Consider the following 140,521-nt stretch of genomic DNA (forward strand, 5'->3'; position numbering starts at 1 on the left):
AAGAAGATGTCTGAAACTCAACATACGAAAGATGCAGGTGAACGTTCGGTGATGGAGGTAGGGAAGATGAAATCGACGGCAGGACGCCACCGGTGAATGCTGGCCAGGACGCGGAGGAACCAGATCGAAGCAGCTGCGTGGCTGTGCTCAAACGAAATATGACGTGCAGATGCAGTGTTCTTCTTATTGCGTATTGTTGTTATGTAAACATCACATGTACTATTTTTCAACAGAAACAGACCATTCTAAAGTACATACTCTAGTCCTTACTATTAAAAATATTTTTTTCATAGAAATTTAATAGTATTGGCAGCGTCCTTAGTACCGCCTCCAGCCACCACCATCGTTGTTTTCCTATTACATCACATGAAAGTCCATTTTATGGAATTGCCGGTGGAACTTTGATCTTGAGCTCTTTTTATGCTTGCCCCGTTTCAAGCTAGTGATGCAGATTTAACGTCCAAAATGGTACAATTCCGCAATTCAAATGAAAACTGTTTTAAATAGATCAATTTTGGATAATCAGAATTTAGCTTTGTAATGGTCATGGCCTCATGGGATGTCACCTTTCGAATTTGCAGAGTACACGCATGCTCATATTCGACCATGACGCTCAACAACACAAAATTGCTCTCACAATTCCTCCCTTTAGTAATCAAAGTACCACCCTTTTTCTTTGTTGCTCTTTTTATTTTTGGTTCTAACCTGGGTGTACATCCTCTCAACTAGGGGGTTCTGCCAACTGAGCTAACTAGAATGGTGTGTTATGGGATAACATAAATCCATACATTAACTGGCCTCCCAATTAACGACAGAGATATACGACATAACCATCGCAAAATGAATACCTGAACTCCAATAACTTTAAGCTCAGACAGTTGTAAAGCAGTACGCAATCTCAACGCCTGAGACATTGTAGAACATGTAGGGCAAGAATATGACATTACAAAGCTACCATTGCCAAACGATACCGTGAATGGCTGAATGCTGACCAATATGTATTCTGGTGTTACCACATCATCCGAGTTATCCAAAACATCAACCAGCATATACAAAGCCAACAAGTTCACACATGATACTTGATACACAGAGTTTAGTAACAGCATGTCTTAGTCTCATCATAATTGAGACTCAGATCAGTAGCACTTGAAATGTAGAGAACATAAGTTTTATACCTACGGGCTACATAAGAGTCAGACCGAGCAGGGTTCGATAGACAGTACGGATAGCGTACAGGATAACCAGAAACTTTTGAAGCACAACACAAAAGCCTCTGCGTCATCATCACCTAGCTCCACACCAGCAGCAAGGCACCGAGGGGCGACCTGGACATGAATCTAGTCCTGCAACTGAACAGATGGAGTTAGAACTTTGAAGCTACCACTGCAAATGCAGCAAAAACATTCACCTTTCACAGTTTCAGCATCAAGCCATATTAGAACTTTATAGGTGTGGACAGTATACTTGAGCTGATTCAATTGAAAGTAGTACTAAAAAACAAAGGTGCATCACACCATGATTCGCTCAAAAGTAGTAATGAAAAACAAAGGTGCATCACACCATTTTTTATCAGAGGCGAACTCACAAAACCTAGGTTGCAGTAAGCATCATCATCAATTCACAGTTCCAAAAGGTAACACAAGTTAAAATGTTGTAGCTCCAATAAATATAATTTTGCAGCCAAGCATAGCTAGACGGAACAAATATCAAGATTGGAGTCTAGGCACATGGATGAGAAGAACAGACAGAACTAAAGAAGCCCATTTAGCCTCCATCTGAGCTTGGACTCATCTAATAAACCAGTTTATTTTACAGCAAGTAACCTCAAAACGCCATCTTTCCTACAAAAACTGCTACCTCTACGCTCATTTGTTCTATGGATCACAATATACATGATTACAATTTACATAGTAACAGTACAATGCAAGCAGGCTATGTCATCAGTCACAAATACAAAACTAGAAAGTGTGAAATTCTATGAATCCTTGTCAGGCAGGCCCAAAGTTCTAAGAAAATTGATGTTTTAGTCAATGTTTAGAAGTGATAAACATGACAGACAGCTGACAGATGGAAGCCAACAGTACCCAGACCAATAACTTTTCAACATGCTATCTACCAGTCCATGCTTGATGCTACAGAATAAAGACCTGCCTTGCAAATAATAATAATAAAACAAGACTCTCGAAAGGTAACTACATAACAGTAATAGAATATATATAAAAAAGATTTTTTAAATGAACGGAACAGAACCAATATGCCTATATAATTGGGGAAATTAGAAGATATGGTGAGCAACCAATCAGAAAATGTGTGATGTACTTAGCAAATATATCAGGGACGTGACCTAAAGATAAAAGTCTAAACTACTCTCCTTGAAGACATATGGTCAACATATAAGCAGGAAAGACATGCCATCTGTCATCTTGGTGGCAAACTAGTGATTTAAATGTAAACATTGTTACAATTCAATGACCGTGAAATCGCAAACCATAATTCAATGAATGGTGAAGAAGAAAAGAATCAAGCAGAACATGCTGTAAGTAACTGTGAATTCACATCCTATATAATCTTTTTCTCTGCATGGATTTTTTTTAAGTAGCCAACATATTTGCAGTAACAGCGTTTCACTAAAGTTACAGCTTGAGGATAAATGAATCCTGTACATTGACTCTTTGATTTCTTGATTATTTTTAAAATATAGTGGGATGTTCCAGGACAGATGGTTTCCATAGTGCAATGCTCCTATTACATGGCACTAGTTGTTGAACAACACAGCAACCATGAATACTTTCATGAGTGTGCTTTGCCTTTGCGACAGACAATATTTAGGCAGAAGAAAATAATTTTAATATGAACGGACTGCAAATCTCTAAAATTACAAAGTTGTCAAATAGCACATGCGCTATGTGGTGACCACAAGGATCTAGAGAAGAAGCCTTGGATGAACCCACAATCAATGATGTACATCAGAAGGTGTAAAGGCTTAGAATGTGCAGTTGTGCACCGCAAATTTAATGTTATTCCTGCATTACAGTCATGTGACTGTAACTTTAAGGTCTGTAAAATGCAAAAGGCTGGCAAGATTTATTATAAAACTCTTACCACTTCATATCACTGAATTCTTCTTGATGACATCGAGGGTGGGACCAAAATATGGAATGGCAAGGTGAAAGCAAGAGGTTAGACTAGTGACCCTCTCAATTTTGAAAGACTTGATCTCAAGTGAGAAAAATGCTGAATCCTGTTCATTTGGAGTGCCTGCTAGGAAAATGTATCCTTCAGCTGGACCATTAATAAAACATATACTAGCATACTGGTCTGGCAATGGGATGGTACTCTTCATACGCCACTCATGGGACTTCTCAGTGCCATTTTGCAAAAGGTTGTAATAATCCACAGACGTGCCTGCATCAACTTGATGAAACATAACAACATTGCCTTCCCCTGACTCCACAATGAAGATATCCCCACCATCATGATCAAGAGGGAAATCATATATGGATAACTCCATAGTGCTCAATTGCTCATGTCGAGCTTGAGCAGCTTATACTCTGCACAATTTACTTTCCAATAGCAGCAGCCATACATCCATTGCCATGAAGGGCGTTGCTAGCACCCACTATCGGACGCTTCGTTGGTCCATCACAACATCAAAAAATAATATCTGCAACGTAGAAAATAAACGTTTGCAATATAGAAAATCACCGTTTGCAACATCAAAAAATATATTGAAAAATTTTATTAGCTATCTGTTGATGATGAGAAAAAAAAACCCATCGCAACATCTGTTTCGTGTTGCATGGAACATTCAAATCTCTCATTAAAAATGAAACATCCAGATAAAACACTTGCAACATGGGCGTTAAATATATGCAACATCGCAACATCTTGATCTACTTTGCAACATCCACATGAAACACTTGCAACATTCTTTCGAAACATCTGAAACACTTGAAACATACGCTTACAACATGCAGCAAACTCTGGCAGGAGGAGCACTGCACAGCGGGATCATATTTATACCTAATCACCTTGATTTGAATGAATTAAATAACTTAAAAGACAAATCATTATACAAGCTGTCGGTTTCACTATCTATATGTGACTTACAGACGGCAGCCGTCTAAACTGTTGAACATGCCCTTAGCAGGCTGTGACCTAGCCAGTCTATTTGTTGACTCTCAGAGCTACAGAGTGTTCATTGCTTGATTCTGACTGGTAGGCTGTAGGCACCACCAGGCGATTAAAAGGTATCTGTCTACATCTACCTACCCTAAGCTACTAAAATATGCCGCATAACTTATTACTATGAAACCTGTTGAAACTTGCACTGGGCTATAGAGTTTCGTTTCCTCTGATCATATCCAATCATATGCCTCGCAATTAAATGGTATGGACAGCCTATGAAATCGTGAAATTAAACTCTGCTTGGGGGCATTATTTCATTCATCAACTCAAACCTCTTTTGATGACATGTCACTTTAGGAAACCGCAAAATGAAACTTCCCGCTAGGAATAGCCTTAGGCCTAGCTGGAAGGGGAACGTGGGGGAGAAAACTACGATTTCTCCTCTCGCTTTGGCCCATACTCAACTTCAGCACTACAATCAATTATTCAATTTTCCTCTTGCTTGGGCCCATAGTCAACTTCAACATTGCAATCGAGTTCTTTTAGTACACCCTTTTTCTTGGTTGCTAGTACATTTTTGGATTATATAGCAAGAAAAAGAAAGCAATAATATGTTGGAATGACTATATTCGCTATAGGGATAAAATGACTTAGGGGGTGTTTGGATGCGGGTACTAAACTTTAGGAGGGGTCACATCGGATGTTCGGATGCTAATTAGGAGGAATAAACATGAGCTAATTATAAAACTAACTGCAGAACCCCTATACTAATTCGCGAGACGAATCTATTAAGCCTAATTAATCCATCATTAGCAAATGGTTACTGTAGCACCACATTGTCAAATCATGGACTAATTAGGCTTAATAGATTCGTCTCGCGAATTAGACTCCATCTGTGTAATTAGTTTTGTAATTAGACTATATTTAATATTCCTAATTAGTATCCAAACATCCGATGTGACCGGTACTAAAATTTATGGGGTGTATCCAAACACCCCCTTAATAAGCCGGCTTCCCAAAGACTGAGATAGGATGACAGTTTAAAACTGTACAAAACATTAAAGGAAATTCCAACAACTTAAACTAAACACGTGTTAAGCATTACGCAACGTGCCTACGTGTCTACATGTGCCCGACGAGGACTATCATCCCCGAGCGCAACCCACGCCCGATCTGGACCTCACGAGATCGATCGGATGGCTGTCAAGGACCCCCGGTCAATGTTCTCAACTACCGTCCGCCCGGGTCGTCGCAAGGATGCCGCCTCCGCTGCACATCGTGCCTCGCCGGAGAGCACCCGCGCCGCAGGCATTGGTTGCCTCCGTCCCCCTCCTCCTCAGCCAAAACATGGTCGCCGCCGCTGCCTCTTTCTCCCCTGGAGCCGTCAGCCCACGGCCGGCTACGGCTGCATCCTCGATCTGGTGCGCGTCGCGGAGCCGTTCGCTGGCGCTGGCCACGTCCAAGTGATCTGCGCCGACTACTACGTACAGGCCGGGCCTGTTCCCGCGCAAGAGCCATCTCGCCGAGTACTCCCGTCGCTGCGGCGACATCCGACATGCAGCACGCCGCGCCGGGACGCCGGCTGTCCCCGGGAACATGCGCCTCGCGGCGCGGGAGGTGTTGTTAGGTCTTTGGCTAAACGAACAGCTGTTCCGACATTGTTCTCTGACGCAGTGCTTGTGCTTGTGCACTTGTGCCGGCCACACACAAGAATCCCATCTCCGCCTCAAGCAGTGGCTCGACGGAGTGCCGCGTTCAGGCCATTCTGGGTCGCCATGCGTGCCGCGGCTACCGCGCACGTGCCGTCATGCAACAGGGCATCGGTGTTTCGAACGACGACAGCTACGGCCGGCGACCCATGAGCGCCGCCTCGCTCTGTGTGCCTCGGCTCGCTGAAGCACTCGCCTTCCACCAAGGACACGCACAACACTGGGGGAATCGCTCAAAAGGGACTAGCAGGGATGCTACACAGCAGCATTCAGATTGTCCACGGATTCAGATTATCAAGCATTATCCTATTCTGAAGATTAATCTATAAAATGACTCAGGTCGTTGTGCGCTAATCCATCCGTCGGTCGGAATGGATTAACAAACTTGAACAACCTGAATAGCTCTGAATTCATCATCGGAGCAATGCGCTGATAGATTCAGACATCAAAGGCTGTAGAGTCCGCCGAAAAAGTCGAAAAACTCACTCTGAAATCTGAATAGATAATCTCAAAGAGATACTACTACTACCACAATGTTCACTGAGTGTTATTGATCTGATGATGAAATTGCAAGAGAAGAAGTTGAACTTACACACAACCAGCTATATAAAATTCAAGCACAGCATGTTTGATTCATACAACTCCCTTGTTTACACCTGATATAAAACAAAAAATGATGCGCAGCTTAATCAGCATTCAGCACAAAGAACCTAGCTAGTTCTAGGCTTCTAGCCTTGTCAATACATGAGACACGGAAGCTGGAAAGGATATGCTTGAAGAAAGCTCTGCATCATCCAGTGACTCTCTTGATGTTGGCATGCCAATGCCATCGCCGCTGCATACGGTGTCTGGAGACTACCGGCGAACTCGGCCATGGGATCCGGCTCGGCCGCGTGTGCCGGCTGCATCTGCAAAGTCTGCTGCTCCTGTAGGACTCTGAACTCGCTGTCCCGCTCCAAGACATCCAAGAGGTCGGCGTCCGGTGGTGTAAACGTCGCTGGCATCCCGCTGGCCTCGCCGGACGTCGTCTCTGGGGCGAGCAAATAATCCTCGACTGTAATATCCTCGGTCATCAGGGGAGGTACCTTGACGAACCCGTCGTCTTGCTCTGGCTTGCTGATTTGCTGCTCCTCCTCGCCCCCGAACATCTCCATCCCTCTGATCCACTCCTCGACGTTGACTTGGGCCACATCCGACGGCAGCAGACCATACGAGGTCTCGACGAATTCGCCGTCCTGCGTGCTTAGATGCTGCTCCTCCCCGCCTCCGACGTTGACTTGGGCCACCGTGGATGGCATAGCATAGTCGTTGGTGAAGAAGGTGTCCTGCTCGTGCAACAACTTGGCCGGCCGTGCCTCGGTGTGCTCACCGCCGGCCTTGCGCTTGGATCCGGACGAGGTCTTCGACGTGGCGGACGACGGCTTCCCTTGCGCGCGTGGCGACCGGTAAATCTTGCACAGGACGTGGTCGCCGCCGCCGGTGGCGTCGTCGTATTCCATCATGCACCATCCGAGCCGGGTGAAGGATCGGCCATCCTTGCGGCCGTAGGACAGGTTGCAGACCGTGCCGCCGCCTTGGGATCCTTTGACGTCCTTGGCGCCGGCCTCCGAGTGCCAGCACGTGTCGCTGGCGGCGATGGCGCGCTGCCTGTGCCCGCCGGGCCTGCCGTGGGTGCTCTTGTACTTCTTGACGCAGTAGAAGTACCAGACACCGGTGCCCGGCGCCGGCTCCATGTCGGCGACGAGGTCCTCCGGGGCGGCGGAGCACACGTCGACGTGGTGGACGAAGTGGACGGTGGCGCCGGAGCGCAGGCGATGCAGGAGGGCGATGGACGCGTCGTCGCCGGTGTCCTCGGCAGCCATCGAAGTCGAGCTGCTTCTCGGCTAGACGAGGAGGGGGCGATCGGATCGTGGATGAAGGTCAGAAGGTTCTTGGTTCTCGGCGAGATCGAGGAGGGGATGATTGGATCGTACGCGAAGGTGTGGTTCTTGGCGAGAGGATGGAGGGAGGGCGATTGGATCGTAGGTGAAGGTCAGAAGGTGCGCACGGCGCTTATAAAGACATGAAGACTTGGGTATGGTCGCGTCAATCTGAATCCACTCGTCAACTGCAATGTACGGACACACAGGACGTGATTCTGTTACGGAATGGAAAGTTTACAAGTTTTCGCAATTGACCGCCGGATCTTTTGCGATGTCTGCGGAGCAGCAAACTTCAGATAATCGTGGCAGCGTTTCAGTCCGACACTCAGCACCGGTTCGTTTGATTCCGACTCTGCAGGGGTGAGTTGCCGCCATTACGCTGCAGATCCTTCCCTCAACAAAAAGGCGCCCACGGCAGTGCATCCTCTTCCAGTCGAGATCGAGTCGCCATCGCCAAGAACGAGATCGATCGTCCTCCTCCCGTCGAGTAGCCGGCCGGAGCGCAGCCGATCGAGGGCAATCCCACCACCAATCCATCGTTCATCGTCGGGACCGATGGAGCTGCAAGAGTACTACGCCCCCCGTGACAAAAGCCTCATCGACGACTACCTCCGCCCCAAGATCGCCGGCAAGAAGAGGAAGGCGGACGCCGCCATGTCGTTCTCGCAGATCCTGGAGGACGAGCTGCTATTGCAAAGCTACTTCGAGAGCTTGTTTGCAGGCGTCGAGCCCGCAGCGCCGGAGTACCAAGACCAGCCGAACGACGACGACGACGACGTAATTGAGATCAGCCTCGACGAGTTCTTGGGTTCTTCGGCGTCCCGCGCCGTGCCGCCACGCGCTGCTCATCCGGAATGCGCCACCTCGTGCGTCCAGACGCCGTCACGAAAGGATCGATCTACGGACGGCGAGGAGATCGAGTTCAGCCCTGAGAAGTTGACGGTTGCTTCGTCGCCCGAGCGCGGCAGCACACCGAGTGCACTCCCCGACGACGACGACGATGACATGTGCGGCCTGGCGTGTCCGCTGATGGACGACGTGTACGTGGAACTGATCTTATCGGAGCCCCTCGTGCAGTTTGATCCGGCCTTCATCGAGGAGTTCATCAGCGATCTGTAGATGTTTTGATGCAACAAGTGTCGCTTAGCTTCAGCTCAGAGCCAACAAGTTGTAAACGTGTATTACTCTTTGTTTCTGACAGTGTTAACGCAATTTTACCCACTCTTTACTCACACATGCAATTCCTGACCTCATGAGCATGATCTAATAAAACATGCATTGTTGTTGTTGTTGTTGTTGTTTTCAGCAGCTATGCCTCGATTTTGATCCTATTTTCATGATTTACAATCCGTCCATGCCGACTGATCGGTTTGCTCTATCAGTATTCTCTTCACAAGACGACCTGGCAGCCTGTGCACTTGTGTTCTGCCGCAACAGCTCCCGTCTCCGCAGCACGGCGTGGCTCACCGGAGCGCTGCCCCGTTCGGACCCTGCTCAAGGTGTCCCTTCATCCAACATTGGCGCCCATGTCCTGACCGGTGTTCCGAACGGTGGCCACCGGCCACGGCAGGCGCCACATGAACGCCGTCTCGCTCTGTGCCCTCGGCTCTCCCTTGCTCGTCCCCGCCGCCGCCGCCTCTCTTCCCCTTAGAGCCGTCAGCCTACGGTTGCATCCTCCGGTGCGCATCGCGGAGCAGGTAGCTCGCGCACTGCCGCATTATTCGCGCCGCCGACTACTACCGGCCGGACCTATTCCGGCACGGCGAGAAGAACCTGCTCTCGCCGCGTACTCCCGTGCGGTGACAAGCAGATGCCGGCGCCCTGTTCCACAGAACGACGTCTCCTGTCCCAGTTAATTCGAACCATGGAGGCCGCGCTCCGGGACGGCTTGGACGGGGAGACCAATGCAAGGCGCGCTGGAACATCGACGGGCTCATCGGCGTCCATCACTGGACGGGGCTGGCGTGCGAGCTCCGCTCCTTTCTGGCCCAACGGCACCGCACTCCACTTCATCTGTAGGCCGCAGCTCCAAGTCTAGGTGTTCTGGTTCTTCTGACCGCCATGGCGTGCATCAACGGCGACGTCGTGCTCGGGCGAGCGCGGGCTCGTGGTGCAGGGCCAGGCCAGCGTGCCGCGACGCCGCCGGAGCCCGGCGAGGGGGCGCCCCGGGCAAAGTGCGCGCGGTCGTTCCGCATGCGGGCACTGTGCCTACCCCGCCGCGGCGGTCACGGTCGAGAACCAGCACTCGTCGGCGCGGGCATCCCCTCCCCGGCGTTCAACGTTTTTGCGGAAAGCCTCTATCACGTATCGTGGCCCAACACTTTACAATAATCGCAATCCAATTATTTACACTAAATTCCCTACACATTTTTAGAATAGTCTCTCCACAAAATTGAGGTCATAAAAAAATTGCCAAGAAAAGATAAGGGAGAGTGAGCCCCGTGCGGCACCACAACTCCCGCCGCCGCCACCCCCCTCCAGCCTTCTCTCCACCTCGCCACCGCCGAAGCAGGGCACCGTAAGCTCGAGCGCCTGCTAGGAAGGCGGCGGCAGGGCCTCTCTCACCGGCCGGGGACCTGTGCTGGTCCTTGGTGCGGTGGCGTCCCGGGTCGGCAGATCCGGCGTCCCAGGGACTAGATCCGGCACCCTCGGGGCCGGATCGGCGCGGGGCAATAGCCGCGACTAAGATGGCGAGTGACATGTATGGGTCAACGAGGGCACGCAGTCAGCTGCGCGAGGCACAGGGCGTGGAGTGGTAGGGCGAGGCGACGGCCGCGGACGTGGCTGCCTCGTTCACGTGGTGGAGCAAGACCCTCCTCGAGAGCATGGAGAGCAGTGGCGGCGAGGTTGCGGAGGGAGGCGTGGTTGGCTGCATGCCGGAGGATGTGGTGGCGGCGGCAGCCAGCTTGCCGGTAGCGGAGTGGCGGTGACTGTGCGATGATAGCGTCGGGTGGTGGTCGCGCGCAGGTGAAGGCCGGCGGCAGTTGGCACGGGGCCGCGGTAGCGTGCGGAGGTGAGCGGGTGAAGGCTGGAGGCAGCCGGCACGAGCCACGGAGGCGTGCGTGCGGCGGCCGGGAGGAACTCGTGATGATAGGCCACCTGGGAGCGGTGTGGTGGTGCACAGGTGCGCAGGCGGCGCACCTGGGAGCGGCGCGGTGGTGCGCGCGCGTGGGTGTTAGCAGCAGCACATCGAGGATGCGGCTCTGCGCGGCTTGGAGGTGTTGTGGTAGTGCAGCCAAGGGTGGTTCACGCGAGTCTCGCCAGCGACACCATGGTGGTATGGCTTGCGTCGGCCTGCGCAGTGGCATGCCAACGGCACTATGGAGGTGTGGTTGGTAGCGCGGGGCCATCTTTGCGGCGTAGGCGTGGCGGAGATAGCGGCAGAGTGTGCTGGAGTGGCCGCACATGTGGTGGTGGTGACCGAGGTGTTGTGGTTGCGAGTGAGGAGGTGCGGGAAGGGTCCGTGTCAGCGAGGAGGAGCGGATGACCCATGCTCGCTGGAAGATTTGAGTCCGCATGTATGGTGCAGCTGTGACCCCTTTGACGGTAAGACAAAGGTGAAGTTTCTGGAGCGGCTCGGTGGTACCAAGTCACTCCTGACGGCGAAGCAAACCCGGATCCTCAGAGAGTCCAGTGGCGGGAGAGGCGAGACCCCCGTGTGCTTTAAGGTGGTGTGTCCGAGGAGTGGTGTGTCCGAGAAGAGTCCGAGGAGTGGTGCACGGCGGTGGATATGGCGAGGCACCCATGCGTTCTGCGTTGCCTTGGAGGTTCAGAATCCGATGCAGTGCTTCGGTTGTTTTGGCGTGTAAGGTGCAACAGCGGTACTTTGGCGTGGGGTCCTGCATGGCCGTGGCCTCCTCGGTGAGATGTGGTGGGCTCCTCTTCTGACTTTTGCCAACGCAAGACCATGTTGAGATCGACGATTGTGTGTGTGGCCTAAAGAGATGACGGTGATATGGTGGAACAGTCGTGATAGCTACATGGCTTGCAGCAGACTGCGGCGGTCAGTTCTGTATGGTAGCGGCTAGTTGGCGTGGGATATCGTCAGGAATGACGGCGCTTGCGATTAGTGTCACTTGTCAGCTTTTCTCCCAGGTTGTGGTGGTGTGGCGTGGTGGGGTGGAGTTGAGTTGAGTTGAATTGTGCAGCCGTGTTGATGTCTCAATTCAACCGGTTGTTGTTTTGAGTTGGTGTTTCAAGTGGAGTTGTGCGGCTGTGCTCATGTCCCAATCCAACCGGTCGGTGTTATTGTTCTGCTGTCTGTTGTTGTTGTGCCCTGAATGTTTTTTTAATATAATCGGCAGCTTTTCCCATAATAGTCCCTCCGCCATAACCGTTGACGGTCTCCCCTCCCTGCGCGGCCCTGGTGACCCGCCGCGCCGCCTCGCCGTCGCCTCCGCTCCTCCTCCTCCTGACTTATCCTCCCCTTTTCCCGCTGAATCTCTCTTGTCTCGTCCGCCTCCCCCCGCCTTTGCCATCATCGGGGCCAGGCGGTGGCATCACCATGGTTTGGCGCCGCCATCAAGCGTGCAGGAGCGAGGCCATCGCAAGAGGCAACAAGTGGTTCTGGGACTAAGAAGCAGCACGGAACGAGTGCTGGGCCGCTGGCTCGACCTCCGCGTCGGCGACCCTTTCTGGGGGGCCGGAGTCAAGCTAGCTCCCCGGGTTCGCTTGCGTCAAGCCTGCGTTCTTCCCGGAGCGGACCAGCTCTAGTGTCAAGATGTACCAGAGTGGCGGGCGGGCATAACGGGATAATGACCGCCGCGGCTGTGGGAGGACCTGTACGCCGCCATCCGCGACGCGCGGCGCCGGATCTTGTACGTGGCCGGGTGGTCGATGAACTCGGAGACCACGCCGGTGCGCGACGCCGGCCGGCCGGTCCCAGGCGCCGAGGGCGTCACGCTGGGCGACCTGCTGGAGCGGAACGCTGCCGACGGGTCGGCCGTGCTGTGGTGCTGGTGATGCCATGGCAGTACAACATGTCCGTCTCGTTCCTCGGCAGCTCCGTCCACGCACGACGAGGTTTGCCCTGCTTGGTGAGCTGCAGAGCTGATTGGAGTGGTAAACGTCTTTTCCGTAGCAACTTAACAGCGATCATAACAACTGAGGGATGAATTAGATATTGATGCGATGGTATACAAGGGAATCCAAGAATTTCAGTGGCACACAGTGAAGCTATGCAATGTAAACTTTAGTAGCACTACACTCTTGGACTTGGGTTTTCAACGTTGCATTCCACCGTGTTAATTATCACAGCTCCTACCATTTGCACATCATTGTGACTGGTAAGTATATGGTGGAAGAGAGTGCTTAGTAGGCACACAGTACACTGGAAAAGTATCATATGCAAGTTCTCATATATAACAAAAATATTCACGCTAAACTTCATGACTAGCTACCTGCAGAATCCTGGCAACAAATTAAGATTCCAACTTATTAGCAAAATGGGCAGCGACACAATTCTTTTTCACGAGTCTCTTAGAACGACATACACTTGAATGACCATCTCACGATCGATCTTTTTGTTGATAGATAGACACATTTATCACAGAAGCAGTTTGATATGCCGTCGTCGCGAAGGGATTCAACAAGGGGCTGGTTGCAGGCTAGCGACGACGAGCTGGACTGCGTCGACTACGGCTTCACCCCCTCGCCGTCGCACTCGCCAACCAGCTACCGCGACGCTCTCTGTCGCTCCCCCGTGCAGGCCACTGCCCTGGAGGAATCGCCCCAGCTTGGGTCGCTGTTGGACCCGGAGGTGGAGGAGCCTCTGGCTGGGGGTGCGGTAGCTAGGGGGAAGCAGAAGCACCACCACCCCTCCCGTCACATCCGGAGAAGGAACCCGCCTCTGCCGTTGGTTGCCGCCTCGCCTCGTGCGGGGGACGGTCAAACACTATCACGAGATCTCGCCGCCCGCCTCGGTCCCGTGCCGCCTCTGACCGGCGTTCCTCCACCACTGCTAATGGTTACCGCCCCGCTTCGTGCGGGGGACGGTCGACCACTGTCGCGGGATCTCGCCGCCCACCTCGGCCCTGTTGAGCCCCGGGCTGACGCCCCTACTCGTCGACGACCTCGGGTGGACGACGATGGCTTCTAGGAGTACTGCTCGACAGACGGTGGCTCCAGCGCACGGAGGCACGGTTGCCCACCTCCCCGCCGGCCAGACGCATTCCCCTCGAGCTGGACGGACGGTGCATGAACTGCCTTTCATACACGTACCGGGTAGCGACATGCAAGCTTCCCCGAAGATGTCTACGGTGCCACAGCTTCCGCCCTCGCCAGGGACTGCAGCTGGCCACGGTCCCTGCTAATGGCCCAGGCAGCGGGAGGAGCGGGGGCACGGCGCGCCCCACCGCCACGACGATTCGTCCACGACCAGGGGCCACCACCGATGGCTTTGCAGGTGCCGAGTTGTACTCCGTCGCCGGCACCGGTTCGGCGCAACGCTGGCTTCCTCCGCAGGAGCAACGCAGCCGGTGGTGGGAGCGCCGGCGCAGGCGGAAGCCGTACCGATGGCCGGGGGCCCACTTCAAGAGGGGTAGTGCATTACCAGCCGAGTACATGCACCGTCTTGCCCGCTGTAGCAGCTCTGGAAAAACGGTTTCAAACAAACACATCGCGACGACGATCGACGAGCTGGAGGTGGCCCTGCAGCTGAACACATTTGCAAGTGGCAAAACAATGGCTGGATCAACTCCAAAAGCATCGGGCAAGCCACGAGCAACTATCTTGCCTGGCGCGTCAGGCTGCTGCTTTCGAGATCAGTTGCCACCGGGTCATCTGGTCTTCCCGGACCAAGATCCAATGCGATTGGAGGCTACCCTTAAGGCGAGGCCCACCCCGCGAGGTTGTGGCACCGCATACGGGGGACGGGCGTTGGCTGCTGCGATGGTCCCACCCTTGCAGCGATCGTCTGCACATGAGGAGGAACAGTAGATGGACATGGATCCTGCGACGGGCCCCTCAGAGCAGGTGACACCGAAGTGCCAAGCCCATGCCAGTCTTGCCAGGCAGGGGAGATAGGAAGCAGGCCTCCTCTTGGGCTGGTTATTCCCTTGGTGGCAACGCAGGCAGAGATTGAGACCACAACAAGTGGGCCGTTGGTTCCGCCAGTTGAATCTGCCTACACGCTGGGAACTGTTGCTGACGCGGCAATTGCGAGTATGGAGAAGGATAGTGCAAAACTATCAGCTTTCACCAAGGCAGTTCAGGGTGGTTCAGCGCAAGATCCAATCTCCCCTAGCGCCCAAACCGGTCAAGACGAAGTGGGTTGCACCTGCTCCAAGCGGTGACGGTTGTACGCAGGCAGAGAATCCTCAGGGAGACCACGTTGACGGATCCCTCCAGCAGGTTGTACTCGGATGGAGAAAGAGTGAGGAGTGGCAGCCCGCGCCTAGCCCTGGATTCCTCGTCGAAGTCGAAGTAGGCTAGAAGCGGGTCTGGACTGAGAAGCACTCAATAGGATCGTATTCCGCGATCTGGTGCAGGCGTACGATATGGAGGACTTTCACCACGTGCTCCTCCCATGAGACCGTAGCTCCTGTCAACTGTCAGGCCCAGGGCTCGGGTTCCACCGGTCCAGCTGTTTATACTGTCTCAGTCCGTTCCGTGGTATAAGCATCGAACTTAAATTGTCCCTCGGCGTTGGGAGTTAACTCGCTTATGATATCCTTGTCAGAGAAGCCCTCCATTTGGTACTCTTAAGGGTCCTTTTGAAAAAAGTGCTTTGGATTTTAAGAAAAGCTGAAAGCTAACCGAAGGGATAATCTCATACCTTGACTTTAAAGAAAAGCTGCTTTTTTCTCTATACGAATCTCACAGCCACTCTCCCTTGCTTTTACTGGCTGTGAGGGCAACATTTCCACCAAATTACCCACCTTGCCATCCGTTATGAGCATACCGGTTCGTTTTTGTTTTCTCCTGTCACCCCCTCCCTCTGGGTCGCTCGTCTCTCCGCGGCACTCTCTAGGTCGCAACTAGGTTTGGCCAGCGGCGACCCTTGCCGCCGCCACCGGCTGCCCCCTCCGGTCTCCCTCCGCTCTCCTCCTCCCAGGCGCCTGCGCCCCTATCCGACTCCCTTGGTCCTCCTCCCAGGCGCATCGCTGCCCCACCGCCGCCCGCCCTCCCTACCGACGGCACCCCTCTCCGGTCGCTTCCTCTCCTCCCCGGCGTCGTGCTCCAGGTACCTCGCGTGGAGGCCCAGGGCCTCCGACAGCAGCTCCAGGAGGTGAGCGCTCTGCCCCCGCGCCCGCCTCATGTACTCCGGCACGGCGCCCCTGCACGCTGGTGGGATCTCCTCCTCCGGCCTGGTGATTGGCTTCGCCGCCGCTCACGAGGTCCGATGCGATTGGTAGTCGGCGTCCAGGAGCGCAGGCTTCGTCACTGGCACCCCTCCTGGCTCGCAAGCTCAAGCAGTAGGGAAGGGGCGGCGGTAGGCGGATCTGAGGCGCGGCGAGCTATGGCCTTGGCTCGAGAGCGCCGCCGCGGCCCGGTGAGGTGCACAGCATCTGTGTATCGTCGGGAGGAAGAAGAAGAAGATGGCAAGTGGGGTCCACTCGTCAGGGAGAGAGGGAGAGAGTTGAGAGGGGTGGACTGTAAATGACATGTGGGTCCATTCGTAAGTGTTTCCAAAAAACCACAGTTGTTTCACCAAAACGGCTTTTAGCTTTCTCACAGCCCACATCTCACAACAGTTTTTCTACAGCCCACAACTACTTTTCCAAAAGTCGCAGCTCAACTAAACATACCCTAAATTGGACCAAGAATCATAAAGCTGGAATTTGGGATAGATAATGCTAGCTATTTGGACACACGAGCAAATCAGACGAATGTGATGATATGGCAAGGTAATTATGAAGTGAGAGAGGAAAGGAGTTTCATGAGGATGAAATTGTGTATGCACTATTTCCAAGTTTTCGCCTACGAGGGTGTTTGGATACGAGGTACTAAACTTTAGGAGGGTCACATCAGATGTTCGGATGCTAATTAGGAGGACTAAACATGAGCTAATTATAAAACTAATTGCAAAATCCCTATACTAATTCGCTAGACGAATCTATTAAACCTAATTAATCCATCATTAGCACATATTTACTATAGTAGCACATTGTCAAATCATGGACTAATTAGGCTTAATAGATTCGTCTCACGAATTAGCACTAGTAGAGAATTTGCTTTCCATACGCCCCCTTTTGTCCCGGTTTAAAGTTGGCCCGGGACAAAAGGTTCACCAACCGGGACTAAAACTCGGTCACTGGTGGAGGGCTCACCAACTGGAACCTTTTATCCCGGTTGCAAAGGCTAATGGGAAAAAAAGACTCTGAGAGGCCTTTTATCCCGGTTTGAAACACCAACCGGGATAAAAGACCCCCCCTTTTATCCCGGTTGGTAACACCAACCGAGATAAAAGAGTCAAGAGCCTTTTATCCCGGTTTGTAATACCAACCGGGATAAAAGGGGCCCCCATGAGTTAATACAAAAGGATAGTATCCCCTACATAGTCAGATGTGGTGTGTAGGTGGGATGGCAAGGAAGCTACGCGCAAGGCTGGAGGTTGTGGGTTCGAATCCCACGTACCAACCGGGATAAAAGGGGGTCTTTTGTCCCGGTTGAGTGACCCGGGATAAAAGACCCCCCCTTTTGTCCCGATTGGTTTATCCCGGATGCATTTTCGGGATATTTGCACCCTACCAACCGGGATTAAAGTCAAATTCTCTACTAGTGTAGACTCCATCTGTGCAATTAATTTTATAATTAGACTATATTTAATACTTCTAATTAGTATCAAACATCCGATGCGACAGGTTACGTATGAAAGTAAGATGAGAGCCTTGTGCTAGTAATTAATTATAAAGGTGTACCTATCGACCCAGGTAATTAATGCCCTATCCTTCTACTTGAAAAACGTAAGGTTAGACTTGACCAACTGTTAATACCAATCCGGCAGCAATAACTACTACTAATGCATATTCATATCCCACTAGTAGACTGTGCCCTAGTTAGTCTATTTGTTGACTCTCTGAGCTAATTTGTTCATTGCTTGATTTTGACTGGTAGGCTGTAAGCACCACCAGGCGATTCAAATGTACCTATCTACATCTACCTACCCTAAGCTACTAAAACATGCCGCATAACTAGTCAAGTGCATTACTATGAAATCCGTTAGAAGCTTGCACCGGAGGCTATAGAGTTTCGTTTCCTCTGATCATATGCCTCGTAATTAAATGGTATGGACAGCCTATGAAATCATGAAATGAAATTATGCTTGAGGGCATTATTTCATTCATCAACAAACTTCTTTTTGATGACATGTCACTTTTGAAAACCACGTAATGAAACTTCCCACTAGGAATAGCCTTAGACCTATCTGGAAGGTGACGTGAGGAGAAAACCAGGATTTCTCCTCTCGCTTTGGCCCATACTCAACTTCAGCACTGAAATCAATTATTCAATTTTCCTCTCGCTTGGGTCCATAGTCAACTTCAGCACTGCAATCGAGTTCTTTTAGTACACCCTTTTTCTTGGTTGCTAGTACATTTTTGGATTATATAGCAAGAAAAAGAAAGCAATAATATGTTGGAATGACTATATTCGCTATAGGGATAAAATGACTTAATAAGCCGGCTTCCCAAAGACTGAGATAGGATGACAGTTTAACCACTGTACAAAACATAAGGAAATTCCAACAACTTAAACTAAACACATGTTAAGCATTACACAACGTGCCTACATTTCTACATGTGACTGGACAGAGACACAGGATTCGCCAGACAATACATAAGATGTCTAGAAACAGAAAAGTCCTCTGCGTCATCACTCCACAGTCCACACCATGACACCACAGTCCACAGCAACGAACCTAGGGAGACCTGGACCCAAATCTAATCTTGCAACTGAACGGCCGAGTAGGGTTAAAACTTTGAAACCACCATTGAAAATGCAGCAAAGACCCAAAGACTACTCTTTCACAGTTTCATCACCAAGGCATAATTTGAACCTAGACGGGGTGGAGGATACATTAGAGCTGATTCGCTCAAAAGTAGTACTTACTCCCTCCATTCCTGTTTATGAGGCGTGGTATGATATGGCACGGTCTCCCAAATTAAATTTTGACAATTCATTTATCTTATATTATATTGTTTATGGTTATAGACTTATAATCATTGGAGAGTATATTTGATTACAAATCCAACCATGTCAAATTTACATTAAAAAATAAAAAATATTGGTTAAAAATTGAAAACTTTAAATCTTGATATGCGTGTGTGCAGCGTGTGTGCCTTATAAACAGGAAGGGGAGGGACGTGCCACGTGGTGACCAGAATGATCTAGAAAAGCCACAATCAATGTTGAGCATCAAAAGGTGTAAATGCCTAGAATGTGCACTACAAAATTAAAGTTATTCCTGCATCACAGTCATGTGAGTATGTGATAGAAACTTAAAGGTCTGTGAAATGTAAAAGGCCAGCAAGCACTTATGATAAAACTCTTACCACTTCATATCCTTGAATTCTTCTTAGAGTCATAGATGGCGGGAATCCAAAATACGGAAGGGCATAGCGAAAGGCAAAGGTTTTCCTACTGACCCTCTCAATTTTGAAAGACTTAATCTCAAGTGAGAAGAACACTGAATGTACCGCATCCTGTTCTTTTTGAGTGCCTGCTAGAAAAATGCATCCTTCAGCTGGACCACTAATGTAGAATTCACTAGTATACTGGGCTGGCAATGGGATGGTACCCTTGATATGCCACTCATGGGACTTCTCAGTGCCATCTTGCAAAAGGTTGTAATAATCCACTGATCTGCCTGCACCAAGTTGACTAAACATCGCAACCTTGCCTTCCCCTGACTCCACAATGACGATATCCCCATCCTCATGATCAGGAGGGAGGTCACATGTGGATAACTCCATAGTGCTCATGTCAAGCTTGAGCAGCTTGTTTGTGTAGTTCAGTTTCCAATAGAAGCAGCCATACACGCATTGGCATGAACCCAGCGAGTCGACTTGTTCGTGCAAGCCTAGATCATCCCAACTGGTAGATGCACCAACACTCCAGTGGCGATGGCCAGAGCATGAAGAGAAGAAAAATACCACAAACTTGGTCTTGGAATGCATCCAGCACATCACACTGAATGATGTCTCGTCCTCCATATCTTCAGAAGGGATAAAGGAGGCACCGGAATTGAACATGTCTTGGTTTCGGAGGCCGACGGAGGCGAGCAGGTCATCGGTCATGGGAGGCAGCAGCAGGTATCGCCTGGACAAGGGGTCGCACACCGCGAGGTCCAAGGATAAGCGCTCCTCCTCGTCGTCGTCTTCCGTGAAGCGCCTGCAGTCGACGAGGACACGGCCGTCGCGGACATCGCACGGATGCCAGCGGTGGTTCAAGCTGGTGGGGCGAGGGACGAAGTCGAAGGAGAAGTCGGCGGCGCCTGCGACCGCGCGGGCGGCGGCGGCCGAGGGATGGGGCGCCTCGGCAGGTTGGAAGCCTGCGGCGCTGATGAAGCCGAGAAGTAGGGGCGGTTGGATGGAGCGGTGGTACCGGCGGGCGAGGTCGGCGCGGAGGCCGCTGGTGAGGGCCGGGGGCGTGCGATCCGGCGGCTCCGTGGCTTCGAGGCAGGGGAGGATCCGGCCAGCCCGCGACGCCAGAGGCGGCGAAGGGAGGAAGGGGATGGAGGGTTTTGGGGTGCGGAGCTGAAGGGAGTGGAAGATTTGGGGACGCCAAAGCCATTTGAAATAATTTCCCATAGAAGAGCACGTAGGGGGTAGGGAGTTGGGAACATCTGAACGAAAAACCTATGTATTCAAGTTTCGGGTGAACTGATAGTGGACCAAGGATTTGATTGGATGCACTGAATTAACTGAAAGGAGGACGAGACAACCTTCGACTTGGCTGGTCCTCCAATGAACCAAGTAAAGACGTTGAGGTCATTTGAGGACAATCAACAAGAGTTATTTTCCTTCGTCCTGGGTTGATCCTGCCATGAACAAAGATCCAAATTGCCGGCGTGAGAATATTCAAATGAAAATGATCTCCAGGAACGCACCGTCCTTTCTGAATGTAAAGTTCAAAATTACTTCTTTGGAGAAGATGGTAGTACAGAACAAAAGGCTTAAAACATTGCTTAAGGAGATGGCGAGCAGAACTACGGGATTCCAGTAACATAGATATAAGATTATAAGATACTCCATCTGTCCCAATTTGTAGGTCGTTTTGATTTTTTAGATACATACCTCTTTTGTTATGCATCTTTATGTCTAAAAACATAGTAAAACATATATATCTGGAAAAACCAAAACGAAATGCAATTTGAAAAGGAGGAAGTATAATAGTTAACCACTGTAAAAGTAGTATCTGCAGCTCCAATAAGTCAAAGCTTAGATTGTTGCATCATCCTAGACAAGAAGCACAGGTTCACACAGAAATCTGTAACATACATACAAGCCAACAACCGTTGCCCCACGATAGTTGATGCACAGAATTAAGTACATCATGCATGCAACATGGATCAGTGACAAATATATACAACAACTAAGTTTGACACCTACATCAGACTGAGCAGGGTTCGACAGACAATATCAGTAGAGTACAGGATTATATAGAGCACCTAGCAAAAGTGAACACAAAAGCCTGAATCATCATCACCTAGCTCCACTGCTCCAAACCACCAGCATATCAAAAAAGGAGCCCCTGACCTGGATGCGATTTAGCCCTGCAACTGAATATATACATTTAGCACATAAACCCACCATTGCAAATGCAGAAAAACATTTACTTTTCACAGTTTCAATGCCAATGCATAATTCCAACTTCAGTTTTTCAAGTCACTAAAAAATTGTACTAAGAAACAAAGGTGCGTAAAACTGTTTTTTAAGTCAGAAATACTAAAAAAGCCTGGAATTAAGCAAGGACCATCATCAATTGGCACTTGCAAACGATTACAAAGGTTAAATGATGTTGCTCCAACAGATAGACTGGAGCCTAGCACATGCATGGGAAGAACAGACAGAAGCCCACCAAGCCTAGATGGCTGAGCTTGGGCTTATCTCTAAACCCATTTTTTTATGGCAAGTGTGCTCAGAAGGCCATCTTTTTAAATGCTAACAATGTTATTTGGTACTACTACTAGTCAGCTCATTTGTTCTAACATATCATGATATAATTGGCGACTTTATACTGCAAGCAGGTTAGCTCGTCAGTCACAAATACAAACATTAGAAAATTAGAATCCTATGCGAAGCAGGAGCTAAGGTCTTCGAAGATTGATGCTTTACTCAATGTTTAGAAAACTTGGGTGAGCATGGCAGGCAAGTGGTGAGCAGATAGAAGCCCAATATAACCAAGAATGATCAATTCCCAACAACATCACAAGGAGGAGGATAAATTAGAAACATTTCATTCCAGTCCATCGCTACAGACTTTCATAAAGAAAAAGGAACTAAGGAAAATGCGAGACTCTCCCAACATGATCCACTGGCTATCCGCTCATCAAGAATAAACTTATCAGATTTACTAGTTCTCAAATCCTTGATTTTTAGCTATCTCTCAATCACCTAAACCTTGTACCAGAAATTGAATTGGGGATTGGGATTTGGGGTTAGGGTTCGGGGGGTTTTGGGGTTGGAGGTTACATGTGACCTCTGGGCCTAGAGGGAGCTCCGGGAGGCTCGCCGGCCGGCGGTGGAGGCGGGAGAGACGGCGGCGGAGCGGAGGCGGTGAGGGTGCCGCCGGAGCCGGGCGGTGGGGGATTCCCGGTGGGCAGTGGAGGCGGCGGGGGTGTCTAGGTCAAACGGGTTAGTGTTGGGCGGAGTAGGAGGGCGGCGGCGGAGGCGGCTGTGGCCGCTGAAGCCGAGTGGGAGGTGGCGGCGGCGGGGGAGTCGCAGGAGTCGCGTCGGGAGGTAGACGAATGGGAGGAAGAAGAAATATGGGACTATGGGAGAGAGAGGGTGGAGGATCTGGGTAGTTGGATTTAGATCCAGCGGTTGGAAAAAGTGATCGATTGAAAATCAAATCTCAACCGATTGGGGAGGAGACACTTCCTAAAATTATTATGAAGTTCGTACAGTTACTACAAAACACTAACAGAGTATATACCTATATACTCTAACTTGAGAAAAATAGAAGAACGCTGGCAACCTAAACATTTAACCATTTATATGACAAGCATGACCCAAAACAGAAGTCTGAAGTACTCCTCTTCAAGATATATTCAAAATACAACATAGCAAGATATACAATCATCAAACAGTCTGCAAAACCACAAAAGCCAGCAAATATACAACTTACCATGCGAGAACAATCCTTCTCAGTGACATGGATGGTGGGTACCCAAAATACGGATGAATATTACATGAATGGAACTTCATCGCACAGACCATCTCAATCTTCAATGTCTTAACCTGAAGTGAGAAGCTTGCTGCATTTGCCATGCGATCTTTTGGAAAGCCTACAAAGAATACGTACCCTTCGCCTGCACCAACCAAGCCAAAATCATAATGGACAGGTAAGTGGGTTATAATCTCCAACATACATCCATCGGCAATCTCTCCCTCCTTTTGCTGAATGGCATGATACACAGCAGCCGTGCGAAACTTAATATGGCTAAACACCCCAAGCGTGCCATTTCCTGCCTCCACAATGATAACATCCGCTCATCATAGTGAGACGGGAGGTCGATGGTGGAGAAATCCATCCTGTTGATGTCGAGCTTGACCAACTTGTTGGCCTGCATCACTTTCCAGTAGATGTAGCCATACGCATAAGAGCGACAAAGAAGTACCGAGCCTCTTAAGTTAAGATCGTCCCACGTGGTACCGACACTCCATAGGCCAGAGCCTGAAGAGAAGACGAATACCGCAGACTTGATCCCGCAATATGCCCTGCCGATCACTCTAAATGATGTCCCATCCTCCTCTTCTCCAGAAGGAACAAGGAAGGCCTGGAACGATGGAAAAATTTGCTGCTTGATGTGGACGGAGGCGAGTAGGTCGTCGGGTATGGGAGGCAGCAGCCGGTACCGCCGGAAAACGGGGTCGCACACCGCGAGGTCGGGGAAGTTGAAGCCCGTATACCCAACGGGACCGCTCTTGAGAAGGACGCGGCCATCGCGCACGTCGCAGGCGTCCCACGGTTTCCTATTGCATCTGGTGGGAGGGAGGTAGTCGAAGGAGAAGCCGGCGGCGGGGTGGGCGATGGAGCGCGCGGCGGTGGCGTTGGGGTGGGGCGCCTCGGCGGGGTGGAAGCCAGACGACACTTTCTCGATGAAGCCGAGGAGGAGCGGCGGGTGGAGGGAGCGGTACTGGCGGAGGAAGGCGGCGTCGGTGACGATGCGGCGGAAGGAGGCGCACGCGGCGGAGGCGCGGGCGAGGTCGGCGGGGCAGGAGACACGGAGGAGGATCTCCTCCAGGAGGTCGTCGGCGAGGGCAGCCAGCTGCCTCGGGGACGCCGGGGCCTCAAGGCAGCGGCAGAGCGGCGACGGCATCTGCCGGCGGGGCGGCGACTAGAGGATGGGGAATTGGGGATCGAGCGTTTGGATGTTTGCGGGTGAAAGTTGGAGGTTGGAGGCAGTGTGGAGTCAAGTGCGTCTGTGCTTGTGGGCTTGTGGCTCACCGCGCACCGCTATCACGGGACTCTTCTGTAAAACCCCACGCACGGTTCTTACAGGGTCATTCTGCAAACTGTAAAATCTATGAAAGCTCGTTACAGCACGCCACAGTATATCTTAGCAAATCGTGCATCGTTCAACATAGCAACCATGCATACGACTACCGAAGTCCAACATTATTTTCAAAAAATTGGACCAACATTTCTTCGAAAAAGTTGAACCAACATTTATTCAAAAAATGTTGAGCCTAACATTTCTTTAGAAAAAGTTGAATCCGAAAAAAGTTGCACCAACATTGTTGGAAAAAAGTTGCACCAACATTTTTTCAAAAAAAGTTGAATCCAACCTTCTTCTCCATCTCCGGCGGTCGGCGAGGCCGCACGCGGGTCGGGGCAGTGGTGCCTCGCGCCCGGGGGCAGCAAGGGCGGCGGGCCGCGATGGCGCCAGCGCCGGGCGGTGGCACAAGGGCGCGCTAGCTTTCGTAGAGATAGGTATAAGGATTTTATAGATATTATACAAAAGTAAGACATTCCTTTGTAGTACTTAAATGCATGTTGACATTCTATGCACCTAAATTGTATTACTAACTCTTGTCTTTATATCCTCAAGTGCGTATAAGATTTACATACTAAAAGGTGGGGAGCACAATCCAAAAAGGATGAAAGCTTTAAAAATAATATATCATAGATTCATAAGAATATAAAAACTTGATTTTTTTCCATATAACGTAGACTTGTCATTAATAATAGCTATCATTTTTCTATTTGATTGTAGTGCCACAAACAACCTCCCGGCTTTGTGCTATATAGATATTACGTGTGCGAGTTCCTCATAAACAATGGGAGGTACCGGACGAACTCTAAAGACATAAGTCTCTTATACACTGCCATGTGCTAACTTCCTAATGGTAATACATCCTAATCTTCATTTACTGTATACCTACATATGCCTACCATTGACAACAACTATAGCAAGATCGAAGATAAACAAATTGACAATATTTGTACGGACATGGCGAGGTTCATCCTACACGAGATTTGTCACGAGGATGGAGCATTCTTTGATAAAGATGGCGTGTTGATGGCGGATGAGTGCACAAATCTTCGTAGATGGGCATAGTAGTTTTAATATTAGCATGGCAAAGAATAGCTCTATTCCAAATGTTGAATTTTTAATAATGTGAATTATATATTATGTATGATGCAGTTTTGAATAGTGTGAATTATTTATTATTTAAGTTTGTTGTTATGTGGTCGGAGATACATATTTCAAGTTGATGGCTAAAAATTGGCGGGAAATAGAAATTATAAATAACTTATGGAAAATAATATATTGAATGAGAAAATAAATATTCTTGGAACCATCTGTGCTGGCAGGCAAGCACCAGCCAACACAGACGGTATTTATGGTGGCTCAAGGTTGCTGACGGGTGCGATACCCACCGGCACCTATTCTAGCTGCTAGCACAAATGCTGCTTTATGGTAGTGTGAGGTAGTAAATTACGACGGTGGAGAGTTATTAGTTTGTCAAGAACATTCTTCATGAAAGAAAATGTATTGCAAGAGCTGATATCCGCAATCCGAAGTGTTTTTTTATTCTTGGAAGATTAATCTCAGGTAATGCTTTTATAGCTCTTGAGTGCCTCCACGCAACTCAGCAGAGCAATACAACTTTTGTTGACTGGAGGTTTTTTAGAAAGAGTGTTGATGAATTGAAGCTGGCCTTTTCACTACCCGGATGCGGATCATGTGTTGTGTGACCACCGTATGATATTCTCGATTCAATGGAGGTTCTGTCCGAATCCCCACTTCGCCAAGGCAATGCACTTTCGCCATGTTTATTTCTCTCTGTTACTGATTTATTGTTAATGCATCAATTGAAAAGCTATAAAAAATACTGCTTTAGGTTCATAGATATTATTATGCGTCTAAACATACACTAAATATGTATAATAATATCTATGCATCTAGAAAAATCAAAACGACGTACAATTTGAAACGGATAAGTTCGATATCTCATCTACTCTTTAGAGATGATGCGCTCCTGTTTCTAACACTAACGTGGGACTAGCTAGGCAGAACGGAATTAGGTTTGCTAAATGAATGGGACCAAGTTAAACAACGTACCATCTATATCAAATATCAAATGACCTTAAAAAAAGTAGTATAGCTCAGAAATTAAACAACCTTATTGATAAGTCATTATACTCTTATCATTCGGATCCTCGCTGCAATAAATACATTAGAGATATGGCTGCTACGCATCTGTTAACCAGTGATCTCAAACATTTAATTTTAGCTGTCTGTCAACGACCTGATCAAATTGCCGCTAAATTTGCTATAGCTTCTGCCGCTGTGTTTGTGGAAATATATTGGCGCCATTTTCTTTAGTAGATGTAGGCATGTAGGACAGTAGGAGTCAGGTATGCTGGGGAAAGGAAGAAATAAAAGAAAGAAAGAAAACAGACCTCGAATGCATCCAGTTAGCCACGACGATTGAGTAGGCGTTACGCCAACCCAACCAGTCCTTGCTGCGATGCCGCGACTCGCACGGCAACGCGAACCATATAGATGGCAGATCGCGCGACCCACGTCGCCAACGCAACCTGGAGACGATGGCCACGTGGGGCAGCCATGGCGGCGTGGACCGCATCAGCAGCCTCCCCGACCACCTCCTCCACACCATCCTGCTCCACCTCTCCGACGCCGAGGCCGCCGCGCGCACCACCATCCTCTCCCGCCGCTGGCGCCGCGTCTGGGCCCACCTCCCCGAGCTCTCCTTCCGCTACCACCGCGACGCCGGCGCACGGACGTGGGCGCACCGCCGCGTAGACGCCGCTCTGGCCGCGTACCCGGGGCCGACCGTCACGCTCCTCGACATCGACTTGCCGCTGTGGGCTCCGGCTCCACGGGAGCACCCCGTGGACCCTGACCGCGACGACCCGCTGCTGCGGTTCCTCGCCTCGCAGCGCGTCGCCGGCGAGCTCCGGCTCTTGCTGCGCGACCGCGGCTGGGGCGACGTCGTGCTGCCCCCGTGCGAGAGGGTCACGGCCATCTCCCTCAGCGTCATTGCGCTCACGCTGCGGTTCCAACCGCTCCCCGACGGCGGCACGTTCGCGGCGCTGGCAATCCTGAGGATCACGAGTGCCCGCGTGGACAGCCGCGAGCTGGGAGACGTCTTGAGCTCTCGCTGCCCGCGGTTGAAGGAGCTCTACCTGAAGCGGGTAGGTCTGATGAAGGACCGGGACCGTGTCCTCTCCATAAGGTCCAACTCGCTGGAGCGGCTCGAGATGGACATGAAGGTGTATCACGGCGCCCGTCTCCAGGTTATCGCCCCGAAGCTGAGAGTTTTCGTGTCCCCGAGGATCTTCAGCGACGCTCCAATCGTCGCGCCAATGCTCTTGGAGATGTGCTGGGACGGCCCGTACGACCCGAGCCGCCGTCATCTCGGAGAGGCCGGGCGCCATCTGCAGCGCCTGGACATTGCCAAGAACACTACTCCGGCAGCGACGATGCTGATGCGGCAGTTTTACGCCGTCCACGAGTTGCAACTGACAGTCCAAATATGGAAGGTACGCTATTAGCATTTTAGTATTTGTGTAACGCACCAGTGAAAGTAGAAGTCATGGAACAATTGTTCTCTTACAACCAAATGATATGGTTTAGATTCGATATTTAATATATGAAATATTATTGGTTTTTCATCTGAATCATCCGACGTCCTATTTGTAATGGGTTTTTGCACAATTGATTATGCATATGCAATCATATAAGTATCCATCTCAATTATCTGAAAAGAATCCCAACATTGACGCCTTTTGTCTCGTGATTTCAGGGCAATCAAGAATACAATCGATATCTAACGCTCATAAATAGTCTTCCCAAGTGTGAGGTTTTGGTGGTCGGATTCGTTGTGACTCAGCATGCCATTAAGCCTGTAATGTTACAATTTCTTAATAGATGTGTTGGGGTGAAAAAGATTGTGGTGCGTTGTTTGGTTTATCATACGGTAAGTGTGGCCTCATCAATTTCCTTTGGTCCAAAATATATGTCATTGTGTCTACATACCGAAAAATGATGCCAAACTATAAATAATTTCATCATATAAGTGGGTTTAGTGGAGCTCGAGTTTATACTTTTACTTATAGAATGCTGCGAATAAATATCATGCATGATTCATGAAGTGCCTATTTGTGATAGGAATAAAAATAGCTCATCCACAAACACAAGCTCTGATATTCACAGCAGCAGTGGTATTTAACTAACTTGTTGTCTTATGTTGACTCTTCTTGTTTTCTTTCAGAATAAATGTCAATGTAAAACGTGGGAATGCCAATGTGATGGGTCCAAGCAAAGTCATAAGATTGACAGCACTGCATTGGATTCGCTCGAACTGGTAGAAATAAAGGAAAACATGGAAGCATATCACAAGGTGGAGTTCGTCAAGCTGTTGTGTGAATATAGTGCAAACTTTCAGAAAAGGATGAACATTACCATTACAGAAAACAGATACAGTGAGTATATACGTGAGAAGATATGCAACATTCATGTTCCAAATGACAAAGTCGTAATCAATGTACGGTCCAGGCGAGCTGGAACTTGAATGGATTGATGCGTGAGGTGGTAAATTAGGATAGCCAAACTAAGGAGAGTTAGTAGCCTTTACATGTTTTTGAATTTTGAGTGGTTTACATTTATCGTCGTGTCAAGTAGCAATGTACTGTAAAAATTTTGACTGCAGCTCCTCTACGGAGGGGATTGTTATCTTAAAAAAAGTAGCATTTACATGATTCAAGAACATTTTGTTCCAGAAGATGAAAAGAAAACATATTGCAATAACCATGCATGGTGTGGATATTATATTTTCAGTGCCTTTTGTGTGTTAGCAAGGAAATTTGTTTGCCTTCTATGATTTTTAATTTCGTGTGACAAGCTAGGGCCCGTTTGTTTCCCTAGAATTGAAACTCATTCTATGAATCATATTCTAGCAATTAGATTTCACCAGAAATTAATTACTCAGAATTTGATTCAATTCAATTTTTTTGTTTGGGTGTTAATGGAATTCTTTTCCATGAATCAAATTCCATATCCTGTTTGGACAGCTAAATATGGAATCTTTTTAAGTTTAGAAATTCAAATGGAACAACATGATACTAGCACAACTCTCTAATCCTGTTGAATTGTCCCTGTATTCAAAGCCATTCAAAGCCAGTACAACACAGAGAACAAGTCATGCACAGATATAACACACTGAACCAAGTCATGAACACAGAGAACCAAGTCAGGAACACAGAGAACACAAATATAACATAGAGAACCAAGTCAGTAACACAAGAACACAGATATAACATAAGAGATAAGAATGAGGAACATGCAAAAATGGAAAAAAAGCTCATGGTACCTGCTAGTGAGAACACAGAAAAGTCAGGAACACTGAGAACTTGATCTAAAGTCTAAACAAAGTTATACATTACGATGATACACACTCAAAATAACATGACTAATGAGCATAATGATAGTAATCCGCATCTAAGCATGCATCACTTTTTGAGTTGCTTTAAGAGCCACTTTTTCCTCATCCCCACTGGAAGCGCCAACAAAGACTCATACTTGCGTGCATCACCAGTCAGGATATCAAATAGGTCCAACAAAGTGTCTTCATCCAATCCTTCTACCTCATTCAGTGTGTTGAGAATTTCTTTTGATGTTGGGCCTTTAGGTGCTTCCTCCTTGAGTGCTTCAGCAAACTTGTCCATTTGCCATCATAGAGGTAAAAGAGTCACCTGACCGTTGCCTCTTTAAACTTCCTGAAGTTGTCGATGATGTGGGCTCTTTGTTACTAAGATATTCCTTACTCATGTCTTTTAAGCTCTCAGCTGCAGTCTTTGCCACTGCCGCTTCACCTGTAGCATGGTCTTTACCAAACATCAAGCTAATTGAGTCCCAATACAAGATAGTCTTGTGCCTGTACCCAGTAGCTTCTTTATTTTTCTACAAAAAACAAGTGTTATACTTGGTTAGAAAACAAGTGTAGAGTAAGTTAGTAGCTGAGTTAAAAAATCAGATGTTATGGACAAAAGATCTCCAGAAATAATAACCAAATAGAATATCTGATTAGACACAGCATTGTAGTAGCAATGTCGCTCGACACCAACCAGATCCAGATACAACCAGATTCAGCAGCAATGATGAAGTTTACATTCATGGAATTGAACAAGTGTTTTTCTTGTCATTGACTAAATTTAATATGCAGAACAAAATATGCTATTGATATGTTACAGACTTTCAACAAAAAAATTGTACTATTATAACTGACATCTACTAGAACTTGATACCCCTGGTCCAAATTACACAATGCAGATACATGTCCAAATTACGTTTATCCAGCAGCTAAGACAATGCCTATTTAACATCAAGGATAAAGTATCTAACTACAAGACAGGCAGTCAAACTACAAAAATCTGTGCAGGAAGCAAGTTAAGCAAGTAAAACAGTAGTTTTTGAAACATACCATCACATATGCTTCCCATACAGAATCACTATCAACAGATATTTTGTTCTTGTTCCAATCCCAACCAAATCCACTTGATTCCAACATACCATTGATGATAGTGTAGTTCTTGTCAAAGGTCTTGTTCCTCGACATGATGTTATCTTTTGTGATATCCATATTACACTTTTCTCGAACATTCTTGATAGCAGTTGTATAGACATGAGACTTCCACCCATTTTGGTACCTGTCAACTTTGTTATAGTACTCCACAAATGTGTCAAGAAGAGCCTTGTCCATGTCATCATTCCAAGAAATGTAACCCCTGCCTGAGCCTGACTTCTTGCCCTTCTCCATATCCTATAGGAAAAAAGTTCACAAATGTTATCAGTAAAAATATTAGGGACCAAATCTAAAAAAAATATTCTTTATCATAAATTTGAGCATGCATTGATGATAGAATTTATCATACATTGACCACGTCTCGCTTGGTAATCAGCAAACATTTGGTTAGCTTTGGTATCCCTAAAATTGGTCCATTCATTTGATGATTGAACATTGGTAATCATACCCACTTCACTTTGAACTTCATGAGATTCAATGGATATTACTTGATCAACTTAGCGTATAAGTAAGTCATCCATATCTTTCTGTCTATCTCTTACAAAGTTGTGCAATATGCAGCTAGCATTAATGATCCTAATCTGCAAGAATTTAGTAGAAATGAGTTACGTACTAGGATCATTCAGAGTTGAATTTCAAGCTAGGTTACTAACTACGGAATACCTGATTTTGTAAGTCAAAATATGAGTTGCTTCTTAGTATAGCCCACCTCATCTTCAATAGCCCAAATGTTCTCTCTACACATTTCTAGCTATTGAATGGCGCAAATTGAATAGTTCTTTGGCAATGGATGGGTTATGCCCTTGAGTAGCCCACTCATTCAAGTGGTAGCGAGTGGATCGATATGGAGCAAGAAAGCCTGGTCCATTAGTGTATCCAGCATCTACTAGATAGTATTTCCTACTTGGAATAACAAATGCATCATCCCGAGACATTGCATCATGTAGCACACGAGAATCTGAAGCCGATCCTTCCCATCCCGATAAGACGTAAACAAATTTCATGTGACGATCACAAACCCCCAAAACATTGGTTGTAATCTGTTGCTTCCTATACCTATACCTCCCTTGGTCAGCCAAAGGTACAAAAACGTCAATGTGTGTACCATCTAATGCTCCAAGGCAATCTTCAAACCACTTCCACTTGGAATCCTCAGGTTGTACAGCTGATAGATCGGGAAGCTTGATAAATTCATGGCATAATGATAGAATACCTCTCAACACCTCATTGAAGTGACGACAGATTGGCCCAAGTGACCATCCATATGAGCTACGAATCATCCTCATCTTAGTGCCATGACCCACTATAAGCAAAAAGATTGCTACCTTTTCTTCTACCAACACATTCAAGTTATCACACATACCACATCTCTCACGTAAGATGTCGCATAGGTCATTAAATGATCTCTTAGTTAGGCGCAAACTATCATAGCAATAGACATTTGATCCTTGGTATAGATTTCTTAGCATTTGTTTTCATTTAGCTATATCTCTCTCAGCCACTTCATCCGGATCAACGATATGTCTAGGTCTCTTACGCTGATACCAGTGCACAATCATGCTCATGATAGCAGAAACTAATAAAACAACCACTTTTTTCTCTTCTTCTTACGCTCTCTCATTTGTTCCATGCTTGTATTAACCAAGTCTATATTGTTGTCAGGCATCTAAAGCACATATGCAAAAAGAAATGCTTGTATTAATTGAAACAGCCAAACATAACATAGCACTCTACTGGCCAGCGCAAAAAAAGAAGATAGGAACCAGAAGCATCCATCAACTAGGAAATTAGTAGTAACAGGAAGCAGCCATCAACCATGAAGCAAAAATAAATATGTCACAAACAGTTTGATCCAGATCAAAGCATAAATAAATATACTACTAGTGAACTAAGAATTCTAAACAGGACATATGTCACAAATTGAGACCTGAACAGGGCAGTATAAGCAATGTTAAAAAGCTTACTAGCTTGAACATAAAAACAGTGCAAGGGTATCCTATACTTTACCTATCACTTCGCTTTTCATTTTTGCAGTTCATAACAATTTATATAACTCACTCAGTATGTGCATATATCAGACTTGCCAGTTCACTCAGTATGTGCATATATAATTCACTCAGTATGTGCATAACAGTTCATAACAGCAAAATCAAAGGAATTAGTATTTTACGACTTGCCGTATCACATTTAATGTCATACCATAGCATATATGCAACTTACTCAGTATGTGCAGGTATAGAAAAACAGTCAACAGAGCTTATAGGACAACATACTAGTAGAGCTTATAGCATATACTCTTTGGATTAACCCATCCTAGTATTCTGATTCTAGTAGACCTACAGATTTATTTGACAAGCCATAGTAATGTTAGCTATTCCAAGATGTTTTCATATGGAAACTTGACCTCTGTTCAGGAACAATCTGATTCAGGGCAAATACATGAGATTAACTGCACACTGTATTCAGGAACAGAGCAAAAAAATCAGAATTAACTGTAAAGAGCATACAATCCACGGATCCATCTTGAGTTATGAACCGCATCATCCACAATACTTTGATTCAAGACATCGCTGCCTAACTCGCTGCCTCACATGGGGAGGAAGTGAGGTAGGGCACACCAAGGCAGGAGTATTGGTGGTGCACGTCGATCTTCCACTGAGTAAAATGGATGGCGGCCGAGCTCCTCCTCCTCCCGTCCCTGTGCTTCCCTTCCCTCAAACCTGTCTACAGCCTCTAAAAAAGAACAGATCGGGTCAAGGGTTAGGGTTAGGAGAGAAATTGTTGTGTATGTGGACGAGGAAGAGAGGGAGGGGGAGGGGGAAGGAGCACGGGCTCACCGCGTGGCGTGTGGTTGCCGGCGAGAAGCTGCTCGCGCGGAGGAGCGGCATGGGTGGCGCACTTTGTGCCGCCTCAAGAGATCCTCGACGTCACCTTCTCAGGAAGAGGAGGGGGCCGGCGTGGAGGGGCCGGCGGCAGAGGGGGCCGGCGGAGGAAGTGGAGGAGGGGGTGGCGGAGGAAGTGGAGGAAGGGGCCGTGGCACGGGAGGCGGCGGCGCAGTGCTCAGGGAGTCGGGGGGCAGAAGGAGTCGGGGGTGGCGGTACGGGGGAGAGGGGAGTCAGGGGAAACGATTTCCTGATTTTATGCTCGGAATGTTTCCCCCGACTCCGGGACGCTGTTGGAAACTTGAGTTATGAAACGGGGGAGAGGGGATGCCGAAGAACACAAGAATTCGTCGAGGCTGATCTCAATTACGTCGTCGTCGTCGTTGTTCGGCTGGTCTTGGTACTCCGGCGTTGCGGGCTCGACACCTGCAAACAAGCTCTCGAAGTAGCTTTGCAATAGCAGCTCGTCCTCCAGGATCCGCGAGAACGACATGGCGGCGTCCGCCTTCCTCTTCTTGCCGGCGATCTTGGGGCGGAGGTAGTCGTCGATGAGGCTTTTGTCACGGGGGGCGTAGTACTCTTGCAGTTCCATCGGTCCCGACGATGAACGATGGATCGGTGGTGGGATTGCCTTCGATCGGCTGCGCTCCGTCCGGCTACTCGACGGGAGGAGGACGATCGATCTCGTTCTTGGCGATGGCGACTCGATCTCGACTGGAAGAGGATGCACTGCCGTGGGCGCCTTTTTGTTGAGGGAAGGATCTGCAGCGTAATGGCGGCAACTCACCCCTGCAGGGTCGGAATCAAACGAACCGGTGCTGAGTGTCGGACTGAAACGCTGCCACGATTATCTGAAGTTTGCCGCTCCGCAGACATCGCAGAAGATCCAGCGGTCAATTGCGAAAACTTGTAAACTTTCCATTCCGTAACAGAATCACGTCCTGTGTGTCCGTACATTGCAGTTGCCGAGTGGATTCAGATTGACGCGACCATACCCAAGTCTTCATGTCTTTATAAGCGCCGTGCGCACCTTCTGACCTTCACCTACGATCCAATCGCCCTCCCTCCATCCTCTCGCCAAGAACCACACCTTCGCGTACGATCCAATCATCCCCTCCTCGATCTCGCCGAGAACCAAGAACCTTCTGACCTTCATCCACGATCCGATCGCCCCCTCCTCGTCTAGCCGGGAAGCAGCTCGACTTCGATGGCTGCCGAGGACACCGGCGACGACGCGTCCATCGCCCTCCTGCACCGCCTGCGCTCCGGCGCCACCGTCCACTTCGTCCACCACGTCGACGTGTGCTCCGCCGCCCCGGAGGACCTCGTCGCCGACCTGGAGCCGGCGCCGGGCACCGGTGTCTGGTACTTCTACTGCGTCAAGAAGTACAAGAGCACCCACGGCAGGCCCGGCGGGCACAGGCAGCGCGCCATCGCCGCCAGCGACACGTGCTGGCACTCGGAGGCCGGCGCCAAGGACGTCAAAGGATCCCAAGGGCGGCGGCACGGTCTGCAACCTGTCCTACGGCCGCAAGGATGGCCGATCCTTCACCCGGCTCGGATGGTGCATGATGGAATACGACGACGCCACCGGCGGGGGCGACCACGTCCTGTGCAAGATTTACCGGTCGCCACGCGCGCAAGGGAAGCCGTCGTCCGCCGCGTCGAAGACCTCGTCCGGATCCAAGCGCAAGGCCGGCGGTGAGCACACCGAGGCACGGCCGGCCAAGTTGTTGCACGAGCAGGACACCTTCTTCACCAACGACTATGCTATGCCATCCACAGTGGCCCAAGTCAACGTCGGAGGCGGGGAGGAGCAGCATCTAAGCACGCAGGACGGCGAATTCGTCGAGATCTCGTATGGTCTGCTGCCGTCGGATGTGGCCCAAGTCAACGTCGAGGAGTGGATCAGAGGGATGGAGATGTTCGGGGGCGAGGAGGAGCAGCAAATCAGCAAGCCAGAGCAAGACGACGGGTTCGTCAAGGTACCTCCCCTGATGACCGAGGATATTACAGTCGAGGATTATTTGCTCGCCCCAGAGACGACGTCCGGCGAGGCCAGCGGGATGCCAGCGACGTTTACACCACCGGACGCCGACCTCTTGGATGTCTTGGAGCGGGACAGCGAGTTCAGAGTCCTACAGGAGCAGCAGACTTTGCAGATGCAGCCGGCACACGCGGCCGAGCCGGATCCCATGGCCGAGTTCGCCGGTAGTCTCCAGACACCGTATGCAGCGGCGATGGCATTGGCATGCCAACATCAAGAGAGTCACTGGATGATGCAGAGCTTTCTTCAAGCATATCCTTTCCAGCTTCCGTGTCTCATGTATTGACAAGGCTAGAAGCCTAGAACTAGCTAGGTTCTTTGTGCTGAATGCTGATTAAGCTGCGCATCATTTTTTGTTTTATATCAGGTGTAAACAAGGGAGTTGTATGAATCAAACATGCTGTGCTTGAATTTTATATAGCTGGTTGTGTGTAAGTTCAACTTCTTCTCTTGCAATTTCATCATCAGATCAATAACACTCAGTGAACATTGTGGTAGTAGTATTATCTCTTTCAGATTATCTATTCAGATTTCAGAGTGAGTTTTTCGACTTTTTCGGCGGACTCTACAGCCTTTGATGTCTGAATCTATCAGCGCATTGCTCCGACGATGAATTCAGAGCTATTCAGGTTGTTCAAGTTTGTTAATCCATTCCGACCGACGGATGGATTAGCGCACAACGACCTGAGTCATTTTATAGATTAATCTTCAGAATAGGATAAAGCTTGATAATCTGAATCCGTGGACAATCTGAATGCTGCTGTGTAGCATCCCTGTTATTCCTTTTTGAGCGATTCCCCAAGTGTTGTGCGTGTCCTTGGTGGAAGGCGAGTGCTTCAGCGAGCCGAGGCAGACAGAGCGAGGTGGCGCTCATGGGTCGCCGGCCGTAGCTGTCGTCGTTCGAAACACCGATGCCCTGTTGCATGACGGCACGTGCGCGGTAGCCGCGGCACGCATGGCGACCCAGAATGGCCTGAACGCGGCACTCCGTCGAGCCACTGCTTGAGGCGGAGATGGGATTCTTGTGTGTGGCCGGCACAAGTGCACAAGCACAAGCACTCCGTCAGAGAACAATGTTGGAACAGCTGTTCGTTTAGCCAAAGCCAGCGAACGGCTCCGCGACGCGCACCAGAGCGAGGAAGCAGCCGTAGCCGGCCGTGGGCTGACGGCTTCAGGGGAGAAAGAGGCAGCGGCGGCGACCATGTTTTGGCTGAGGAGGAGGGGGACGGAGGCAACCAATGCCTGCGGCGCGGGTGCTCTCCGGCGAGGCACGGTGTGCAGCGGAGGCGGCATATATCCTTGCGACGACCAGGGCGGACGGTAGTCGAGAACATTGACCGGGGGTCCTTGACAGCCATCCGATCGATCTCGTGAGGTCCAGATCGCGTGGGTTGCGCTCGGGGATAATAGTCCTCGTCGGGTACATGTAGACACGTAGGCACGTTGCGTAATGCTTAACATGTGTTTAGTTTAAGTTGTTGGAATTTCTTTTAATGTTTTGTACAGTGGTTAAACTGTCATCCGATCTCAGTCTTTGGGAAGCCGGCTTATTAAGTCATTTTATCCCTATAGCGAATATAGTCGTTCCAACATATTATTGCTTTATTTTTCTTGCTATATAATCCAAAAATGTACTAGCAACCAAGAAAAAGGGTGTACTAAAAGAACTCGATTGCAGTGCTGAAGTTGACTATGGGCCCAAGCGAGAGAAAAATTGAATAATTGACTACAGTGCTGAAGTTGAGTATGGGTCAAAGCGAGAGGAGAAATCCTGGTTTTCTCCCCACGTCCTCCTTCCAGCTAGGTCTAAGGCTATTCTCAGTCGGAAGTTTTATTTCGCGGTTTTCAAAAGTAACGTATCATTAAAAGAGGTTTGAGATGATGAATGAAACAATGCCCGCAAGCAGAATTTCATTTCACGATTTCATAGGCTGTCCATACCATTTAATTGTGATTGGATATGATCGGAAGAAACGAAGCTCTATAGTCCCTAGTGAAGTTTCAACAGGTTTCATAGTAATGCACTTGACTAATTATGCGGCATGTTGTAATAGCTTAGGGTAGGTAGATGTAGACAGGTACCTTTGAATCGTCTGGTGGTGCCTACAGCCTAACAGTCAAAGTCAAGCAATGAACAGTCTGTAGCTCAGAGAGTCAACAAATAGACTGGCTAGGTCACAGTCTGCTAAGAGAGTGTTTGATCTTTAGTTGGGATTAAAATTCACGTCACATGGATAGGAACTTCGCGTCCTTGCAATTCACATCAGTAGTCCGTAACAGAGCCATCCACGGGAGCAGCCGGCAACAGAGTCAAATAAGAATCGTGGGCAGATCGCATCGAAGCAACAAACCAGCTGAACTTGCCGACCGCCGGAAACTGAGACCGATCACCATGGCCACGGAAGGCGACGGTCACTGCGGCCAAGACGGCGGGACGACGACGGACGACCGCATCAGCGGCCTCCCCGACGACCTCCTCCAAACCATCCTGCTCCGTCTCGACTCCACCCCCGAAGCCGCACGCACCAGCGTCCTCGCCCGCCGATGGCGCCGCGTCTGGGCCGCCCTCCCGGAGCTCTCCTTCCGCTACCAACACGCATCACCGTTCTCAGCCGAGCTGAAATGCGCCGCATCGACGAAGCTCTGGCCGCCTGCTCCGCGCCGGCCGTCGACCGCCTCGAGATCCGGCTGCCGCGCACCTGGACCCACTTCCCCAGGGACCGCGTCGCCCGGTGGCTGCGCTTCGCGTCGCAGCGCCTCACCGGCGAGCTCCGCCTCTCGATGGCCCCTTACTGTAACTACTACGAAGACGAGAACGCAATCATCGTGCTTCCGCCGTGTGCGAGGGCTATGGCGATCCACCTCGACCTCTGCGGCAACACCCTGCGGTTCGGGCCGGCCACCGCCGGGACTTTCACGGCGCTGGCCACGCTGAGGATGGAGTAAGGCCGCACGGACAGCCGTGAACTGGAAGACGTCGTGTCCTCTCGCTGCCCAGGCTTGAAGGAGCTCGTCCTGGGCTACGTCTACCTGCACGGAACACCAGGCCTCTGCGTACGCTCCGACTCGCTGGAGCGCCTCGAGATCTTTGGTGACGCCGAATTCCATGGTTGGCTCGAGGTTGACGCCCCAAAGCGCTCCGATCTTTGTCCACGAGGTGCAGCTTGCCCAAGACTCGCATCGTTGCTCCAATGCTATCAGAGGTGTGCTGGCATGGATATCCCTACGACCCGAACCGCCACCATCTTGTGGATGTCGGGCGCCATCTTCATGGTTGGACATCGAGACAAACTCGCCGGCGCGCTGATCATGAACCTGTTTGATTGACACCATCGAGGACTCGAAGGTCTATTCGGCTAGACTTATAAGCTGGCTGAAAAGCTGAAACGACTGATTTGTTATGAGAGAAAAATACTATTCAGTGGCTAATAAGCTGAAGCGAACAGGCCATCTGACTGTCAGCATTCCACGGGTACTACTACACACGTCTTTTTATATTTCTTATAATTTGGCACTGCTAAACGATTGTCATGTATCTTCGTTTTCCTTTTTCGATCACAAGTTTTGCATCATTTGGTTTGTTTGGTTATTCCTGTTTTAAGGCGCATCTTCCATGGCGGTAATCAAGGGATCTTCTTATATGGATTCGGGTTCATAGTCTCAAGTCCCACAATTTTTGCTCCTAGTAGGAAACACAAAAAAATATTATGAAAGGAATACCCATTATCATGGAGATGAAATATTGCAAAACAAAAATAAGATTTATTTCTAGTGGCATAACATCAATTACCTTAATTAATAGCAGATGGAAAAATCCTAAGCAGAAGTAATTTGGTGATTACCTGAAAGGAAAAAAAAACCTTTGTTGTTTCCTTTTGTTTGATTTCTTTTGTGTTTTGTTTTGCAGCGAGTAAAACAATACCGTAGATTTTTGAAGAACATCAATAATGTCGCCAAGTGTGAGATTTTGTTAGTTAGGTTCGTTGGGAAAGAGCATGCCTTTATGTCAACAATGCTACATCTTCTCAAGACATGCACTTGTATAAGAAAGCTTGAGGTGTTTTTGGGCTCTAGTGCGGTACGTGCATTAATCCTAATTATGCATTTGTTTTTTGGTTTAGTATTTAATCATTTAATCGGGCAGTCCCTTAATCGGGCAGTCCCAACGGTGTATTGATGATGGTTTCTATCCTCATTAAATGACTTGCCACGTAGGCAAAATGCTAACATGGCAACGTAGTTAATGAAGAAAGAGAGCAAAAATTTTAGAAATGGTTTCAAGTCTTCTCTTCACCCAATGCACCAAGAAACCATGAAATCGCCATTGGGGAGAAACCACCGGTTTCCAGGAGGCTCGTGCCACACTCCCATTGGAGGAAGAAGATAGAGTTGGGAGAGAGAAAGAGAAAATAATTATTACTCAAAGACACCTCCACTGTGGAAGATAGTTTCTATAGATGATTTCTTGTGCTATGAAAACCGCGTCAGTTTCTTCCATTGGGACTGCCCTATTAAAAATGAGATAAACACTTTCCTACACTCCGGACTAACGCTGATATATACATAAACTAGTACATCTGATAAATGCCTAAATTCTAAACACATGTACTTTTTTATTTATGTGTAGTGGATAAATTGTACTCCCTCTGTTTCAAATATAAGGACAAACTAATCATTTCATTTTCATTCTAATTAGCTTGTCCTAAATGTTGTATATTAAAAAACAGGGGGAGTAATATACAAAATTATTGAATTGTTTAGAATTATTATAGTATCTCATGTTTTACCAGCTAGGCGAACTTCTAAAGTTTATTTTTATGTACATACATACATTCGCACTAATAGGTGTGTTTTGATATTTCAGAGTCCTTCTTGTCCGTCGTGTTGCCCTTGTCGCTTGCCAGAGAGTTTGATAACTGATAGCATTACTTTACATTCACTTGAAGAGGTAGAGATCTACTTCTTCCAAGGATCAGAAGAACTACTAGAATTAATCGAGCTGCTATCCAACAATGCAGTAGCCCTTCAAAAAATTGCCATCAGATACGAGTCATCAAGTGCCACTCTACTAAGCGAGGAAGTGGGGGCAAGAAGGTCCGCCGCATGTGTCATCCAAATATCAAAGTCAAATTCGCTGTACTTTCATGTTGGGAGCGTGTGAGTTATTACTCATAAAATTTAAGGCTTGTGAAATGGAGGCTTGGAGACCAATAAACAAGGAGATTATACTCTGAAATTTAAGGAACACCGAGAGTGTTTGTTGCTTTGATGAATCAAACGGTGATGGACTTGTTGATACATAAGACATTTCTTTCGGTTTGAAAAACAAATAGTTCTGTGGTTTATCCACTAGCCAAACACCCTATAAATGAGCTAGGCGACTTCACCGAGGGAGGCTGCCTCTAGAATCTAGACCTCTCTGTTTAACTCCCTATAGACAAAATGTGCTTGTGGAAGGGAAGCTTGGGTGCTTTCGAGTTTCATTTTTAGATATTCCAAGGTTTTAGTTGTTCTATAATTAACCTGTTTTCAGAGCAATGTGAAGAGAGATCCTTCTAATGGATGGGCCCGAATTCCAGCTCTAGGAGACAAAAATGCTGCGTAGTTGGTGTTGTATATATGCATCATGCATGATGCATCATGGATATTCATGAATTAGCTTGTGTGCTTATACTCTGATTCGAACCCCAGGTGCAGCCAGCAGCCGTTTGAGCATTTTTACGTAACACAGTACTACTACTTAGTGCTTACTATTCATTTTAGCTTTCCTAGATACACACCTTTTAATATATACCTAGATATATACTTACATCTATGTCTAGATACATAGCAAAAATGATATATCTGGAAAAGCCAAAATAAATAGTAATTTAACGGAGGGAGTAGTATATATAAGATCTAATCGTCTATTATTATGGATAATTTAGGTATTGTACAATGTGACATTTCAGATGAAATATGATCTTCTAGACTTTACGTTAGTGCCAAAAAATATTCATATATACTATCCATACCACAGGTGAAGTTTTCAGTAGTATACAATTAATCTTAACCGTCTAATATTTTTATAATAATCCTTTTCAAACAAAGTTTATCGTAAATTCTTTTTCGCCGCATTGCACGTTGGGGCAGCGACTCCTACAGTCCTACCACGTTGGGGCAGCGACCAACAAATGCTGAGTTGCTCTGGGAACTCTTGCTCTCACGACTTTGTTCCCGTCAGAGTCCAGCTCGAACGTGATTATTACGTACACGCACGAACCATCCGTATGCGAAGGGGCTATATTGGGATATCATTTCACCACGTACGTGACGAGCCACTGCACACCCTGAGGATCCCGGCGGTGCCCCCTGCCGGTGCGTCGTTAGTTCGCGGCGCTGGCCACCCTGGGGGGTAATAATATATGCAGGCTCGGGTGGACGGCTCGGAACTGGAAGGCATCGTGATTTCAGTCTGCCCACACTCATTTTGGTGTCATCCTGGTGCTCAAATAATCAACACAAGTTTCAGATTTAAAATTTAAATTTTAAAGTTAAAATTAGGCATTACACGTTCAAAAAAATCATAACTAATTCATAAGAACTTGGATGGAGATAAGTTTTATATAAAAATTTAGCTCTCGATGAGATTTACAACTTTGTAGTTCAAACTATTTTTATTTGCTGCCATCTTTATGCTCAAATAATCAACACCAGTTCACACGGAAGGCTGATTAGTGAGCACACCCCGGCAGCAAATAAAAATAGTTTGAACTACAAAGTTGTAGATCTCATCAACATCTATAATTTCATATAAAGTTTATCTCCATCCAAATTCATATGAATTAGTTATAATTTTTTGAGAGTGTACTACTTAGAGGAGGGAACCTACCGCCAGTTCAACTGGGCGTAGATTACTACATTACATCTTCCGCCATTTCAAACGTACAGCTATAGATTTGCAATTTTTTTATTAGCACATATATTTTTGCAAAATGCTAAAATAAAAAAAATTCCACGACAAGCCTTGAAACCGTCGTAAAGGCCTAGCAGCCTTGGAGGCCCCGTCCACAAACTCTATCGAAAGCCCGCGATGATGCACGCGCCGTGATCTCTCTACTTTACACAACAATTTGCTACTCTTTTTCAAACGGCCTTGCTGAGTCGGGGTCACAGGCCGAGGCCCATTTAGTTTAGCGGGCAGAGTCGTCGGCGCCCGCCGCCCGCACATTCCTCCTTTCTCACGACGCGTTCAGAGTTCAGACCAAGACGCAAAACCTAATACGTACTCTCCGCAGCCGTCAAATCGAAACTGACACCCACCACCAGCGCAGCGCAGTCGGCGCGGCGCGGCGGGCATGGCCGACGGAGAGGGAGACGCCGGCCTCCGGCGCCTCGCTCCCGGGGAGGACAGCATCAGCGCTCTCCCGGACGAGCTGATCCAGGCGATCCTCGCCTGCCTCCCGTCCACCGCCGCCGCGGCGCGCACCAGCGCCGTCTCCCGGCGCTTGCGCCGCGTCTGGACCGGCGTCCCGGCGCTCTCCTTCCAAGTGGAGGAACAGAGGCCGCTGCGCGCCTATTCATCCACCGCCGACGCCGTCGACGCCGCCCTCGGTGCCTACTCCGCCTCCGCCACGCTGAACCGCCTCACCATCGACGTGGTCGGCGCATCGCCGCCCGCGTCCCGCATCGACCCGTGGCTGCGCTTCGCGTCGCTGCGCCTCGCCGGCGAGCTTCGCCTCTCTATGGCAGGCGTCCCCTTCAAACAGACGACGCTCCTGATGTTCATGCAGCCGATGATCCCGATGGTCAGCCACATGCAGCAGCTCGAGCTGCCGGCCTGCGAGAGGGCGACGCGCATCGATCTCGCCGGGATCAACTTCGCGCTTAACCTGCCGGCTGCCGGCGCTTTCACGGCGCTGCGCGTCCTGAGGATCAACGTGGCCCAACTGGTGCGAGGCGACGTCGGCCACCTCGTGTCCACGCAGTGCCCGCGCCTGCGTGAGCTTGAGATGTGCGACGTGGCCACCGTCACCGCCGGCCTCTCCATCAGCTCCGCGTCGCTCGAGAGGCTTGTGCTCAGACGTGCCAGCCTCGGGATGAAAGGACGGATCGATGTCGCCGCCCCGAGGCTGTACTACCTGGCTTTGGACAACTGCGGCAACAGGTCTGCCGCAGCCACCATCACCACCACCATGCTGGCCGAGCTGATTTGGAACCATGCCTACAAACCTAGCCACCATAGCCTTGAGGGGGCTGATCGCCAAATCTACAGGCTGGTAGCCACCTGCGGGTCCAACAGCGCAGCCCTGTTCAAACGGTTTGATGCCGTCGACGAGCTGTGCCTCCGTTTGTCCATGCCATCGGTTAGTTTTCATTTTTTTTCCTGGTGATTTAAATGTTTAGTAATAATCCAGTAGAGGTTGTTTGTAAAGTTGAGATTGTGATTCAAATCTGCAGAAGTTAGTTACATATGTAGCTTTTAAAAAGCGTTTAGCTATTTATTATCTGTGGGCATTTTTTTGTCTAATTTCTATCCCTTCAATTTGCTTGATATTTGTGTGTTATTTTGATTGATCTTTGATGGGTTGTATTGATTATTGGGTTTTTAGTATGTGTTCTGTGTAAGAACCTAGGAGAGAATGTCACTGTTAGTTGATTTGTTTGTACTTGGTTAGCATTGATGTGTTGTTGTATGAGCAGTCCATCTCAATGCCCCCTAAGAATATATTAAGAGATTGTGTGGAAGAACATGAATACATATATATGTGCTTACTTTGTATTTACAATTTAGTTGTTAAAAGTTAGTCTATTTTTTTGTAAGGCAGTTTATATAGTATATGTTCGTTGCAAATACTTGTAATATGTAAAGTACGATGTATCTATAGTCAAATTTCAATCCACAAATCTGCATACTTTAAATACATATTGTTGCTCTTCTTGGTCATGTGGTGCTAAAATTTTCCACCTATATATCCAATGTTGTCTATTCAATCAAGTTTCAATGCGTGAGATAAATTGCATAATTTAAATTCTATTGTGTTGCCTTATTTATGAATTATGGCTTTGTTTCGTTTTTTCTTTATATCACATATAAATCATGGATTCTAGCAGTTATATGTATAATATACTAATTTATATTCTCATATTCTATGTAAATGTATCGTGATTGGATAGTAGATTCTATGTGATATGACTTGACTTTATGTGTTTTTACTGTTCAACTTGGTTTTAGTTAATCTGCACTTTATTTTATCATTTGTTTTATTTTGATTTAAAAGATAAGTATGCAATGTGTTTGGTTCATATGAGAAGCTAGTGCACCTGTTTTTGTATTGGTTTTCTTAGTGGTTTTGCGTGTGTGTTTTTACCGGTTCACTCGATTTAGGGACCTTTTTCTATTGACATATTTTGCTTGCAAATAAAAACTTTGTGGCAATAATTTACTGCCTCAAAATCTGACAGATTTTTGTGTTAAAATCTGTCAAAAGATGACTAAAGTGGTCCTTCGAAAATTCACTGCAAACTCTGCTTGACCTTATTAATTTGCATCCATTGGAGCATAATATATAGCTGCACTTGAGTAATCATTTTAGCATGTGCCATCCTTGCAGAAGGAAGACGAATACAAGAAGTTCCTCCAAGATCTGGACAAGCTTCCCAAGACCAGGGTTTTAGAAGTGAAAGGGGTGTCAACAAAGCGACATTTGGAACCAACTATGATGCATCTCCTAAGGAAGCATAGCAGGCTAACAAATATTAAGGTCGACCTCTTCCAAGCAAACTCGGTGAGTCCTAATCAATTTTCACACAATTTGTTTTATACTTCAAACTAACTGGACATAGTTTGGAAATTGTCTGAGGTGACTACACTACCTCTCTGATCCCTAATACTCCACTGAAAAAGGCATATAGATTAACAACATAAAATTGGTGCTACTAGGTTTATCATGAAAATGTCTTAATAGTAATATAACTCTTTCTGCTCATAACTAAGGATATGTTTATATTGCTAGTCAAAGTGTTGTAATAGAAATTGTGTCACTGTTCTTTTGATTTATATATTAGGGACCAGATGAAAGTGAAATTTTAGTCAATGGCTATTTGCACACCACCAGGCTAGGCCAGACCATAGTGTTTTATTCGGAGCAGGCTTAGAGGTAGAGTTCGGATCTGCAGTGGTTTTGGAGCCATGGGGGTAGTGGGCGATGCTACCATCTTGGGCGACAAGGTGGCAGACGGTTATGGTAGATGAGGTGGTGGGAGCTAGTTTGCTGGAGATGGAGAAGGGCTGCCTTGAAAATTTCACCTTCACTTGGTACCAAAATTCTATTATGCCTGGTGAATCCATTATTGCCTAAACCACTGCTGCTAAAACATAAGGGTACTGGAATACTGCAATTTGGCAAGGAAAATGCCCGTCTCAAATTTTTCTTTACATAGGTTACCATTGTTTTACGAAGAATTTGGAATTGCTTACCTTGTCACAGCCAAAGTTTCCCTTATACTAGTGAGAAGTAGAAAACAATATAATTACCCCTCATTCTATCTCATATGACTAATTATCACACGCCGTTTGCTGACTTTCAAAGAAAACAAAGGGGCGTAGTGCCACAAGATAATACACTAATAGAAAGTTACCTACAAATCAGTACAAGTGCGGAACTTTCATATATACATTGTATATGTATAGAACAGCTATGCTAATAACACCCATTTAACTTTTTTCTTGTCAGAAGGAAATAGAGTGCCCACCTGTCTGTAGCTGTATTCCGCCGGAGAGCTGGACAACTGACGACGTCGTCCTGGATTCGCTCGAGGAGGTGGAGATCAGCAGCTTCACCGGAGCTCCGGAGGACATCGAGCTCCTTAAGCTGTTATTCAGGTGCAAGATCATGATTAGGAGGCTGACCATTCACACAATGTCAGGCATTTCTTTGAGCTACGAGATGCAGAAGCATATCTGGGGACTCGCACGCCCACACTGCATCAACCTCGAGTTTGAAACGAGGCAGTTCTGGAGTTAGGCCAAAGTTTGCAAAGGAACAACAGTAATGCTTCGTTTATTCTGTGAATTCGGCGCTTCATGCCATGAGTGTATGCTATATGCGTTTGTACCTCAAGAGGAGCTTAAACTTAATTTGTTTCCAACAATACTAAAACTTTCTGTTGTTTTTATTGTCTTTATTAAGACACCACCATGTTCGATCGGATCGTATTACAGTCATATTAATAAATTATAGACATGCATCGGAGATGTTTACTCTATTTTAAATTATAATTCTGAAATGGGGTTGCAAATTATGTATAATTCACTTTAGCTTCGATGAAGCTAAAGTAAACTAAAATTTGGAGAACGGAGGGAGTACAGTACTTCACAACAATGCGCAGCTGCCGCACGTTCAAGCAATGCCTTGCTGTTTGCACCAAAACGGCAGCGAGTATCCTCATGCTACACGGCGACAGCAGGAGCACGACAAAGAGAAGCCTTCTGACCAAGGGTCTCATTGCATCCAGACACCACGGCAGATCAACTTCGACGACGACACGCGCGTATAGTCCCCAAACTCCCTATGGGCGAAGGCCGCCGCCGCCGCTGCCGGCACGGCCAAACTGCGGCAATGGACTGCATCAGCGGCCTCCCCGACGAGCTCCTCCACGACATCCTCCTCCGCCTCGACTCCGCCCGCGCCGCCGCGCGCACCAGCGTCCTCTCCCGCCGCTGGCGCTACGTCTGGGCACACCTCCCCGAGCTCGTCTCCGACGGGAACGGCACCGATTCCGACAGCGCCGCGCCGCCGGCCTCGTTCCTGGACTCCGTCGACGGCGCCCTCCGCGCCTACTCCGCGCCGGCCATCGAGGCACTCGATATCTCCGTGCCCGGTCCCCGCTGCCCCGCCATCCCGGCCCGCCGCGTGGGATCATGGCTGCGCTTCGCCTCGCGCCGCCGGGGGTCCGCACGCTCTGTCTCGACGTGCCCTGGCTACACATGCTGGAAGCTCGTCGGAAGGAGAAGGTGCTCGTGCTGCCCACCATGGATAGAGCACAAGAGATCACGCTCTCTCTCGGAGACAGGTGGCGGCTCGGGTTCCGGCCGGCCGGCGTGTTCATGGCCCTGACGGACCTGGAGATACGCGGGGCTACCATGGAAGGCCGCGTGCTGGAAGCCCTCGTGTGCTCGCAGTGCCCTCGCCTGATCGACCTCAACCTTGTCGTCACGTTGGCTGCCAAGTCTGACGTCTCCCTGCGCTACGACTCGCTCGAAGCCCTGTGTTTCAACGTGGAAAACACACGCCGGGTGGAGATCGTTGCCCCCAGGATGGAGGAACTGTCTGTGCCTTACTCGGACGCCGTTGAGGCTCGTATCTCTGCCCCGAAGCTTGCCGAACTAGCTTGGGACGGCAGCGACTGTGATCCTCGCCTCCACCAGTTTGCTGATGCTATTCGTCACCTCAGGGTGCTTGAGGTCAGCAAGATCTCAGCGTTCCTGATGCAGCAACTCGATGAAAAGTTGACGAGTTGAGACTAGATTTCTGCATTTCAAAGGTGCGTTTTGTCAGTACTAATCTCGTTTGCATCCGTGTCAAAATTAATTATATTCCATCGAATGAGGATGTTTTGTTGGTCATCCAATGATTTTTTTTTCTGTTCTCGATACAGGAAATAGTGGCATACGAGAGCTTCGTGAATGACGCAAACAAACTTCCCAAGTGTGGAACCTTGTTCGTAACATTAAATGGGAATTGCCATGGCTTTGCAGCAAGCATGTTGCATCTCTTGAGGAAATGCAACAGTGTAAGGAATTTTATAGTGCAGCACATTAGTTGTGTTGAATTTTCCATGAAGGTAATTTCTTATATTTTAATTCTAATGCCATTTCTCTTTGGTTTGGATATTGCTTAAAGGTTCTGTTAGCTAGCTGTGACCTTGCATTTGCTCTCACTTCCCTGTATTTATTGAGGCCCTGCCAGGACGAGCTCATGGATGGTCACATGATTAGAAATACAATGCATGATATATTTGGGCTCGGCTGAACATCACAGGCACACAAGAAAAATTTCGTTGCATATCCTCGAGACCTCGACTAATACTGCATTATTGTCTCTTTTTCCAGAACCATTCTTGCCCATTGCCTTGCCCTTGGTCGCTTACCGGAGAGTTGCAAGGCCGACGACATTACTCTTGATTCACTTGAGGTGGTAGAAATTGATTTAAACGAAGGTTCACCTGAAGTAGTAGTGGAATTCGTGAAGCAGCTATATCCCAGTGCAACGCAGCTATATCCTGGAAAAAGGTAGTAATTAATTATTACAATAAATACGTAAACGAGAGGTTTTGTGCTAAGGTCCGTGGTGCAGTGTGTGTCGTCCAAATATCGAAGTCGAGTTCGTTAGTCTATGGTCGGATGGAGGGCATGTTTGCTTAGACTGAACATTACTGTTCGAGTATTGCGAAAGCCGAATCTAATTTGTATATTTACTAGTTCTGCACTTTTAGGTTGACAACGGTATTTTTTGGTGATTCCTAAGTTTTCACCTATGTGATGCCTTACAAACCATATCATCAATCAATAAGCATATTGGTTATTCATATCACAGAAAATGGAAAAGGTTTTTGAAACGAGGCTGGCCATTCACACAATGTCAGGCATTTCTTTGAGCCACGAGATGCAGAAGCGTATCGATCTGGGGACTCGCGCTCCCACGCTGCATCGTCCTCAAGTTTGAAACGAGGCAGTTCAGCAAATAGGCCAAAGGGAGCAAAGGGACAACAATAATGCTTACCGTCTATTCTGTGAATTTGGCGCTTCATTCCATAAGTGTATGCTGTATGCGTTTGTAGGCTCAAAAGGACTGAAGGAGCTTGCACTTTGTTTCCAACAAATGGAGATACTAAACTGTTCTGATGTTTTTGTTGTCTTAAGACACCACCATGTCGATCAGATCATATTACCGTCAGATTAATTAATTATTATTTAGACATGCATGTATCGAAGATATTTACTCCGTTTCAAATTATAATTCTCAAGTGTGGGGTTGTTGCAAATTATAATTCGCTTTAGCTTCGGTAAACTATAATTTGGGATGGAGAGAGAGGAAGTTGCAACGATTCCCAGCTGCTGAACGTTATGCGTTTGAAACAAGCAATGATGTCTTCACCAAAGCGGCAGCAGTAGTAGCACAAGATAACTCTGCGACAAGCCGTGATCTGCGGGGATCCTCATGCTACACGGCGGCACGACAAGACAAGCCTTCTGACCAATCATGCCATAATCTTGGGCCTCCATGGAACCTCCAAGTGTAAAGCCTGGCCGCCTCTATAATACTCGATTCCGTCGAGTCTCATTGCATCCAGACGCCACGCCAGATCAACTTCGCCTACACGTAGACACGTCCCTAACTCCCTGTGGACGAAGGTCGCCGCCGCCACGGCCCAGCTTCGGCCATGGACTGCATCAGCGGCCTCCCCGACGAGCTCCTCCACGACATCCTCCTCCGCCTCAACTCCACTCGAGCCGCCGGGCGCACCAGCGTCCTCTCCCGCCGCTGGCGCAACGTCTGGGCCACGCTGCCGCAGCTCGTCTTCGACGGCGACGGGTACGGGACCGGTTCCGACAGCGCCGCGCCGCCGGCGGCCTCGTTCCTGGATTCCGTCGACGGCGCCCTCCGCGCCTACTCCGCGCCGACCATCGACGTGCTCGACATCTCCCAGCCCTCCGGCTGCCCCGCCTTCCCGGCCCGCCGCGTGGGATCATGGCTCCGCTTCGCCTCGCGGCGCATGGCCCGCACGCTTAGTCTCGACGTGCCCTGGTCATCAAGCACGCCGGGAAATCCTCGAAAGGCGGAGGTGCTCGTGCTCCCCACCATTGATGGAGCGCAATATATCTGGCTCTCCCTCGGGAAAAGATGGCTCCGGATCCGGCCGGCCGGCGTGTTCGTGGCCCTGACAGACCTGACGATAGGCGGCGCCACCATGGAAGGCCGCGTGCTGGAAGCCCTCGTGTGCTCGCAGTGCCCGCGCCTGCGCGACCTGAGGCTTCTTCAAGTCACGTTGGCTCCCGAGTCTGACATCTCCCTGCGCTCCGACTCGCTCGAAACCCTGAGTTTCTGGGTCGTTTTCCCCAACCGCCACCGGCTAGAGATCGTTGCCCCCAAGATGGAGCAACTGTGTGTGTGTCAGCTTTACTCCTCTGGGGCTCGTATCTCTGCCCCGAAGCTTGCCGAGCTAGTTTGGGAGGGCTATCCTGACTTCTTTGGCTCTGACATCCAGTTTGTTGATGCTAGCCGTCACCTCCGGGTGCTTGAGGTCAGCGAGATCTCAGGGTCCCTGATGCAGCGATTCGATAAAGTTGACGAGCTGAGACTAGAGGATGTCAACATTTCAAGGGTGCGTTAGTTTGTGTCAATACTAATCTCATTTGCATTTGTCTCAAGATTAGTTTCATGACTTTCATCAAATGAAGGTTGAAAGAAGATGTTTTGTTCGTCTTTTAATGATTCTTTTTTTCCTATGCTCGATGCAGGGAGAAGTGGCATACGAGAGCTTCGTGAATCGCACAAACAACCTTCCCAAGTGTGGAACCTTGTCGGTATCCTTACATGGGAAGGATTACCATGGCTTTGCACCGAGCATGTTGCACCTCTTGAAGAAATGCAACAGCGTAAGGAATTTCACAGTACACATTTGTTATGTTGGATTTCCCACGGAGGTATAATTTCTTATATTTTAATTCTAATGGCATCTCTCTTTTGGTTTGGATATTTTGCTTAAAGGTTCTGCTGAAACTTCACGAAATTTTTCATTATATATCCTCGACTAATACTGCATTATCTCTTTTTCCAGAGCCCTTCTTGCCCATTGCCTTGCCCTTGTCGCTTACCGGAGAGTTGCAAGGCCGACGACATTACTCTTGATTCACTTGAGGTGGTAGAAATTTATTTAAACGAAGGTTCACCTGGAGTAGTGGAATTCGTGAAGCAGCTATCCCAGTGCAACGCAGCTATCCTGAAAAAAGTGGTAATTGGGTTTTATAATAAATTAGTATACGATAGGTTTTGTGCTCAGATCCGTGGTGTGTGTCGTCCAAATATCAAAGTCGAGTTCGTTGTTCTTGATTCGGACGGAAGGTTTGTTTGCTTAGTCTGAACATTACTATTTGAGTTTTGGGGAAGTCGAATGTAATTTGTGTTTACCAGTTCTGCACTCTTATGCTGATAAGGGTTTTTTTTTCTGTGACTTCTAAGTTGTCACCTATATATGATGCTTTACAAACAATATTATCAATCAATAAGCATATTGGTTCCTCATATCATAAAAATGGTGGAAAAGGCTTTGTATGTTGATGCTTAACTGGTTTAATTTGAAGCACAGCCAAGCAACAACAATTCCTGCTTGCATATTTTCTAGCCCATGTCCTATGCAAGCAGCTACAACCGAACCTGCAAGGGAAAAGGAGCCAGCAACATCATCAATAATTTTCTAGAAGAAATCAGGTAGACTGTAGCATCAATATAATCTGAGCGTTGGGCCACTCTTTGCTAGACTAGAGTAGTACACTAGTACTCGTGATCATTCTGATGGCTTTTCAAGGGCTTGTACTGCAGGTAGGGGGTGATGGCACTGCTATGGTGTTCCGAACTCGAAAAAAAAAATCCTCTTACCATCGGGCGACCCCGCATACGCGCATTGTTGCAATTCACAATTCACGCGCAATATGCGTGTGCGCGATCCGTGGGATTTGAAACCATGACCTCAAGCCTTGCGTGATTCTTCCTTACCATCTCACCTACACAGCACATGTGATGGAGTAGATAGGCTTTTCTTTTGAAGTAACCCGTGGAGAAACCTTTATTGCCGGGTCGTAACACCACCCGACCCGGCACTAAAGGGCTTCCAGGAACTCCTAAATTTGGATCCGGCAAAATGTGACCGGTACTGAGGGTTGAGACGAATGCTCATATTTCTAGTAGCGTGAGAGAAGCTCCTCTACACGAAGGACATTACAGACTGCATATTGCAGTAAACAAAACAACAAGAACGTGTATTTATCACCATCCTCGTTGCAATCGAGCTAGTGTTTATACTAGGGAGAATAGCGCACTCTGCCGCACCTGTAGGTAGGCGCGCCGTGGCCACCTCAGCCCTAGCTCCGACGGCGGAGGAGGCAAGCGCGGCGCGAGCACATGGGCTTAGCCCCGGCTGCGGAAGATGCAGGCACAGTGCGGCTAGATTGGCCCCGACCTCGGCAACGGAGGCGGCAGGCGCGGAGGTCGGCTTGGCCACCTTGGCCCTAGCCTTGGCTTCGGCGGACATGGCATCAAGACTTGTCGACGCCCCCACGTAGGAAGATGCATTGACGGTCATGGCATCAAGAGCTGTCACCGCCTCGACTTCTATCTCTGGCTCGAGGGCTACATCTGCAGCCACGATGCCAGAGGTAGTTGTCGTTTCACCAGCAATCAGTTGCTCAAGGGTTGCAGAAGTAGGCACCACGTCCACAACAGCTGGCGCCTCCTCGGGTACTTGATGCTCAAAGGTCGAGATATCAACATTGGTCGCCGCACCAAAAGCAGCCACCGCCTTTTCAGGTACTTGTTGCTCGGGGGCTGGCACTACAACGTCAGTCAAAGATGATATGACATCTCGCATCAATGCTGCTACAAATGATATGGCACCTGGACTACTTGTCATCGCATGATGTTCCTCTGGCTGCAGATCTGTTTGGGCCATGGCAGCATCCTGGACTAAAGGGCCATCGCCATCAGTCACGGGTCTCGAGTCAAGCCCTCCGAGTTCCATACCAAAGGATTTCCTGCATAAGACAAAGCTTTAAAGACACAACAAGTCGATTATGAGCTACAATTAGTACTCAAAAAGAACATATAGATTACCTTGACGATCTTCTCAGCTTCATCGTGGGTTCTCCAAACAACCACAGTGACTTGACAGCTGGAGACTACGCTTTCGGCGTGGCCTGCACATCCACAATAGGATCTTGGCCAGCTTTGAGCTCCATCTCTGCTGCTTGAGTTGTATCTACGCCAATGGGATTCATCACCTGAGGATCACCCTGAGTGACATCTTGAGGCTTTGGATCATCCTCAATTTTGATTGGCAACATGTTTTGAGCAGCCATAGCAGCCTCCTTCTCCGCTTCGGTCGCCTCTTCAAGTACCTACAAACCATTAATGTCATCTTGAGTAGACATAGTGGCGATATTGGAATTGCCTATTGGGAGTACACGATCCTCAGGATCTTGTCCTTCCTCATAGATGGGAGGCACATCTTCTGCAGAGACAGACTTCTTCATGACCCATTTTGCTATGATGGAGCGCTTCTTCCTTTGTGGTAGAGGAATCACAGCTTCAAGCTTATCAGCAACCGAGTGTTTCCTTGTTCCAAAGGAAGACCCAGCCTTAGTAGACGATTAAGCCCTGACTTCATCCATAGCATCAGAGCTAGTGCTGCTAGAGGACTCGAGTACCTCCTCCTCCTAGTCATCATCACTCCTTGCGTTGTCCGTCGTATACACGCGAGGAGTAGCTTCACAAGTAACGTCCGATCCGAGAGGAGGAGGACCAGAGAAGTACAAGCTGACATCTTCCTACAAAGGAAGACAAGTTAGCAAACCCAACAACTTTAAATAAGTGCTTGGGGGGTACTTACATGCTTTGGCAGGTTGGCAGCACTGAATTCACGCACAATTGTGGGGATCTCAGTCACATGTTTGAACATCCATTTTAGCCTCACCATAATTTCATCTGTGCTATGCTCATCAGGAGAAAGTCTGGATGGATCATTGACACCAGTATACTCATATCCCTAGTGGCATCGTTGCTGCAAAGGCTGGATTCATCGCTTTATAAAACTGAAGGCTACTCCAACTCCAGTGAACCCTTCTTGCTTCAGCTTGGCTATTCTATCAATGAGATCGGATAGTTGGAGGCAATCCCCATGTGTTGACTCATCAAGCCACTGGTTGTTCCAGGCGAGACGATGTCCTGTCAGCTTGGGTAGTTTCGGATCATGATTGCCAATGTAGCACCATTTTTCCTTCCACTCAGCATTGAAGTCTATCAACTCATAATCTAGATACAAGCTGCTGAGTTTCTCCCGCATCTGAATACCGACGCCTATGACTACTAGAGTGTGTTCCCTCATCGGTTGCAGCTTTACATGGAAAAATTTCCGGAATAACTGGATGTGAGGCTTGGTTCCCAGAAAAGCTTAACGGAAATGAACAAAAATGGCGGGTGTGGAGAATTTTGTTGGGGTTCAGATGAACCAACTCCAACTTATAATAATCTAGAAAACCTCGGAAAGATGTTGGCAATGCAAGACCACGCTCGATGAAATGAGCGAAAATTATCGTTTCATTGGGGTGTTCTTCCAATGACCATGGATTGCCATAGGCAGATCTCCAACTAATGAAGTCATGATTTTGGAGTAGCTTGGCGACCACAAGCCCTTGATCTTCTCCTCTTTCAAGGATGACCACTTCCAAGCACAAGTGGGAGTTGGCGCGGTCTGATCGGTTTTCCCATACTTGGGCGCCGGCAACTGAAGATCTTTTCCCTTGCTCCTTTCTTCTTCTTTTCCCCCTTGACAGGCTTGACAACAGTAGCCTTCCTCCCCATCCTTGATGTCACAAGCTTCTTCTGTCGCATACGCTAGGAGGCTGAGTGGTGAGGGATGGCGGCGCTAGCGCTCGAAGATCGGGCAGCGGCGGCCCTAGCGCTCAAGAGTGGATGTTGGAAAGGCAAATAGCAAGGGTAACGCAGAAGGGATAACTTTCTTCATTATTTATAATAATGGCACGGTAAAAAAATACGGAAATGAAGTGATTTCGAATCACAGGATTAACAGGAGGAGATACGATTTCCTTCAACAGAAGGTCACATTGACCAAAAGTTGACTCTTTTACCCACCAAACTAGTCGGCTAAAGGCTCAGGGGTTGTGCGTCACGTGTCCATTGATAAAAAGTTTTTTCTCTGAATTTTAAGAGGAAAGTGATGCAAATTACAGTTTGACCCTCAGCTTGATTCTTCGAGTCAATCTAAGGTTCGGCGGCTACTCCAAATAGAGAGCGACTTTCATCGCAATTCTATATAAAATTGAAGGTTGAAAGATAGAAACTAAGTTAAATGAGGCTTGAGCACATTCTACCTGCATGGCAGTTTTCAAGTACCTTTGAAGATTCAACTAGATGAAGTATTCAAAGAACACAAAAACTAGTCGGTGAAGTCTACAAAAGTACTCGAAACTATTATATTTGACTAAAAAGTACTCGGGGGCTTGTCGTACATACATCTATGGGCCCACCAGAGGGTTTGGATGGTCCTAAATATAGGGCTGGATACCGAGACACATCTGACATGGAGACCATTGTTCAAGACGGCGTAGTCTACATGGAAAGATAGAAACTAGTCGAGGATTAGGAAAGCACTCGTTGTAATAAGAGTAGAACTCCTGTAGTTATATCCGACTAATATTCTTGCAACTAACCGACCTGTAACCCTACCCCCGGCAATATAAGGTAAGGCAGAGACCTCCTCCAAAGCAATTCAATCCAACCAACATATAGGACTAGGGTATTACACAATCTAGCAGTCCGAACCTATCTAAATTATGTGCCTGCGTTTACCTTCGAGTTCCTAATCTCGACGAGCCCCACTAACCAAAACACTACCTCACGCACCCCTGGGTAGGTTGTCAGGTCTAGATACCGATACGCGTCGCCACCTGCACTACTGCCGATGGCCCCGCGCCGCGGCCACCTGAGCTGCCACCGAGCTCGCGCGTTGGCCACCAGCTGCACTCGCTGCCATCACCTGCGCGGTAACGGCCTGTGTCCTGACATGTCGTGCGGCTGACATTACCGTCGCGCGCCCGTGTGGCATACGCATGCAGCAGCCGATGCACGTCGCCACCATCGGTGTTTAGACCCGGCAACCTACCGAGGGGGTACCCAAGGTAGTGTTTTAAGCGTGGGGCTCACCGAGATCAGGAACTCGAGGTGAACTCGAACACATGATTTAGACAGATTTGAGCCGCTTATGTCACGTAATACCTTACATCCTGTGTGTTGGTTGTGTTATATTGATTGAACTTGTTTGGAGGGGGTCCCTACCTCACCTTATATTACCGGGGGCAGGGTTACAGGTCGGTTGTTTTACAAGAATACTAGTCGGATTCAACTAGAGAGTCCTACTCTAATTGCTACGAGTAGGGCTAAGAGGGTGGTATGGTGATCAACTTTTAGGCGAGGACGTGTTGTTGCTTGGCAAAAAAATTGACAACCTTGGTATCGGTGGACTAGTTCTTCAATGTCAGTGAGAGCTGTGAGCCAATAGAATCCTACTCTAAAAGTCTTGCCCACGATCATTCTTAAGGATGCGTGGTTGCCACAGATGCCCTTGTGGATCTCCTCCAGTATGTCCTTACCATATTGCCGTGAGATGCATTTCATGAGTACTCCTGATGATGCGTCTCGTCTGTAGAGGTTATCTCCAAATAGAATGTAGTTTTTGCCGCGCTGCGAGACTTGCTCTACTTCTATCTTGTCTGGAGGTAACTTATGCTCCTTGATGTAGTCGATAAAGGGGGTTCTCCAGTCTACATCGATCATCATAACCTCCCGGTCTGGCGCATTGTGGCTTCGATCGGTGGTTTATGAAGGTGCCAGCCCCTCTATTGATGGCTTGTGTAGTTCATGGATGAAGACCCTAGCTAGAACTTGAGCACGAGTAGATCCAAGCTTTGATAAGACGTCTGCGGCTACGTTGTTACCACGAGCCACATGATGGAATTCCAGACCAGAGAACTTGTTCTCTAGTTTGCATACTTCCAAGCAGTACGCATCCAAGTTGTCCTTGTGGTGATCCCACTTGTCGTTGACTTATTTGATGACTACTAGTGAGTCACCGTAGACCAACAATCGCTTGATTCCTAGCAAGACTGCTAGGTGGAGCCCGTGCAGAAGCGCTTCGTATTTAGGTTCATTGTTGGACACCTCCTAAAAGACTTGCAGAACATATTTCAGTTGTTCACCCTTGGGAGAGATTAATAGTACTCCTACGCTGGCGCCCTCAAGCTTGAGTGATCTACCAAAGTACATGACACAATGCTCTGGGCATTCTGCCGGTGTTGTTATTTGATTTTCCCACCACTCTGCTATGAAATCGACTAGTGCTTGCGACTTGATGGCAGTTTTTGACTCGAATTCCATGGACAATGCTCCAAGTTCTACTGCCCACTTGGAGATCCTTCCAGTCGCATCTCGATTGTCGAGAATTTCTCCTAAGGGAAAGTCTGTGACGACGGAGATGTTGTGTTCCTCAAAATAGTGTTATAGTTTCCGCGAGGTGGGTAGTATTGCATATAACAACTTTTGAGCTGGCAGGTACCTGGATTTGGAATTTGACAACACCCCACTGATGAAGTAGACAGGCCTCTGTACTTTATATACATGGCCTGATTTTGGTCTTTCGATCATGATCGCCGTGCTGACGATATTAGTAGTTGTGGTGATATAGAGCAGCAAGTCTTCATTGGGAGTAGGTGCCGTGAGGATCGGTGGCTTTGATAGAAAGTCCTTCAACTGTTGAAAGGCTTGATCTGCCTCCTCGGTCCACTAGAATTTGTCTTGCCGCTTCAGTAGTTTGAAGAAGGGTAGTCCCCATTTCCCAAGTCTTGAGATGAATCTGTTAAGGGCCGCCATGCATCCAGTCCGCTTCTGGACATCTTTGATGCATGATGGGGCATGGAAATTGGTTATGGTAGAGATATTTTCAGGGTTAGCCTCAATCCCTCGGTGACAAATGATGAACTCGAGTAGTTTTCTGGAGGGTACACCGAACATGCACTTGGTTTGGTTCAGCTTCCACCGGAACTCTCACAAGCTTGTCATCGAGTAGATGACTTGGAAGATACCCCGAGCAGCAATCAAGGAAACAGAGTAGAGCGCATCCAGCCATCGAGTCGATGACTTGGTCAATCCTAGGGAGCCCGAAGGGGTCCTTTGGTGAGTCGAGAGCCTACGACTACTAGATCCAGGATGAGAGGATAACGTCCTAGGTTTGAGAAACTATGCCACTGATCCTTCCTAGAGAAGGTTATTGGCACCTTGGACCACTTAAGTAATGTACGCGTTGTTGGTTCAATGGACATAATCTCTCAGAGGGCTAGTTTTGGGGACCGCTTGGTAGCATTACCCGGTGTGTCGCCGAAGATGACGTTGATATTGTTGGACGGGTTTTGAAATTTGTCGTTGTCCTTGTCACCATTGTCTTCGTCTTCTTTGGCTTTGCCCTTGTCCTTTGCTCTAGAAGTATCTGGTAGATCTTTCATGACTCTGTGAAGACTGTAGCAGTCCATCGCGGAGTGCTTAGAGTGTGGGTGCTATGGGCACTACTTTTCCAGGAGCTCCTTGAATGGAGTCCTTTCTTGATTCTTGCTGCCTTTCTTGGAAGACTGGGATATCGCCACGACAGTATTGTCTGGCTTCCTCTTATGATTTTAATTACCTGAGTAGTTGCCCCGGTTGTCATTATTGGGTCAATCATTACAGCTCTTGTCGTTGTGTTGGCCATTACTCTGATTGTTGTTGTTCTGACCTCTATTATGACTAGACTCAAACCTCTCTATCTCTTTGTCTTCTTCATCTGCCCAGGTTTGTATCATGATCTTGAGAGATTTGATATCTTCCGGGCGTCTCCTGCTGAAATCTTGGAACATTCGGTGGTCATAGAGACCGTTTTTGAAGATATCTATGGCATCCCGATCTGTGATGTCCACAATGGTGGCCTTCTTGTTGAAGAAACAACGTAGATAGCTGCGTAAGGTCTCGCCTTGCTGCTATTTAATTTGAGATAAGTCAATCCTGTTGCCAGCACGCTGCATTGCCCCTGCGAAGTTGTTTGTGAACGCCGTCTTGAGATGACTCCACGTGTCGATGGAGTTTCTTTCTAGGGACTCAAGCCATGTGAGTGGCCCTGCCTCCATGGAGGAAAGTAGATGACTTTAGTGTCTTCATTTTCTCCCGCTGCCTAAACTGACAATGAGTAGCACTGTAGCAATTGGACTGGATCCTACTTACCGTCGTATTTAGTGATACCCGGAGGTTTGAACTTGTCGGGTAGAACCATCTTTTGTACTCATTTTGAGAAGGCAGGGGAACCTGTCAAAATCCTCCCCCGAGTACTCGACTTCTTGTTCGCGCTCGCGGCAGCACCCTTCAATGATCGTGCGGGCATTGCGGCTATTGTTGATCCTATGACGGAGGTCATGTACTGGATGTTCAGGCTCTGGATGGGGTCCACGGTGGCCATGGCCTCTCGAGGGTTCCTCTCGACTACCCTCTGCTCCGGCTTGACTCGGTTTGGTGCCCTCAATTCTGGGGTAGTTGTTCATGGCACCCTCGTTTCGACTTGGTCTGGCGCCTTCATTGCAGCTTGGTTGCCTAAGGCTACTGCCATGATGGGATGAGGTGTGTCGAACTAAATGTATCGGGCTTTGTTGATCGAGTTGCTCGTACGCACGCTCCGCCAGCTAGGCCAGTTACCTGGTGTACTTGTTTTGAGGCATTGAACGAGTAATCAGGTCGATCGATGCAATGGTGGCGAGAGGAGTATGGTGCTGACGTGATTGAACTGCTTCAAAAGCGTGATCCAAGTTCATGATGGGTAGGTCGGATGCAAGGCGGCGGCAACGCTCTGCTCTTGCAGCATTCCTTGCTTGCCATCGATCCCTTTGAGTTTCAGTTTCTTCTCCTTCTATGTTGGCGGTGAATTCAGCCTGCGACATGTCGTCTGGGTGACGTTCGCGTCGCAGATTCCTTTCTGTCTGATCTTCATCCTCACCTCCTTGTGGAGTAACGATGGTAAGGAGTTTCCGCTCCGGAGAATAGCTACCCGAACTTGACGTGATGACATCTATGGAGCCGTCTTCTTCTTAGATAGGCAATAGAGGGGTTCCCTCCTGGTACGGAAGAGTGTCAAGGTACGCGATAAGGTGTGACTCATAGTCCTTGGCGAGAGCAGGCGGCTTCATGTTGGGCCCGTAGAAGAATCTGTCTTGTGCAGTAGATATGATAATCAGACCCTGTCGCGGATCTGATAATGGAGTCTCCTCACCCGGATCCGAGTAGTAACGAGGTCCTCGATCAAATCTGAGTTGGATTGCGATTTGCACTAGCTTGGTAGGCAGCACCTAAGTTTTGGAGTCCGAATGGGAATTGACTTGTATTGTAGGCCGATTCACACGCTGGCTTAAGTGCCAGCTCGTGGGAACCAATCCGACGAGCAGTAAAGTCGAGTTGTACTCGAACTTGTCCCTTGAGCCTCAGAATATGTCAAAAATTTTGTTGAATTTTTCGACGAAATCCTCCAAAGCTTGGCGATGAAGGTTGATGTCGTACTATTTTTCCTCCGACGCCGATGCAATGTGGCAGTGGAAGTTTCCAGTGCTGTCTGCGACGTAAACCCAGGAGCCGAAGATGAATGTCACGTCCGCTTCGAATGCAACAGTGGGTTTGATGATGATTTGAGCCATCGAGTTCGCTAGTGGATTCTCAGCAAGATCCCCTACCTGGCGTGCTAGCTGTCGTGTTTAGACCCGGCATCCTACTAAGGTATACCCGATGTAGTATTTTATACGTGGGGCTCGCCGAGATTAGGAACTCGAAAGTAAACTCGAACACATGATTTTGACATGTTTGGGCCGTTGATGAACTCGAACACACGATTTAGATATCAATTTTGCAAGCCGAGGCTGGTAAAGTCACTATTTTTAGCATCACTGGTGAAGTTGTTTTAGGAGAATCCCTCGGCTCCTTGAATTTCTAAAATTGGGTCCAATATACTAGGCTTGAAAGTCACCAAGTCTAACTAGCTTCCACGAGCCTGCGGCAGGAATTCCTTCATTTTTTTTTTACGAACGATTCCTCCATCTTGAAACCCTTTCGGAGTTTCGGGTACGGGAACGTGTACGTCTCCTAATGGGCGAATACTGAGGCTGCCACCACCGGCAAGCCACCATCGACCGCATCAGCGACCTCCCCGACGAGCTCCTCCACATCGTCCTCCTCCGGCTCCGCTCCAATGGTGACGCCCCGCGCACCAGCGTGCTCTCCTACTGCTGGCGCCACGTCTGGGCTAAGCTGCCCAAGATTGTCCTCGACTACCATGACCCACCGCCCCAAGACGTCATCCCCAAGCTCCTGAACTCCGTCGACGACGCCCTCGCCGCCTACTCCTCCGCCGCCCCGGCCGTCATCAAGCGCCTCGAGGTCGCCCTGCCCGGCAGGAGCGGCACCCACATCCCGGCCTACCGCGTCTCCAACTGGCTACGCTTCACCTCGCAGCGGAAGGTACGCGCGCTCTACCTCAGCGTGCCTAGGCTTCGCACTTAGGATGACGATGTTTGGGAAGGGCTCCTGCTTCCCGCCTGTGACAAGGCAACAAGGATCGAGCTCTTCCTCAAGCACCAATGGCACCTCTGGTTCCCACTAGCTGCCTCGTTCTCGATGCTGACCGACCTGGTGATACACGATACCAGCGTGGAACTTGACGAGCTGGAATCCCTTGTGTGCTCGAAGCAGTGCCTGCGCCTAAGGAACCTACAGATCGTTAATGTCCAGTCCCTGTCGGTTGACGTTTTCTCCGTACGCTCCAACTCGCTGGTCTCATTACGGTTTGACGCCTGGATCCAGAATGCTACCTTCCCGTTCCGGCTAAAGGTCGTTGCCCCAAGGCTAGAAGAACTGCGCGCGTCTTGCGATGTTGTTTAGAAGGACGACGACACCTGCAGCCCTCGCCGCCTCCAGTTTTTCAGTCACCTCCGGCGGATAGGAATCAAGATTCAACTATAGCAGAGGGCCAGGGGCTATATGAAACAACAACGGGCATGGGGACACTGCTCAAGTCCCCAACAGTCCAACATATCTCAAATGTTTCATTAATAGACCAAATCATGATGTGGTGTCTGTGTTTTTTTGCCTTTCTGGGCTCAATTTTGTGTGATCATCAACATTGCTTTCCACCCAACCCAACGCTCTCGGTACAAGGCCATGCGTTTACGGGTGTGTTTGGATGGAGGGACGGGATGGGACGGTCCCAGTTTTGCATGTGTTTGGTTGGAGTAACTAGTGGGACAAGACAGGATCAAATAGGAATATTCCTTGAAAAATAGGGATGGATCGGTCACTCCAAAACTGGCGGACGGCTCCATCCCCCGTGCACGGCATCTCTCCTCCGTCTCCTCGCGCCCGCCCACCCCGTCCACGCACCCCGTTGCCTCCCCTTCACCGAGCCACCCACGCCCACACCCCCTCCGATCCTTCTCCACCCCATCTTCTCCTTGCGCCCCTCTTACCCTAGCCCCGGCGGTGGCGATGGGTCCCACGGCAGAGGCCCAGATGGTGGATCACATGCCCTAGTGGCGGCGATAGCGCAGGACCTCGACGGGGAGCAGGTAGGCGCGGGCCCTGGCGGCGGCTGGGCTTGGAGGAGCCAGGGTGGTGTAGGACGACGCGGAGGAGCCGGGGCAGCCTCAGGGAGTGGCCAGGGGAGCTTCGCCTGTCGGAGTGGGAGGTAGCTGGCTCGGGGGCGGCGTCAACGGGTTGGAGGGAGCGAGCGCCTAGAGGTGGGGGTCGGGGGTAGGGAGGAAGAAGATTGGAGGAGGAAGAAGATAAGGTGGATGACAGATGAGGCTCGCAATTGACATTTGGGTCCTAACGGATGCAAACGCCGTCAATAATGAACCGTCCTTGTTTTGCCAACCAAACAACGAACTAGGACGTCCTCATCACTCTAACTAAATACTAGGTGGGATTATCTCATCCTTCAAAAAGAAGGATGACCCTGCCCCATCCCACCGTACCTTCATCCAAACACACCCGACGGGGAGGGTGGCCTAGTGACATATGGCTCCATACAACACCTGAACACCACCACTACTATGCTACTATTCACACAGATCGCAAGGCACAAAATGTCAAAATCCAAGTGCAGAGTTCAGGGCTAACGCCACGTGGTGTCACCGGCCTTCGACGATGGTGACGGTGACGTCGTTGACGGTGCAGGTTGACGACCACTCGCCGTCGGTGGAGGTGGAGCCCCTGTCGCTGCAGAACCCCGGGTGCCTCGGCTGCGGGAGCACCGCGCCCGGGTTGCCCAGCGCCATGAACACCGCCGCCATGTGCGGCCGGTCGTCGGCCCGCTCCTGCACGCACAGCAGCGCCACCTGCACGCACCGCCGCACCTCCGATACCCTGTGCTCGCCGGCGCCGGCCACCGTCTCGTCCAGCAGCGCCACCGCGTTGCCCTCCCTCCACAGCTTCCACGCCTGCCCGGCCATGGATGGATGGTGAATTGGTGATCAAGCTGTTCGTGTCAACAACAATGCCCTGTTCGTGAGCAAACTACTGTAAAATCGCTTACGTGGCTGAGGAGGCTCGTCTGCTCGCCGCTGCTGTAGATGCCCCGGTTCTTTCGGCCGCTGACGATCTCGAGGACAAGCACGCCGAAGCTGAACACGTCGGACTTCACTGAGAAGACGCCGTCCATGGCGTACTCCGGCGACATGTACCCGCTGCACGCCCATGGCGTCAACAAGTACACTTAGCTACTGAGGTGAAATGCAGAGCATGTTCATGGAGAACAAAAAAAAACGTCGGTCCTCTGTTGATCGTACTTACTATGTCCCGACGACTTTCCTGGTGTGCGAGTCGGTGTCGTCGCCGAAGATCCTGGCCACGCCGAAGTCGGAGATCTTGGGGTTCATGTCCCTGTCCAGGAGGATGTTGCCGGCCTTGAGGTCCCGGTGGATCACCTTGTACCGGGAGTCCTGGTGCAGGTACAGGAGCCCCCGGGCGATGCCCAGGATGATGTCGAACCGCTTCGACCAGTCCAGCTGCGCTGATCGACCCTTGTCTACTCAGACACATATTGTCCCATTTGTTTTGTCAATGTTCAATTAAAGGAAATCAGCGTTGGTAAATGTCGAGGATTAGCAGGCTGGATTGAGTTAATTTTGGTACCGAAGATGAAGTTGTCGAGACTCCTGTTCTCCATGTACTCGTACACCAGGATCCTCTCCTCTCCGTGGATGCAGCAGCCCAGGAGCCTGACGAGGTTCACATGCTGCAGCTTGGCGATGAGCATGACCTCGTTCTTGAACTCGCCCAAGCCCTGCGTCGAGAACTTGGACAGCCGCTTCACCGCCACCGTCTGCCCTCCTTCCAACTCCCCCTGATTCATTTCACGCGAATGAATTCACTTCAAAATTCAAACCAACGTGTCGTTTGTACGATTTGCCACTGCTAAATTTGTCTTACCTTGTAGACAGCGCCAAAGCCGCCTTCTCCAAGCTTGGTCCATGTCGCAAAATTGTCAGTGGAGAAAGCTATGGTCGCCATGTCAAAGAGCGTGACGTTCAGGTCTTTGTTCTGACCGGATTCATCTTCCAGCTTCCTGTCTTGGACCGGAGTAAGTGGGATACTGGAGTCAAACGAGTTGAACCTCTGCGTGCTCTGAGACGTCCCTGGATTGCTCAAGGAAAATTTTTGTTTCATACTCGGGATCAGCACATGGATTTGCAGAAACAACTACCTATTTCTCCTGTCAGAGATGGGAGACTTGGAGCTCACACCTTTGTTTCTGAAAAACTTGTTCCAGAAGAAGAATCCGCCGAGCCCGAAGAGGAGAAAGGCTGCTAAGCTTACGAAAACGGCGACAACTATGTTGGTCTTACTGGGACCGCCTCCATTGGAAGCTGTCAGCATCATCGTGGAAAAGGTTAGTAAAGGCATATTGATTTCATTGTACTATATGAAACTTGTGCACCAGCTGCTACTACTAATAAATGATTGCCTAAATGGTGTAGCTTTGAAAGAAAGAAACCCATAAACTCAATAGCTTTGTAACATGGTATTTTCCTTCTGTATCGTTTGCATTTGCATGTGATTCAGGAGATTGAACTTGTGCAGTTGGCAAGTACAAGAAAACAACCCTGCTGGTAATCAATATATTTTTTTGATAATTAATATGTACTGCAAATGTTGTAAACCTTCCTAGAGTAAAGAAAAGAAGATCGATCATATCAAACATAATGGCAATTTGGTCCCTTTCCTCTCTAGGTTCACTCCAGGGTCCAGGCTACAGCGCTACAAAATAGTATCTTGCAGAGCACTAAAAGGTCTGTTCAAGTTCAACCAAAGATGATGGCTACTAACACAAATAATGAAAAGAATAATCTACGTGAAAGATCAATTTTGAAATCGAAAGCGACTAGCGCTAGCTCGCGTTAGCCTTAGGCACTTGTTCCTGAAAGCAACAGTTGCCAACAAAAGGTCCGGCCAATCTTGATTTTGGTAGGGGAATGGTCAATTCAGGCTTAAAGATGCGCTTATCTGAATTTTCATCAGCTCATGCCTCATGTTATAAGCAATAGAATAACAGACGGAAAGCTTATGGGCCATGGTTAATCCAAGAATATATCTTATTCTCCTTTAGAAGAATCCAACTATCTTGCTCCTAGTTCTTAAGGATCTCTACTAGGACAGAAAAGTCTAAATGGCTCCTTTCTGTCTTGATTACTATGTTCTTCAAAAGAAATTCCGTCTTGACTACCTCATCCGACACAAGTATTCCCTCCAAAATCAATTCTTTATCCTTGAAAACTATGATGTCAACATATGAAAAGAGATGAGCAAGAAGATTCATACGCAGATCGGACGCCGCAAGACGAATGTACAGATCCTCGCCACCGGAAGGGAAATGCCTGATGTCTATCAGCAGCGAGCTCCAGATGATGCAGCCGCTGTCGCCGCCCTTGATGCTTGAGGCGGCGTAGGCCAAGCAGGAGCAGTTGGCCAGGCACATCTGCCTGCACTGGTCGACGGTGATGCTCTTGTCCTCCATGGCGTTCGTCGTGTCCGGCAGCTTCACGCCGCGCAGCTGCAGGAACCCGTCGCCGGTGCAGTTGAGCGGCGTCACGCGCCGGCAGCCGGCGGAGCTGTCCCTGAGCTGCCAGTCCCGCGGCGACGCCGGCGTGAAGCCGTGCACGCAGCCACACGCCGGCGAGCCGCTGGCGGTGTCGCAGACGCCGAAGGCGCCGCACTGCGCGTAGTGGTCGCACTGGTCCCGCGGCAGCGACCAGTAGAGGCTCCACGCGTGGCCGCCCGGCGGCCACACGTAGCGCTGCACGCTGGACTGGTTCAGCACGAACCGCGACACAACGCCGGCGGCGCCGTCCACCACGAACGTGTAGTACACGTCGCTGGCGTTGGCGACGAACTCGAACCGGAAGTTGCTGTTGTTGGGCTCCATCTCCGGCTCGCCGCTGAACTGCAGCCCGTTCCACGGCCCGTTCCGGTACACCGGCGCCGTGCCGTTGTACCGTATGAACCCCTCGGGCACGCCGCGGATGTCGATGCCGAACGTGTAGTCGCCCTGCGACGGGTCGCCGGGGCTCCGCCACGTCGTCAGGTGCCGGTCGAGCCCGGTGGTCAGGTCCCACCCGAGCTTCATGCCAGGGAGCAGGGTGTCGGACGGGTGGTCGAAGCTCTGCCACAGGACGGCGCCACCGCCGTCCCGGAGCACGAAGTTGCCGCTGTCCAGCAGCTGCGCTACGGGGGCGCCGGTGCCGCTCGTGTTCGACGGCGCCGATGACCAGAATACACGCCCGGAGCTATCGGCGATCACCAGGCTGCCGGTGGCGTTGATGGCAAGGCTAGCCGTGGCGCCGGTGATCGGCGCGTCCCGGTTAGCGACCCAGACGATGGTCTGGGGAGCGATGCCCATGTACCAGATGCCCAAGAACCTCGCCGTCGAGCTCGCCGGGGTGAAGAAGCCCAACTCGAAGACCCCGCCCGCCGAAACAAGCGTCTCGCCATCGGCTAGGGAGGAGTTGGCAGCGATGGTATCTGCCGCGGAGGCAGGGGAGGAGAAGAACGTAACGAGCAGGGGAAGCAAAAGCAGCTGAGCTAATGGCGGCCGCACGCCCGCAACCATGGCTCTGTTCGGCACAGGCCGGAAAAGCGCGACGCACTCACTGCCCAATTCCCCCGTCCCCCCAACTATGACGAGCTACAATTTTTACTCGTCGGCACGCCGGCGAGAATCCTTCGAACCCTCTCACCTACCGTCCCCCATGGGGAACGTTCGTGCATCCGCTTTTGCATGTCGACTTGCGAGGATTTTGAAGTCGGAAGCCAAGATTGACCGCGGCGGCGGTTGGTTTGGCAGGGATTTCCACGGCTGCGGTGGGTCGGCTCAGTCCAGCCCAGCTTCATCTGGGATTGGAAAGTGGGTGGTGATGGTGATGTTCTGAGACATTCTCACAGGAGTAGAAATGCGTTAATTCTTCTTCGTTTCTTCCCCGACGGCGACCTCGCCGAAGCAGAGTCTCCCCTGTTGACGCAAAGTGGGGGACTTCAGAGCAAAAAATATCGTTTTTTGTTGAGCTGGTGGTAGTAGTCTTGACGCAAGAGTAGAATTGTAGAAGGCATCACGCCATCTCGCCACACAAGTTTTTCACCTAGCGGTAAAATTGAACCGGTGGGACTTGCGTCTTCCATATGACCCTGCCCCACTGGCTGCAGTAGTGCATTGTCAGGGACGCTAGTCTAGAAGATACAGATCTTTCATTCCGATTGTAGTAAAATTGTCCACGTGCAGAATCAGAGTATCTTATACTTTTAGGATAAAATAGCAATCAAATTGTTGTTTGGTATCGTCTTATATTTTGGTGTCGTTTTAGGAAGGAACCCTATGCAGAAAACGGCCCAAGTCAATTAATTACTGCATACTCCTTTTGTCCATTTCTGGGTTTCACATAAGTCAAACTGTTTTTTTAACTTTGACTGTCAATAATAAAAAATATAAAGATTACTATCATGAAACTAACTATTATGATATGTAATTATTTATATTTAAAATATTTATTTTTATAGATATTATTGGTTAAAATAGCAGATTGAAAACCATGTCGATATCAAAAATGCTTATATTTGTGGACGGAGGGAGCCTGTCATATCTATGTCAATGGAACCAAGTCATTTACTAAATGCTTTTTTTGTCTTGGATATCAAGACGTAACAATATTTCTACACAGATATAGTTTCCTTTTTAAATTTCTTTCTCTTCAACTCATTTCATGTTCATGATGCAACGTTTACTTTAAAAAATAATGGATGATTTACGTATGTTGATGCCGAGTAGAAAATCTGTCCAATCGAACAGTAGTTGACTGTGAAAAAGCGGCCATTGACGGATTGACCCAAGTAAAACCTGGTCATAAATGCACTCAAAAGAAATAAATGTCCCAACATTTGCTAAAGAAACTAAATTTTATATAAAATGGTGCTTGAATTTTTTTAGGGAAAATGCTGGTTGAGTTTACATGCAGTGATGCAACCTAGGCCAGAACTTATAATGTTGGCAAGAAAAAGGCCGGTTATCATTCAGAAATTTCGAAAACGAAAAGGCTAACACGTAACGGATCGCGTGCAAGTGAGCTGCCCACCTGGGCTTGCTCCATATTGAAGAGCCCCACCCCACTACCTCTTACCGGGTCGTGTGTGGCCCAGTTGAACAGTGTACACGCGCAACCCCCACAACCGGGCCGAAAAGGCGAGGACCACAACCGGCTATGGGCTCGGCTCCTCTGGGTAATTCCATGCAGCTCCGGGCTTCCGAAGTTTCCGCTTCGCTTTCCATGTCGCATGCTAGGACGTGTTAATTTCGACGTCAGCGTGGATAGAAACTCTCTTCCGTTGCAATCACCAATTGGGCGACCCAACTCCGGCATATAAATCAACACGCAGATTACCCTCTTCGCCACATCACCAAAGCGCCCCAAATCAACCTCGTGAGGAGACGAACGAGGAGCAACTCGCCGTGGTAGCACCGTAGCAGCGCGATGGCATCGGCGGTTTCGGGCCCACGGCGACGATCACGCTCATCAGCTCGGACAACGAGCGCTTCGAGGTGCTGGAGGCGGCGGTGACCCTGCCGCAGACCATCCTCCACATGATCGAGGACGGCTGCACCAACGGCGGCGTCCCGCTCCCCAACGTCACGGGCAAGGTGCTCGCTAAGGTCCTCGAGTACTGCCGCAAGCACGCCCCGGCGAGCGCAGAGGTTGCCGCCGAAGGCTCCTCGGCCCCCCGTGCCAAGTAAAGATAAAGATCAGCTGGAGGAGTTCGACAAGGCGTTCATGGACACCAACCAGGCCACATTGTTTGACCTCAGACTGGCCGCAAACTACCTCGACGTCAAGGGGCTGCTGGACCTGACCTGCCAGAAGGTCGCCGACATGATCCAGGGCATGTCGGTGGAGGAGATCAGGCGGGTGCTCAACATCTAGAACGACTTCACGCCGGAGGAGGAGGCGCAGGACCTTCGACGACAATTAGAGGCGCCGCTAGCGATGGACGGTGTGGTGGATGCGCGTCCTATGCTACTAGTAGATTAGTTCAGTCCCTTAGATTTGCTTATTTAAAATATAGCTACAATATTTCTTAATGTCCAAGGTTTAGTAATGGATAGTACTAGTGATTAACTCGTTAATTCAGTTACCCTCATCTTTCTTTTTATGTCGAGCTTTTTTGATGGAATGATGATAGTTGGACAATGCGGGGCGTGTTGTATTGGCGCTTCTCTGTTCGTTGGCTGGCCGCCATGTAGCAGCCAGCCTACCACCTACAAATTAGGCTACAGCGCAAGTAACCATCTAAAGATTGGGCAGCCCATGAGTGTCAGGCGTGTGTTTTTGCCCCACTTTTTTTTTCGTGAATACGCAGGAGAGCTGCGTATCTTTATCTTAAGAAGAAAAATATAACATACAACGCAGGCCAAGCCGGGCACACGCACGCGGGTTTGTTCATCGTTTAGATTACATAACCGCTATAATGACGCATTAGAGCACCTAGGATAAACTTCAGTTTAACTGATCCAGTGCACCTCTTGGTGCCGGCCAGCCCATAGCCGCTAGATGTTTTGCTTTGGAGGCGCACCAGAGCTGCCCTTCTTGAGTAATTTCAGTTAGCAACAGAGTGACGTTCTTCGGAGATGATCTGTCGAAAATCCGATCATTGTGCTCTTTCCAAAGCTTCCATGAGACAAGCATGAAAGCCGAGTCCAAACCTTTCCTTTTGGCCGCGTTGATGCTCCTTCTCTTGTCGAGCCACCAGTCTAGCAACTGAACTTCTTGTGCCGGGATGATGTTCTGCAAGTTCAGCATTGCACTGACTTCGTGCCATACCTGCATTGAGAAGGAGCACCTGGAGAAGAGATGATCGGCAGTCTCCAGTTCCTGATCGCAAAGAGCGCAATTTGCTTGCTCCTGCAGCCCTTGCCTTTACCTCCTGACGGCTGTCCAAAGCCAGTTCTTTACTGCTAACCACATGAAGAATTTCACTTTCAATGGTGCCCAAGCTTTCCAAATTGGTTCAGCTGCAGCAAACTCGATGGCGGTGTTGTAGAACTTGCAGGCCGATTTTGCAGAGTAGGAATGGGAGATGTCCCATTTCCAGGAGACTGAGTCTTCAACGCTGGCCGTTAACTGAACCTGCTGTAACTGATGCCAAAGACCGATGTATTCAGTTAGCACGGTTACTGTTAACCGTCCAGCAATATCGTTTATCCATGCTTGTGTTGCAGCCCTTGTGCTACTGCCCGCCGGTTTTTGATTCTTGGCCTGATCAAGCTGCACAATTCCGGCGCCATGATGCTGGGCGAAGCTTGTGCCAACCAATTGTCAGTCCAGAACAGCGCCAAATTTCCATCTCCTACATGTACCTCAATGGAGGCTTGAAACAATTGTTTCAAAACCAGATCCTGTTCAAAATCTAGCCTCATGTGTTTCCATGGCCGATTAGAATCCGTTTTCTGCAACCAAAGCCACCTCATTCTCATGGAGAGTGATGCAATGCGTAGGTCAGGAATGCCCAGCCCTCCATAAGCAAACGGTCTGCAGACAGACGGCCAGGCCACCATGTGCTGCGGGTTTGCCGGCCCAAAGAAAACCACGACGCCTCTTGTGAATTTCCTGCAGCACCCATTCCGGAACTTTTAGGGAGATGAATGTGTGAATGTGTGGACAGTGATCGAGCTCATAACCGCTTTGTTAGTCTACCGGCTTTATTCATCAAGGGGAGCCTTCCAAGCGGGCATGCCCGCTGATACCTTATCAATCATTGGCTGGAAGTGACATTTCTTCAGACGAGTCACTGAAAGAGGCAGCCCCAGGTATTGAATCGGGAATTCAGAGGTAGGAATCGGCAGGATGGTTTGTATAGTGTGAAGCTGTTCATCTGAGCAGGCAATGGGAGCTATCAAGCTCTTGTGCAGGTTAGTGTGGAGTCCGGATGCTCTTCCAAAGAACTTGAGCACCTCCTGGATAGTGGTGACATCCTGAACACTTGGCGCTGCAAATAGAATCATATTATCGGCATAGATGGAACATTGGTAGTGTATGGCACTGTCTGCAGGTGGAGCAAGAACACCATCTTGTGCAGCTCTCTTCAGAAGTCGATTAATTAGTGAAGTGAGTTACAAAATTGATCCTATATACGCACGTAGCGAAAGCACTTGCCGGTCCAATTCCCCTGTGGATCCCTGCATCCTAGGTAGCTACCTCCCCTGCAGCATGGTGACGGTGAGGTCGCAGGCGGAGTAGGACTCGTCGGCATGCCCGCCCCCGAACAGCCCGTCCCTGTCCGACGACGTGCACTGCAGCGTGAACGTCGGCGGCTTGGGCGTCGGCAGCACGCAGCTGTCGCTTCCCAGCGCCATCACCACGTAGGGCACGTCGGGCCGGTCGCACGCGTGGTCCTGCACGCACAGCAGCGCCATGTGCACGCACCGCAGCGCCTCCGCCGTCGCCGCCCCCGCCGCCGCCCGGACCGCCGGGTCGACGAGCTCCTCCCCCTTGCCGGCGCTCCACAGCTGCCACGCGTACCCGACGATGTTGATGGATCCCTCCATGTGGTGGAAGCTGCTGTTCTTCTGGCCCGACACGATCTCCAGGATGAGGATGCCGAAGCTGTACACGTCGGACCGCACCGAGAAGAGCCCCTCCATGGCGTACTCCGGCGACATGTACCCCAGTGTGCCCACCACGCGGTTCGTGTTCACCTGGTTCTGGTCGCCGCCGAAGATCCGCGCCATGCCGAAGTCGGAGATCTTGGGGTTCATGTCCCGGTCCAGCAGGATGTTGCTGGCCTTGAGGTCCCGGTGCACCACCCGGAGCCGCGAGTCGCGGTGCAGGTAGAGGAGCCCCCGCGCGATGCCCTCGATGATGTGGAACCGCGTCTTCCAGTCCAGCAGACCTCGCCTCGCCGGATCTGCAGAGATCACCGATCAGAACCAACCACACTGTCAGCCTCTGAAGATTGTTGCAAGAATTGTGCTGTGAGAAATTAAAGTAGAATTGAATGATGCCGGGTCATCGTCGTACCGAATAGGAAGGCGTCGAGGCTCTTGTTGGGCATGTACTCGTACACCAGGATCTTCTCCTCCCCCTGGATGCAGCACCCCAGCAGCTTCACAAGGTTGCGGTGCTGCAGCTTGGCGATCAGGATCACCTCGTTCTTGAACTCCTCCTGGCCCTGGCCGGAGCTCCGGGACAGCCTCTTCACCGCGACCTCTTCGCCGCCGGGGAGCTTTCCCTTGTAGACGTGGCCGAAGCCTCCCTCCCCGAGCTTGTTGTCGGCACTGAAGTCGCCGGTGGCCGCCGCTACCACCTCCAAGGGGAACAGCGGCAGCTCGCACTTCTTGCCGCCCTCTGCCTCCTCTTGCTCAGGCTGCTTCGGCCCTGAGAAATCCTGCCTTGATTCCCGAACAGGGAGCAGCGACGGGAGCCTTGGCTTCCCCCTACTTCCAACGATGCCAAGTTTCTCTGCACAGGATGAAACACGGTCGGGGTGAATAATGTGCTCAAATAGCGAAATTGACTGAAAAATCGTCTCAGATATGAACTTTTTCCCTCACCTTTGATTCTTCTCCTGCATTTCCACAGGAGAAGGCCGCATCCTGCTAACACAGCCACAACGACGATAACTGCAATGACCACTGTTGTCCATCGCCTCGTTTTGGAGCCCGTGTCTGTGCAGCGAGAAGCATCAGAAAGTGTTATCAGCACGTGCAAATCTCATGTACAGTAACTAGTTTTTCTACAGTTAAATGAACCAGTTCAGGTTCAGGATGTCATAGCAGATGAAAGCAATTCAAGAATATATGGGTCAAGGTGTCCAAGATTTGTTTTTCTGAACATGCATTCAGACTAGCTAGGTGATATAAAATATCACCATATATGGTCAGACATGACATGCTGACCAAACAAGGTCAAACAGATGTGATGTTTCACATGTTCCCTGTGTGCTAAACTGCTGATTGGAATATCATATGGGTGAACCTAACTGTCCACCTCGGCTTCATCCAAAAGCTCAATAAACCATGTTAGGTCCTTTTCATGGAGCCGACAGACGGCATTGTCTTTTCCCCTTACCTCGAATATTCTAGTTGAGGGAAAACTCTAAGGACGCGTCGTTGCCAAAGCAATTAATCTTTAAGACGAACAAGAGATTGCGATATTTTGTTCTTTTTTAACAAGTCAACGTCCAAAACAAATGGTTTGCAGAAGTTGTCATAGACTCGTAGTTGAAGTTGAAATCGACGAACATTTACTGATTTAATCAGCCTTTACGCATCGTCGAACAACGACAGGCAATAAATCACTGAAAATGGTATGACTGTGACACCACCATCTGTAAATCATATGTACCTCAACCAGATAATTCTGGCAATGCAATTTTCTTCAGAAAATAAACAGGATAAGCATTGATTTTCTAAGGGTGAAACGGTCGTCGCGCCGGGGTTTTCACCCTTCAGAATCGCTGTTCACTAGTCCAAGTTTGCAACCATCTTGCACACGCCTACCTCGGTGAATTTTATCTCGTGGACTAGAGAAGGCGCCGCGCAACGAGATTGAGTCCCCAGTAACTTTACACGCATGCATTTACACTGCTCACTGCTACTTTGCCTATGTCATTTCTCTCTCTACACGGCTAGAATCGCATTCCTGGAAGAAGGCTATTCTTTCTCAAATCCATTGGTTTGACATTTAGCTCAGTCAATTTGTCAGTTCTTGGGGACAGCCAACAAACAAAGAATTCAAGTATTTGTCAGTTTTTAGCAAGCAAATTAAGAAATTCGTTTCCAAACAATTTTCTACCCCAGCGAAAACTCTACGCGTATGTTCTTCAATCATAACCAAGCAAGCAAGAACATGGTTCTTACCTAATATGGATGCCGGGACCTTGACGTGCAGATGGTAGCCTTCTCCATCCGGGAACTGGTAGATGTCCAGCAGTTCTTGGCCCCATGTCAGGCAGCTGGTGCCGATGCTGTAGCTGTAGGCGCCGCAGGAGCAGTTGGCCAGGCACGTCTGCCTGCACGCGTTCTCGTCGCCCACCGTCGTTACCCAGGTGGCGAAGTTGGGTAGCTTAACGCCGGGGAGGTCGGCGAACCCGACGCCGCCGCCGCCGCTCACGTTGGTCTCGCAGGTCAGCGGGGCGCTCCTCACGCAGCCCTGCGCCCAGTTCCCGCCGCCGTACGCCGCCGGGTCTCTCGGCTCGAAACCCTTCAGGCAGGTGCAGACGGGCCGGCCATTGTTGCCGGCGGCGCACTCGGCGTTGGCGCCGCAGGTGTTGTAGGCGTGGCAGGGGATCGTCGGCTGCGACCAGACGGTCTCCCACTCGCCGGTGTCGAGGAGCATGTAGCACGTCTCGGTGCCGTTGGGGTGGAGCATGAACCGGTACTCGGAGGTGTTGTAGGTGTTGAAGACGTAGGACATGACTCCGTCGCGCTGCGACGGGTCGCCGTTGAGCTTGAAGCCGTAGACGTACAGGGAGCGCCACGGCACGCCGACGAAGTTGGTGTTGGCCCACTGGCCGGAGCGCCAGTAGGTGGTGTTCTCCTCGCCGCCGGCGCCGCCACCGCCCTGGGGGCTCCGGCGCCAGATGTAGAGCTGCGCGGAGCCGAGTGGGTCCTGTCCGAGCGTGAAGTCGCCGGTGCCGGGGTCACTGGCGCTCCGCCACGACGTGAACAGCGTCCGGCTGACGACGGCCCCGTTGCGGCGGTCGAGGGTGATCTTCATCCCGGGGAGGAATGTGTCCGCCGGTTGGTCGAAGCTCTGCCAGACCAGCTCCGGCTGCCCGCCGTCGCCGCCGCCCGGCGGTCAGCTGGATGTTCCCGTTATCGGCGATGGCGAGGGTGACGTTCCCCAGCGGCGAGGACGTGTTGGTGCTCCAGGCGACGCGGTCGCCTTCCATGACCCGCAGCTCGCCCGACGCCGTGACGGCCGCCGAGTACGCCGAGGACGCGCTCACGGGCGCGTCGCGGTTGGCCACCCACGGCACCGTCTGCTCCTTGGCCCGCGCGTACATGACGCCCAGGTACCGCCGCGAGGGGTCGCCCTCGGTCGGCGTGAAGAAGGCCAGCGCGAAGGTGCCGCCGGGCGACACGAGCCTGTCGTTGGCCCCCAACGACTGGCCCTGCGACAGCGTCGCCGCCGCGTCGGCACGGACGGCGGCGTGGAGGAGGAAGAAGAAGAAGAAGAGCGCTGCTGCCGTGGTGGCGGCATGGGCCATCACTTCCTTTGGCTCGTGTCGAGGGGATCGGAGGGAGAAGAGAAGAGAAGTCGGGCGGATCAAATGGCGGGAGAGTCCCGCGCGGCGGGTGTATATGATGTGGGCGCGGCGGCGCGCGCGCGAGGCGCGTGGACGAGCGGGTGGGCCGCATGGTTTTTGAATGGGCGGATTAGTCGACTAAGCACTTGGATAGCTGATCGGCATGGCGCGACGAGGGTAAAGTGGTCTGGAAACGAAGGAGCTGCGAAGGTCGGGGTTCACATTGCAAGAAAGGTAGAGTAGGACTGCGCCCGCGCGCACGAGCCCGGCGACAAAACAGCATCTGACTTACGACCGGTAAACTATGAATTGATGGCGAACTGATCCGGTAAATTGACAGGTTTAGAGTCCTCATGAATGATGCGAGGATTGATCATTCGTCATTTGAGGTGCTTCATCCGGTTGAAAAAGGAAGGTGTTTTAGTTTTACCCTAAGTAAAATTCTCATACTTTGAGTCTTTGACAAGTCTTTTATTTTTTTAAAAAATACCAACATATATAATATTATATTAGTTTTTCCTAAATTTACCATGAAAAATATATAAATAGTATATTTATTTGGTACTGTAGATGTCAATATACTTGTATATAAATTTGTCTAGAGTTTGAGAAGTTCAGATTAGTACTCCACAAAATTAAAACACCTCACTTTCTTTTTTGCGATACAAAACACTTTACATTTTGAAAAGATAAGAACCATGTAATTTTGCGGTAGTTTGTGTATGTAACAGTTGAGATGAGCCCAGTTTGTCCCCGTCAAACTTTGTGTCAATTTTTGCTTGGATCGATCTAGGAGGTAACTTCCTCACGGGCGCGTTTCGTTCACGGACGCTTCCTACCTGCCGTAGCGTCACCCAGGGTAACTGCGGCAGGCAGGCTGTGGAAGGCGCGCGCGCGACACGGATTGTGAACGAAACGCGCTACTAGTTCTTTGCCCTTGTGGCAAAAGGAGGAGGCGCCGTTTTGCTGACGAGGAGCCGACGCGTCCCTGATCTGCTAGCTTGGGATGGCGCAGCCATTAATCTAGCCTGATCTGACTGACGAGGGAGCACGAGCCTAAGAAATTACGCAAATTTGTCTAGAAGACTAGAAGGATCAGATGAGCCAACGGCCGTTTTTCTAGTCTAGGGCTCTATAGGTCAAAACTCAAAAGCACACGAGTGACGGCCCAAACGACCCGGCCGTGTGTCCATGGCTGGCTGCTGCGACAACTTAGCACTGGGCCTGTCCACCAGAGATGTCAGTATGTCACTCACACCAACGCAACAATGCCAGCAAACCACCCTGTTTTTCTCATGAAAGTTTTCCCGGTGAAACTGAGGAGAGCAGAGAGCACCGCACAGGCAGTCGGGGTGGATCGGACTTGCGACTTGGGGTGGGGGGAAGCGTCGAGCGGAGCGCGTGCGCGTCGGGCTCGGCCAGCCAGCGGCGCGGTCGCCGATCGAGAAAAGAAAAAAGGAATTCGATTGATTCTACTCGGCGCATTCGTCCCGTCCGTCGGGCTGGTCGGGTCGGTTGCCGGAGCAGCGTCTCGGCGCCAGGTCCGCGATGCCTTTGTTGAAACGAACTCGCGCGGGGGATGGGCCGGCCGGCCGGCCGGCCGGCCGGCCGGGAACCAGTAGTGATCCGGGCGCCCGCGGCTTGCGACGACGAGCAGAAGCTTCCGCCGCGACCCATTTAGAACAAACCTGCTGTAGTAGTTAGGCAGTAGCCGGTGACTGAGACTCCTCCTCCCACGAAAAGGAATCTACTACTTCTGAGCTGCTGCAGGCTGTGGTACGGTACTACTTCTAACGTGCGACGTCGACGCAACTGCTAGCCGTTGTTGCTTCCAGTTCCAGCTGACTATTCTTTCCCGTACCGGCACGCGGACCGCCGCCGGGAGCTGCCACACCGGAAGTGGCACCTGGAGTCGCCGATGCCGCGTGAACTACTGGTCCAACCGGCGCTGTTGTGTGCCTCATGCTGTGTCTTACTTGCCATTGACGATGCACCGTGCACCTACGTTTTCATTAATTCATGCTGAGATAGAGATAGTTGGACATCTACCAGGCGTTGAGATCATTCAGCCCCAGTTGTTCCCATCATTTTTTCCTGCTTGGTTTTAGTAAATCAAAATCGTAGTCACTAATGGGGAACACCATGGTACTACTTATGAAAGTAACCCGAAGCGAGCGCATCAAGAGAACTTCATGGCGATCGAGCACAACGAAAAAATGGTTAGAAACCGGTCGAAACGCGCGCGGAGAATCTCGTGAAATACAACGGGTTGGTATATGGACGGTGGACGCCGGTATATACAAAACTGGCGCGCTCCAACGTACTGTACTCTGCTGCCATTCCAACAACTATCCGTTGTCCGGCCGGTCGGCCGCCGCCGGAAGATGCCAAGCGGTTGGCATCTGGAGGACCCTGCAGTCGCCAATGGCGCGTGGCCTGTGGAGCCCTGGGCCGCTGGTTCTGGTTGCCTCAAATGCATTGCGGTTGCACCACATATTAGCTTGTTGGAGTATCAAAACTTGAAAAGGAAAAAAAACTGCATTATTTAAGATGAGCTTCATGTATTTAGATAATTCGTTTCAAAAAAATGTATTTAGATAGAGCACTATTGTGCAGCTTACGTAGTGCATAATTGTTGGGGGTGTTGTTCTAACCTCTAGCAAACCTACATTATATCGAAACTCAAGAAAAAACTGGTTCTTTAAGGCTAGTTTCATGTGGTTATAAGTACATGTTTAGATAGAGATGATCGTATGCTTTTATCAAAATCCAGTCAAATTAACTTTTGAAACTTCAATTTTTAATAGTTTTCAAAATATTGTGTATGAAGTAGAAAGAATCATATTGTAGATTTGTCTTGAAAAACATTCATAATCTCGTATTCATTAAGCACTGCTACTACTATATCCTAAGGTCCGACAACGTACTGCGCACGAGCCTAAGGTCGGTCGCAGTCTTCGAAACGTCTCCGATCCCATGAAATGCAGCGAAACATTCTGCATGTCAACCAGATGTACACAGTGGCAATGAAAGCGCATTTGGTATTTCTGGTCTCGTCATCTTTTCCAAACCCTGCAAGAAATTACGCAGTTTTGTCTAGAAGTGCTAGATGAGTCAACAGTCGTTTTTTGCGAGTCAAAAGCGCACGATGGACGCACGCATACTTGTATTCAAACTTTACAATTTTGTACTAATAATTTAGCCGACAATTTTTTTAAATTTTTTTAATATAAATATGATACAGAAGTATTTATTATAACCATAAATAATATAATGTAAGATAAATGAATAAACGGAGGGAGTACCGAAGAGAGCACAGGTGAGTCAGGGCCAGTGGAGTTGCCACCTGGGGCGGGGGAGCATCAAGCGGAGCGCGTGCGCGTCGGGCAGGGGGCAGCCACCCAGCGCCGGTCAGTCGCCGATCGAGAAGAATTCACGGGGCGGGCACGTGCTCCCTCAGATCCCCGCCGGAATTCGATTCTACTCGGCGGACCCGTCCCGTCCGTCGGATCCGTCGCCGAAGCAGCGATTCTTTCCTGGACGGGCGGGGCGGCGCTTGGAATGGAACCGTAAAAACCAGCGCCGCGCTGGGGAGCGGATCGCGGGAAACACGCTTGAAAACCGGACGGAACGGCCGGAACTAGGAACGAACCCGCGTGAGACGGGACAGGAATCTAGACGCCCGCGGCTTGCGAGACGACGAGCAGAAGCTTCTGCCCGGTACATCTACAATGAACGAACCTACTAGTAGCACGTCAGATTATTCATTCTCCCTGGAAAAGAACTTACTAGTAATCCGTACTAGTGAAGTACAGTAGCACTAACTGCCGCTGTGCTTCGATCTGCGGTCAGCTAAGGGCAGTTCTGACCCAAGATACCGGCCATAATTTCATCATCAAGAAACTAGTACTAGATACTATTTTTCTAATGCAAGCACCACTATTTCATATTTAAATTTAATACTACTCATCTCTCATGATGTCTTCGATGGTGTGTAGAAATTAGGTCTCATGCAAGACCTGATTTCCTTCTCTTTCTTCATTTACTCTATTGCCACATCATTTTTTATCCTAGGTGGTAACTCATTTAATTCTATGGACACCATCCTAATCATTGAGTTGGGACTGCCTTAATAACATGCGATGCAAGTACGTACGCAATGGCTACCGTTGCTTCCAGTGACTATTCTTTTTCGTACCGGCACGTTTGACTAGGGATGGTTCGGATCGGATACGCATGGAATCAAATTCGGATAGCACTATTTACCACATTCGTATTTGAATTCGAATACGAATACAAAACAAATGGTTCGAATTCGGATTCCCATTCGGATACTTGCTCTACTTGTAACATAGCATCATAACGAGTATCAACTTTATTTTGTCGATAGTTTTATAATTGATCAAAAACTGTTACAAGTAGGGAGTAAATTATGAGCATAGTACATAATAGATATCTTATTGGATAACTTATTTATTAATAAATAATTAAATATATCAAAATAAATATAAGAATAAGTAGTTTCATAAACATATATATCATTTAATAATAAAAATAACTTCATTAATACTTTAAATTTTGATTTATGCATTTACTTGTGTTATTCGGATACTTCATTAACTTCATTAATACTGTTATTTGTGTGCCACATGCTGTTACTTGCAGTTCAATTAGGTGGCGCGTCGGGATGTCGAGTTGATCTGGTGCCATCGTGCAGCTTATTGTTACGAAAAAAAATTCAAAGAAAAAGTCGTTTAAATTTGGGGCGAATATAATTGCACGTTTCGTTCATGTTGAGATAGAGATAGTTGGATTATTATGTGCACTTCTTGTCCGTCGTCATCAGCTCAGTTCAGTTGTTCCCATAATTTCCTGCTTTGGATTCTCTCTCTCTCTCTCTCTAGATTATTCTACGGAGTAGTAAATAAATCAATATCATAATGACTGATGAGGACAGAGGAACACCAGGATTTAACATTATTGGAGGTCTTATTATTCCTCAATGTGAAGGATAGACGTCGCTGGCCGGCGCGCACAGAGTTTGCCGCGAAGCAAGCGCTGACCTGGACCGCACCCTCAGTATAAAACTGGTGAGCTGCAATGGTTGGTCAACGGGCGTCGCAGCTACTGTTGCATATCCGTATTATTTGAGTATCGAAACTTGAAAAGAAAAAAAAAACAGTTCTGCAATTGGGCTGAGATTCATGCATGTTTTGTTCATTCATTCAAGTTTAGACTGAGATGTCTATTATACGCGCAACCAACAACACGAAATAATACGGGTGGCTCATATGATATTTGATCTTAATTTGGTGGCACCTCAATTGATCATTAAATTGACCACGCATCATCGCACAGCTTGTTTATTTAGTGTACAATTATTCGGGGATTGTTGTAGCAAACTGCAAACATACATTATCGGAACTCGGGGGAAAAAACATGTGGCATTTGAGGCGAGTTTCACGCGTAACTAATAAAAACATGTGGCATTCGTTGAAAAACTCATAATCTCGTACTAATAAAATATCTAACAATATTCTAAAAAAATATGGTCAAAAATAATAAATCCGAATATCACAACATGTTGTGGGATTTGATAATCTACAACAGTATATATTTGTTTTGAACGAGTGGGAATGTAGATTATAGAAGATGAAGAGGGTGTTTGGGAGGAGGGGGCTAAATTTTAGCCCCCATCACATCGAATGTTTAGACACTAATTAGGAGTATTAAACCTAGACTAATTACAAAACTAATTACACAACCCCTAGGCTAAATCGCGAGACGAATCTATTAATCCTAATTAGTCCATGATTTGACAATGTGGTGCTACAGTAACCATTCACTAATGATGGATTAATTAGGCTTAATAAATTCATCTCGCGATTTAGCCTAGGGGTTCTGCAATTAGTTTTGTAATTAGCTTATGTTTAGTCCTCCTAATTAGTATCCGAACATTCGATGAGATAGGGCTAAAGTTTAGCTCCCTCCTCCCAAACACGCCCGAAGAAGTTTCACCACTTATAGAAGTTGCTTTCCACAAGCTTGATGTGGAAACAAATCTTCATGTGTAACTAATGTTATGTTCATATGTGCGTGTTACTTTGTCATAGTGACCTCGCTGACCTTGCCCACGAGGTGCGGTCCACAGAGCACCCCAAGCTACAGCTACAGCAGCGACAGCAACCCCACCCCCCTCCCCCCAAAAAAAAGAATAGTCAGGCCCACACGACGAGGGCTGACTGGACTATTCCGAGACGTGGCTGAGATTTCCTCGGAACAGAGGCAGCACAGCAGCTAGCTGCGACCGGTGGCGATGGCGACCGGCGGCGACAGGTCGGCGGGGCGGGCACGTGCGCTCGGGACGGGGTCGCGGACCGTCGCGGCTCGGTCCGCGAAGCAGCGCGTGTAAATTTCTGGGCGACGACGCGCACGGCGCGATCCGTGGACGAGCGGGCGCTGCCTGCCATAGTGGCATGACGACATGCGGCGACAACAAGAAGGAAGCTTCTGTCGCGATCAATTTTTGGAATATGAACCTAGGCTTGTCCAACTTTGGGCAACCAAAATTCCTGTAGCAATACTGTAGCGTTTCGTTTGTATTTGTGAATTATTGTCTAAATATTGACTAATTAGGCTCAAAAGATTCGTCTCGCAAAGTACAACAAAACTGTGCAATTATTTTTTAATTTCGTCTACATTCAGTACTCCATGCATGTACCGCAAGTTTGATATGATGGAGAATCTTCTTTTTGCATAGTGCCAAAGTTGGGATTTTGGAGTGAACTAGTAGTAGAAAAAGTAGTGGCAGAGCAGTAGCTGGCGTGTGGTGAGCCAACTGGTGGGCACCTAGACTAGTCGTGTCATTGCCTCAAAGAGTCCCCAATGGCGCGTGGCCGCCTGGACCATCTACACCTGCATAGCACTTGCACAGCTTCCTCGCTCTCAGCTCGTACCATGTCTGACTCAAAAAATCTAGCACTACTAGTCTCTCGCTGCGTGATCTGGTGGCGCGTTCGCTTGCCATTGCCACGATGACGACGCATTCTGCAGCTTGCGTAACGCATGATGCTAATAATAGCCGTTCCAACAAAATTCAAAAACGGAAAGAAAATGCGTCGTGGAGTATAATGTTTCTACGGAGATTCTTGTATAACATGGTGTACATTAAACAGACAGCAATAAATTACAAACACGAGATGAGCAAAAATTTGGGAGAATCGGTAAAATTAGAACATTTGATTTTGTCTACATGGAAAAATAACATTATACAAATATATTGGATTTATACTGTACGAGATAAATAGCATTTCTCTTATGCATTCAATATTCAACATGATGACAGTGCTTGCACCTTAAGTAGTGCATGACGCTAGTTGTTCTAACAAACTCAGCATCAAAACTCAGAAAAAAGAAGGTTTCATGCACTTAAGGAGAATTTCATGTTCTATTCACATATAGATTGAGACGCTGTATTGTTTTATGTATTTTTTTAATAAAGGAAATACACACAGCCAAATTCTTACATCATCCTCAGCCTAGAAACTGAATAAAAAAAAAGAAAACAAGTACACATAGAGCATGAAAAATTCAAAAGCATAATCTATTATTGTTTTTCCATCCATTCTTGGTGAATATATTCAAAGCGACGATCTCTAGTGCTTTGCTTGTTGATCAGATAGTCTCCCTTGTGTCCTCATGGTGCAATAGAAACCAACATCGCAGCGAGTAATTGCTTTATGTATGCAATCGCCAGAACCAAATAGGTGTTAGTTATGACATTCTTCGACAGATGCAACACCATCATAGGTAAGAGGGGGAATATGGGGGAATATAGGACCTCGAGAACACAGCTCAGCCTATGAAGAGAACAAAGCAGAGAATGTCGATGCAACAGCCACGAACTAGTCGGACTTTACATTCAGCTCTGCACGTGTGTCCTGGTTAGCTTTTGCATACCCAGGATTGTAGAATCAATCACCTGTACAGAATTCACTTTCGCAGGACTCATCAACGCCACTTTATCGTATCATCATGAAATAAAAAATTTCATACAAATCCACCGCGGCCACCGTTAGAATCTTATACCCCTCATTATGCGCAGCAACCTCCGAATTTAGAAAGGAGATTGTGAATACGACACGATGTTGCACCGTATCAAGAACAATATAGATGAATCTTGTAGAAAACCCTAGATGACGGCGTTGAGGCAACAACGACAAGATAATAGGATTTTAGCGAAGCCGACCGCAAATTTTTTAAGCACAATTTCAAAAGAGTGATTGTCGCTCCCTCACAACCCTACTTGACCCTTTAGGACCCTCCGATTCTTGCCCAATACAACAATTTATTGCTATAGAACTGTCTAGCCTATCTCTCTTGAGCATTCCTAATTGCCTCTCACAAGCCTTGGATGAGACCTTAGTGTTTGTTTTTGGCTTGATTTATTCTTAGAGGCTCTACCCCCTATTTATATAGTCCTCTCCAAAGTCCTCATACATGCAAGTAGGAGTTCTGCACCTAGTAGGATTCAACGCTCAAGTCCTAATAGAGATAGAAGTCCTAATAGCACACACCTATTGAGTTCTAATCCAAGTAAAATTTGAGTCACCGTACAGCAATGTCCATCTTAACTCTAATCCTTTGAAGTCACCGTGCTCTTTCAAGAATTCGCTCCAAATGGACTTCTTTTTTATTTTTTATACTCCCACCACAGGAGTACCCCCTCCACAGGGGCTCATGCACATCACCGCGATGTGCATGTTAGTGTCCAGCTTGAGGGCCCAGACCCTCCACATGAGAGCTCTTTCGTTGTGTAGTTTGGTTAACCACACCGTCCTCTCCTACAGCCCTTCATGCCATAGGTTTGTACCGCCTTTAAGCTCCACCTACTTGCCGGTACTACGTGGTCGGTCCCACCATGTCTTCCTCCTTCCGACAGCTCGCAGCTTCACCTCTACGACTGTTATATTTTGCAACCACCTTTGCAGCCATGCACTTGACCGCAAATGAGATTTGAGTACTAGTCGTTGACGAGACGACTTCCTTTTCCTGATCACGATTTTTACCAAATCTCCTAATAATTGCACCACTTTTAAGGTTTCCTATCACTCGGTATCCCCATGAATCCAGATACCTTTCATGATTACTTGCCATTTGCAAGTAACTCACATAACTCCACCTTGAAGTGATAAGCCACAACCTTAGAGTTCTAGCGAACTCACATATATTAGATTCTTTTTCAAACCCGGGATATACCGAACTCCCGTCAGTGAGCAATGCGTTCCATTATGCATCTCCAATGTAACAGTTCCCACCTCAGTGATTGTATACTCCTTGCAATCCGCCAAGTGAATGATTCCATTCGTCAGGCGTAGACATCCTTTGTCAAACATCTCCTTCGCTGAACATATATGGAAGCAACTTTCCGAATCTAATATCCATTCATAAGTAGTATCTAGTTGACTGACAATAAGTGCATCGCTTTCATCCTCACTTGCCACTAAGCATACTTCTCTTATAGTCTTCAGATTTGGACAATCCTTTATCATGTGACCCTCTTTATTACAAAGATAGCATGTGCGTATACCCTTGCACTTGCCTTTATTCTTCCCGTGATTCTTGACTTTGCATGTTCATGCTGAAACAGTCAATGCTTGATCACCCGAGGATGAAGATTCATGTGCGGACTCCGCCTCCAGTAGATATGCAACTGTCACGTTAAAGTTGAGAGTAGTTTTCCCGATAAGAATATTCATCACCAATTGCTCCCACAATGATAGTAAGGATGAAACCAATATGACGACCTTATCATTCTCCTCAATGTTCTCATCCACACTAATTAGCTACGTGACAAGCTTATTGAAGACATTTAGATGGTCGACGAATCGTGTGCCTTCCTCCATGCGCAACCTGAATAATTGACGCTTCAACACCCACCGATTTATCAGCGACTTTGCCATATACAAGTCTTCTAAACTCTTCCATAATTTCTTCGGGTGAATTATCCTTAATTATCGAATACTTTACCTCACAGGAGAGATATAGTCGAATTGTACTAACAATGTTCCACTCCATCACCTTCCATTCTTCAGCATTTGTGCTCTCCGGTTTGTTCCCCTTAAGAGCATTAATCAACCCTTGCTGGACAAGCACATCTTCACACACTGAAATTCCCTTTGCCATCAAATTTCTCTACTTGATTCCACATCCCTGACATTGTCTTGCTTTCGTGCTTCCTAGCACTGCCGACCTTCTTACAAAATCAAATCAATCCGACCTCAGCTCTAATACCACTTGTTAAAATTTTATACCCCTCATTATGCGTAGCAGCCCCCGGATCTAGAAAGGAGAATGCGAGTATGATACGAGCTTGCACCATATCAAGAACAACGTAGATGAATCTCGTAGAAAATCCTAAATAACGTCGTTGATGTAACCACGACAAGATAATAAGATTTTGATGAAACTGACCGCAAATTCTTTAAGCACAACTCCAAAAGAGTACAAGTGATTGTCGCTCCCTCAAAACCCTAACCCTTTAGGACCCTTCGATTCTTGCCCTATACAAGAATTTAGTGCTATAGTACTATCTAACCTATCCCTCTTGAACGCTCCTAATTGCCTTTCACAAGCCTTGGATGGGGACCTTAGTATTTGCTTTGGCTTGATTTATTCCTAGAGGCTCCACCCTCCCTCTTGAACGCTCCTAATTGCCTTTCACAAGCCTTGGATGGGGATCTTAGTATTTGCTTTGACTTGATTTATTCCTAGAGGCTCCACCCTCTTGTTTATATAATCCATACATGCAAGTAGGAGTCCTACACCTAGTAGGATTCAACGTTCAAATCCTAGTAGAAATAGAAGTTCCAATATTGCACCCTATTGAGTCCTAATCCAATCCAATTAGAATTTGAGTCACCGTATAACAGCCACCATGGGGGGAGGGGGGGAGGGAGAAAAGCTAATCTACACCAAATGGCATATTATCGACAGCAGAAAAGGTGAAAAAACAGAGGTGTCATGACTTCAGTATTTGTTGCTATTCTATCTTCCATGCAGCTGTGTCATTGACACAGTGCCAATGGAGTGGCTCTGTTCGTTTTCGCTTGACTTGGTCGACTCAATCTCACGGCCACGGAGCATCAGGGTGGGCGGCCTTGGGTTCGGGAGGCTCGAGTCACTGCTCAACATGATAATTACAGTAGGGATGTCGGGACGCTCATCGGCGTGATCTTGCACGCATAGCAGCGCAATGTGGACGCATCTCAAGACTTGCCGAAGTGAGCACGATGCTCTTATCAGTGGATCGATCAGCTCCGCAGCCTTGTCTTCGTTCCATTGTCGCCATGCCTGAAAAATGGTTGGGAAGTCAGGCATCAAGCAGCAAACCAGAATGCGAGGGCGCCGCCTGTTTAGTTAGGTAAGCTCCCTCAAAATATGGTTGTAGGACAGGCATGTTCTTACGTATCCTGCGATATTCAAGGAGTCCTGATGATAGTGGAAGCTCACAGCCCTCTTTCCTGTGATGATCTCCAAGATCAGGACTCCGAAGCTGTAGACGTCGGACTTCACTGAGAAAATGCCTTCCATCGCGTATTCAGGAGACATGTAGCCACTACAAAACAAAATTCAAGTTATAATAATTATTAAGTGGCAGTGGTGTGGTTCCTGTTCTGGCCTATTGAATTGTGCATACAATGTGCCGACGACACGGTTCGTATTGAATTGGTTTTGGTCCCCGCCAAATATCCTTGCCATCCCAAAATCTGATATCTTGGGGTTCATATCTGCATCCAGGAGGATGTTGCTGGCTTTGAGATCACGGTGAACAACACGTAGCCTTGAGTCCCGGTGGAGATATAGAAGCCCTCTAGCAATGCCTTCAATTATATCAAACCGTTTACTCCAATCTAGAAGCTCTTGCTTTTCAGGATCTGTCCAAATTCCACAGTTATCACAATTCAATCAGCATATGTGTTGTGCAGAGGGGGAACTGAGATACATGGAAAGTGGAGATGATACGTACTGAACAGGAATGCATCTAGACTTTTGTTAGGCATGTACTCGTACACCAGGATCTTCTCTTCTCTCTGTATGCAGCATCCTAGTAGTCTTACAAGATTACGGTGCTGCAACTTTGCAATAAGTATGACCTCATTCTTGAATTCTTCAAGGCCTTGACCTGAATTCCTACAGAGCCTCTTCACAGCTACTTCTTCTCCCCCAGGTAATGTTCCCTACAGTGATTCATGATATTCGTTATAATTACGCCAAGTATTAATACAAAGGCCACTGTTACCTGTGGAAGTGAACATACCATATAGACAGGACCAAATCCTCCTTCTCCAAGCTTGTTGGAGTCACTAAAATTACATGTAGCAGCTTTCATGCGGTCCAGGGAATATACTTTGAGTTCATGGCTTTTTCCATCCTCCACATCATCATCAAAACGAATGGACTGTGAGATATCCAGCATTGAACTATTCTGCTGGGACCAGGTAGATGAATGCCTTGACCTCCAACTTCTGTGCACTGCATCTGCTCAAATAATGATAATTAAAATCATACACGCGGCTAAGAATTCATATTGAAACTATTTGCTCACCACCACCACCACTTTATTAGTGAGTTATTACAACAGCATTATAGCATTATAGCTAAGTTTTTATATCTGTAAGGCCTGACTGATCACATATTTAAGTATGACACTTTGCCAGGACAGCGATTGATAGTCACCACCTGAAAACTTTGTTCTAACAATAAAGATCATTATGGTCACAAAAGAAGCTTTTTCTATGCTGAATTTTGATGAACCTACGAGCGTAGGCTACGATCTATGTGACCTTGGCTAGAGGATACCTCAAATAACTGACGATGGTAATGTTTTCATGGATTCATCATGATTAATAATACTCATGAAGGAGATGGCTTGACCCAAAGCCCTAACCACTAGCTTGTTTTGGGGTTCACTAAAGCCTCTATATCTTTGGTGAAAACCAACCACCCAACATGTCTAAGCACAATGGTAGATTTATCCTTCACTACAGCATAATCATAAGTCTTGCACCCAATATTTGATTAATTTTCTACATTCAAAATATTTGTAGGTGAACAGTAGTGCGCGCCCACAGGGATTTCTCCGCACGAATGATATATAAAATGGAACCTTACCTTTAATATTTCTGCCACGCCACCACCACAGAACAAGGCAAGCTACCAAAACAACAAGAACCACGGCAGATATTATCATGGCTATGTGCCAAACTGCGTGATGTACCCCTGCTCATCAAGGACAGCAAAAACTGGCATAAACATAACATTTTACATGTGTGAAATATAGAAAGAGTAAAATACACAAGCAGTCCTTAAACTTGTCCCACGGTGTCATCTAGGTCCCTAAACTCTTAAAATGCACATCTAGGTCCCTAAACTTGTTAAGTGTGGCACTTAATCAGCACAAGCTTCCCGATGTGGCAAGCAAACACATCACCTGACATGTGGCATACACGATAGCAGTAACAACCATGAGCATGCAGTAGAGCCTGGGGACCTCCCTGGCTTCATGCTAGAGTGCCACATGTGTAATTAAGTGATACTTAACAAGATTTGGGACCTAGATGTGCATTTTAAATAGTATAGGGACCTAGATGACACCACAAGACAAGTTTAAAGACTGCCAGTGCATTTTTTTTTGGATAATATCATTACTTACGTAACTTTTTTGAAAAAGTTACTTACGTAACTCAGAAGCAGGAAGCTTCAGGTTTAGGGTATATGACCCAGTCTGCAACTCATGGATGTCAATTAGTTTGTCACCCCAGACTAGACACCCTGTTGTAGTTGTGTAAACATAGGCACCACATGAGCAGTTGTTCAGGCAGGAACTTTTGCACCCTTTCTCATCCGCCACCGTAGACATCCAATATGAGAAATCAGGCCATTTTATGTTTCCCATAGGAAGAAATCCATCTCCAGATTGGTTGACCTGGCAACCGAGAAGTGGGTTCCTCGTGCAACCTTCAGTCCAATTTCCTGCATTCCACTGGTCCCACAACTTCGGTTGAAAACCTATTGATATAAATCAAAATTTTGAAGTCAGACTGTAGCTAGCATTTAGTTTGTAAGCATGTACGGAAAAAAGGTGTCAAGATGAAAAGGCATCACCCCATGCCCGTATTAGGATTCCTAACTGAAGTTTTTTGTATTGTAAATTGTTGTGAATGATTAGGGAACAAAAATGAAAGCACATGCGTCAAGGGCCCCTTTTGAATGAACGGTATTTAGAAGGCAGGATATTGTAGCTAAATCAACTGGATGGTATATAAGAACCTTTCAATTGAGAAGGAACTAATGTTTTGATGCAGGAAATTTTAAGGAACCAATGCAATTTTTGCAGGAGTGCTACATAATTCCCATGTTCCACTTGAAGCTCTATTTTCCACACCTTCAAAGTTGGAAACTGCAAACCTATTATGGTTGCAGACCGTATCTAATATATTGTCAAAAAAAAGATATTAGTATTCTTAATTTTGTTCAAAGACAAACCTTTCAGGCAGGTGCATTGAGCCTTGCCATCTTGCCCCACGGTACATTTAGCATTTGGACCACAAGCAGCATAGTATTCGCACGCGTTTGATGGTTGTAACCAGACAGTCTCCCACTCTTGTGACGACTTTTTAACCATATAGCAGATGTCTGTGCCATTTGGCAGAACAACAAACCTCTGTAAAGATGTGTTTGTTGCAGTGTATGTGTAGTGTAGGCCTAAGTCTCGATCATTTGACAGTGTCCACCCACTCAGATAGAGTGGCCTCCATGGAATGCCAATAAAGTTCACCCCAGTCCATTGTCCTGATCTGTTAAAAGGATTTAAATCAAGTTATGCTATATCATGAAAAGATAGCTCAACCATTTTCTAAGCAGGACAATCAATAATCTTGTGAAACAATATACAAGTAGTACACTGCTATTAGAAGCTGTTTTCTGTACTGGGCAAGTTCCAACTCATTTCCCTTCCCAGCTTCTGTTAGCTTGTGATGTTTATTTCCTGGGTACTTATCGTCAATGGCAGCTATTCATTTCAATATCAATCAGGCTATTCAACACACAGGTATTGGGACTCAGAGAGTCAAGTGCAAGGTATAATGTGGAAAATTTGCTCTTTCAGATTCATCCAGATGCCCTCCAATAACATGTAAAAACAACAATATTTCCAATCTATTGAGCTTCAGCTACAGTATAACAAAGGTACAATCCTGAACAAAAGTGGGGGAGGAGGTTGCAAATTCATGGCTCTATCCAGAAAAGTGGTTAAACGTTTAGGAATGACTTCTAATCAATCGTGACTGACTGGCCAGTCCTCATTAGCCATGAACTGCAAGTGAAAGGTAACATTTCTCCGAAGAAAAATATACTTATTTCATTGTTTGCAATTGAGTTTGTGGGTTTCTAAAATACCACCACATCTAGACGCTCATCAAGGTAGCACTGCTTCTTTTAGGTTTTTGCACAGCCTGGTTTGAACAAGTTGGTAAACGCTGGCACAGATTTGTGTGGCACCAATGAAAGTATCAAATTTGCTTTGGTAATTCAGGGATTCTGATATTTTCCAAAGGCAAATTGAAGTTTTCCTCCTCCGAACGGCTAGTTTCAGTCCTCTCCATCCAACTATAATTAAACAAAGTTACAAAAGCAATGTTTGGTATCACACATTTTTTTTTTAAAAAAAAAGAGGAATTGTCTCTGGCCTTTGCAACTGCACACATCCATTTGGTATCACACATGAAAGGGAGATGCTCGTCTGCTTTTTTTTTTTTAATAATGGACGGATATGTTGCAGTGGATGTAGAGGCCAGGATATGAACTATTCTATCATACAAATAAATGAAAGATGCTCGAAATTCCCTACCACCAACTAGGAATAGCCGACAGCTGAAGGTTCCTTCCCTCAGACTGAAGCAACTAGCACGGGATTAGCAGCAAAAGTCCAAGCAAACTAGGCTACCTGAATTTGAACAAATTGCCTAAACAAAGATCTAGGGTTGCTCATTTTTCCTATCAACACCGAGCATGAACCGCAACGACAGATATATCCACCTCAATTCAAAAGTTCCAGAGTCAGATGGTGAAACGACACAACTACCAACAGCTAGTACCGTACTACCCATTACCCAAATCAAATTTAGCATACTCCAAGGAGCCCCAGTATAGGCAGTAAAGCAAGCGAGAAGCGGACCTCCAGTAGATGTCATTGCCGTCTCTCCAGATGTATGCCTGGCCGGAGCCGTTCGGGTCGAGGCCGAGCGCGTAGCGCCCCGGCGCGGGGTCCGTCTCGCTGGCCCACGACGTGAACAGCATCCGCTCATTGCCGGCCCTCCCGGGCGGCCCCGGCGCCTGCACGGCGATCTGCATCCCGGACAGGATGGTGTCCGTCGGGTGCCAGAAGCTGTCCCACAGCGGCCCGTCGTCGCTGCGCACCTGGAGGCTGCCGGAGTCCTGGATGGTGGCGTAGTATCCCCCGCGCGGCGCGGCGCGCGAGGTGTTGGAGGACCAGAGCAGCCGCGGCGCGGCCGTCCCGTTCACCGCCGCCGCCCCGTCGAGGACCTGGAGCTCGCCGGCGTCCGTGAGCGCGAGCGACGGCGCCCCCGAGACGGCCGGCGCGGCGCGGTTGGCGACCCAGACGACGGTCCGCGGCGTGATGCCGCGGTACCAGACGCCGAGGTAGAGGCGGGAGGGCTGCTTGGGGTCCGGCGGGAAGAAGCCCACCTCGAACACCCTATCCGGCAAGGACACCAGCGTCGCCGACCCCGACAGCGACGCCCCCTGCCGCAGCGTGTCCGTCGTCGTCTGCGCCTGCGCCGCCGCGCAGCAAAGCCACGCGAGCAGCAGGACGAGGAGCCGAGGAGAGGAGGAGGCCATGGAGGAGAAACGGAACACTCCTCCTCCGCCCCCCATCTCTCGATGTTGCCCCTATTGGCAGGCCACCCTGAGCACCAACCACTCCACTCTATGAGAGAGAGAAAGTGAGCGAGGAGAGAGAAAGACTGTGCCTTTAATGGTGAGAGAGAGGAGAAGTGCGTGGTGGATTTGTTTACTCGGAGCGTGTCGCTGCAGGTGGGAGTGAGAGTGAATTAAATAATTAATTAGTAGTGTGGTTAAGCATGTGGCTTTGCTTTCGGTTTAGCTTAAGTGCGTGGCGTGGCAGTGAGTGAGGGAGAGAGCGGCCACCGCGGAAAGGGCGGCCCGGAGCTCGAGCTCGATCGCGGCGTCGGCCGGCGAGTGGGCCCGGCGCGTCGGTTGATGCGGACTTGTACTGCGGTAGTAGGAAACTAGGAATAGAATGGGGTTCGATTGAAGATTCGGAGACCTATTTGCCGACTGTGGTCGTGCACTGTTGCATTCAATGGCACGAAAGATGAGAAGAACGATGGGGCCTAGCGTCCTCGCTCTTTCACATTTAGGGTGCTTTTGGCCGGATTTCGACTCCGACTTCATGGACGGCTTCTGCTGAAGTCCTGCCAAATGGCAAGGTAGTAAACGGCTTCGCCGCTAGAGCTCCCCAAATGTCGCTAACTGGAGGACCCCACCCTTTGTCTTGTCCTTGGGGGGACCCCGCAGGCCGAGCGAGGCAGCACCACGAACGGGCGGAGTGAGGTACTGGTCATCGGCGAGCTCAAGGGCGCGGGGTGGTGGCGGCCAGCGGCGGCTACTGGTGGGTGCTGAGGCGATGTGGAGGCAGCCGGTGGCGGGCGTTGGGGCGCGCGGTGGAGGCGGCCGAGGCGAGCGTTGGAGCGTGGGGTGGAGGCGGGCGCTTAGGCGAGCGTTGGGGCGCGGGGGTGGAGGACTGGAGGAGAGGTGCAACAGATAAGGAAGAAAGAGAACGCAGGAGGAAAGAGAGAGAAAAGGAAAAGAAATGGGAAGAGAAGGGGGAAAAATAAAAGACATAAAGAACAAGGGCATCATAGACGTTTTATCATTTTTATCCATGTTACACAGCTAGGAGAAATCGTTTTGCCAAATGTTTTTCCATCCAGACAAGCTGAAGCTAAAAAAAGCTGCTTCACCGAAGAAGCCACAACTCCAGCCCTGCCAAACAAACCCTTAGAGGATGACCAATATTTGGCGCGTGCAAAATGTACCACCTTAACTATTTTGTAGGGACCATCTTGTGAGTTGTGATGGATATTGGGGCTGTATGGACGTCCGCCACCGCTCGCCACGCCAAACTGTGGCGACGCCACAAAAATAGATGTTGCTTGGTTGACAATGAACTGATGGCAGCCACAGCGATTCCCGTTCATTTTACCGCCACACTGCTGATTTTGGACGCCATCTTCGGCGGCGCCACATCTTCAGCTTGGCGGACTATGGCCGATATCCAAATAGCCTCGTTATTCAGTTCCATGAACTTTGAAAATCTATATTTCGGTTCTTTAAACTTATAAATGTGTCATCTAGGTTCAAAGTTCCTAAAATACCCCTACAATTGTTGATGTGGCGTGTCAATATGGAGATCTGATATTAACAAATCAAAACTTTAGAGGCATTTTCGACACTTTAGGCCTAAATAAGACATATAAGTTTATGGACTTTTATTTGTATAGTTTTTGAAGTTCGTGGATGTAAATAATATTTCTGATAGTGATAAGTATCATTTTAAGTACCACTTATGCATTTACTCTCTCTCTCTCTCTGTTAGACAAGAAACAACCTAGCTATTTACTCTTTGGTTTCCTTTATAGAATTGTAATTCAGTTTTGTGGGCACAACTTAAGTGGTATTCTCATCACTAGGATGACTAGTGTCAAGCAATCCTGTGGCCACAAACCAAGGAGCAAATACTTGGTGGCCTGGGCAAATTTATGATTTGTTTCAAATATTATCTTTAATAATATAACTAGTATGCTGATAAAATTTTCTCTCCTTTTGCGTTCTAATATACTACTGTATAAGGTAGCGATCGCATCATGATGTGCAAGAATCTGCACGCGTGAAGCCCTCAAAGTTTTCGTAACGTGTATGGCGTGGCGACACTGGTGAGGGATCGCTGTACAGAAGAAGCTTCCATGGTGAGCCGGAAGATTCATGTTCCATATATGTTGAGGGAGAGTTTTGTGAGACGGTGTCGGCCTGCCGTCTGTGGTTGCAAAAGCAAAACTGTGAATTTCCAGGCAACTCATATACCAGGTTTGCTGGCTGCTAATGCGCATGTGCTCGACCGATGTGACATTCTGCTCGCAGTACCTACCAGGCTACCACTCATGTGTTTTTTTTTTCTTTTTGTGAAAATTATACCACTCATGTGCAAGCTCGATCGCTTCTACTCAACCTCCAGGGGTTCCGTCCTGTATAGCGTACACTGCCTGTCCCTGGGAACAAGGACCACTGCGTATATCCAAAGACCGCCGGCTGGTCACCGGAGGATTTGATGATCATGACAATTGCCAACAAACCCCAGATCCAATTAAGACTGATGGTTCACGTCTCTGCATCGTATGATCGTAGTCGTAGGCCCATATGGCCAGAGATTTCATCAGATATCGACAGCGCAGCAAGAATACAAGATCGATGCAGCATGTCTTTTCTTAAGCTGAAGCCGTCGGTCGATCCATGAATGGCTCTGATTCATTGCCCGCCCTCGACGACGACCCAATTCGTGCTGCACATCATACCATCGACATGAGCTAGGAAGAGACGTGCAGCGCGCGGAGCACTTTATAACTGTTCATAGGATTGAAAATGGAGGGAGAAACCTGACGACGGCAAAAGAAAATGGCGACTCCTCCTTGGTCCTCCCTTTCGTTTGGCTTGAAAATGGCAAGCACAAGGCAAGAAGGAACCCCGGTTAGTCGTTCGTCTTACTCTTCTTCCTCCTCCCTCCTCTCTTTTCCTTCTTCTTCCTCCTCCTCTTCACGTGTGGCTAAAATTTGTAGGGGTAGCTTGGGGGCTCAGTCCCCAGATTGGATCGGCTTCTGGTCAAAGGAGAACAGGTACGGACCATGGTATTCAACGACATCTACAGGGATATTTTGTGACGCTATTACTGCACGCTACGCAAGAATTTGCACACGTGAAGCTATCAAGTTTTGATAACGTGAATGGCAATGGCATGATGGTGGATAGCTAGCTGATAGACAGGCGTACGGAGCCATGTTAATTTAAGGGCCCTGACATCCAGGAACATGGACTTATAAAGATAAAGCGTTCTTGGCTTCTCTGAACAGCACAAAAGGTGTTGGTCTCGTCTCGGCTGGCCACCTGCTTCTGCTTGTACCCGCCACCCTAATGGGTTCAAGTATTTAGCTGTACCAGCGTACAATCATGCAGTCATGTTCCAACAAATGAAGGAATGATCAGTGCTGACATGGAAAGATAACTGGATTCAATAATGGCGTCTTTTGGCCTTTCCATACCGGACTCCGGGCAGTGCTCCATCCCCTGCAGTCTCTCTATCTCTTGTGCCTGGGCATGGGCAGGAAACTTCTCTTTGTGATGTCGAGTAGCCGTGAGCCTCCTAGGCGTCAGATCAGAAGCGCATTTGCTTGCCGTTCAAAAGAGTAATGTGCAGGTTATACTGCGCATCACCTCTCCCTGGACCATCGCATATCCAAAGACTACCCTGCATAAACATTTCACAAGTCACCATCTAAGCGGACCCGATGACCAACCGGGCCAACCACCCCAGATCTAATACGAGTTGGTTCACGCCTCTCCCTGCGTCACAATTTCCAAGACCCCTGGTTGGCCGGCCGGATCACATATACAAAACGCAAGACGCCATGGCTTGGCGTCACCGCGTCGGTGAGCGCTCAGCCTCAAGGATCGTAACAAGGGGCAAGGGTCAAAGTAATTCGCGTGCGCTGGTTGAACCAGCAAAGCGAGCACCTTTATAATTGTCCTTGGAACTCAAGAGGAAATGACGGGGTGTTTGGTTCTTAAGCAGCTCCTAAAATTCCTATCACATCGAATGTTTAGATACTAATTAGAAGTATTAAATATAGACTAATTATAAAACCAATTGCACAGATGGAGACTAATTTGCGAGACGAATGTATTAAGCCTAATTAGTCCATGATTTGACAATGTGATGCTACAGTAAACATATGCTAATGATGGATTAATTAGATTTAATAGATTCGTCTCGCGAATTAGCCTTCATATGTGTAATTAGTTTTATAATTAGCTCATATTTAGTCCTCCTAATTAGTCTCCGAATATTCGATGTGACATGAATTTTAATCGGAACTAGCATCCAAACACCCCCGAAGCAAACAGAAAAGAATGAGCTCATGTTCGGTCCGAAGCAAACAGAAAAGAATGAGCTCATGTTCGGTCCCTAATTGGTCCAAAGAACTGAAAACGACGACACGGATGGAGACTCGATAATGGTTTGGTGACAACAAAATTCTTAATGCAGCTGCGCCAGTACAAAAGCACATGGAGTGAAGTACAAGATGCATCCCAAATACTGGATAATACCTTATAAAGAATACTGGATAATAAAAACAAAGGACCCACCCATGCTGGCAACGTGTCCCAAATGAAATAAAAAATGTCCCTTAAAAGGGTGGTGAGCAGTGAGACCGATCATCTTGTCACAAAAGGCTCGTGACATGTTGAGCTGGAAAACGAGCAGCTTAGATGCATGAACGTGTAGTACACAACAAAGTCTCTCAACATGAAAGGTAACTGGGAGTTGTTCACCTAAATAACTCCCTATCCAAGCACAGCTCTAGAACCTGACCTTTTCACATCAGCTGGGCATCATAGTATTTTTCTGAGCACCACACAAGTATTTCTGGCAAGGATATGGAATTGCAACACTGGCTTGAATTGGTAGAAAGCTTATGTTTTGTGGTAAGCCATGCATGCGATTTGGTAGGATCCTCGTTCTGATACTGGGGACAAAACGAAAAGCGCAATGGCACCAAGTCCGAACGAGAACATGTTTCAAAGAATTGGAATCACCACTTCCTAACCTAAAAAGTCCAAAGCAGCCAAAAATTTGAAGACTAAAAACCCCAATGCCTACCTGTCATCATCGTGACGAGGAAAGCAAAAAACTAATCCAGCACAAATCAACACTAGATGGGTACCGCCACTAGTTCCCATGTGCCAGAAAGGTAATCTGAATAAGAGGAGATTCCGTGGCGTAGCTTCTAGGTCCTAATGGCAGACAAATCCAATCACTGTAGGAAAAGGATTGGAGAACATAGTACAACTAACCAGGCTCTAGCATAGAAACATCTAACTTTATGTTAAGTACATTTGGAAAAATAACAGAAACTTCCTCAGGGCATGATGTCGGCACGGACCATGAGCGTATCAAAAGATTTCATGAAATCTACCAGAGCTACTTTCGACTCAAATAAAGCAGAGCAAAAGGGAAAAAAAATGCACTGATGATTAGTCGGTTCTATAGAAGTGGTTAAACTGTAACTTTCATCAGAAACAGGTAGTGCAATGCGAAGAAAGTACAAAGGTTTTGAACCACAAATATTCACCAGGCAGTCAAATAGTCAGACAAGCTAGGTGAACGAAGGCAACTGAAGATACAAACAATGCGAAAGCATGGATAGACATGGGCACTGAAAGTTCAACAAACATCACATGCACTTCCCAGCTAGCAGTCTAGCACCCAGCCAACAGTCCACTGCTACAACCTTTACATGCTGTGGAAGGAAAGGGCAAGAATTAGAGAGGGAGCAAAAATGGAAGGAAATTATTTGAACAAGCATATGGAAAACAAGAACATTGGTGGTTTTCGAAACAAATGCAAGAGCTGTAACAGTTAAAACCCTGCATCAATAGTGCAGTTCCCAAAATTCCATGTAACTATTCACAGAATAACAAGGGACAGGCTGGAGGCTGGGATACTATAGAGGCATCATTACACTGAAATTCTCATCAAATGATGCGAAGATGGTCAATGCTAGGGACAATGCACCTTCATAATGAGTTTAGTGTACATGACTATAACATCTGCTCTGGTAAATCCAAGTTTGCACATTATAGCTTGGATCAATGATATATCCATGCTGCCCAGAGCCACAATTGTTAGCTATTCTCAAACTTCACAGGTTAAAGTGAATACTTCATTTAAACTGCATAATTTAGCATGCACCTCTACCTACATCACCTCAAGCTAAAAAAGATTTAACAGTTTCTATCACATTTAAGTTGAAAATCTAACAAACTACAGTATGTAATACTGTAGTGCAATATATACAAAAGAAACGTGTAGCATTGGTGCTTTCACAGAAACAAAAAACTTCAGACCCAACAAGTATAGGAACTATTCTTTAGAAAGTTTGAAACCTATCAAACAGAATTGATACAGACCATATGGGGGTTTTCCTTTGTTCAGTGCTAACCTGGATCCAAGAGTACTTTTCACTTCACAACCCAACGACGCGGTCAAGTATCTGCAGAAATTATATCAATTCAAGGTATTAGCGTAATTAAGCACTCAGGACCTTGACATGATGCACGCAAATGAATTTCGTCACTGAATCCATCATAAAGATCACTACTGACTACTGAGTCACAAATAATGATGCAGGCAAGCTCGAACCAAGATTTAACAGTTTGAAGTTTCCAGGCAGTAACTCATAATCACATTATCATTTAGCACAAAGCTTAATATAGATATATAGCATACATATAATGAAAATCCTGCCCAAAAATAATCTAATTGTTAGCTAGTCCTTTCAATAATCAAAGCTACAGGCATGAACTACTTAATTTTCAATAGCAATATGGACTCGCACCTCAATTAGTCCATAAAGCTATTAAGGAAACACAAAGCTATGCTGCAGCACGTATATGTGACACAGAAGTACAGAACATACTTCTCTATTTTTTTTTCTCAAACACTTGGAATAGTTCTCATTGAAGACTGTTTCTACTGTTTCTCTAAAACTAAACCAGTTGAAGTATGCGAATGGAATAGTAACTCAGACCATTATCGTAAACTTTTTAAGTGTCCTTTTCCCAAATCATGCTGTTGAGAATCCTTTTTGGCATAGGTAGCTTTTCAAAAGAACTTATTTTAACTGAAAACACATCATTTGGAGCCATAACAGCAAACCTGAGTTCAATCGGTACATATTGTAACTGGCTAGATTGCGCATCACAGCACAACAAAAGCAAAAGAAAAGGTTTAAAGCAAGTTTGCCAACCAGTTCATTCCTAAAAAACTTGCCAGGCAGATTTGGATCCCCAAATGGACCCCACTGCCTAAATCCCAGCATGTCCTTCTTCCTTCCCCTCATACCCTCATGACATTTGTTTTGGAAATATACACAAAAATCCCTGCGGATAACTAATTTGTTCAGGCAAGCTGAACTGCAGGTCTGCAGTTATGGCTTATCACCATTTCAGCTGAAGCCAGAACCAACCAGGGGAGCTCATTGGGGCATAAACTGCAGACTTATATGAAGGAAGCAGGTGAGTTAGCACAGCTTCAGAGCTTCAGATACTTTAGGGTAGGCTTACAACTCACTTAATGGATAAGGGGAAGACAAATTTGTTTACCCAAGACCGCATTTAAGTTCAATGATTGTTTAGTTGCACAAGCCAAACAAAAAGCACCATGTTGTGGTCAGGTGCTGTGGGGTCCGGTCCAGTGGCGGAGCTAGGGGAGAAATCAAGGGGGGGCCAATTCCAATGAACAAGTAGAATATAGCAGCCATGTGTAAATATGCAATTTTTAAGATGATTCATGTGTAATTCTAGTTGGAGGCGGGTTAGACACATTCTAAATTAAATATACCTGGGGTCTAAACCCTCAGATCCCACAACAACAGAGTTCAAAAAAGCAACGAACAAGTACAATATAGCAGCCAGGTACTTATTAATCGAAGCCAAACGAACGCAGATGAATAGGAGAGTGCGTAGTGTGTTGGAGAGAGAATGCATGTGGCCATGCAGAACAACAGGTGTGCTCTCTAGTTTATGCATACATGCAGCCATGCAGGCAAGTGCTTTCTTTGGAAATTGCTCTATGACAAGGGGGGGCCATGGCCCACTATGGCCCCAACGTAGCTCCGCCAATGGTCCGGTCACATCCAAGTGTGGGCATCCTAGAATAGATGGACATGAAAGCTGGCACTTGGCTGTGATATGCAAACCGCAAGGGGTATTAAAGGAGACCAAGAAAGAAGATCAGATTGATCACAAGGCACAGGCCCAGTTTCCTTCCCTCCTCTGCTGACTATGGGAGAAGGCCATGCCTTGCTTTTATTGATAAGCTGGATACTAAAGGAGGCAGGTTTGCAAAATATTATAATTGCCTATGACGGGATATGCATTTTCTATAACATAAACAAACTTCTGGGTCAATATATGACAGACATTATTACATCTAACTCTGTTTGCTGGGGAACTTTAGTATCCAGTATTAAGAGGCCAAATACATCCAACTATATTCGTTTAAAAAATACATGCAACTATATCATTGCCACTGATATGAATGATGACCTAACTCCTTTCTAGGTTTATCACTTTACCTTGTCCCACTAAGCTCTATAGCATGCCTAAGCATGGGAAAAACTGGTTCTAGTGAATTTAACATTGAGAATCCAATTCAAGTGCTCCCAGCCGAATGCCCTAACAGGTGAATAAAAATACAAAGTGTTCATTATCTGAGGATAAACTATCCTCAAGCAGAGGATAAAACTAAACTTCCAGAATCAATTGCTTCTAAAGTTAAAAAGAAAACTATGAGAATGCTCATGGTATACTAGATCCATCAACAGAAAAAATGTGAAGCAAAGAAAATATACATGTAATTCAAATGCGAAGCAAAGCAAACAGAAATGTATACAAGACTTAACTAGCCCAATGATTGCAAAACCTATACACCATACACCAGCTTGCTCCACCAAACAGTCAAGTTCCACAACTTATTATATGTTACTATATGAAGCAGACGTACTAAAAGGTCATATAACCGTATGCGGTCCATACCGAGGAAAAGTGTACTCCACCATAAGTGCAATCAGTGCGACATGCATGTTTCAATAAAAGTTAATGCAATTTTCTCTTCAGCTAAAAGAATCACAAATGCATGCGCAAGATCACAGTGCCCAAAGGTAAACGGCAGGGGCATTTGGTCCAAGCGTGAAGTGGCCATGCATGGACATTAAAGAGCTGAAAATATCTCTGGAGCATGCCCCAAAATTTTCAACTCTTCAATGCGCACGCAACGCATGGCCATAGCATGCTTGGACTAAATGCCCCTGTCATTCGCCTTTAGCAGCTCTGACCTAATGTATGCACTACTGAAAAAAATTTGGCTCAAGAGAATTGCATTTCCTAGTAATTGAAAAAATGCCATCTAAATAAGAACTTCCTTGCTAATTACCACTATTCAGTTCCGAATGACCACATGGTTACATGCAAAACCCACCGATTTCCAGTTCTGATTAATTGTTTGTAAATCTGTGGTGCGCCGTTATATTACTGCAACTTAAGGTTTTGGCACAGTTCCTACAGATAATGAAGGCAGGCCTTAGCCCATGCATGAATACATTCTCCTTCCACCCTTCACTGACAATGGTAGGAGAGAAATCATACCTTGGTTCCATTTCAAAAAATAGATAGAAGCTAGGTTAGGTAGCATCAGAAGCTGTAGGATAGGCTTATTATAGCTCACTTAATGGATAAGAGCAAGACGGAATTATACACAAGATATGTTTGAGTTCAATGATCGATTGGATGCACAAGCCAAACGAAAGGCATCGTGTTGTAGCCAGGTCAAAGGTGTTGTGGGGTCAGGCTGCCTCTGCTTCAAACCAAAGAAATACTAGGTACGGACATCCAGGAATAGATAGCCAGGCAGAATCTGGTACTAAGGCTGTGATCTGCGGACTGCATAAGATGCTCACATTCAGGCTAACACAGGGAGACCAAGAAAGAAAATCAGATAACCACAAGGTAAGAGCCCAGTCTCCTTCCGTCCTTTGTTCACAAAGTTAGGGGAGATGAGCAAATAGCTAAGCTGGGTAATTAACGAGGCCCGGTTTCCAGTCTATGACAATAAAAACTTCTGGGTTACTATATAATAGACATTACATCTAGTTCTGTTTGCTGGAGAACCTTTAGCATCTGTATTACAAGGTCAGATATACAAATAGCAAGAAGCGATTGATGTGAAGGAGAAGCAATAAGAAGATCATGAGAATGAGTCCAAAATTCTTTCTGGGTTTATCACTTCATGTGATCCCAGCAGTCTATCCAATACGGTACGCCTAATCATATGTGAAAGAAACCTGGCAAATCTACCAATGAAAATCGGATTCTAGTGCTTCCAGTCAAATGTCCTAAAAGTGAAAAATAAACATACCGTACTGATTAATTGAGGATAAACTGTCCTCTCAAACAGAGGATAAAATTAAACTTCTAGGATTAATTGCTTTCAGATTTTAAAAGGAAAAACAAAGGGATTATTGACAGACAAGTAGAATACATTAGGTAAGATTGTACAAATGACAATGTGAAGCAAAGCGAACAACCAAGTAATACAAATGTGAAGCAAAGAGAACACACATGCATGTACTGTGAACATACATGCAAAATTGTAAACTACAAAACAAGCCCTAGAACCACCAAACCTATTCACAATATACTAGCTTGCACCAACAAGCCCCAAACAGTCAAGTTACACAACTAAATCTATGTTACCGCGCAAAGTGGACCAGCTTAAAGGTAACTAACCAAATACAGTTCATACTCTAGGAAGAGTGTAATCTGTAATGTGCCAAAGCTATTCATGGTAGTCCATGCTAATTATGCATATTCACTTTGCCGTTACTACTTAGCTGTCCACAGAATAACCTACAGTTTGCAAGTTCCGACAAATCAGTCATAAATTTCTAGTGCACATTATATTGTTGCGAGTCAATTTTGTCAGACTTCCGATAGATGATGAAGGCAGTCACTAACACATGCACAGCAGGACAACGTAATCAAGTAAAGGTACTAAACCAGTTACCCTTGTGCTGCTCCTCAGTAGCATCATGGTACTCGGCGTCCTCCTCAGGCACAGGGTGCAGCACATCCTCCGCACCCACCACTGACGACAGGCCCCCGGCCTCCCCATCCTCCGCCAAACCGTCATCAGGGAAGCGCACCACCACGACAGGGCAGACACAGTGGTGGACGCAGTAATCGCTGACGCTCCCGAGCCTGCCCTTGCTGGTCCTCCGCGCGGCACCGAAGCCCTTGCTCCCCATGATGACGGCACTGAGGCCGAGCCTCTCGACCTCGAGGCAGAGGCGCTCCTTCATGTCGTGGTCCTTGACGATGTGGATCTTGTAGGGGATGCCGGCGTCCTTGAGCGGCCTGGCGAGGTCGTCGGCCTTGGAGGCCGTGAAGGCGTCGTAGTCGTCCTCCATCCGGCGCGCGGCGGCCTCGGAGTCGCCGTCGTCGTCGGCGGCGCCGGCGCTAGGGTTGGGGAGGGAGACGTCGACGGCGCCCCAGTCGGCGCCGTAGAGGACGGAGGTGGGGCGCACGTGCAGCAGGACGACGGCGTCCCCGGGGCGGAGGTAGTTGGCGACGGCCCAGCGCACGGCGTAGGCGGACTCGTCCGAGAGGTCGACGGCGATGGCGATGCGGCGGTGGGAGGATCCCGAGGGCAGGGCGGCCGCCGCGGCGGTGAAGAAGACCCCCGGGGATCCGGGCTGGAGCGAGGCCGGCGGGGGCGGGCGCGGGGTCGGCGCCTTCACCGGCGGCGGCGGCGCCGACAGCGGCAGGTCGACGGTGGAGGGGGTGGCCGGGGCCTGCATCGCGGGATCTCCTGTGGCGATCGCGAGGGGAGGGGAGGGGGGAGGGAGAGGAGAGCTCGCTCTGGGAGTTGCTTAGTGGGGAGGGAGAGGGAGAAGGTACTGGAAGGAATGGAAGACTTGGAAGTCGTCAAGCGGAAGTCTGAACAAGGGGATAAACTTGTCACGAGCTGGACGAGGAGCCTCGGAACTGGACGGTTGCACATCGAGGATGGATAAGGACAGGCGTTTGGACGGGTCTGACCTTCTCAGATCCAACGGCTTGGATAACTTGTGACACTCGCTATTTGTTACTATCTAGGTTTTTTAATACCTACGTACTATTTTTTTTCTAGTCAGTATTAGTAGCAGGAGAATGCAATGGTTGGGTTGATTTCATCGCATTTTCGATAAGCCCTTCGATTCAGAATTTTTGCTGGAGAAATTGCTTACCCTATTTTGAAATTTGTTTGGAAGAGATTCAGGCAAATTCAAAAACACTATTTTAGTTCTGACCCTCGCTGTTCCGCTCCGAGGCTGAAGTCGAGGCCTTGTGGAACCTACTATCCCAGCACGAGCACCCATGGGCCATGGTGCAGAATTTGACGGCCGTGTGGCACCGACACGGCCAACAGGTGTGACCCATTGCTGGCAAACATGATCACAAACAGCAAAGCCTTAGCTGCTGTTTTCTTCTAGAGCGCTAATTATTGAGGAAAAAGAAAAGAAACCTTCTAGAGCGCTAAGACCTTCTGTGATGGACAATTGGACATCATGATGCTGATTTGTTCTGAAATTTGTGCTAAACAGTGCCCATCAAAGGGGAATCTTAGAGGCTGTTTGGATACGAGGTGCTAAACTTTAACAGTGTCACATCGGATGTTCGGATGCTAATTAGAAGGACTAAACATAAGCTAATTATAAAACTAATTGCAGAACCTTGTGCTAATTCGCGAGATGAATCTATTAAGCCTAATTAATCCATCATTAGCAAATGGTTACTGTAGCACCACATTGTCAAATCATGGACTAATTAGGCTTAATAGATTCGTCTCGCGAATTATACTCCATCTGTGCAATTAGTTTTATAATTAGCTTATATTTAGTACTCCTAATTAGCATCCAAACATCCGATGTGATAGGTGTTAAACTTTAACAGGGGTGTTCCAAACACCCCCTTAACTTATCCTGCTGCACAGAGTTTCCTTCGCTCGGTCAGCTGCAACTTGCAAGGGCGTACAATCATTAGAGCGCTCCAAGGGGACCACGATTTGGGATCCTTTCTGGAGTCAAGATCATCACATGCCAATGAGCAACCAGTACAGCCGGCAGTTAGGTCTCTTGCAGAATTCAGGCCGCACTTTTTTCAGTTGCAAGGAATATTCTGGTAACAGAATTATCTAGCTACATCTAGAAGGTGGCTGTTGATTTTAGTTTATTATATTCTGTTGGCGGCTTATCCTGCAATGCACTGAAAAATTATTGCACAAGACTAAACAATATGGCAATAAGCCAATAATACAAGGGAGCATTCAGCATCCGCCAACGAAATAGGAACAGCAGATGACAATGCAAAGACAGAATGAACGCGACACCCAGCTATTTTTCATGCATTTAGTAGCTTCTACTCATCAGCAAGGTTGAACTGCCACGTGAGCAACAATATTCTTGTGCATTAGAGCAACTCTAGCAATAGCCCCCAAGGTCAAATGGGGTTTTCTCTATTTTTTAAGAATCACAAAAATATCTCCAATTCCAGCAATAGTCCCTGTGGATAGAGCCTCCCTAGAGATCTCAGGAATGGAGGGTGGAGGGGAAAATTTGGAAGCCTCCCCAAAATAGTGAGCCTAGAAGGTCTGCTGGAGTGCGTTTTTTTTTACTTAACCCTCTAAACTTGGGATAGAGGACTGTTTAGAGGGTCTGCTAGAGTTGCTCTTACTCCTCGCTTTCCTTAGTAGGATTGATATTTGAATATGAACATTTCATTCCATCTCTTTCCTTACAAGCATCATGTCGAGTTGTCAACACCCTCATTTTAGATTTTACAAGGGGACGACATCATGAATCCCTGTCATCCATCGTTATGTTGGTGAAATAGACCTCCTGAGCTAATTCCGCAAATGGACAAAATGTCTGTCTCTAGGTGTCCAAAAATCTGAGGGTGTCCATCCAGCCCACTGGCCCACGCGGTCGCCGTCCGGAACACGGCCTCGTTAGCTAGCAACCACCCACCTCCTCCTCCTCTATTGTTCGGCAAATGGGCAAGGTTACATTACCAAAGTGGATTCCCGTCTCCACAAACAGTCATGAAGATAAATGTGGATGCTGCAACATCGAAGAGCTCTAGTATCTCTGTAGCGGCAGCTGTGGCACGTGACGGAGCTGGCAACTTCCTTGGCGCCTCAACTCTAGTGTTGGAAGGTATTATCGATGCCGAAACGGTAGAAGCGATTAAGGCCTTGCATTGGCAAGTGATCTCTCATTGCACAATCTTAGAGTTGCAAGCGATTGCACCAATGTAGTAAGAAGCATTCTGTGAAAGGGGATGGGACCATATGGTCCTATAATACAGGGGATTAACTCTAGAAGAAGATGCTTCGGAAGGGTTGAGTTCATCCACGAAGCTAGGCAGTCCAACCTTGATGCACACAGAATAGCTAGAAGGCGGTTTTATGTTCTTTAGGAAGACATGTGTGGTTTTTATCCCCACCTGATAGGTTTGTAACTCTTATTCAGTTTAACAAAGGGTGGAGCTCCTAAAAAACCTCCTCCTCCTCCCTCCCAAAAAACAATATGGCAATAAGCCAATAATAGAAGGGAGCATTCAGCATCCGCCAACGGAATAGGAACAACACAGGACAATGCAAAGACAGAACTAACACGACGCCCAGCTATTTTTCATGCATTTAGTAGCTTCTGCTCATCAGCAAGGTTGAACTACCACGTGAGCAACAATATTCTTGTGCATTAGAGTAACTCCAGCAATAGCCCCCAAGATTAAATAGAGTTTTGTCTATTTTCTAAGAACCACAAAAATATCTCCAATTCCAGCAATAGTCCCCATAGATAGAGCCTCCCTAAAGATCTCAGGAATTGAGGGTGAAGGGGGAAATTTTGAGGCCTTCCCAAAATAGTGAGCCTAGAAGGTCTGCTGGAGTGCGTTTTTTTACTTAACCCTCTAAACTTGGGATAGAGGGCTGTTTAGAGGGTCTGTTAGAGTTGCTCTTACTTCTCGCTTTCCTTAGTAGGATTGACATTTGAATATGAACATTTCACTCCATCTCTTTCCTTACAAGCATCATGTCGAGTTGTCGACACCCTCATTTTTTATTTTACAAGGGGACGACATCATGAATCCCTGTCATTCATCGTTATGTTGGCGAAATAGACCTCCTAAGCTAATTCCGCAAATGGACAAAATGTCTCTGTCTCTAGGTGTCTAAAAATCTAAGGGTGTCCCTCCAGCCCACTAGCCCACGGCCCGGAACACGGCCTTGTTAGCTAGCAACCACCCACCTCCTCCTCCTCTATTGTTCGGCAAATGGGCAAGGTTACATTACCAAAGTGGATTCCACAAACAGTCACGAAGATAAATGTGGATGCTGCAACATCGAAGAACTCTAATATCTTTGTAGCGGCAGCTATGGCGCGTGACGGAGCTGCAACTTCCTTAGCACCTCAACTCTAGTGTTGGAAGGTATTGTCGATGCCGAAATAGTAGAAGCGATTGCCTGTCAGGAAGGCCTTGCATTAGCAAGCGATCTTCCGTTGCGCAATCTTAGAGTCGCAAGCGATTGCGCCAATGTAGTAAGAAGTATTCTGGGAAAGGGGATGGACCATATGATCCTATGGTACAGGGGATTAACTCTAGAAGAAGATGCTTTGGAAGGGTTGAGTTCATCCACGAAGCTAGACGGTCTAATGTTGATGCACACAGAATAACTAGAAGTGCGGTTTTATGTTCTTTAGGAAGACATGTGTGGTTTTTATCCCCATCTGATGAGGTTTGTAACTCTTATTCAGTTTAATAAAGGGTGAAGCTCCTAAAAAACCTCCTCCTCTCTTAAAAAAAACAAAATAAAAAAAAACTAGCAACAATCGCCAGTGAGATGATGTGATTAATAAAAAAGTATCAGCTAAATCCGCCTCCAGCTCTCTGGAGAGATGATATGCCGCCGACGCTGGACCAAAGTCCCAACCAGAACGGCGACACGGAACCGGGAGCGAGCACGGCGAGCACCGCGACATACGCCGACGCGATGGCGGCGAGCGCGACCACGAGCAGGACGAAGAGCAGGTACGGCCGCTTGCTCCACCGCCCCATGATCCCGAGCGCGAACGGGTACAGCAGCAGCAGCACCCACGCGTTGAACAGCAGCCCGCCCGCGGCGCCGGCGAGCTGCGCGAGCGTCCACCCGCCGGCGGCCGCCCTCCCGACCGCCGCGCCGATGGCGGCGACGTTCACCGCGATCACCACCACGGTCGGCACCAGCAGCGGCGCCCACTGCACGTCGTACAGCTCCGCGAACCTCTCCCTTGCGCCGCCGCCGCCGGGCGGCTTCGACGTCAGCTTGAACGGCAGGCCCCTGAGGCCGACGAGCCGGAGCAGGCTGTGCAGCACCGCCGCCGGGTACACGCCCGTGGCGCCGATCATGTAGAACTGCTCGTTGCGGATCCAGTCCAGCAGCGTGAGCCCCGCCCACGTGATCTCCACCACGCCGCTCACCTCCATCATGGCGATGCCAGCGAACAGGTATGCCGCGTAGGTCGCGAACGGCTTCTGGATGTAGAACTCGCCGCAGCCGGAGAGCCACATCAAAGGGAGGAGGTCGTAGGCGAAGATGAAGGCCGCCGAGATCGGGTAAGCCGTCATGTTGGTGTAGGCGACGCGCTGCATCGGATGGAGCCGCCGGCCGGCGAGGAGCGGGCAGTTGCGGGAGAAGAACATGTCCAGGGATCCCCCCGACCAGCGCAGGATCTGGTAGAGCCGCTCCGTGAGGTTGATCGGCGCCGTGCCCCGGAACGCGTCGGGCTCCATGGCGCAGTACATGGAGCGCCACCCCTTGCGGTGGATCCGGAACCCGGTGACCACGTCCTCCGTCGCGATGTTGTACACCCACCCGACGCCGTCGCCCCACCCTGTCCCGTCCTCGTACGCGCAGGTCGCGACGCCGGCGACCTCCGCCTCGAGCCGCCCGTCGAGCGGTGCCGGCGGCGCGGCGGCGACGGGCCGTTCCTGGTGCGTGGCCAGTGGGATGGAGTTGATGAACGGCATGGAGCTGCCGAACTGCCTGCAAGGGTTGTCCGGGAGCTTGGAGCCGTCGGTCTGCCACCGGGGCGGGTCGACGCCGTAGAGCGCGGCGCGGCGGAACATGCAGCCGGTGCCGACGTAGGAAGGGCCCTGGATGCCGTTGAGGCCGAGGGAGGTGGCGTCGAAGAAGACGCGGTTGTGGTTGCAGTACCGGTCCGTGGGGTCCACGTCGTCGAAGCGCTGGGGGAACTGGACGAAGGCCGTGTTCTCGCCGTGGCGCGGGTCGAGCATGAAGCACATGGCGGCGCGGAACGCCGCCGAGTTGTTGATGTAGTGGTCGCCGTCGAAGTTGATGATGAAGGGCGCGTTGGAGAGCAGGGCCGACACGCGCAGCTGCACGTTCATGGCGCCGGCCTTCTTCTGGTGGTCGTGCCCCGGCCTCTTCTCCCGCGCGATGTACACCAGCATCGGGAGCCGCACGTCGACGCCGCTCAAATCCAGAGGGCTGCCGGAGCTCGCCGGCACGCCGAGCTGGGGCTCGTCGCCTGGATGGTTCAGCACAACCTGTGTGTTAACAAAAAACAGAGCAGCGCATTCGTTCATGTTTTCCAAGTACTTAAATCCATTTGATTTAAAGAATGTGTGTTTCATTGATATAGCAGAAAAATACAAATTTAAATCCATTTGAATTTGATTGATGAACCGATCAATACGAATACAATCTTCGCACTGCACTGTTCTGTAAGTTTGATCATGTACCTGAACAATGGCGGCGTGCTGTCCCTTCTTGTGGTTTTCAGCCGGTTCAATCCACGTGCCAGGCCAATACGTTCCATCCGCCATGTACGTCGGCGTCGCACCTTTGGCGCTGTCACGCCCGTACGCCTCCGACCTCCGGGGTATGACGGTGAACAGCGCATCTACGCGCGCCTTGAACTCCTCGTACTCCCGCCGCAGGTGCCGGCGGTCGCCGACGAACTCCCGCGGCGCGTCGCCGGCGTACGGCGCGTCCTCCGCCTTCGCCGCGAAGTAGCTCTCGGGCGCCCTCGGCTCGACGCGGTGCTTCCGGCAGAAGGGCGCCCACAGCGCGGCGAACCTGGCGGTCTCGAGCAGCGCCTCGTAGTGGACCAGCGACCCGCCGTCGTCGGAGAAGTACGTCGCGTGACGGTCGACCGGGTAGTCTGTGGCGAGGATGGACAGGACGGAGTTCATGGTGCAGAGCACGGGCTCGTCCACGGGGTCCACGGTGTTGATGAACACGTCGACGGCGGGGAGCTGGCTGGAGCTGGAGCTGCCGCCGCCGCCACCGCCGGGAGGATCGAAGCGTTGGTTGAGGAGCGCGAGGTCGGGGACGCGCCGGATAGGGTTGAGCTTGGAGGCCTGGTTCAGGAGCCAGCTGACGCCGAACCAGAAGTCGCCGACCACCGTGACCCACCAGAGGACCATGGTGTCCGAGTCGGGGTGCCTCACGCGCCAGATGAAAAACTGGGTGATGACAATCAATCTGGCCAGGTTTATTAACCTGTTACACGCGAGTGCACGAAGAATGAAGGTTATTCGGTGTAACCGTGTCTGTAAGTGTGGTTAATTTTTTTGTTACTTTTGTCAAGGTTAAGTGTTAACGGCCAGATCAACATTCAAATAACTCTCATAGATGTAGCTATGTAGTTATAGTTTCAGCTGACGGAGAAACTAGAAAGTAGAAACCTCAGAGTTATGAAGGCTATATGGTGTATTCTATTCCATGCGCTCTAAACTTTGCAAGAGTTTCTTGCCACAGGTTGGGGATATAATCCTTTTAACCTGAAAATAATGCATTCACTTAGCACATTAATTTTAACTTTTGCTTTGATCTATCCATGTTTCTAACATAGTATTTGAGAGTGACTGATATATAATTGAGAGTTTTTCACTGCACATTCTGCCTCACATTGGAAGAGTGCTCTGATCAGATTTCAGAGCAAAAGGTCATACACACCCACGTCTCTCCCTCCAAGTATAATAAGTATTCTATTTGTGCCTTTAAATTCATTCGTATCTTTAAATTCATAAATGCATATTGTAAGATATCAACACAATAAATTTGAACAAAGTAATTAATCGATATATCTTGACATCGACTTAAAAACAAATCAGATATAGTAATAAACACCAGGTTACACACAAAAACCTCATCGAGATTGAAATCACTGATGTGCGAAAAATCAGGAAGGGAAATATTTCCAGCAGGTTTAGCTATGAACCAAACAGTATAATAGCAACCTAATTTTGTTATCTATTTTTTTGAAAAATATTTTGTTGTCTAACTCAAGTCAACAAATTGCGGAAGATGATGCATGCCACAAGAAAAGTGTGTTGAAAACTAGCCAAGTGTTGAAGATTTGAAAAAATTATTAAAAACTATCTAAAAAAATCCATGAAAAGATCGTTGTCTACGGATGAGGTTATGGTGAATTCAACTTCAAACCCTCCCATTTGCCTTATTAAAAAAAACCTATCCCATTTGGGTGATGAATAAAAAAATACAGGCGCTGAAAATAAACAAGTCGCCCCAACGCAAGGTCCACGGACCCAGAGGCCATCACGTGCAATGCGTCCTTTTGCCCTTTTCTCCACACTTTATGCTGTGTGAACTTTGGTTCCATCACTCTTCATTGTGCACCTACCCTCGCTAGTACTTTCTACTGTAAACAGTACTCTGTTTGGTAAAGGGTTTGGGGTCAGTACGGCCAGATGCTGCTACTTGTTTCACTTCTTTCCCTGCCGATCAAGAAATTGCACGCTCCCTCCGTTAATCGTAGGCCGAGAGAAATTTAGCTGCTGATTAAGCGCGCATAACGGAAAAAGCAATTTACCGCAAAATTTCTAGTTCCTCCGTTTCCCAAAATATTTAAGGTGTGGACGTGTGGTTTGATTCGGCATTGTTTCCGATCAGTGCAGGACAGAGAACGTACCTGTAAGGATGCAGGATAATGCCCTTGACCTTGAAGGTCCGGTACAGCAGCGGCCGGCTGTCCTCGCCGCCGCGTTCTTCCCCGGCGGCCACCGTCTCCTCCTCGTCAGCGGGCACCCAGTACTTCCGGTTGTCCTTGCCGCTGGCGCCGGCCCAACGCCCCGTGCCGCCGCCGTTGGCCAGCAGCGGGTCGGTGAGGCCGGCATCGTCACCGGCCGCCGGCGACGGCATGCCCGCAGCCTGGTTCTAAGAACAGCAGGGCAGCGGCTGCCGCCTACCAGCGCGCTAGCTGCGCCTGCCCTGAGCTCGACGAGGAGACTGGACTGAGCAAACAAACTGAAGCTACGGAGGAGCAAGCAGCGAGCTAGGAGGCATCTTTTATACAGAGACACGCACGAGTGTCCTCCACGGCGGCGGGTGAGGGAGGAATCCGGTCGAGTGGTGAGGGACTGAGGGCCAGATTGGAGGTGCGTCGCCAGGAAAAGACGGGCCTGGCCAAATTGGGAGGTGCCAAATTACTGGCACTGTAGCACACTGTAGCGTTTCGTTTGTATGTGTGAATTATTGTCCAAACATTGACTAATTAAGCTCAAAAGATTCGTCTCGCAAAGTACAACAAAACTGTGCAATTAGTTTTTAATTTCATCTACATTTAGGTCTGGTTTGGTTCCATTTGCTTATTTTTAAGCAAGTGTCACATCAATGTTTAGATACTAATTAGGAGTATTAAACGTAGACTATTTATAAAACCCACTACACTGATGGAGGCTAAACGGCGAGACGAATCTATTAAGCCTGATTAGTCCATGATTTGACAATGTGTTGCTACAGTAAACATTTGCTAATGATGGATTAATTAGGCTTAATAGGTTCGTCTCGCTGTTTAGCCTCCACTTATGTAATGGGTTTTGTAAATAGCCTACGTTTAATACTCCTAATTAGTATCTAAACATTGATGTGACACTTGCTTAAAAATAAGCAAAGGGAACCAAACAGCCCCTTAGTACTCCATGCATGTACGTAAGTTTGATGTAATGGAGAATCTTTGCATAGTGTCAAAGTTGGGAGTTGGGGGTGAAGTAAACAAGGGCCGAGATGTGCAAGCGCGTCGTGCTCCCGTCACGTGCTGCCCGCCTGCGCCGGCAATGGAACTGGGATCCGGCCACGCATCGGGCAGAGTGTCACGAGCGTGGCCCATGCGCAGTGGCCATGCCATGCTACTAGACAAATACATCGAGATCGATGCTGAGAACCAACCTCCCACGCAGGAAACGTGGGCTAGGGTCCATGCATGCGCATGCCGTATCTGACCGAGGCAGAAGAAAATTTCAGATGAAGTATAACTGATGGCCATCTCGGGTGCAAAATTATGTAGAAATGTCTATTTATTGTGTTGCATGTGTTATCCTACCATGTTTCATATGGCTAAAACATAAAGCACGTAGTACTGTATAAGACGCGAGAACAATGTTTGGAATATCATAAAATAGCATATGCAACGTCAAAAAATCTTTTATATTTCTTTCCCTAAAATCATAAAGGCTGTGGTTGTTGTTTCCCTAAAATCATGAAATATTATAAAATATCATATAATAATGTTTGCAACGTGAAAGGGTCTCTGGTTAGAGCACCGGAGCAGCACTCAGCAGGTCCGGATTCGACTCCCCATGGGAGTGAATTAAACGGATGCGGAATAAAAAAATTATAAAAAATAGGTAGGGGCTTCCCATGCTGACTTCGGTAAAAAAATAATGTTTGCAACATCAGAAAACACAATATAAAAAATGATAAATAGCAATTCTCTTATTTGAAACTAACAATCATAACAGCTGATGGTAGAAAATTATTCATCCATACAAATCGATAGGGCATGTACCGCGAGGGAATTACCCATAACTTGATTATTAGATCAATCGTCACTTTGTTAGTAGAGCTAATACTTGGACCATGCTATTTATGAATCACCCGAAGCATGATATTTTAGCATGATGACACAATGGATGACACGACACGCCGACACAGCACACATCTTAATTTGTGTTTGGATCGGCATGGCAAGAAAATAGCCCATCGATGTGTCTGCAACCGTCTATTTCAAAAAAAAAAAGTGTCTGCAACCGGTCATTTGAAAATCGTCCATGATGTCTTTCATACAGTTTGGCATAACTACGATCACGTAAGAAAAATTACAAAATCTATTTTTTATAATTTTTCATCATGATCCAAACGGCCCCGTTTGGATCATTGGAATTGAATTCCATCATAATAATCATAATTTAGACACAAATTAATTAAGCTAATATAATTGTATGTGGAATATAGTTGTATATTATAGTTGGTGATATGGGAGAGATACTTATATGCTGCACTTCTACTATAGAGAAGCGAGTCTAAGAGCGTGCTATAAGAATTGAATTCCATTCTAATAACCATAATCTATAGAATCAAATTCCATCTCCCACCCCATGAATTTAAGATAGGCTTATATATAAACTTTGGAAAGTTGTGGAATGCCACATTCCAACATAAATTAGCCTACTCCATTAAATAGATTCCAATTCCTTCATACCAAACGGGGCCTAATGGAATCGTGGTAATAAATGTTCTTGAAAATCTGAAATTTGTTGCGCCCCACGTAGCCATGCGGAACGCGTGCGCAACATACAGCGTCCACGTGGCGAGACTGTGTTTGTTTTGGAGGCTTAATTATTGGCAGTCGGAAAAGGTTCAGACGCATGATTGATCGATGGGCGCCGTCCTTGTCGTTTACAGTGTTGGCACACTTTGTTGGAACTGCTCGATGCCAGGAGCCAACGGCGCACACTGCCTTTGGCTGTCGTTAAATCTGCAGCGGCGATTGGTTTGGCGCGAGCTCTTACGCAATTGTGTAGTGAGACTGAGAGTGACACTGACGTTGGGAAAGTATCTGGAGAATTCTGGACGATCCCGCCTGTGACTCCGGTGCCCCAGACGTCAGGCTGCAGCAAGGTAGCAAGTTCTCCGTAGAACAAGGTGGTCGTGGTAGCAAGGCTCCAAGAGCTTGCCGATGAGGGGATAAATGCCTTGAGGGAGCCATTCAGGTGACTGGTGAGCGGATCCTCTGCTGCACCGCAGCACCAGGAACCTGACGAAAACAAACTGTAACTGGATGGAGCTAAAGTTGTGCAAGAGTGAAGAAACAGAGGTTAGATTCAGTCGTCGTCATGGCACGATATAGAAATAATCAATTGCCGCATCCACGGTTCTTTACCCAAAGTATAATGGCCAATTTTTCATTCATTCACTCAACAAACTTGTACAGGTAAATCTAAAAGAATTTTCAGCAGTGGGAAACATAATAAGCAAATCAGTGCCACATTACACTCGCATGCCAGATTGCCAGTACATGTCAAAAGCTAAAAGAATCTTTTACTCTTTATTTCTTTTCCATACAAATGGCTTTTTTTTCATTCACTGAACAATCTTGTACAATCAATGCACGATTTACATCATGTGAAAACTCCACAACCGAAGAAAAAACTCAAACTTACTGTGACATGTGCCACTACTCAACCACAAGCTAAAAACCCCAGCTTGTAGGGAAACTAGCACCACCTGAATGACTGAAGTGGAACCGAACAGAACCAGTGCGTGCAGCATGGATGGCAAAAACCACCGCTGCGACTACAACAAAGGCAATCACAAAGAAGATAAACAGGAGATAGGGCCTCTTGCTCCACCGTCCCATGATCCCAAGTGCAAAGGGGTAGATCAGCAGCAGGATCCATGCGTTGAACACCAGGCCGAGGGACGCATCCGCCATCTGCAGGAGTGACCATCCCCCAACAATTGCCTTGCCAATCGCCGCCCCAATCGCACCGACATTTACAGCTATCACCACTATTGTGGGGATCAGCAACGGTGTCCAATGCACCATATACATCTCAGCATACTTCTCGTTCACGGTGCTTGTAGCCTGCTTCGCAGTCAGCTTGAATGAGACACCCTTTCCACGAAAGACTAGCTTCAGCACTATGTGCAGCGTTGCTAATGGGTACACAGCTGTTGCCCCAATGATGTAGAACTGCTCATTGCGAATCCAATCCAGCAACGTGAGGCCTGCCCACTTGATTTCGACCATACCGATGAGCTCTGTCATCACTATCACTATGACAAGGTACAGCACATAGGTGGGGAATGGCTTCTGTATGTAGAACTCGCCGCGGAAGATCCATATGACTGGGAAGAGGAGATAGAAAACAAGGAAGACCGATGAGATTGGGTAGGCTGTCATGTTGGTGTAGGCAACTTGCTGCATGAAGTTGAGTCGACGACCAGCAAGGAGCGGGCAGTGTGAGAAGAACATTTCAAGGGAACCGCCTGACCAGCGCAGAATCTGGTAGAGGCGCTCAGTGAGGTTGATTGGCGCAGTGCCACGGAAAGCATCTGGTTCTATACGGCAGTACATAGAGCGCCACCCTGTCCGGTGCAGTCGGAAGCCGGTCACCACATCCTCTGTAGCAATGTTGTACACCCAGCCTATTTCCTTGCCAAATTCAGTACCTTCCTCATATGCACACTTCATGACATTATCAAGTTCTTCCTTGATTGACTCCTCATCTGCCGGTGGTGATGTCATGGACCATTCTTGGTTTGCAGCTGATGGTATGGAGTTGATGAAGGACATTGAGTTGCCAAACTTGTTGGCATTGTCCACTATCTTGAAGTCATCAGATCTCCAACGAGGTGGGTCAATACCATAGACAGCAATTCGGCGGAACATGCAACCAGTGCCAACATAGGAAGGTCCCTGGATGCCATTTAGACCGAGTAAGGTGGCATCGAAGAAGACACGGTTGTGATTGCAATACCTGTCTGTTGGGTCGACATCATCAAAGCGCTGTGGGAACTGAACAAAAGCAGTGTTGTCTCCATCACGCCGATCGAGCATGAAGCACATTGCAGCACGGAAGGCCAGCGAGTTGTTGACGTAGTGGTCGCCATCAAAGTTGATGATGAAGGGTGCGTTAGTCAGAAGGGCAGAGACCCGCAGCTGTACATTCATGGCCCCTGCTTTCTTTTGATGGTCATAGTCTGGGCTCTTCTCACGGGAGATGTAGACGAGCATTGGGAGACGCACATCAACAGCACTGAAGTCTAGAGGATTTGCAGCACTTGCTGGAGCACCAAATTGAGGTTCATCGCCTGGGTGGTTTAACATAACCTGTTTAACAGCCATGTTGGGGGTAAAAAGATGAATATACTTTCTTAAGTTACTCATGTATGACTATGCCAAGTACTAGATGTAACTATAAGAAACTAAGTTTTTTCCTCAAATAAAAGTGAGTAAAATTGTATACCTTAACAATTCCTGCATGTTGTCCTTTCTTGTGGTTCTCAGCAGGGTCAAACCATGTTCCTGGCCACTGTGTTCCATCTGCCATCCAGGTTGCCTTTGCACCTTCTTTGGCCTCTGCATTGTATGCATCTGAGCGTTCGGGGATTTTAGTAAAAAGTGCATCCAAACGCACCTTGAACTCATCATACTCCCTAGACATGCGCCTATGATCATCAACAAACTCATCTGGTACATTTCCTGTGTACGGGCGTGACTTTACTGCAAAATAGCTCTCAGGAGCTCTTGGCTCAATGCAATGCTTTCTGCAAAAGGGAACCCACAGCAAAGCAAAATTTGCAGTCTCAAGCAAGCCTTCATAGTGGATTATTGAGCCACCATCATCCGAGAGGTATGTAGCAGTCCTATCAACTGGGTAGTCTACAGCAAGAATGGATAGGATAGAGTTCATAGTGTATATCATAGGCTCATTTATTGGATCAACAGTGTTGATGAAAACATCAAGTCTAGGGAGATTAGAGTTGCCATCAGGGAGATCATCGAACTGTTGTTTCAAGAGGGCAAGGTCTGGGACACGCTTGATAGGGTTGAGCTTTGCGACTTGATTTAGCAACCAAGTAACACCAAACCACAAATCTCCAACCATCGATATCCACCAGAGCCACATGCCATCCGCGTGTGGGTGCCTGATACGCCATATGAAAAATAGGACGATAGCAATCAACCTGAGCAGGGTCAGTAACCTGTTGCACAAAAACCAGACCAGAAACAAAATTAGAACAGCTAGAAATGGAAAATCAGCTAGGAGTATTAGCAATGACTGACTACACTGGAATATTACAGTACGATGAAACTATGAATGACTACTGTTTTTTTTTTTTGAGGAAATGAATGACTACTGTTAACTCTAGTTATATAGAAAGGTAAATTGTGATCTCCAGTCCAAGAAAACAGTTTTGGAAAATTCGTTACAAAGTTTCACTAAACAGTTTGTAAAATTCAACTACAGAACTGCACCCATTCACGTTGCAAACCATAGTATAGTGCATAAAACTCCCACGAGATGGAAATATTCAGTTAGGCATTCGCTTACTCGGATTGCACAGTGCGCATGGGGCACCTCAACTCTCAGACACAAATCATCGCACCTCAGATCCAGAAATCAGAAGATCCAAAGCGACAGACCTCGCGGGACGCGCCACGCAGACAGCACGTCGGCCCAGCGCTCCCCGGCGACCCGTGCGAGGCGGGTCGGTCGGCATTGCCCTCGGACTGGACGGCGGAAGCTGGGATTCGGGAACGCGGACCTAGGGGCGGACGCACAGCATCGCCGCCCCGTCATCGGCGCTGGTAGGTTCGCTCGCTCGTTGCCGGCGGCCATCGCCGGGGAGGAGGAAAGGCGAGGGTGTGGGCCGTGGGGCACGGGGTACGGGGTGTCGCTGACCCAGACAGGGAGGGAGTGGAGGAGACGAGAACTTGGGGGTTCCTCCGTCCTCCTTTCTTGGTATTGTAACATGTTGGGCCGAAGGCCCATGCAGGGAATACGCGCTTTCTTTCGTAGTAGTGTTGGCCCAGGGAATACGCGCTTTCTTTCTGGTCCAGTAGTGTGTTTATCTCACCTAGGTTAGTTTGGCGAGGCTCCATCTCCAGCTTCTTCTACGGCGCTCTAGCTGAAGCTTTGCCAAACGGTTTGGTTAGAAACAACTCCACCGCTGGATCACTAGAGGAGCCGGAGCTATTTTATATAGAGAAGCTGGAGAAAAAAAAATGGCTCCTCCAGCTCCTCCTAAGGAGCTGGAGCCCTACCAAACTGGCTCTAAATCGGTTTCCCATAACCAGAGAACAACTACGATTTGAGTGTAGCTCAGCTGGTAAGGTTATTTTGTGGTGAAACCTGCCCACCATAGTTTGAGTCCTCGACTCAGCACTGGTGCTTCGGGATTTAATCGACGTTATTCTTTTAGCGGTAGGCTACGTGCCTAGCGACAGTGGTGACTTCATCAATTTCGAGGATTTTGGCAGCTCAATCCTTTGAAGGTGCTCATAAAGATAGAGTTGTGTGCGTGTGTTCGTAGGGATAAGCGTGCGTACGTACATGTGAGTGTCGGTGTTATTCGGGGAAAAACTAGAGAACAACTACTAATCTCTCATTTAAAAAATCATAAAGTGCTCATTCAAATGTGCTAGGTAGAGTGCACGTTTATAAAGGTGAGCGATGTACTGTGTTTCGAAGAAAAAAATATACATTGTCCTCTCTCTCAAAAAGGCTCAATCCACCGCCCAAATAAAAAAGCTCAGTCAGGTAATTTTTACTTTCTTATACTTTAGCGCATAAGCAGAACTTTACTAGCCCTTTTTCAAAAGGGTGCAATTCTACTACTTACAGTGACCACAAAATTAAGATGCGGAAAGTGGGTGTGAGACTGTGAGTACTGAGTAATTTTCGAACTGATCGTTGACGCTCCCCAAAAATGGTAACCACGAGCTTGGCTAAAAGGAGAAACATTGAAAGCGTGCGCGCGAAATCGATCAATGGGGGTGAGTACGAAAGTACACTACACGCGCGCACCTGTAGGGATGCAGGAGGATGCCCTTGACCCTGTACGTCCGGAACAGCAGCGGCCGCCGCCCATCCTCGCCGCCGTCCTCCAGAGCCGCCGCTGCCTCCTTCCCGTCGATCGGCGTCCAGTACCTGTCCTTCGGGCTGACCGCTGGCTTCTTCTTCTTACTCCTCCGCCTCCTCTCCGCCCCCTGCTTGCCGTTGCCGTTCGCCGCCACCGACGGCGCCGCCCCGCCGCCGCCGTTGTCGCTGACCCCGTTATGGTCGCCGCCGGCACCATTGCTCTCCACCTCCAGCACCGACGCCGCCGTGCCGCCGGCAACGACGACGCTTCCGTTGCCGGCGCCGCCGTTCGCCGGCGCCTGAGGAGGAGCCATGCCTTTGCCTTGCCTCTCTCCAGCAGCCGGCTAGCTCTCGGGGCTTTGCTTAGCTCCCGAAGCTAGCTACTTGCCAGTCACTCTCACTCACACTCTCTCGGTGCACGTCGCACTGAGAATAGTGGTGGTGGTACGGGAGGCGTGCGGATGTATATACACTGATGATCCCTCGCCCAGCAGTGGAAGGCACACCTGCGTATAAAAATACACGTACGCCAGCTGATTTGAAACAATCCGATCGCTAGCGCACGACGTCGGAGGAGGAAGTACGTACGCGCGGGCTGTCGGTCGTCGACGACTTATCGGCATCACGGACAGAATTGCAGCGAGCGATGGCATCTAAAACACATGGCAGGACCAATAGATAATCTCTCTTCAATTCTGTCCCTGTACACATGTTTTTTTTATACAAAAAGATCCCAATAGTAATTCGTAAATCAATGCAAGTAATCGATCTGAACCGTTGATTAGAGTGCATGGCACGACCATTAGATTATATCGCCGTTCCTTCCGCCCCGTGCCCCCGTTCGACACACAAGCAGCCAACAGATAATCTCGTTTTTCTACCGAAAAGAATATCCCAATAATAATCCGAACCGTTGATTTAAAATGCATGCCAGGTATAATAAACCAATTAATCAATCACTCATGGATCCATAATTCCCGCGTCGCATCAGCATCATCCAGACACGCATGGATTCCTTTGTTTTGGATCCTGAACCAAATTGGCGTGCTCAGATAATGTAGCTAGCTGATCACCCGCCCAGGGTCCAGGGAGGAGGGAGCTGTGTACCGAACACACACGCTGATCTGAAAAATCTGATCTCTAGCGCGCGTCTTTTTACTGTTAAGATCGAAGCAGTCGAGGAAGCAGCACGCGACGGGCTCGGGCTGTCGGTCGGCCGCCTCTCGGCATCAAGGGGGTACGAACATAATGAAGCTACAGTTCTCTACAGCTAGCAGGGCGTACATTATTTTTGCAGCGACGACCCATGCATGTCATGACATGCAGGACAGGACCAATGTATAATTAGATTATATTAACTATTATTGCATGCCGTGCGTCCCGTCCCGTCGAATAACTAAAGCTGCGATGCAAATCAAGCAATCCCTTGTAATCCTTTTCCGTCGAAGAAAGAATCTAATACAGTGCAGCAAGGACGGGTTGGAATAACAGGTCAGGGGCTATTTTGTATTCTTCGGAACAATGCGAGGACTGCGATTGTAGTGAGGGCGAAGGGTATGCATGGAGGCCGATTGATGATGATGTGGCCTAAATTAAAGGACCTATCGATCGATCGATGCTGGCTACAAAGTACAGTACAAACAAGAGCTTTAATTCGCATGCATGCTGCAGCTGGGGCCTGGGGGATCGGACGGGAGCGCATGCAGGCATGCAGCACGAGCCGTGTGACTGAACGGAAGGATCCACGCCGCCACCGCACGCGCGCCCTGGTCGAGTGAGTGTGATCTCGGCCGGATTCAGCACGTGCAGAATTCGGAGAGAACACGCTGCGCAGTGTGCACTGTGCCTTCAGGTTCAGCTAGCACATGCACGGATGAGACTCGCATCCGATGCCCAGCATTGAGATAGTTTACAGTCCAACAACGTGGTACACAACTTGTCCAGATCGACCGTTAACCCTTTGACCCCTTCCAGTCCAGGGTGTATTGTTGCCGACAAAGGCCTGGCTATTTCTTGATAAGGAACGTAGCTGTTTGTGTATTTACTAATTGTTCTGTTCTGACTTAGATTTTGTTATAGTTTACTGTGACTGTTGGTAACGTATACACAGGCAACACCTAAATTTTAGTTGGGATATGACAGGAAATGGTAGCTGATCAGTGATGACCCTACATGGTTTTAGAAATCTGACAGCAACTGCATCCCCCACAACTCCGCCCGTGTAGTGTAGGCAGGGGCGCACTGATGCGGCTGGTCCCATTGCTTTAGCATAGAACTAGACGGCTAGCTAGATTTAACTTTATAGATAAGCTATGAAATGCATCCCCTTTTGGAATCTCCCATGAGTATCTTAGCCTTTTCCGATATAATTAACTTAATACGCCCTTTATTACACATTCGGGCACCTTATTAGTACCTGATAGTTGCTTTCTCCTTAAATGAATCGGGCAGTGCTCCTGCTAAGTACTTTTTCGAAAACAAAAACAAAAAAAAAATATTAGTACCTGATCGGAGCTCACGGTATTCAGGCGAGGAACGAACATGGCGGTGCAGAAGCTAGCGCACGGCATACCACGGTTGTTTGCAACCACAGCAGCACGCAGCTGCAAAAATGAGCCCAACAGAGTGCCAAATAAAACAGACACCATCGACCGTACTCTCTTTCCCTGCGTCGCTGGCCTCATCGATCACGCGTCGCTGGCGCCGTATCGATGGGGTCAAATTCCGGGGCAGGCGGTCCGTCACATCCGCCAACAATCTTTGGGCTCACGTTCCTGTGAACGCACAGCTCGGCACGATCCAAACGCGAGCACTACCAGCATATAGTATCGGCTGAGCCATACCCATCCAGCTTTGCCCGCGTGCGCGGCCGCCGCGGGTGCTCGGGAGGGATCATCCATCCACGCACGCCGCTGATCGTTGATCGGATCAGGTGGCCGCCGCTCCGCTGCGCTCCGACCCGTCGTGCCGCGCCATTATTGCGTTGCGCCCGCTGGTGGTGGCCACGCTAGCTAGCTCGCTCCATGCATCGGAGTCTTAGGTCCCGTTTGGAGGGCGGACTAATGTTTAAATATTAATTGAAAGTATTAAATATAGATTAATTACAAAACTAATTGATGAATGTTAATTCGTGAGACGAATCTATTAAGCTAATTAGTTCATGATTTGACCGTATGATGCTACAGTAAATATGTACTAATCATGGATTAATTAGGTTTAATAGATTCGTCTCGCGAATTAGCCACGGCTTATGCAATTAGTTTTATAATTAGTGAATGTTTATTTCTTTTAATTGGTATCCAAATATTATGTCATATCGGATGTTCGGATAATAATTAGGAGAATAAGCCTAATTAATCCATCATTAGTAAATGGGTACTGTAGTACCGCATTGTCAAATCATGGACTAATTAGGCTTAATAAATTTATCTCACGAATTAGACTCCATCTGTGTATTAGTTTTAAATTAGACTATGTTTAATACTCCTAATATTTAATACTTTTAATTAATATCCAAACATCGGATGTGATAGGTGATAAAGTTTACCACGTTGGAACCAAACGACCCTATGGATTCAAACACCCCTTGTTCTTTTGTTCTCCGATTTCGCTGGCAGTGGCACTGGCACCACTACCACTACCACTAGTAGACAGCTGCAAGTGCGCGCGAGTGTCGGTGAGGCGTATACTACGAATTAGAGACCGGGGGCTTTTGGGCCCGGGGGAGCCTGTTCGTGACCTACGGGTGAGGGAACGGGTCGAGCTGGACACGATTGATGACTAGCCAACAGCATCCATGGTGACGGTGGATCACGCACGCATATCGATCCCCGCATCTGAAGACCAGTTAGGTGAGTAACTTATGCTGAAAAGCTGAAATGACTTATTTGTTATGAGAGAAAAATACTGTTGGTGGCTGATAATTTGGCTGATAAGTTGAAGCGAACAGATCATTAGTATTCAGTGTAAGTTGAAGCGAACAGATCATTAGTATTCAGTGTAGTTTACTAATCCGAGCATGCACACCGGCATGCGCCGCTACGTCATGCGGTCGTCGTCGATGCAGGCTCGGCGTAGCTAGCTTCGTGCTCGCCGCCTCGCGCCTTGCCGGGACACGGGAGTTGCCCGGTCGTTGCCTGGTGGTGACGGGCGCCTGACCGCTGATGAGCTCGACATCTGCTGGGCCACCTCTAGGGAAGGGGAGTTGTGTGATGGATTTTGGTGGGCCGATGAGTCAGTTAGCCCCTACCGTCCAGAATTTTTTTAATTTTTATATTTTTTTTCGATTTTGCAGTAATATACAGTCGGATGAAAAAATTGCAAATCTAGACTATAGCCGGCGCCCATCCAACGGTTAGCAGGCGTCGTAATTGCCGCGCGCGATTCGAGGCACCGTCGCCGGCCCAGGCGGCGGTAAGGCCCTTATCACCGCCTCAGCTAGCGATAACTTTCTTTCCGCCGCTTGGGCCGGTGACCGTCGCCCCCTATAAAAGTCGCTCGCGCCCTCCCCTCCCCCCGCACCAGAGCGAGCGCCAGGCAGCACGAGCCAGAGAAGAGAAAGAGTAAAGTAGGGAAGAAAAAAAAGAAAGAGAGGAGAGGAGGAGGAGGGAAGAAAAAAAAGAAAGAAAGGAGGAAGAGGAGGGGGAAGAGGGAAGGAATTTCTTCCGTCTTTCTGAGGTAAATCTTTTTAATCTCGTAGTTTAGTTAAATATAGTTTAGTATAGTATAGTTAAGTTAAGTATAGTATAATTAATTAGGTTTAATATATTCGTCTCACGAATTAGATTCCATTTGTGTAATTAGTTTTAAGCCCAGCACGGTTCTCGGTTTAAGCCCACTCGCGCTTGGCGAGCGCGATGTAGCCCACAGTCGCCGACGCAGACCGCCGCCGTGGGCTCGTCGCCCGGGAGCACCACTACGCACACAGACAAACCCGAACCGGCATTCGACGTGCGTGTTCGCCTGTGGGGTGTTGTAGCCGAATCCCACGTCTTGTGCGGGTGGCCGCATCTTATCTCGATCTTGTACCTAGCTAGCAGCAGCCGTAACCGCTAGTATAGTATAGTATCTTTTAAAAATTTCTTTTTTAAAAGAACGAGATCCAGTCTAGTGTATGAACAATAGGTAGGATTTTATCAACGTGGAAAAATTAAAAAATGGACACCTAATCCGAGTGTACGCGACCAGAAAGCCGAAAAGGGAAAGCACGAGAATGCTTCAGACAGAAGCACACCCCATGCGGATAGAAAGATCACAATCATCTCTATAGATCTTTAATTTAGTTTAGATCTAGATTTAGAAATAATAGTGGATCTGAGATTTAGAAATATTAGTAGATCTAGATTTAGAAATAATAGTGGATCTAGATCTATACTTAGAAACTTTTAGCTGCATTTAGATATAGGATAATGTAGCTTAGTTAAGGCTAAGCAGGCTACACAGATCAGGGATGGGTTTTGAAGGACTCACATGATGAGGCAGCGAGGTCCAGCGGCCACGCTTGGTTCGATGAGCTTTTCAAAGTGGACCCTGACGTGCTCGGTCCCTCCCAGCTGGCAGACGCCCCGCAGGGTCCTACACAGGGTGCAACCCAATACCTCGGGACACCATAGGGTCCTACATAGGATGCGACCCAGTACCTCGCGACACCACCTGCGGAGGGAGCGGGAGGACGTCCGACTTGCAACGTTCACCCGTCGGAGCCCTGGACGTACGGCCGGCAGCAGACCAGAGCAGCGCAGCGGGCAGCGAGGCGTGGTCGTGGTGCCGGCGAGCCTCGTTTCAAGCGAGGACGCATTTAGTGTGTAGGACGACTTGTTATTTTTTTATCATTTGTAGAATTATGATGTGTACGATTATCTTTATGTGCGAGGACTGCTCTATCTACATAAGAAGTTAAATGCTTTTCATTGTTCGCGTGCGTTCACTATACAAGTCTAAACATTTCCCAATTAAGAATTAAAAGCACACAATTAAAATAATCGATCACTACGAATGAAAATTGTGCGGCAAATAACGGAGTACATGACCTAAGCACAACACAATGAAAGGTCCAATAGTACACAACATTATCCATGAATAAACCATGGACACACAACGAAAGGTCCAACCGCACATAACGGAGTATTAGCCAATAACAGAGCCTACTGAATACAATGAGGCCAATTTCCCTTCCTCAGGGCATCGGGGTTCTCCTCGATCGCTGCTTTCGCTCGGCGTGCACGCTCAAGCTTCGTCTCCCTCTTCTCCCTCTCCACAGCAAGACGCCTCCTTTCCTCCTCTTCCTTGTGCTCCTTCTCTGCAGCCTCCTCTCTGAGCCTCTTCTCCATCCTCTCCTTGTTCTCTACCGCCCAACGCAACATATACTGCATCTCCTCCTTGTCCTCAGGCTTGATCTCAGTGTTAATCCACCGCTCAAAATCACAAAGTGGTGGAGGGGTCTGCAACAAACGGAATAGTTACAAAACAAAAAAACATGCAGGATATCATAGGATAGTAAAAAAATTAACAAACAACATCGATTACTCACCATCTTGTTGATCCGGCACTGACGAAGCATAGGCTCAAATTGAAAGTTGGAACACATCCAATACCTCTGCCTATACGTGTCCTCTTCATCGGACTTGGCTACCTTGCAAGGATCGCCGCAAAAGCACATGGGCACTGAAACACCACTAGGCAGAGGCAAAGGGTCGAAGGCATTTCTGGTCAACGGAACACCAGTTTACCTTTACCATTTTCATTGTAAGAACCGGAAGCAACTAAGATTAAATCATACGACTAGCAGTTAACGTAATAACGTGCACTGAAATTACCTTGGTTTCCTAGCTTTTCCACACCTTGGCATCCTACGGTTGTATAATAAAAATATTAAAATTTCATGAAACTATACTACTAAATATTTCTAGATCTAAATACTAAACTATGAACTAAAAACCGAATCTACTATACTAACTAAGCTACATTTGTAACATCTAAAAGCACACAACATATATGTAGATCTAAATACTAAACTATGAACTAAATATCGAATCTACTGTACAAACTAAGCTAGATTTTTAGCATCTAAAAGCACAAGATATTTTTAGATCTACTATACTACAATATTGAAAAACTTACCTAATGACTAGGAGGCTTCTTCCCCTTCTTTCCTCTCTTTCTTTCTTCCTTCCCTTCCTTCTCTCCCTCTCTGGTTCTCCTCTCAAAAACAACAGGTCTGGCTCAAGAGTTAGGAGGCTTGCTGCGAGGGTTTTATAGGGGAACCCCCGCCGGCCCAGGCGGCGGTAAGGGTCCTTACCGCTCGCGTGCTGGTCGAATCGTAGCGGTGCAGGAGGCCAGGTCCTTAGCGTTGGCTCAGGCAGCGGTAAGGACACGCGCCCGCGATGTCTGCGTCTTACCGGCGGCTGAGGCGGTAAGGCCTTATCGCCGGCCCAGCTGGCAGCAATAGCCTAGATTTGCAATTTTTTCATCCGACTATATATTTCTGCAAAATAAAAAAAATAGAAAAATAAAAAAATCCTACCGTCCGTCCACTAGTCCTCTCGACAACCGTCTCCTTCACGTCAGCACCCCCGGAGTTCAGGCCATTCGCTCCACACCTAGCGATCCCCAACGCATTCCTCGAGCACCCAGGCCTAAACAAACGGTGACAGCAGCTACAATCTCATTCGGTCATTCCTCATGTGCGCTCTCTGCCGCTGCGCGGCGTCCAGGGCAGCGTAGATACATTGGCGCGAGGCCCGGTCCGCCGGTTGTCAGGGCCGGTTCCCACCGTCACGCCATCAGCTCTTGGCGATGGTGTCTCTGTGTGAACGTGGACACGGCCGAGCCGACATCCACGGGACAGCTTGCCACCTTGCCGGCGAGCGCATCCGATATCCCGTGCGGCAGAACGTCCGAAAAGTGGTCGGAAGCTAGCGGCGAGGGCCAGGAAGGTGTGTTTTGTTGTCGCCGCCGAGCCCGGTGAGCGACGAGAGCACCCGAGAGCCGAGATGACCGAGAGCCGAGATGACCGAGGGGTGGACGGTAAATGGAATACCGTCCACCCCTTGGGGTTCTCTCGACCGTCGGATCGGACTCAAGCGGGTGAGATCAGCTACCGCGAAGAAAAGGAACCCCGAACCCCTGTTTCCATCCAGCTCGCTCGGTGAAGTCCCCGCGCGCGGGTCGCCTGCCGCCGCGCGCCGCCTCATGCCTACCGAGCCCTCGAAACGCACCGCGGCGACCTCGGCGACCCGGTGGCGCTCCTTCCGTCTTGCCGCGCCTCCGGGTCCACGAACCCCGCGCGCGCACGCCTTGAATACGACACGCTTCCGCCGGTGCACCTCGCGGTCGGCGTCGATCGAACCGTGGCATCCCGACGGCGTCCCACCTACCTCGCACCTGAAGAACATCGACCGCGCTGTCTCCAAGGAGATCCGGAACATGTCGTGCGCCAGCATTGGCCTCTCGCTGAGGTGCCCGCTCTCAAGCTTCACGCGCGTTGACGCGGATGAATCCCGTCGAGGTGTCGCGGGCGGCAGCCGGCGAGCATGGTTGTCTTTCCCGTTCCGGTCGGCAGACTACCCAAGTCTGACGAGGCTAGGCCGGCGAAAGCTCGGCGGCATCCTGCCTCTTCGCCTTTTCACGTTGCGGAGCTCACGACGGCGTAGTTTGCCTTCGTCGATGGCAACCAGGTGGGCGGTGCCGCGGCGGACTACCCAAAGGGGGTGGACGGTAAATGAAATACCGCCACCCCTGGTTCTATATTAATCGTTGGATCGGGCTTCACCGGCCGAGATTGACAAGCGTAATCACATGTACGAAACAAAAGCCCCTTTCTTCGCACCGTCCGGCGGCCGCCGCGCGCCGCCCGCCTCGGAGCACGCCGCGGCGATCTCGGGCGGGTTCGACATAGGTCCTCCAGCGCACGCCTAGAACACGAGCCGCTTCTGCCGCGCGTCTTCCCCGGCAGTCAGCCGGCCCCGTCCGCAGCAGCCGTATCCCAGGCAAGCCGAAACACGCCGTCGCTCAGTCGCTCACCATAGTGAGCCCGTCGACGATGACGAGCTAGGCGCCGTTGCTGGGGGTGAACACACCGCAGAGGCTGGGGGTGCGCGATGATGGCCATGCGGCCTGTTCGCTTCAGCTTATTCAGTCGGCTTATCAGCCACCAAATAGTATTTTCCTCTCACAACAAATCAGCCGTTTCAACTTTTCAGCCGGCTTATAAGCTGATTTGTTGTGAGAGGAAAATAGTCGCTCGGCAGGTACAATCAATACGGAACTGTTAGCCTTGTGTCTGTAGTGTCTGAAAAACAGCGTCCTCGGTGGAAGCATAAAGCTGACAGTTCAGGCATGGTGCATTGCATGGTTAACCCTCCATTTTAGTCTAGATATCAACTGCCTTTTCTTGATTGTGCAGGTTCCTGGAGTAATCCTCCTGTTCCCAAGTACTCTTCAGCAAAAAGTTCGGTCGTTTTCTGCAAGCGTGCCTATGTTTCTACCTTGCAGTACCCAAAACTTCATGTAGATGCTCTACTCTCAAGTGGCGTGCACATTTTCCCGAAACCACCGTCACACGATGCATTTACTCTTCAACAGGTATCATTTGCAACAGTAAGTAACTAGAAATATGCTGAAACCTAGATGCAGCCACGGTTGAATATCGTAGATACGGTGTTAGAGTTACTCGACGTTCTACTTTGTTCATGCTTGCTCTTTTACTTTAATTAGGTTGTTCTGCACAAGCCTCTAAAACAGATCTTTTTTAAAACGAACGAGAAGAGCCACCAATTATATTAAAAAAAGAGAGTTCCGGACTAAAAATATACAAGAAAAGAAAGGGAAAAGAAAAGAAAAACAAAACAAAACAAAACAAACTCGTTCGGTTGGATTGGGACATCAACGTGGGTAGCCACTCAATTCAAAACCTGCCACACCCTACCGGTTGGATTGGGATATCAACGCGGCCTCAGCACTCCGATCGCCACGGCAGCACCCACCAACATCCATGCTCATAATTCGTCGAAACCTCCAAGCGTGATGAGGCGTTGATAGGAAACCGATAGAAGGAGATTGCACCGCACCGAGAAGGCCACCGCCATGCGGGACCCTCCACTATAGTGCCGCTGCAATACCACACTCCACCTGACAGAGTGAAACCACTTAATTTGGATCTCTCGCAGGTTGCCTTGCAGTCGCCACCGCGATAACACAACGCACGGGGACCTCGCCGCATCCGCTGTTGGACTCCACCTCACTCTCGTCGCCTTGAAGAAACACCAAGCGCGGGGTCTTGCCATGCCCGCCATAGTACTCCACGTCACGTATCTGTTTCTTTAGTCGATGTCATAGTGGTGAGCAATATTGCCCCGCTCCACAAAATCTCCGTTGATCAGCCAAGCTGGCGCCACAAGGTCGACTTCGTCTCGTCGCTTCACCTGCGCAAAAGCATCCCCCGCCATGTCAGCAAGCCAGAGAAGTCACTTACACTGTCTTCCAACGATGCACCGCAACAGGTAGTCCAGCCTAGCTGAGCAACCCACTGCGGTCCGCTGCAAGCCTAATTGTCCCATGATGCCGTTGCCGCAAGCGTCGTCCTTCGACGTAGTCCCACGTTGCACTGACCGTTGCTTGGCAATGCCAGCCGCCGTGGTCCGTTACAAGCAGCCAAGACCAACAACCATGTGACAATCCCTGACCGCCACCATAACCGCGATCGCCTCCACGTGGCATCGGCAACACCCATCCAGCTTGCCACGTGGCGGAATTGTCGCCACCGACTGCGGTCGTCCATGACTAATGGACCAGGAATGCCACGGACTGAGATGGGTCTCTAGAGACACCTCCTCCAAGGAGGGCATGACGCTAATGGCGCCGCTGTGACTCGTCCAGAAACTGGACAGGGTTTTCAGGCAGAGGACCCCATGCGGCAAGGTTGTAGCTCAGAAATGACGCCCCCAACGTGAAAAACGACGGTGAGAGGAGCATCCTAACCCTAGCACGCTCATGGTTTGGCACTCCCGGCCACAGTCATTACAGTCCAACCATGGCAGTATCGCCGTCGCGCCTCCTCGCACCACACCGACGTACCTACACCTCTGCTCGCCCGCTGGCAGTCATTCTCCTTGCGCGCGCCTCGCGCCGCCCCACGCACAGCCTGCGTGCAGCGCCTCCTCGCGCCGCTATTTTCTGCGCTGGCGCCACCTCCACGTCGCGTCCTGCGCTGCAGCCCGCGGGCCGCTACCTCATGCATGCGGTCACCATTGGCCACCATGCTCGTGAGCAACTACGTCGCGCTGCTTCCCCACTTCATGCCGCCGCCGCTGCCGTACCACCTGTTCCACCACCCTCCGCTGCTATTGCATTACCCACCGCCGCCATTGGGCCAGTCCCCAGGGCACCGTTGGTCCGTTGCCCGCACACGGCTGCAACCGCCGCTACGAGGCTGCCTACCTCGCTACTCACCGCCCCTCCATGCCGCCGAACCCGCAGCCACTTCCTGCACGAGGCCGTCACCAAGCTCGTGCGCCGCCGTCAACGGCCGCCCGCCTAAGAGGAGCAGGCCTGCCCCTATCGTGCCCGCACGAGGCCGGCGGCCGCCTTAGCCCTGCTGCGCCCGCGCCCGCAGCACCGGGTCATCACCACCGCGCAGCCACTACGGATTTCGCGTCGCTCCCTCATGGCGGAACCACCGCCGTCCCGTGTGAGGCCACCGGGAGCTCCCGCCGACAGCCGATCCACGTGGATCCGCCCCCCAAGGCGCCGGATCTGGTCCCCGGGACACCAGATCTGCCGGCCCGGGCCGTCGCCGCCGCCTCCATGGCCGCCGCCGCGTCGTTGACCCAGGCGGGGGCACCTCGGCTGGCAAGAGGAGCCCCGTCGCCGCCGCCTTCCTAGCAGGCACACCGGTGCCCTGCTTCGGTAGCGGCGAGGTGGAGAGAAGGCTGGGAGGGGGGTGGCGGCAGCGGATGTTGGAGTGCCGCCAAGTTGTCCCCCAGAGGAGACGATGCTTCAGGGGCCTCTTTTGCATTGTTGGATCTGCATAAAACAGATCTTCTCAAGCTAATGTAAACTTTTCAGAAGATCACCCAGTTGCCAAATGCTCGTGGAGCGATTAAACTGACATTTCAATCATGATTTGGCTCTTGGTTAATTAAGTGTGCAGATTTCAAACATGTTGCTAGGCTGCTGCCTCACGGGTCTAGTCGGATTTGTTATCACGTACACACAAGTTACAATACAAAAGTAAGAGAGAACAAAAATCTTGATAGTTTTCATGTCACCATCTCACGTTGGATAATACAACCCTTGATTGAGCTAAAATCATAGAGGAAAGGTTCCAAATTATTGCATTAAGTGTGCAATGGCATTATCAAAATGATTTAGTTCTTCCCAGATGACCCAGTCACTAGTTCTGCTTTACCAAGAGACGCTGCAATTTCTGTCCAGTCCGAAGGGTATATGGCACGGAAGGTGACATACATGATAGCGACTGTACCAATGGACATCACCATCAGAACAAACAGGATGGCAGGTTTCTTCCCCCACTGTCCCATGATCCCAAGTGCGAACGGGTAGAGGAGCACAAGGATCCACACGTTGAACACCATCCCGAGCACAGCGTGCTGGGCCTGCTCCGTGAACAATCCCCAGGTCGCGGCCTTGCCTATTGCCACTCCAACGGCTGCGACATTCACCACGAACACCGCAATGGTTGGGATCAGCAATGGCACCCACCTCACGACGTACAAGTCGGCGAACTTATCGTTGGAGCAAGCTTCTGTCTGCTTCGACGTGAGCCTGAAGTGAATACCCTTCCCTGTGATGAGCTTCAGCACCATGTACAGCACCGCCGTCGGGTACACGCCGGTCGCGCCGATCATGTAGAACTGCTCGTTCCGGCACCAGTCCAGCAAGGTGATGCTCGCCCATTTCAGCTCGAACATGCCGATCAGATGGATCATCGCAATGATTATGACGAGGTACAGGATGTATGAGCCGAAGGGTCTCTGGATGTAGTATTGCTCGGAGATGAGCCACATGACGGGAAATAGGTTGTAGGCTAGGATGAATATTGTGACGATCGGGTAGGTCGACATGTTCAGGTATGCAATGCGCTGCAGGGGGTGCATCCGAGGACCGGCAAGGAATGCATTGCTGTGGGAGAAGAACATCTCAAGGGAGCCACCTGACCAGCGTAGTATTTGGAGGAGACGCTCGGTGAGGTTGATCGGAGCGGTGCCACGGAATGCGGCTGGTTCTATGGAGCAGTAGATGGAGCGCCAGCCCTGCCGGTGCATGCGGAATCCTGTCACCACGTCCTCCGTCGCGATGTTGTACACCCACCCAACATCTCTCCCCCACGGAGTCCCATCCTCATAAGCACATGTCATCAGGGATGTCAACTCATCGTTGACTGACTCCTCAAGGAATATCGGCGTGATGGACCGTTCTTGGTTGGCGCCATCTAGCATTGAGTTTATGAACAATGCTGATTCACCAAATTCTTTGGCCTTGCTTATTACCTTGATGGTGTCTGCTCTCCAGCGCGGTGGCTCCATGCCGTATAGCGCAGCGCGACGGAACATAGTTCCGGTGCCAAGGTAGGAAGGCCCTTGCAGGCCATTGAGGGAGAGCATGGTTCCATCAAAGAAGACACGGTTGTGGTTGGCATACCGGTCTGTTGGGTCGACATCATCGAAGCGTTGAGGGAATTGGACAAAGGCCGTGTTTTGGCCGTCACGGGGGTCAAGCATAAAGCACATGGCGGCTCGGAAAGATTGCGAATTGTTGGTGTAGTGATCGCAGTCGAAGTTGATGAGAAAGGGTGCGTTGGATAGCAAGGCGGAGACACGGAGCATCACGTTCATGGCACCGGCCTTCTTTTGGTGGTTATAGCCAGGGCGCTTTTCGCGGGATAAGTAGACAAGCATGGGGAGGCGAATGTCAACGTTGCTAAAGTCAAATGGATTGTCAATGCTTGTTGGCGATCCGAGTTGTGGCTTATGGCTTGGATGGTTTAGTACGACCTGTCGAAGAGCGTGTTAATTCTCAATAGCTAGCTGATGATGAATCCATTTAATAAATGATTATGAAAGCGTGCGGCTTTAATTATACCTTAACAATTCCAGCATGATGTCCTTTTCTGTGGTTCTCAGCTTGGTCAATCCATGTGCCAGGCCATTGTGTCCCATCAGCCATCCAAGTTGCCTTGACACCATCTTCTTTGGTATTCTTTCTGTTGTACGCCTCGGACCTTTGGTAGATGGTGTTAAAGAGAGAGTCTATCCTCACCTTGAATTCTTCGTATTCTCTGCGCACACGCCTGTGATCACTCATGAACTCTTCTTGCATGCTCCCCATGTATGGTTGCCTCTTCACCCCAAAGTAGTTCTCTGGGGCTCTTGGTTCTACGCTATGCTTCCGACAAAAGGGGACCCATAGCTTAGCAAAGTTTGCAACTTCAAACATTGCCTCGTAGTGGACTAGCGTTCCACCATCATCTGAAAGGTAGCAGGCATACTTTTCCACCGGGTAGTCAGTGGCAAGGATGGAGAGAATGGAGTTCACCGTGTAGAGTATCGGCTCATCCACCGGGTCGACGGTGGTGACGAAGACGTCAATGCCAGGCAGCTTGGACTCGCCGGAGGTGGAGGATTCGTACTGATCTCTGATGGCGGCGATGTCCGGAACGCGCTTGATGGGGTTGAGCTTCGGGATCTGGTTGAGGGCCCATGAGAAGCCGAACCAGACGTCCCCAACCATGGACATGGCCCAGAGCCACACGCCGTCATGGTTCCTGTGCCGAATACGCCATACGAAGAATGCGATGACGGCGATCAGTCGCAGAAGAATCACGAACCTGACAGATATGATAACGGGCAGACACATTAATTTGGTAGCAGTCAGTTTCAGAAGAGCATGTAATGGTGGTTTCGAGTCAGGATTCTTTGACAGTCTAGTAGGACGCCACACCAACCTGTAAGGGTGCAGGATGCTGCCCTTAACCTTCATGGTCCGGAACAGCAGGGGTCGGCTGGAGTCGCCAGCAGGCATGTCTCCCTCCTGGACGGCCACCCAGGCATCGTTGTCCTTGGCGTCGCTGATCCGCTTGGCCGTGGGTGAGTAAGCTGCTGCGCTGTTGCGGCGGTTCTCCCCGTCGGCCACGCCGTTGCCGGTTGCGGCCTCGACGTGGAGTCCGGCATTGATCCGGCGAGTCACCGCTGCGGCGGCCATCAATCTTGAACGGTGAACTCCTAGTTCGTGTCAAGTTGGTGCTTGCCCTGGGGGTTTATATGGGGCGGGAAAGCAAACAAAGCAGGTAGGCGGAGAGGAGTTGGGGACTGAAGGAAGGGGGACCGTTATTGAGTACCGTATTTTTTATGAGTTTTTTTATGGTACACAATACCACTACTGAGTAGTATATAATATATATAAGATTTAACTGTTCATTATCACGAGTAATTTAGTAAAATGTGATTTCAAATGGAATAGTCTTTTAGACTTTACGTTAGTGTAAAAAAATGTTATAGCGATGCCATTTGTGTTTTTTTACCATGATACTATTATATTACTTATACTACTCATGTATACTACCCATACCACAGGTGAAAACTATACCCATACCACAGGTGAAGTTTTCAGTAATATACAATTAATCTTAACCGTCGGATGATTTTATACTAATCCTTTTTAACACTAGTATAACCTAGTATTGTGTACCGTAAAAGATTCCCCGGCATGGTCAAATATAGCAACTGCGAAGCCGCCATTACTTTATACTTTTCCATTCGTTCTTCAGGCCTGCCTAGTGCACTACAGGCCTACAGCAATCAGTCAACTTCTGGCCGATCAAAATCAACAGGCCAAAAGTCACCTTCTTGCCATACAAATGCTTCTCGGTTTGCGTCTTTTAAGTTTTCAACACGGATGGATGACATCTTTACGGAAACGTGCACGCTACCCTAGGGGTAACGACGAGTTGTTTTGATCGATGTGCCTCCAGCTCAGCTAGGCTGAAAGCCACAGGAGAACACGGAGTACCGTTCACTTGTACAGTTAACAGCAAGTTCTTGGACTTCTTCCACCCAGTCTTCTGTGGATGCGTTACTGTGCTGCAGTTCCTGACTCGCTGTGGGTGTGAGAACTTGAGAGGAGCGCACGAGACTTCGATGTCAGGCGAAGTGGTGAATCGGTTTCAGAGAGCACGGAGCACTGTTGGGAGTGTCGGACTGCCCAACTCTCGATAGGAAAAGGTGAAATCAGCGGCACAACCAACTCCTACAGTCTCCATATATCCAACACCAACTCAGTTCGCTCACTCGTATTTCAGTGTGCCTTTTCTTGTGAAGTCTTTCTGAAGAATGTTGCCTAAATTAAGTACAATCAGGCAGTCCAGGAGGCTAGAAAAATCTCTGTACTTTTGGTTTGAAAATAAGGTAGGATCGTTGTCGCCATGAGGAAAAATGCTACATTTGACCAATCATATTTTTTGAAAATTTAAGTTGGTCAGATGATAATTTGAAGAAATAAGAGTATACCACACTGGAGTCCCTGTACTTGAAGTAGAATTCTATTGTATGTAAAGTTGGCTAATCTCTGAACTCTCACTTTCAGGTTGTACTTCCCAGTATACCTAGGTCCAAATTTTTTAGGTCCAAATTTTGTAGTCCTCCATTAGCAAAGGGATGCATGGTTCCATTTCTTTTACATTAGTTGTTTACTATCTGGTATTCTTCTCAGTATGCTTCTGCATTTCTGGTATTCTTGTTATACTTTGTTTAATTTGGTATATACATTTGATGTATTTTAATCTATATAATACCTAGTACAACATGGATCTTAGTTTTGAGGCCTGGATAGCTTTTGGCAATCGCCTAAATGTGATATTATTAGTAGGTTTATTAGAAATTACTTTGCCATTTTTAAATATTTTAAATGTTTTTGTGACATAATTTGTGACTACAGTTGTGTTGGCGCTAGAAATCGGTCAACCGAATCCCAGCGGCCGACACACGACCCGGGAGAATCTGCTTAGCTCCTGTTCGGGTGAATGCCCTGGTGCGGTTCGCGCGGTGTGCCAGCCAATCTGACCTGTTGATTGGCAAGGAAGAACACGTGTCAAATTCAGTAACTACGATCGGCTAAGTTTCCGATCGAGAGAGCTTATCGGCAGATCGGCCGATTTTCTGTGGTAAAGAAATCGGCTATAAGACAGCACGATCCCTGTAGCCTTGTAGATAGAAAAATATTAAAGTAATCGGTACAAGGTACGTAGTAACAGCACTAGGAAAAGATCTAATCGGCAACAGATAGATCTGGCAACAGAAAGTAATGAAAGCCGATACTACCGATTCCTAGTAGGATAACTGGTGATAAAAACTAGAAAAACAGGTAAAAACCTATGAATCTAGTCGATATCGATAACTGATGAATAAATCTAAACGAAACAACAGCGATGCGCCGGAAGTTAAAGCTTAGATATTACTCGATAAACGGAACTTACAGAATCGGCCGGAGATCAAGATGATGCAGCCCTGCCAACCCGCACGAACTCGTGAGAAGGAAAAGTGATGGCGAAGTCGCCTGCTCGAAAGTAAGTATGAAGAATAAAGTAACTTGTTGTATTGATTGATTGTTGTGTTTACAGATTTACAAAGGTAGCTATTTATAGCCCCGTACAAATAATCTTCCTAACCGACTAGGACTCTATCTCTAATTCAAACAGAAAACAAATATCTACAAGCACAATCCGTGCTAAACTAATTACCCCACGCTTTGTGGGCTGAACTCCACCTTATCCTTCCATCTTTCCAAGCCCATACAGGCCCACCTTAGTCCACCTTCCTGATCGGCCGATTTCTTATCAGCAAAGGATTGCCGATTGGGAACCTGGCGTATTTACTCTGAAGCGAAGTAAAAGCCACTTGACCGATTCCGCACTGTAGCACCTTTTGGCCGATTCCCATCCGAACTCCTTCAATTTCTTTCTTCTTTGGCGCCGATTCTACTGATGACGAAATCCGGGAAGGATGCCCCTACATACGAATTCTACAACCCTTCTGCTGCAGCACGACAATTCGGCATGGGTCAGCTGCCGATTCAGGTGTACTTTGCTGGCAAAATCAAGTTTAGAGATGATCTCACATCTGGCCTAGATTACGGTCGGTTACGAGACCGAATTCCAGACTCCAGTACAATTAACTTGAACGACTGGCTAGTAGCTCCATTTGCTGTCCAGCCGTTCAAACTCTGGTGGGCTGATTGGAAGCAATTTCTCTTCTGCAACTCAGCATCGGCATACTGCAATCTTCTGGACCCGGCCAACATTGATCCAAACGCCGAGGTACTTCACATAGCCGATTTTTATTCCCTTTTATTCCTCTTAACACGATCGAGTACTAATGATTTTATTATTTTAGGCCGAGAATCGGATCCCTCCAACACACAGCCGCAGCGGACAACTGATAGAGAGTCATCCATACACTACTTATCCCCTTATCGGCTATAACACCCCGTCTGTTGACGTGATTACTGGCCGATCGAAACAAGTTCATAAAAGGACTACCAAGAAGACCAGTCGCCGAGTCCGGGCTCGTACGGGATCGGCGGATCTTCCTGTGAGCGTATCGGCAGAAACTTCGGCCGTACCACCTCCTCAAGTCATTCAAGGTGCCGATACTCAAACCATGACGCAAGCTGGGGCGGCCGCCGCATCGTTGTTGTTGGAGGCCATACAGGTAAAACTGAGTTGCGCTGCCTCCGATTATTATTTTTGATATTAACTTTTCTTTTATCTTTAAACTGCACAGAGCATCCCTACAGAAGTACCACAATCGGCAGCAGCCCCTCCAGCTATTGACGCGCCCCCGTTTCCTTCCGTTAAGGTATAGAACTTCTCGTACCGATTTCCTTTGGGCATTCACGTACCGTATTTATTCAAACTTCTGACACAGGCCATCGGCACATCAATCGCTCCTCGATCGCCGATTTCTTGTCAGGAGGCTGGTCCAAACACTGCGCCGATTATC

At 48.5% G+C, this 140,521-nt stretch overlaps 14 protein-coding genes and 1 pseudogene across 16 annotated transcripts in view; 6 read left to right on the forward strand and 9 right to left on the reverse strand.

Moving 5' to 3' along the window:
• The window catches only part of LOC101771043 (polygalacturonase ADPG1), a 1,434-nt gene extending 1,420 nt beyond the window's left edge, over window positions 1–14 (forward strand). The window contains exon 1 of the mRNA XM_004959682.1: window positions 1–14. This exon is cut by the window's left edge and continues 1,420 nt beyond it. Coding sequence (XP_004959739.1) covers window positions 1–14 — 14 coding nt within the window.
• Window positions 15–19,068: 19,054 nt separating this feature from the next.
• LOC101771829 lies at window positions 19,069–20,793 on the reverse strand. The gene has a single exon (XM_022824717.1). It carries the CDS (start codon window positions 20,506–20,508, stop codon window positions 19,234–19,236), a length of 1,275 nt encoding a protein of 424 aa, XP_022680452.1. The 5' UTR covers window positions 20,509–20,793; the 3' UTR covers window positions 19,069–19,233.
• Window positions 20,794–21,122: 329 nt separating this feature from the next.
• On the reverse strand, window positions 21,123–24,348 carry LOC101764128. 2 transcript variants are annotated; one of them, XM_022823948.1, is made up of 2 exons: window positions 23,048–24,348; window positions 21,123–21,473 (listed from the first exon to the last, which is right to left on the reverse strand). In XM_022823948.1, the coding sequence occupies exon 1, from the start codon at window positions 24,240–24,242 to the stop codon at window positions 23,274–23,276; it is 969 nt and encodes a 322-aa protein (XP_022679683.1). In that variant the 5' UTR covers window positions 24,243–24,348; the 3' UTR covers window positions 21,123–21,473; window positions 23,048–23,273. The 2 variants fall into 2 exon arrangements, with proteins under 2 accessions (XP_022679683.1, XP_022679682.1); XM_022823947.1 differs by having other exon boundaries at window positions 21,123–21,479.
• Window positions 24,349–27,575: 3,227 nt separating this feature from the next.
• On the forward strand, window positions 27,576–28,471 carry LOC111256232. Its single transcript, XM_022823873.1, has 2 exons — window positions 27,576–27,937; window positions 28,201–28,471. Exons 1-2 carry the CDS (start codon window positions 27,599–27,601, stop codon window positions 28,441–28,443), a joined length of 582 nt encoding a protein of 193 aa, XP_022679608.1. The 5' UTR covers window positions 27,576–27,598; the 3' UTR covers window positions 28,444–28,471.
• A 1,434-nt stretch (window positions 28,472–29,905) lies between these two features.
• Window positions 29,906–34,452, reverse strand: LOC105913814 (annotated as a pseudogene).
• Window positions 34,453–43,244: 8,792 nt separating this feature from the next.
• Window positions 43,245–46,913, forward strand: LOC101764536 (putative F-box/LRR-repeat protein At5g02930). The gene is made up of 3 exons (XM_004957905.3): window positions 43,245–44,252; window positions 45,501–45,674; window positions 46,623–46,913. Exons 1-3 carry the CDS (start codon window positions 43,245–43,247, stop codon window positions 46,911–46,913), a joined length of 1,473 nt encoding a protein of 490 aa, XP_004957962.2.
• Window positions 46,914–47,507: 594 nt separating this feature from the next.
• On the forward strand, window positions 47,508–48,409 carry LOC101773047 (putative FBD-associated F-box protein At5g56690). Its single transcript, XM_004959687.1, has 2 exons — window positions 47,508–47,902; window positions 47,962–48,409. The coding sequence occupies exons 1-2, from the start codon at window positions 47,508–47,510 to the stop codon at window positions 48,407–48,409; spliced, it is 843 nt and encodes a 280-aa protein (XP_004959744.1).
• A 1,922-nt stretch (window positions 48,410–50,331) lies between these two features.
• Window positions 50,332–51,282, forward strand: LOC101773454 (F-box/LRR-repeat protein At5g35995). Its single transcript, XM_004959688.1, has one exon. The coding sequence runs from the start codon at window positions 50,332–50,334 to the stop codon at window positions 51,280–51,282; it is 951 nt and encodes a 316-aa protein (XP_004959745.1).
• Window positions 51,283–60,160: 8,878 nt separating this feature from the next.
• On the forward strand, window positions 60,161–62,675 carry LOC101773871 (putative FBD-associated F-box protein At1g78730). The gene is made up of 4 exons (XM_004959689.1): window positions 60,161–60,264; window positions 60,682–60,767; window positions 61,900–62,255; window positions 62,343–62,675. The coding sequence occupies exons 1-4, from the start codon at window positions 60,161–60,163 to the stop codon at window positions 62,673–62,675; spliced, it is 879 nt and encodes a 292-aa protein (XP_004959746.1).
• Window positions 62,676–63,623: 948 nt separating this feature from the next.
• LOC101764949 lies at window positions 63,624–76,689 on the reverse strand. Its single transcript, XM_012843457.2, is given in 13 exon segments — window positions 63,624–64,231; window positions 64,327–64,477; window positions 64,584–64,818; window positions 64,926–65,136; window positions 65,223–65,428; window positions 65,537–65,659; window positions 66,612–67,974; window positions 71,309–71,630; window positions 72,527–73,235; window positions 73,349–73,789; window positions 73,882–73,995; window positions 75,190–76,108; window positions 76,110–76,689. Coding segments are annotated over 13 exon segments (5,535 nt in total). The 5' UTR covers window positions 76,542–76,689; the 3' UTR covers window positions 63,624–63,922.
• Window positions 76,690–87,323: 10,634 nt separating this feature from the next.
• Window positions 87,324–93,611, reverse strand: LOC101765749 (G-type lectin S-receptor-like serine/threonine-protein kinase B120). The gene is made up of 9 exons (XM_004957907.4): window positions 92,818–93,611; window positions 91,128–91,438; window positions 90,321–90,650; window positions 89,754–89,861; window positions 88,900–89,120; window positions 88,609–88,819; window positions 88,279–88,516; window positions 88,047–88,197; window positions 87,324–87,932 (listed from the first exon to the last, which is right to left on the reverse strand). Exons 1-9 carry the CDS (start codon window positions 93,534–93,536, stop codon window positions 87,627–87,629), a joined length of 2,595 nt encoding a protein of 864 aa, XP_004957964.1. The 5' UTR covers window positions 93,537–93,611; the 3' UTR covers window positions 87,324–87,626.
• A 5,356-nt stretch (window positions 93,612–98,967) lies between these two features.
• LOC101766575 (universal stress protein PHOS34) lies at window positions 98,968–105,505 on the reverse strand. The gene is made up of 3 exons (XM_004957909.3): window positions 104,578–105,505; window positions 99,956–100,006; window positions 98,968–99,253 (listed from the first exon to the last, which is right to left on the reverse strand). The coding sequence occupies exons 1-2, from the start codon at window positions 105,368–105,370 to the stop codon at window positions 99,999–100,001; spliced, it is 801 nt and encodes a 266-aa protein (XP_004957966.1). The 5' UTR covers window positions 105,371–105,505; the 3' UTR covers window positions 98,968–99,253; window positions 99,956–99,998.
• Window positions 105,506–109,326: 3,821 nt separating this feature from the next.
• On the reverse strand, window positions 109,327–113,997 carry LOC101766169 (probable mixed-linked glucan synthase 9). Its single transcript, XM_004957908.3, has 3 exons — window positions 113,552–113,997; window positions 111,357–112,119; window positions 109,327–111,161 (listed from the first exon to the last, which is right to left on the reverse strand). The coding sequence occupies exons 1-3, from the start codon at window positions 113,779–113,781 to the stop codon at window positions 109,479–109,481; spliced, it is 2,676 nt and encodes an 891-aa protein (XP_004957965.1). The 5' UTR covers window positions 113,782–113,997; the 3' UTR covers window positions 109,327–109,478.
• Window positions 113,998–116,938: 2,941 nt separating this feature from the next.
• On the reverse strand, window positions 116,939–122,013 carry LOC101766992 (probable mixed-linked glucan synthase 8). 2 transcript variants are annotated; one of them, XM_004957910.3, is made up of 3 exons: window positions 121,455–122,013; window positions 118,890–119,628; window positions 116,939–118,753 (listed from the first exon to the last, which is right to left on the reverse strand). In XM_004957910.3, exons 1-3 carry the CDS (start codon window positions 121,820–121,822, stop codon window positions 117,110–117,112), a joined length of 2,751 nt encoding a protein of 916 aa, XP_004957967.1. In that variant the 5' UTR covers window positions 121,823–122,013; the 3' UTR covers window positions 116,939–117,109. The 2 variants fall into 2 exon arrangements, with proteins under 2 accessions (XP_004957967.1, XP_004957968.1); XM_004957911.3 differs by lacking the exon at window positions 121,455–122,013 and adding an exon at window positions 119,979–120,348.
• An 11,724-nt stretch (window positions 122,014–133,737) lies between these two features.
• Window positions 133,738–136,745, reverse strand: LOC101767663 (mixed-linked glucan synthase 4). Its single transcript, XM_004957912.2, has 3 exons — window positions 136,471–136,745; window positions 135,609–136,353; window positions 133,738–135,520 (listed from the first exon to the last, which is right to left on the reverse strand). Exons 1-3 carry the CDS (start codon window positions 136,725–136,727, stop codon window positions 133,874–133,876), a joined length of 2,649 nt encoding a protein of 882 aa, XP_004957969.1. The 5' UTR covers window positions 136,728–136,745; the 3' UTR covers window positions 133,738–133,873.
• Window positions 136,746–140,521: the final 3,776 nt, after the last annotated feature.

This window comes from Setaria italica, chromosome II (genome assembly GCF_000263155.2).
Source record: "Setaria italica strain Yugu1 chromosome II, Setaria_italica_v2.0, whole genome shotgun sequence".
Classification (NCBI taxonomy): Eukaryota; Viridiplantae; Streptophyta; class Magnoliopsida; order Poales; family Poaceae; genus Setaria; species Setaria italica.

Coding starts and splice junctions, on each gene's coding strand:
- LOC101767663 (XM_004957912.2), bottom strand. CDS start 136,727: ATGGCCGCCGCAGCGGTGACTCGCCGGATCAATGCCGGACTCCACGTC. Junction 136,354..136,470: donor AGCATCCTGCACCCTTACAG/GTTGGTGTGGCG, acceptor CATATCTGTCAG/GTTCGTGATTCTTCTGCGAC. Junction 135,521..135,608: donor ATCATGCTGGAATTGTTAAG/GTATAATTAAAG, acceptor GCTCTTCGACAG/GTCGTACTAAACCATCCAAG.
- LOC101773454 (XM_004959688.1), top strand. CDS start 50,332: ATGGACTGCATCAGCGGCCTCCCCGACGAGCTCCTCCACGACATCCTC.
- LOC101773871 (XM_004959689.1), top strand. CDS start 60,161: ATGACGGAGGTCATGTACTGGATGTTCAGGCTCTGGATGGGGTCCACG. Junction 60,768..61,899: donor CTCCTTGTGGAGTAACGATG/GTAAGGAGTTTC, acceptor GCGAATACTGAG/GCTGCCACCACCGGCAAGCC. Junction 62,256..62,342: donor GCTTCACCTCGCAGCGGAAG/GTACGCGCGCTC, acceptor GCCTGTGACAAG/GCAACAAGGATCGAGCTCTT.
- LOC111256232 (XM_022823873.1), top strand. CDS start 27,599: ATGAAGGACCGGGACCGTGTCCTCTCCATAAGGTCCAACTCGCTGGAG. Junction 27,938..28,200: donor TGACAGTCCAAATATGGAAG/GTACGCTATTAG, acceptor TCGTGATTTCAG/GGCAATCAAGAATACAATCG.
- LOC101766169 (XM_004957908.3), bottom strand. CDS start 113,781: ATGCCGTCGCCGGCGGCCGGTGACGATGCCGGCCTCACCGACCCGCTG. Junction 112,120..113,551: donor ATTATCCTGCATCCTTACAG/GTACGTTCTCTG, acceptor CGCGTGTAACAG/GTTAATAAACCTGGCCAGAT. Junction 111,162..111,356: donor AGCACGCCGCCATTGTTCAG/GTACATGATCAA, acceptor GTTAACACACAG/GTTGTGCTGAACCATCCAGG.
- LOC101764128 (XM_022823948.1), bottom strand. CDS start 24,242: ATGCCGTCGCCGCTCTGCCGCTGCCTTGAGGCCCCGGCGTCCCCGAGG.
- LOC101764536 (XM_004957905.3), top strand. CDS start 43,245: ATGGCCGACGGAGAGGGAGACGCCGGCCTCCGGCGCCTCGCTCCCGGG. Junction 44,253..45,500: donor TCCGTTTGTCCATGCCATCG/GTTAGTTTTCAT, acceptor CCATCCTTGCAG/AAGGAAGACGAATACAAGAA. Junction 45,675..46,622: donor ACCTCTTCCAAGCAAACTCG/GTGAGTCCTAAT, acceptor TTTTCTTGTCAG/AAGGAAATAGAGTGCCCACC.
- LOC101766992 (XM_004957910.3), bottom strand. CDS start 121,822: ATGGCTCCTCCTCAGGCGCCGGCGAACGGCGGCGCCGGCAACGGAAGC. Junction 119,629..121,454: donor ATCCTCCTGCATCCCTACAG/GTGCGCGCGTGT, acceptor TTTGTGCAACAG/GTTACTGACCCTGCTCAGGT. Junction 118,754..118,889: donor AACATGCAGGAATTGTTAAG/GTATACAATTTT, acceptor GCTGTTAAACAG/GTTATGTTAAACCACCCAGG.
- LOC101773047 (XM_004959687.1), top strand. CDS start 47,508: ATGGACTGCATCAGCGGCCTCCCCGACGAGCTCCTCCACGACATCCTC. Junction 47,903..47,961: donor AAGCTCGTCGGAAGGAGAAG/GTGCTCGTGCTG, acceptor TCTCGGAGACAG/GTGGCGGCTCGGGTTCCGGC.
- LOC101766575 (XM_004957909.3), bottom strand. CDS start 105,370: ATGCAGGCCCCGGCCACCCCCTCCACCGTCGACCTGCCGCTGTCGGCG.
- LOC101765749 (XM_004957907.4), bottom strand. CDS start 93,536: ATGGGGGGCGGAGGAGGAGTGTTCCGTTTCTCCTCCATGGCCTCCTCC. Junction 90,651..91,127: donor TCAATGCACCTGCCTGAAAG/GTTTGTCTTTGA, acceptor TTATATCAATAG/GTTTTCAACCGAAGTTGTGG. Junction 88,517..88,608: donor TCTAGATGCATTCCTGTTCA/GTACGTATCATC, acceptor GAATTTGGACAG/ATCCTGAAAAGCAAGAGCTT.
- LOC101771829 (XM_022824717.1), bottom strand. CDS start 20,508: ATGGGAAATTATTTCAAATGGCTTTGGCGTCCCCAAATCTTCCACTCC.